Raw genomic sequence first — 135,412 nt, 5'->3', positions numbered from 1 at the left:
TTAATATTAAAATGTATTTTATACTTTCTAGAAACCCTCTGATACTCTGAGTTCTGTGAGTCAGCTTGAAAAGATGTTTCAGAAGTCCCAGAACAAGCCAGACCTTATCTTCAAATTGTTTTTTGCTTTTATTACTGTTTTTGTTCCTTCCACTGTGTACTGGCTGTGTGCCTCCCACCACGAGATGTATCCCTACAACAAAACATGTATTTTGTATTACAAATGCCCTGAGCAACTTCAGCTGTGCCTGCTTTGAGCTTGGGAGGTACCCCCTGCCTTCCACTCCCCCCGCTATTGCTGGGAGTTGAAACGGATGTCCTCCAGAGGTCCTTCCAACCTAAATAATTGTATGGTTCCCTGACCTTGTGCTTTAGATGCTGATCTGTCATCCCAGGCATTTTTTCATTATCTTTCCCTCCCGGAGTTGTTCTTGCTCGGATTACACTTTGCATACCCTGCTTGCCTTTCAGCGGCAGAGTCCTTGATCCTGTGGCTGAGTGCAGCGAGAGCCTCACATTTTGTGTGTTGCTTTTGAAGCCTTTATTGAAAATTCGTGTGTTCTGCAGTGCTAACAGCATCTCGGCAGAGGCCAGGCTGCCACTGCACCGATGCTGATGTACATCCTGCTGACCAAAACCGGCTCAGGGTTTCCTTATTGTTTCCCACATTTCCACTGTCTCTGCTCTTATACGCAGAGAGATCTTTAGGCATGGATCGGGTTTTTTTGTTTAGTTGGTTTGCACAGCATCTTGAGCAGCAAGATCGCGATCAGTGAGGGCTCCCAAGCAAAATAAGAAATAATGTAATGTCACTGAAGAACCTGCTATGCTGGTGATTTTGTCTGAGGTTACCTGGGAGTCTGCAAATACTAATGTCAGGCATAGCTGTCACTGCTTTTACCTGTTTCAGACAGTGACAAGGTGGTTGTAAAACCTCCCTGTACTGCATACACTGTCTCCTGAAGCACGGGCAGCCAACCCTCCACTTGATCCCCTGAAACACAAAGGAACGAGGAAAAACTTTTCTCCCAAGGAGGGCAAGGCGTGGAGGGAGAGGATCAAACTTTTCACTTCCAGGTGATGATAAAAGAGGTTTTCTAACACTATGTGAAAAAAAAAAAAAAATTAAGAAAAGAAAAGAAGGGGAAAAAAAAGTAGAAGAAAAAAAAGGGGAGGAGGGGAAGGGAGGCGGTGCTGAGGCGGCCGGAGGAGGCTCCGCTGCCGCCCCGCTCCCCGCCCGCCCCGCGCTCTCCGCGGCCAACAGCGGCCCCCGGCGGCGCCTCGGGCCCGAGCGGCGGGACCGGGACCCCCGAGGGGCTCCGGGCACACGGACCCGGCACCTCCGCTCCCTCAGCCCCGGCCCCCTCCGAGATGCACCGGGGCAAAGCAGCTCCTCTCAGCTTTCGGAAGAAAAGCAATTTGTAAAGAAAAAAAATGTTAATAAGGGCAAGAAGCTGTAAAACCGAGGTAGGTAAATGTGTGAGGCCTTCTTCGCTGGGAGCAAGGGGAGAAAAGGACTTAATTTTGTTGTCAGGATAGTAACATCCCCGTAAGGTGTTAAGAACAGAATGAAAAAAAACTTCTGGAAGTAATCTAGCCCGTGGCACGGGTCAGGGTCTTGCTGAGGATTTTTACCTGATCAGAACCTGGCAAATGTTGAACTCACACATTCAGGGAGCGCTTCGGTAAATGCAAGCACAGCCCCACAGAAGGTGCCGCAGCCCTGCGCTTTGAGTCGAGGAACGCCAGACTGACTTTTCCCCTCCCGGACTCCTTGTGCATAGGTGCCACGTTGTCCTTCCTTACACAACGACAGATTGTTTTCCCCTCAAAGTCCCTCCTTCGTTCACCAGGTAGGAAGAACATCAAGACAGACGAAAAAAAGACAGGAAAAAAAGTCACAGAGAGAAAAAAAAAAAGTGGCATTTTACATTTCCCCCTGGGTTTTGGTTTTTCCTATGCTGTATACAAATCCATCAGCTGTCTACCACACATATATGAACTCCATTCTGCAAACAGGGCTCCTGATCTTCTGCTTTTCTGTAGTGTTTACCATCCCCGCTTCCAATGGCTTTATAAATTTGAATCAATGTCATTCTCAGGAGGCCCATTAGCTGATAAGGTATTATTACAATTTTATAGGCAGGAAACTTAGTAGCTAAAATGTATGTTCTGAACTACTTCAGATGCCACTTTCTGGAGGCTATATAGCACATATCCACCGCATCACTCCTGTTGATTTAAGTCACAAATACAAGACCTAAGCAATTCTGTGAATCAAACACCAAAGCCCCATGATAAGACTTCCTTCCTCTACAGAAAGGAGCAAAGGAGTGGTGATTTTGGGGACCATTTGGTGCATGTGCTCGTGCCCAGTATCACCTGGGGGTCCTGGGGCAAAGGCAGGAGCTGTGAAGGTGGTGGCAAGGGGTTCACAAATACTGTGTTATGAGGAGACTAATTTTTTCAGATGCTTCTATATCAGTGTGCGACATCTAGATAATGAGCAAGGGGAATTAGACATTCTCATTGATGAGCATGCATTTGATATAATTAGCATTACAAAAAACCCGGTGGGACGATTTGCATAATTTCAGCGTGCTTGAGTCCCCAGTTACAGCCTATTCAGAGGCGACAGGGAGGTTAAAAAAAAAAAAAAAAAGAGAGAGAGAGAGAGAAGTGTTGGGGAAACATGCTGCTACAGCTGAGGGACAGCAGTCCCTGCAGTACAGCTGGTGAAAGCAGCACTGTGTGCCCAGGATACAGAGCCAGGGTGTGGCACACATGCTAAGGGAGACCTGCAACTGGAAAACGTGTGGGAGAAATTTTGCAGTGATGATGCCTGATCAACACTTGCCAAAATTATTGGTGAGAATTTGTAGGCAGGAAAAGGACCTGCGCTGCCACAAGCCAGTTTGTTTGGGGTCATGTTGCAAAAGGTGGCAAGGCATTTGTTGTTGGCCTGGGAAGTGGAGGTTGTCTTCTTGACCACGTCACCTTATTTGCACATCTGGAATGTAACCTGAACCACCACGGAGCACACTTGGCGCTCCGAAAGGACCTCCCTCCAGAGGGGGGAAGTGATGTGGGGAATTGTTCAGGAAGAAACACGGTGAGAGAAAAACATCAGTAGATCTGGTGGCTGGTTATATGAAGTTTATTACCTAGTGAAAGAGCCCACAGCTGTAGTCAAGGGGAAAATGCCATCTTTGTCAGAGGCAATGTGATTGAGAAATTTAGAAAGTAAAGGGGTAAGGCAGACAAAAAGCGGCGTAGGCCATTCTGTCATTCTGCACTTTGTACTTTCTAATGGTTGTAGTTATGTACCAGGACAGGATCATTTCTGCTTTCCTATAAGAATGTCACGTTTAGATTGTCACTGTGTGATGCTAAAGTCCTGTCACTGGTATTCATGTGGTTTTCTAAATGGTGAGGGAAAGTTATGGCTTACTGGACAAGGAAGAATTAAATATAGGAGAAGCAATAGGAAAATTCTCTGGCTACTTAATTTAGAAATGGTATTTATTGACTTTAGTTTCAGAGTAACTGCCAGTAGCAATATATCGTCAGTCTGGTAAGTGGATCATTGCCACAGGCAGGGTGACATCAGTGCTTCAAAGGGAAATGGTCAGGCTCATCACTCGAGCTATTTTTGAAGCTTTGGAGGGCCCTGTCATAGATACAATTCTCTGTTTCACTTTCTTCCAACCTGACCTTGTGCTCTCTGTTCCCTCCATGCTGTCCTTCCTCATGCCATTTTCTGGACCGGCAATCTGAAAGTACTAAGAAAAACTACTCTTGCAAAAACCTGAGGGACTCTTCACCAAAAATGTAATTCAGCTGGGAGAGCAATTTCCCAAGGACACCAAAACACAGCATGAAGCTGATTGTGCCTGCCTTTTTCACCACTTTTATTTCTGTCCTTGGGTTGACTTCCACAGCCCTCTATAGGGGGTAGCCTTCACCAACTTAAGAAAATAAAAAATAATTTATTAAAGAAAAGTGTTTCCTACTGGCTTGTGTTTAGCACAGGGGTGGTATTGTGATCCTGAGAAACAACTTCCTCAGCGCTGATGGTTTGATCTGCCTGAGTTTTGTGCTGCTTTTCCTGCCTGTCAGGGTGAGCAGGGTGGTGGGTGTGGATCTCGGAGTCTGACAGACAGCTCTTCCCCATGCCAAGCTCCTGCAAGCAGCAGAGCACTGCAGAGGGCAGTTGTCCTGCTTTGTGTTTCCAATTGCCAAGGCTGCCTATGAGACATCAGGCTGCAACAAAGCCTGAAAGAAATGGGAAAGGCTCTGAGACGTGTTGGAGAAGACTCTTGTGCTCTTTACCAGAGGAGTGTTTTGAGAAATCAACAGCACAGTCACCCTACCAAGAACACAGGATCTTCATAGCACGGGCTCTGTGCTTGGATGCCACGGCAAAGGTCCAGAATGGCCTTTTGTCTCATCTCCTTGGACTCATGCCACAGTGATGGATGCTTTTGGAAGCTGATGGGGCCTTGCTTGTGTCTGAACCTGCAGCCATTTGGAGCTCACAGCCTGCTGATCTTGTGTAGTTCCTGGGTGCAGCAGATACTCCTTGTCCTGCACCGAGCCTGCATCAAATCCATCTCAAGTTCCTTTCCCAGACAGACTAGGGAATTATTTCCAGGGTATAATTTTGAAGAGCAAGCCAGTCAAGGAAAGTCAGCATCTTTTCTTATATTTTGTTGCTCCCACAGCTTCTTTGAGGGAGAGAAGGCCGGGGAGGGGAGGAGGGGAGGGACAGGGAAAGGGGAAGAAAAAAGCTTGAGCATCCATAAAAGGGGTCAAATTACAAAAAGAGAGATTCCACTTGCCTGCACATGCAACTGGGGCAGGGTAAACTGGAAACTTTGTTGGTGAGGTGCAATGTCCTTGTTTTGGGTATCTGGTAGAGTATATTTGGCTGTTGACTAAAGAATTGTTTTTAAAAATATGGTAGCACAAGACTTGAAGAGCAACTTTAACATCCGACATTGTCCGTATCTGCTGCTCTGGGAAGTTTCTTAATGTCATTTTTATTTCTGTTTCAAATCTAGGTGACTGCATCTCTCAGTAAACATACCAGGTGTTGTTGGAGAGACAGACAAACCTCTGGGAATGGCACACCTCACAGGGCTCAGTCACTCTCAGCCTGTCCCACTTCACCCTCTGTGGCTTCACAGATTTTGAAAAAGATGGGTAAAGGAGAAGAATCACTCAGCCTTCAACAAATTTTGGATGGACCACATCCAGATCTGGCATCCCTGTCTCCTGCCCATCAGCAACTCTGGTGAAACCCCCAACAGCCTGGGCAGCAAGTAAGTGTGAAGGGCAGGTATGGAAACTTTAGGTGGAAGTGAGCAGAGCACATAGGAATTAGGAAAAGGTAGAACACAGATGCTGGGAGCACCTTATCCATTTTATATAAAAAGAGATTTCTATCAGGGCTGCTTACTCAACCCTTCCCCCCCCACACCAAAAAAAAAAAAAAAAAAAAAAAAAAAGCCAGGATTTGTTAGGCGCAGACTTTAAAATAGACAGTCCTCATTCATTTGGTCCAATCTCTGTGACATTATCAAGGAGTTTGGAAAGGGACTAAATGAGGATGTGGGGACCAGGAGGGATGCTCTTTTGGCCCTAAGATGGTCTCAGGATGTCATGTATGGGCTGGTGAAGGAATCAGATCTTTTTCAGGACAAACTGATTTGTGTTTTTTCCATGTGGAGAATGACAGCAGCTTGGAAACTGTTGTAGAATCCTCTCTGTCTTTTTATTCTTTTTCTTTCTCTCCTTTAACGTTTCAGGATAGAAGTGCTGCCAGCCCCAGGATTCCTGAATCATGACTCAACAATGAGGAGATACAGCAACCTAAAGGTTTGCTTGTGCCCCTGGAACAAGATGGACAATAGTGCTTGTTTGGCCACTCCTCACCCACCCCCCTGCCTCAAGTCTCCTTGTTCGGTTATCTGAATGCTCTTCCTGCTCTTTGGTTCCTTAATGAGTCTGGCACAGCTTGTTCTTTCCTATCTCCACATCCAGTGTTGTTACATCCCTCCTACCATTTTTAGCTCCTCTTTTTCTCCTCGTTTCGCTGGCTCCAACACTGCTGCTCTCTCCACAGCTCCCAAGACTAGCTGCTTGCTTTTCAAAGTCTTCCCTTTCTCTAGGCCCTGCTTCCACTACAGCAATCACTCCTGACTTTTATAATCCCATGTACTCTAATTTTCCATCTAGTCACATTATTCAGCCAGTCAAGGTTCTTTTCTCCCACTTACATCCCTTTGTTTTCCAGTAACTCCTTCTGTCTTTATGCTCACAACAGACAGTATCATAAAGCTGCTGGCCCTCGTCTATTCTCCATGTTTCCCTTCCCCAAGGGCCTTGCTGTTCTCCTTTCACTCAGCTGCTCCTCCTGTCCCCTAGAGCAGTCACCTGGGTGACTGGGTCCCTACACAAGATGGCTGGCACTCACACAACCTTATCCCACCTTTGTGACACAGTGTTGACAGCAGATCTTGGAAGAACTACACGGGGAAAAATCTCAAATGTCCCTACAGAGCATGTGTGAAATGGATTTTTTTTTTTTAAGGCTTATCATTGATCAAAATTTGGCATGGATTTTTATGGGGATAGTGAGTAGTGTAGCTCTGACGTAAGGACAGCTCTCCTTCATAGGTTTCAGCTTCCTCCTCCAAAGCAGTTGGGCAAAAAGACTGTTCTTTTTAACATACACTTTAACACTCAAATCCAAAATGTTTTGCTCTGCCTTTTTTTATTTCTCCCTGAGTAGACTTAATGTACAGGCTGAAGCCATATTTAAAAAGAAAACAAAAATTATAAAAAAAATCAGATGTAGGCAGACAGCCAGAATGGAACATTTCAGCTCCAATCATAAAAATTACAAGCAACTGAATGTTTTACAGTGGGAATGCCCAGTCTATCTAATTCCATCTCTGCTGGTAAATTTCTCCTTGCTAAAACCTGCACTTTGAACTTGCCACTCAGGGATCAATCACATTGCTGTTCCTAGCAGCTTCAGAATGAGGCAGGAATACAGGACTTGCTTTGCCATAGATCAGGGCTTCTCAGAAGCTTTGTCTGAATTGTGAGGCAGATGGGGAAATGAGGCCTGATAGCTGGAAACAAATTCACACACAAAGCCTAAAATATTTCTGTGGAAAGAGAGAAGGTCAAAGACAAAAGCTGGAGCTTTTCCTAACGTGGTTGGTCTGTTAGCAATGTCACCAGTGTAAATCAATCCATTTTAAAACAGTCTTGTCACACCTCCATAAACAGCTAATGTGGACACGTTCAAAGCCTCAGCTAAGACAGAACATTTTGAAGTGGTATAATTAAATCTGGTGTATTCTTAAAGGATGAGGCACCTGTTCCCTGAGTGCAATCAAAGAGAGAGCCTGCAGGCTGGCATGGCTCGCTGCCCGGGACGCCGATGCCGTTCCTGTGCCCGCTTGCAGCTCACAGACGCTGGGTGGCAACTCTGGCTCCTGCAGAAATGCAGCTCCTGCTCCCTGGGGCAGCAGCCAGGCTGCAGCAGTCACCCTGGCTGCCTGTGAGAGGTGCAAGACGGGAAATGCTGAACGGCACAGCACCTGACATGGTGGCTGAGGAGAACAGGAGGAGAGGAGGAAATGGCTGCTGGCAGGGCAGGCAGGCCCTGACAAGTGGGATGCTCCAGCAGGGTCTGTACACGGCCACTGCAGTCAGAACAGCCCTCCTCCTGCAGCTGTTGTGCCATGAAAAGCTGGACTTCCCACTGCAGCAGGCACATGTGCTCTGTTGCCAGAGCCAAGAGAGGAGCAACATCTACTGCAGGAGGTCAGTAGTGAACAGCCAGGGGACGGGAGCACCCAAAATGTGACAGATTTCCACTAAGCAAGTGTGTGCCCAAACCACAGATTTATCCAATTAAAAGCCAGGCTTGGAGCAGTTTAAGTTTATTCTCTGCATTAGGCATTCCTGATGTTTTACTAAACAGATGTAAAGTTGCTTTGAATACATCACATGCAAAGGGTGTGGTATGGACCATACACTGCAAACTAGAGCTCTATGTTAACTCAAACTGGCATGACCTCACTTGGCCCTTCAGCTACCCTCTAGGTAAAAGAAGGAAAAAACAGGAATGTTCCCAAGGAGGCAGGCTAGAGACCAGCTTAATCTGTGCCCAAGTGCACAGAAACCTCACAAACAGCGAGTGGGAAGAATTGTCAGCAGAACTCAGGGCTTCCATTCTCCGAGTCCAGAGCTCCCTCTCCAAGGCAGTGGAGGGCTGCGTGTGTTTGCTCCCTTGTTTCTTACAGATGCCAAAGGATCATCTGCAAACAAAACGTATGACAGGCAGAATAAAACGAGCAGCAATCTGCAGACTTCATCCTCGACCGCCTCGTGCTCCCCTGCAGACGCTTTCCCTGTAAAACAGATCTGCCACAGGGGGACTCCCTGTAAAACACAGAGTTTGCAAAGGGGGCTCCTGCGTTTGCTGCGGGAAAGCCGACAGACAAAGGGACCACACCTCGGCAGTAGTGCTGGTGCCGGTGGCCACCGCTGGGGCCGCCGGTGGGCACGCAGCCACGGGCGTGCTCCTGGCAGACCCCTTCTCTGGTTTCACCGGGGCGAGGCCCTATGGAGCACCTTCCCCAATGGAAGCAGCAGCAGCCGTGGGTTTCTCACAGGGAAAAGAGAATGCTTCCTGCCTTTCCGTGCAGCAGCATCTGAACTTGCTGCTGCTCTAAGACCTCATCCCTTGGAATGTTCTGCCTGGATCTGACTGAAGGGATGCAGGCATCTTTACTGCATCCCATCCAACAAGGAAACACCTCACTCTCTTGTCACCGTGCATTATTACTTCCCAGCCCACCTTTTAATTCACGAAGTCTGTAATTTGTAGCTGTCGTTCAGAGTGTGGGGAATTACAGTTTTTTAGTTCTTTTCTGTGTATTAGCCTTTTACATGTCATTATTTCAGCTTCTGGGGCTTACACTTCCTTTTCTTCTCTTAGCTATCAGGACACATGTGCTGGCTTTAACAAGAAGTAGACGTTGTGAGTGCTGAGCTGGACTTGTAATGGCAGGTAGTGAAAGAACCCAGGAGAAGAACAGAGCAGCTCCGAAACACTCCCTGCAGCCCACAACACTAAATCCAGTTGGGGCACAGGGATGGGGCTGAAAGCAAAACCCAAAGACAGCAGTAAAAACTGCCTTCAGAAATAAAACAAATACACTCAATATGAGCGGATGGCAAGATGTGGAGTTATCTTCCATATCAGGCGTGTGATAATGCGGATGCGAGTGGATACAGAGCCGACCCCAACACGGCACACAGTGGCCGTGGGCGAGGAGCAGGAGGCCTTTCCAACAGCAGCACAGCACCTGGCAAACTAGGTCAGGGCTCAGCAGTCACAAAGGCCATGCCAGCGTGGCCCTGGGCCCCTCGGCCACAGGGGCTCCGACCGAACCAGACACACACCCATTGTGTCATGGGTGTCACGGCATGGCACAGCACAGCACGGCATGGGAGTTGCTCCAGCTTTGTGCTTTTCTGCTGACTCGATGGTGGCCGGGCAGGCGGGCAGTGCCTGGCCTGGGTGTGGACACCGAGGGCTGAGCGAGGAAGGCACCACTGCGGCGAGGGGCCCAGCACGGGCTGGGGGCACCGGGACAAGGCTCTGGGAAGGCGCGTGGCCAAGGCGGCAGCTGGGGCAGCAGCGGCTGCCGGGCTGCCAGGTGAGGGGGAAGCCAAAGAGGAGCACGGCGGCGAGGCTGGGGCGAGGCAGCGGGGGCAGCCAGGAACGGGGAGGTGCAGGGGAGGAGAGAGGCGAGGAGAGGACCGGACCGAGTAGGGCAGGCGAGCTCCGGCCCCCGGGGTCAGGCCTCAGCCGCGGCTTTATGGCATGGCGGGCCGCGAGTATTATGGGATGGCGAGCCCGTCTGCGGGGGGGGGAAGGGCGAGCCGCGACTATTATGGGATGGCGAGGCCTCCCGCGACCGGAGGGGGGCAGGTGGGTGGCAGGGCGTATTATGGGATGGCGGGCGCTCGTGCCGCCGGAGGGAGTATTATGGGATGGGGAGGATGCCCCAGAAGGAGCGGGGGGGATGAAGCGGGCGGCTATTATGGGATGGCAGGGCCCGCCGCAGCCCCGGCGTGGGGCGAGAGTATTATGGGATGGCACCATTCCCAGCGCGGTGTGACCGGGCCACTATTATGGGATAGCTCTACCTTGCGGCGGGGCTGCCTCCCTGGGAAGTATTATGGGATGCAGCAGGAAGGAGGAGGGGGCGCTGCGGGACGCCGGGGGGAGGCTGCAGCCCCAGCCAGGCTTCCTGGCGGTGCCCGCCGGGACCTCCCCGCGGTGCCCCCGACCGGCCCCGGCCCCCCCTGCCCCCCTCAGTCGGGACCAATAAAGCCGGCAGGGTATTATGGGATGGCGCGGGGGTGGGGTGGGGGGGGTGGTTGCCATGGTGTGTTTCCCGTGGGTGGCTATTATGGGATGGAGTCGCCTTTGTGAACTATTATGGGATGCCGGGTGGGGCCGCGCGGGCCCCGCCGCCCCCCGGGGCAGCACGGCGGGAGGATGGGAGCGCCGGGATGCGCCGGGCACGGGGCACACGGCACACGGCACAAGGCACAACCCGGGCGGGCTCCTGGCCGCCGGCCGCACGTGGGCTCCCGAGGAACCCTCGGCCGGGTCCCCGGCATGGCGAGGCTGCGGGCTCCTGCTTGCCCTCGCAAGCAAATTCTCACCCCAGCGTAGCTGAGGGAGGGAAAAAACCCACAGCCATTCAAACTGGGGCTGTGGAGCATCTCAGCGTCTCATTTGTGCATTAGTCCCAAGCGTATCGTTTTTAGGAAGAAAGTTGCCGTCTGAGTCCAAGTGTCACAAAGCTCTGACTTCTAAGTTCGAGAAGCGTACACAAGGATGGCCCAAAGCAAGACGTGTCCCTGCACGGCCCATCCCAGAGCACATGTGATCCTCGCTTTCTGCACCGGGGGCACAGCCCCAAAGTACCTGGTCTGCTTCTTGCCCGAGGTGAGAGGAAACCTCCTCCAGACACGTGTGCCTGTGGCAGCTCTGTAAACCCCTGCCCGGTTTGGAGCCCATGGTGACTTGGTAGGTATCACATCGAGATTTGAGTCCCCTCCTCTCCAGCCAGCCCGAGTCCATCAGCTCTGCTCAGCGGCAGTGCTGTTCTCGCCCAGCCAAACGGGGAATGTAACCTCCAGGCTAATTAGCAGTGTTCCCTGGAGCACAGTTGTTGCTGGGTGCAGCGCTGGAAACACCTCTCCCAGATCCAGCTGGAGGTAGGAGATGAAGGAGAGCTCTGTCCCAGCCTGTTTTTGCAGTGTTTCTGCTAAATGAGCTCAAGAGATGTGAGTCGGTGTTAGTGATTTTTTTGCCAGCATGCACCAGCTTTGATACAGGAGGCAAAAATCGGTATGGCAGAACTGCAGTCCAGGCAGCTCAAACCAGTGGGGTGTTGTTGCAGCCCCTTTGAGACCGCTGGCTCCTTCCCTGGCTGGATCCAACTATTTGTTTCATGAAAAGGGGCATCTCTAAGGCAATTTAGGGAAATGAGAACCTAAAAATGGTAACTAATAAGCATTCTTAACTTTCGTGTGTTGCTTGCAGCTTTTGTTACTCATTATATACAGAATTCTGTGTTAAAAGACTGGTGTAAAAGTCAAATTTTTATAATTGCAAAATAGCATTTGATTTTTACGCCTTACTAAGTGCCTCCATCTTCAGGAAAAAAAAAAGTGAAAATAAACATGGAAAATTCGAATCTGAGTATCTGATGTCTGGCAAAGTTCTGAGTAACTGAAAACAGACTTGTGATGGAAAATATCGAGTAACCTTAGCTATAGGTGTCAGTACCAAGTATGTGATGTTTTTTAAAGCAAACAAACCAGCGAAGCACACAGAGATAGAGATCAGCCGTTCTGATTTCCAGGGGGCTGAGCAACCCCCAATCTTCTGCGTCTCTCCCCCGCCCGGTTGTGCGCCGCCAGCCCTGCCTGCTGCACCGTGCACGTCTGGCTGACACGGTGCGGCTCCGGCTGCGCGGCCACGCCGCTCTCCCTGCCCCCTCCTGCTCCTGGCAAAACAGGAGACGAGGCTCATGACGAGTGCTGAGCGAAGTCTGAAATGCTCTTCCCCTAACGGGAAGTAGATGCAGAGTCACGCTGGTATATGGGCAGCCCTCACCTAGGTGGCTGTTAGAGAGTGACTCGATTGTCCACTGACAGGAGGGTGTTCTCAAAAAAGGAGCACATGTTCTTGACCTTATTCTGGTTGTACACTCCAAAATCCTCGGTGTGCAAGTATCTTTCTGCCTCTTGTTCCAGTGGCATTTGTCTGCTGCAGGAGCAGCTCCTTGGACATGACAGGAAGGGCTGTCTTCTCCACAAAACCAGGAGACTTTCCTGTGTCATTTTCTGCCATGTCTGACACCAAAGTAAAGACTCTTCCGGTGGGCTAAACAAGTAAGCTCATGCTTTTGTTTGAAAAAAACCCCACTCAAACTAAATAAGGAAAAAAAAAAATAGAAGGGGGGGTGCATGATGAAGAAAACAATAATGAAAATTGATCATTTAGATTTCTTTAGCTTGCCATGGAGACTTTGTAAAAAGCTGGGAGTGGAGAAGTGTATCCTGGGCAGAAGAAAAAGCTTTTGTAGTGGTAGGGGAGACTTGCAGAATCCAGAACGGTTACTTTGGCTAATGCTGGGGATACAGAATTCTCACACCATAGTTTAAAATGGGGGCAGGGGGACTTGGGTGTTGAAGAGACACAGACTCTGGGACAATAACCGGATATTGAGTGCAAGTTTGAACCATTTTCTTGCTAATTCCAAAGTAAAAATTACCTATCTCAGAGTTTGATACCCCCTCTTCGCTCAAAAAATGATCTAGGGCAAAAGATTCAATTAAACTGGGTAAGTAAAATTCTCTACTCTCTCTAAAATTCTCTACTTTACCAAAGAAAAAACAAAAAGGGCAAGGCTTCTCAGAAATCCTGGCATCTTCAGGGTTCCTTCTCAGAAGTGGTAAAACCTTAGCTCAGTCATGGCGAGCCTCAGTACGACCTGGAGAGCCTACAGGGCTGCTGAATGGCAAACACCAGGAGTAAGTCCATCCACATTAGGTCCAAGCAGTCAAAACTAGGTTAAAGGAAGAGGTGAAATGTAGCTGCAGCCTTTGCAGAACAGCATCACGTTCCCAGGTACATCAGGGGCTGCCGGTTTTACGCAGACACTGGAAGATATTTTTCATGTTACCGGTTGTATGTAAGCTGACAGAACAGATATTACAGACTGGCTGGAGCAACGCTCAGTCCGGGAAACAGCAAAAATGAGGAGAACAGAAGTATGGCTGTGTCCCAGCCCACAAATGAAGCAATACAGTGGCAGCATTGCAGTGCCCAGCATCTAAACCCATCAGCCCCTCTGTATTGTTACGGAACGTGAGAGGAGCTGACAAAAAATAGCCTGAAAGGCCATAAACTGATCTTTCAGATCACATTGTCTGCAGCACCAGCATGTCAGGCTTGTAGTGCGTTATCTGTGTCCCACATACGAACGGTCCATGCTAGGCTGGAGAGTCTCCCCTCTTTCCAAAATGCTCTGGAGTTCCTTCCTCCCAGCCTCACATCCCACACTGGGCAGCACTGAAACACACAGGACAGAGGTTTCCAGCCTGCTACCCTGAGTTCCAGGGGGAAACAATGTCAAAAGCTTTGTTTTTCTTGTTACCTTGGGGCAATATGTTTGAAAGTGAACATAAATTAAAAGTGAAAGTGAGAAAGGTCTGTGGGCCTGATAAAAGCCTGGACAGAGGCAGCTGCCCATGAGGTGGAGGAAGATGGGGCAGGACTCTCCTGGGTCCCACACAGGGACCTGAACCCTGACTAACTTAGACCATGCACAAAACTACAGAAATCATTTAGAGGTCACCCCAGCTTGCTGCTGAGGAGTACAGAGTCCACCTCACCCAGTTGTTCTTGGAAGCAGAGCTGGGCAGGGGTGTGTGGAAGGTCCTCTGGCCAGTTTGGATTTCCCAACACGGGTGCAGCACCAAAGCAAGATGTTGTAGACATTTTTCCCATAGGAAGTGTGCTGTGGGCTTGTTCAGGGTGTTGACAGCCATCAGCACAGGTAGGGAAGATTGTGTTACACAGATCTTGCTGTAATTGTTTCCAAGCCAAGCGCTATAAACTCAAAAGATTCAATTAAACTGGGTAAGTAATTGAACCACAGTAAGGTACGGAAACTTCCAAGTTTAAAGCAGCCAAATAACTAGAAATCTATTTCATGGAAATCTATCTTTCCTCATCCAAGAAAAATATTTAGAAATAGATATATTTTTGATCCATTTAATCTACTTGGCCCTCACAAACAGTAAAAACACCTTAACCATAATAATGTATATCCCATATGGAGTTATTGTCTTGAGGGAAAATTAAGATTTCTGCTGACTAAGAAACTTCGACTTACGAAGGAAAAAAGGAGTTTGAGCTGAGGTGGGGAATCTTGGGCACATTCATGATAAAAACATGTTCATTTGTCATGCAGAGAAAGATTTTAGGGAGGTGGTGGCTCATTGGGAAGATGCATGCCTTAGCATTGGAGGCATCGGAACACACATTGCCTAACCAGTAGCAAGCAGCTTTCTTCGGACCAAAACCATGCTGGCAAGAGCATTGGGAATCACCTGCAGAGAGAGTCCCAGTACCTAACTCCCTTTGCAGGATCTTCATCTGCATCAGACCTCTCCCCTTGTAGTCAAGCCACTGGGGGAAAGAGGCAAATATGGAGTTGGTGGGCACTGGTGGGTGCTGGGCTGCTCAGCTCGGGAATTTGGTGTGGCTGTCTGTCTGGCTCCTCTTGAGAGGGGATTGTGGCTGTCAGCACATGCAAGAGGGAATGAGAAGTCCTGCAGAGGTCCACGTAAGTTTGGTGGTGGTGTCATCCACCACATGTTTCTGTAGCACTGGATGGTCTGCTTGATCCATGCGAAGGATGGATAGCATCTGTGGAAGAGCAGCGTGCTCTTTTCATCCATGGAGCCGAGATAAATGAGACTATCACTGTCATGTGGGCAAAGGTACGTACAGGGACAGTACGGGGTGTGTGCTGCTGATGGCTGGAGACGTAGGTGGGATTTTTAGGTGTGCAGGAACATATGGGTTACACAACAGCCTGTTGGCATGTATTGGTCTAGTCTTTGCTGGCAAGGTGAGAGCGAGGGCATGGGAGGCACAACTCGTGCTGCAGAGTGGCTGCACCCGTATTGTGCATTGTGGAACTCAGCGGGAGCACACAGTGGAGATGGGCACGCGGATGTGGTGGTGCAGCCTGCTGGTATCTCAGCAGAGTTGTCCGTGCAAGGCGGCGGTCAGGGCCTGCATGCACAGGTAAGGGAGAGCTTGCCGGTATCCAGAGCCGCTTTGGCACATGGGCGAGGTGGTAGGATGGCATTATGGAACACCTGTGTGCCCGCTGTGTGCGTGGACCTGTTTTCAGTGAGCCTTCAGAGACCAAGCCCAGCTTGTGTTACAGGATCTGTGAGCGACCTGTTGCAGTCTGTAAACAGCCAATCCTCCACTTGTGTTTCGGCGTGTTTCACTGTGGTGGGACGAAACGTGCACATGCACCACCAGGTGTGGGACAGCGGAGCAACAAGCGCGGTTGTTGACACCCACACATTGACCGGGAGAGACGGACAGGACTGCGCCTCTTTGTTGAGATTAATAGTGTTGTGAAAATGCTCAACAGAGGATAAGGCGGCATTATGGGATGTGATTTTGTTTAATGGGAAATTAATGATACAGTTGCATGTGCATAATTGGAGTATACTTATACCTGTGGACCGTTCCCGTCTGTGTAAATCGATGATGAGTTTCCTGCTGGAGGCTGCAGCAGGGTGCTGGGTGACAGGGAGGAATGGAGTATGTGGACGCACCGTGTATCACAGAATCAGTTAGGCTGGAAAAGACCTTGAGATCATCAAGTCCAACCTTTGACCGCACACCACCATGGCACTAAGTGCCACATCCAGCCTTTCCTTACACAGCTCTGGGGATGGTGACTCCACCATTTCCCTGGCAGTCCAATGCCTGATCACCCTTTCCATGAAGAAATTCCTCCTGATGCCCAGCCTAAGCCTCTCCTGGCACTGCTTGAGACTGCATGCTCTGGTCCTGTCTGTAGTTGCCTGGGAGAACGCGTATCTCTGGGCTAGGTACATCTGCAAGTACCAGCAGCCAGGAAGCCTCGAGGTGCAGGGGAGGCACCAAAGTCCCTGCGGGCACACAGGCCGGCGGTGGCACTGACCGCGCCGGGCATGCACAGCCCTGGAGGGGTCCTGCGGCCCCGCGGGCGGAGCGTGCGGGATGGGCACGGCAGGACGGGGCAGGGAAGCGAGCGGGGCACTCAGCTCAGCCCCGAGGTTGGGGGCGGTCGGCGGTGGGAGGGCGGTGCCCGGAGCCTGTGCCCGGGGCCGGTGCCAGCGCGCAGGAGGGCGGGAGGTGCGCGGAGGCCGCGCGGTGCCAGGGGTCGGCCCCGTGCCCCGTGCCGGAGCGGGGGCTGGGCCGGTGCGGGCCCCGCGCCCCCGGGCAGGGCAGGGCGGGGGGCGGCGGCGGAGCCCCGCGGGTGCGGGTGCGGGGCGGGCGGCCGCGAGTATTATGGGATGCCGGGCTGGACGGTGGCTCCCGGCGACTATTATGGGATGCCTGCCTGGGCGCGAGGCGGGGGGGGAGGTGGGGAGGTGTGACTATTATGGGATGTGCGTGCTCGGAGTGTGACTATTATGGGATGTTGGGGGGGGTCCTCACAGTGCGCCCTTCCCCCCCCCCCCGCGCGCTCTCCCCGCGGGAGGGGGACGTGCCTATTATGGGATGGCAGCCCCGGGAGGCGCGGGGGGGCGCGCTGCCCCGGCGCGCGGGGTCCCGCGCGGGGCGGGGGGCAGTATTATGGGATGTTTCTTGGTGGGGGTCAGTATTATGGGATGCCGGAGCGAAGGGGTGCGAGCGTGGGGGAGTATTATGGGATGTTTCTCGGGGTGAAGGTGCGGGCGGGGGGTGGGGGGCAGTATTATGGGATGTTACCGGCGGGAGGGGTGGTTATTATTATGGGATGCCGGGCCGGGCAGTGAGTGGGAAGTTCTGAGGGGAGGGTGAGTATTATGGGATGTCGGGGTGGGGGGGAAGGGGGTGTGTGTTTGCCGGGGAGACGGGGGCGGGGCCTGTTGCCGGGGTCCTGGGGCATATTATGGGATGTAGGCGGGAGGGGGCGGGGCCTAGCCGGGTTTTTTTCCCCTTTAAGAGGCGGTGCCGCGGCCGGAGCCATTTTCCCTTCAGCGGCGGCAGCGGCGAGAGAGGAGCCGGGGTCCGGAGCCGGGTGAGGAGCCGGGAGGGAACGAGGGCGGGCAAGGCCATCATCTGCCGCCTCCTGGGGCGTCCGGGCCGGCACACGCGTCTCGCTGCCGGTCGCCCCGTCGGCTCCGGCCGCAGCTCCTGCGGGGACGCGCCGTCCCTCTGCCCGGGCGGCCGCAGGACGGGTCCGGCCCCTCCTCCCCCGCCCCGCAACCGCCTCGCCGGTGCCCGCAGCCCAGGCCTGCGCCGGCCCCCGGGGAGCGGCGGCCCCTCGCCGCACGCCCGCCGGACTTCCCCGGCCCCGCCCCGCGCCCCCGCCCGGGAGACGGTGCCCCCCGCCCCCGCCCTGCGCCGCGCAGCCCCGCTCCGGGCGGGGGCGGCGGAGCGGGGCCGCCGAGCCCGCCCGGCCTTTTGTGTGCGGCCGGCGGCCGGGCAGGGGCTGGGCCAACGCTGCAGTGCCAGCCCGGGGCGGGCTGGGGCTGCTGGCCAGGGCACCGCGCTGACAGCCGCCCCGCTGGCCCCGGGGCTCCCTTGGAAGCCCGGCTGCCTTGCTTGCCCCGCTGCCTTCTCCCGGCACAAGGCAGAAATAACCGAGCGCGTCCGGCTGCAGAGGACGGGAGAGTTTTCCTTTAGGACAGCTGTTTTGGCTTCCTTGCCAGCGATGAGTTGCTGACTCAGTTTAATATCTAGTGTCTCCAAAGCCTGCTTTATCACAACTCTGAACTGATACTTGCTGCCTGCCGGTGGTTCTATTATCCATAGGCTCCAAAGCCAGTAAAGTTGCTGTCTAAGCTTTCTCACAGATCCTCTTAGTAGCACTATTGCTTGAGAGACCGGAGTTCAGGTTTGCTGTAACTTTCTGTTTTTCTTTTCAGTGAAGTACTTGCCAGACTGGCAAGAAGACGACAGATAACCTGTGTAAGCCCAGGCCTCCCCCGGTGTGGAGGACATGGCTTCGGGCATTGGATCTCCATCACCATGCTCAGGGGGCAGTGATGATGATGAGATGGAGATCCTGTTGAACAACGCTATCCCCCAGCATCCAGGTATGGGGAGCCTGCAGGGCATGCATGTGGAGTGGGGATAATATTGGTCTCAAGCTGAATATGTGAAGTGCATGATGTGTTGGGGAATGGTTTTGGTTTTGCTTTTTTTGCTGCAAGTCACAGGTATGCTTTTGATATCCGAGTCCCAGGGTTACTTTGAAGTGAGAGGCTCGAGGCTTTGTGTCAGGTGGAGCTGACTTTGTTCCAAGCCCTTGCAGGTTGTCAGGGCCTGTGCTTGGAGGAGGTGTAGAGGGTGGAGGCAGAGCGTCCAATTCTGACAGGGTACCGAAATGCTTGTGAATTTCAATTTTCATGAATGGGGAGGGGGAAGAGGAGGTAGTATGTGAAAGGGCAGGTTGCCTGGCTTGCTTTCATCTGGGAGCTAAGACCGGCTGACGTCCAGAGAAAACTGCCCTGGGCTGTTGCGTGACCCACTTTCCTTCATCACCACACCCAATTATTGAGGATTCTTACTCTGTGCTGCGTGCTCACCTTTGCTTTTCTTTAGTCCTTGCATCTTGCTTTTCCCCTTGTATTTGCATCCTCATCATCAATATGAGGCTTAAGTTAGAACCCTGGGATTTCTTCTGGTTTGCTTTTTTTTTTGTTGCTGCTGCTGTTGATGACCTGCTCTGTGGACATGCATCTGGATTCTTCACTTCCTTGTGAAAAATGAGTGATGTATGTAGTCAATTGTAGGACAAGTGTGGGATTTCCTACTAACTCGTACTGGAGTGTTGTGTCATATGCGAGAAATGTAACTGGAGGAGGGAAGATGGTGTTGTGGAGTTTTGGGTTTTTGTTTGTTTGGCATTTTTTTCTTAAGCCTCATCTCTGGAGTTTTCTGGCACCTCTGAGATCTTGGGCAGTATGGGACTATCGGTAATGAAAATATGTTTGCAAAAAAACTGGTAAAGTCACTGCAAGATGGAGCAGTTTAGGTGATACCTTGGAAAGGGTGGGTCATTAGAGGCTGTAAATCAGGACTTGGGGGAGAAGATGCATGATCCTTGAAGGACCTGGTGTTGCAGTACCATGGCAGTAAAGAGATATCCATTGGCTGGGAATATGGCAGAGGCCAGGCATGGGACTCCAGGTTCTGAGATGTCTGTCTGTGCTGTTTCAACCCCGGCTGCAGTATCTCCTCTGACTTGTGGCTTCCTCCATCCTGCCCAGCTCGGGTGGTCAGGAGGCCATTTTCCCTTGGAGGGAGAAGGAGTGACTCTGGCTGTGTGCAGTGGGCGGGGCGGCGGGGAGGGCGGGTGGCCGCGCTGCTCCCGCAGCCTGCCACAAAGAGAAGGAAGGGCTGTCTGGCTGCCTCTGCCCCCTCGGGCCAAGGGCAGCCAGGAACGGGGGCGCGCAGATGGGAGTGTGCCCTGCTGCTGGGGAGCTGGCACGTGTGTTCGGGCCCGGCAGGCGGCTTGCTAGCTGCTGGGGCTGGGGGAAGGTTCTGTCTAATCTGGATCAGAATAGAGTTGCTGAGTAACAACTTTCCTATGGAGGAGGAAAAGTAGTGGCTTACTGGCCTGTATTTTGCATGCAGCTGTAGGATGTTCTGTACTGCTGAAGAGGCTAGATGTTTTTTTCCTGGAGATCCATGGACTGAAACAGTATCCTACTCGGGTTCTCACATGAATTCACTGTTTTGCCCCTTTTAGGTGTGGCCATCTGTTTTATGCTCTTCCATCTTCTTGTTGGGTTATGGCAAACTTCTTGTTCCCAAGTTCTGAGTGCGGTTCTGCTTGGAGAAGGAAGATTGTGGAAATAGGTGGTGTTGGGAGGGGGATAAACCATGTTGGTGGTACCTTAGGATACAGTTTTTGAGTATCTGTTGTGAACAGTAAGAGTTGTAACCACCTCTGCTTGTAAGTACGTAGCAAGAAGCAGACAAGGGGGGCTATGCGGTACTGTGCAGAAGGGCGTTGAATGAGACATGTCACCTCTTCACATCCAGAACCTGAAGAAGAGCCAGAAGAAGAGCTTCTGTCAGAGGCTGACACTCCCAAAATCAAGAAGAAGAAGAAGCCCAAGAAACTGAAGGAACCCAAAGTTCCTAAGCTCAGCAAGCGTCAGAAGAAGGAGGTAAAAAAAAGGATGCCTAAGGTCACACTCTAAAATATGGATGTACAGGGTGAGGGTGCTTATTGTTGTTGGCTGATAGCAGCAATCTTTTGAATGAATCCTGTGGAGCTTGGGGAGAGAACAGTATTTAGTGCTTATCCAGGGTATTTTCTCATGGCTGATCTCTCCCTCCTTCCCCAGCTGGGGGACAGCTCTGGTGAGGGGAATGAGTTTGTGGAGGAAGAAGAAGAGGTTCTGCGCTCTGACAGTGAGGGCAGTGATTATACCCCTGGGAAGAAGAAAAAGAAGAAATTAGGACCCAAGAAGGAAAAGAAAAACAAAGCTAAACGCAAGGAGGAGGAGGAAGAAGAGGAAGAAGATGATGACTCAAAGGTAACAAGCTACCCTGCTGCCTGCTTGCTTCTCATTCCCATGTTGTATCTGATTTGGGGGATCACTGTACTCTACCTTAGTGTTTGCACAGGGAGTTGGGACTGTGCAGTCTCTTCTTCCACTAGACCCTCTTGACTTCACCTTTTTCCCTCCTTGCAGTCTTCCCTCTCTACTACTTTAAGCACACATGGAATTTATGTTGCATCCAAATACTTTTTCCATTTCCACTGATCTGCTATTGCAGCTGTGTCCTGTGGTAGTGATAAATGGATGTGGGGGGAAAAAAAATTCCCTGGGTCATCTGTGGAATGTGGGAGATGTGTGGAAGCTCTGCTCTTTAGAGTTGCCATGATTCTCTTTTCATAGGAGCCAAAGTCATCTGCTCAGCTCCTGGAAGATTGGGGCATGGAGGATATTGATCACATCTTCACAGAGGAGGATTACCGCACACTCACCAACTACAAAGCTTTCAGCCAGTTTGTCAGGTGAGCTGCAAGCCTACACTTGAAATGACTTGGGAACAAAAAAAGAGATGAGACAAAACTAGCAAAACTAGATCCCTTGATTTTGAAGCCTCAGTGCACACTAGTGTAGTACCTAGAGTGAAAACTGAAGCAACAGTAAAATAATTGATTGCTAGCTTTTTTGCTTTCAGTCATTGAGATGGTGCAAGTTCTCCCAGTCCCCTTTCTTCCCTACTATGCTAAATGCCATTTTTTTGCACCCAAAAATTTCCATCTTTCACATAGTGAAGGATGAGAGTGGGGAGATCATTGGCTGTTGAGATCAGAGATTAGAAAGTAATGTAGTTGAGATAAAGGTGCTGATGGGGGTGGCAGTGGGGAGGAATAATCTAGATTTCAGGGTGGTTCAGTAACCTTTCCTTCATTCCTTAACTGTTCACAGGCCACTTATTGCAGCCAAGAACCCTAAAATAGCAGTGTCGAAGATGATGATGGTCCTGGGAGCCAAATGGAGGGAGTTTAGCACCAACAACCCCTTCAAGGGAAGTTCAGGTGCATCTGTGGCAGCTGCTGCAGCTGCAGCCGTTGCAGTAGTCGAGAGTATGGTGACAAACGTGGATGCTGTCCTGCCGCAGCCCCCTGTAGATGTGCCACTCAGGAAAGCCAAGACAAAGGAGGGCAAAGGTGAGTGAAGAGTCTGGCAGGAGGATAAAATGTGACTGGTGTCAAGGCCATAGCCCTGCTGACTCTGCCTCCTGTGTTCCCAGGACCCAATGCCCGGCGGAAGCCAAAGGCCAGTCCTCGTATTCCTGATATCAAGAAACCTAAAACAAAGAAGGTGGCACCACTGAAAATCAAACTGGGAGGATTTGGTTCCAAGCGTAAAAGATCATCAGTAAGTGATGCTCCTTTCTTGACCTTGTGAGGAGGAGGTCATGATGTGCTAGTAATCCTGGGGGTGTGTCTGGTAGCTGCTCCCCAGCATGTGTGTCAGAGTAAGAAATCTTTTCTCTTACCTGCCTCAGAGTGAAGATGATGATCTGGATGTGGAGTCAGACTTTGATGATGCCAGCATCAACAGCTACTCTGTGTCAGACGGATCTACAAGCCGTAGTAGCCGCAGTCGCAAAAAACTCAAGGCTGGGAAGAAGAAAAAGAAAGGTAAAGATAATTGTAACCAGTTGGAGACAAGCACAGCTAAGTGTGTAGGAAGATGAAAGAGAAGTCTGTGTGGAGTTTTGATGTTTAATAGCATACTTGAGGGAGAATTGATTGTGAAGGAAGAACTTGATTTTATTTTGAATAAGGAAAAGGTTTTCAGAAGTTTTCAGGAGTTCTTTGTTAGGGAAACAGATGCAGTAATGAGTTTTCCGGGCCTTAACTGTACCTTTTATTTCATGGGTGGAAGGGGGCACAAAGGGACTTGTTTTGCTCCTGTTTCCAGGTCTTCCTTCTTGCTCTGTTTACTTCTATGGACTAAGAGCTTTGTATTCTGGATCTCTAGATGGTTGTGTAGGCTTTTGGGAGAAAACTCTCCCTGGCTGTAGGAAACCTGTACCTGCGGCTTGTACTGCAGTAACTCCTCATCACCCTCTGCAGGTGAGGAGGACTCCACAGTGGCTGTGGATGGCTATGAGACTGATCACCAGGACTACTGTGAGGTGTGCCAGCAGGGAGGAGAAATTATATTGTGTGATACCTGCCCTCGTGCCTACCACATGGTTTGCCTGGACCCAGACATGGAGAAAGCTCCAGAGGGCAAGTGGAGCTGCCCACACTGTGTGAGTATTGGATTCCCCAAATGATGCAAGAAATCATGTATGAGGGGGATGTCAAGTGACTTGGGGTTGTTTCTGTGGTAATGAAATAATGACTTTGTTTTTCTGATTTATGTCTCCCAAAGGAAAAAGAGGGCATTCAGTGGGAAGCAAAGGAGGATAACTCTGAAGGTGAGGAAATCCTGGAGGATGTCGTGGGAGATGCTGAGGAAGAGGATGACCACCATATGGAGTTCTGTAGAGTCTGCAAGGATGGAGGAGAGCTGCTGTGCTGTGATGCCTGTCCTTCCTCCTATCACATCCACTGTCTGAATCCCCCGCTGCCTGAGATTCCCAATGGAGAATGGCTGTGTCCTCGCTGCACTGTGAGTTTCTGCTTGTACCATTGTCCTATTGCTACAAGAGGTGATTGATCTAATCCCTTTGGATCATCATATTTCCGTGGAAATACATGGTCCTTTGAAGACTGTCTCCTCACACGCTTTTGTCACAAAGCTTAAAGGCCTGACTTTTTGTAGCTGTATTGTGCCTTGATTGCTTTCTCCAGACAGTGGGAAGAGCCAGGCTACAGCCGCTGGGTCTCAAGAGATTTGTCCACATGCAGGGTAATATGGTCCAGCATGCTATGGATCACTTTTTTGGGCTCCTGTATGTGTGTAGAGGCAGGATGTCAAGTGCAAGCAAATTCAGTGCTTAAAGTAATTCAAACTGATACTGAGACAAACTGGTTTTGCACTGTTGTAAGCTTTGTAGTGCCAAGACCTTTCTTAGTAGATGGTTAGGAGAAATACTATGCTTTCCCAGAAATTTCTTGAAATAGGTAGTATAAATGATGCTAATTGCTTTCATAAGGTGAGGAACAAAAAAAACCCTGCATATGTTGGGCCCTTAGTTCTACAGCAGACTTTTTTTTGCACGGACTTTCAGTGAAGTCATAGTTGGACAGACTACTGGGCTCATCAAGCCTAGCAAATTCTATCTGTGTAGTGAAACCATAAAAGTGACTCTTTCTGCTCTTCAGTGCTTACATATTAGAGTACATACACTGTGATGCATCAAGCTCTGTTTAACTTCCCAGTGCCCAGCTTTGAAAGGAAAGGTGCAGAAGATCTTGATCTGGAAATGGGGTCAGCCCCCAGTGGGCCCTGCGCCACCACGTCCGCCCGACGCAGACCCCAATGCTCCACCACCAAAGCCTCTGGAGGGTCGGCCTGAGAGGCAGTTCTTTGTCAAATGGCAGGGCATGTCCTACTGGCACTGCTCCTGGGTGTCCGAGTTGCAGGTGAGTGCAGGAACCTAACCATGGCATGAGGGTGGACACTTGATGCTGAAACACCTACTGACTGCTTGTGTCCTGACTGCAGCTGGAGTTGCACTGCCAGGTCATGTTTCGTAACTACCAACGCAAAAATGATATGGATGAGCCTCCCTCAGGAGACTTTGGAGGGGAAGAAGAGAAAAGCCGAAAGAGAAAAAACAAGGATCCCAAATATGCTGAGATGGAGGAGCGTTTCTATCGATATGGGATCAAGCCAGAGTGGATGATGATCCACAGGATCCTTAATCATAGGTAGGGGGTGTAACAAAGAGGATTTTCAACAAAGACCTTAAGCAGGGCTAAGGGAGAGGGGATGAGCTAAACTGCAGTATGACTGGGAGAAACAGTGGGAGTTCTTTGTTGGTATGACAGACATTGTTGTTCTGTTTCTGCTGCTTCACTAAGAGTTCTTCCCTTCCATTTGAATGGATTGGGGGAGTACTGCCATCTCACTGTGCTTGAGACTTACTGGTTTCTTCTGCAGTGTGGATAAGAAGGGGAATGTCCACTATTTGATTAAATGGAGAGACCTACCCTATGACCAGGCATCCTGGGAAAGTGAAGATGTGGATATTCAAGATTATGACCTCTACAAGCAAGCCTACTGGAATCACAGGTAGAAGTATCTAGAGGTTGTTTTCCTTTCCCTTCCCTCAAGAGAAAGTACTTCAGTATGTCAGCCTTTAGCACTAGCTGGATTAATAGATGGAAATGGGCAAGAAGCATCTTGTGCCTTATGCCCTTTGGGCAGGGACCTTCTTCCTCTCTACCATGAAGGTTCCAGCCCTGTTCTCTTGAGCCTGTTTGAGTTGGGTGATTGATCTTCTGTTCTCTGCAATAATTTTTGCTCCATCTGTTAATAAAAAGCCATTAAGCTTACGTGTCCTTGGGCCTGTGTCTGCATAGGGAGCTGATGCGAGGTGAAGAGGGCCGGCCTGGTAAGAAGTTAAAGAAAGTGAAGATGCGGAAACTGGAGAGACCCCCTGAGACTCCCACAGTAGATGTGAGTTACTGCTTTTTGCTTTGGAGCCATCTGATAGAGCTGCTTCTTTTGGGGAGCCTGCAGATAAATAGGAAACTGAGGAGTGAACAACATACGGTTTGGAGTTCCCTCATAGCCCGAAGAATAAGTGGCATTAGGGAGCCTTCAGACAAAGGTCCACCGTGTCCATTGGGTCAGACTCCCTAGCTCTTGGTGAAAAGGGTTTTACAAAAAAAAAAAGAAAAGGCTTCTTGTTGGATGCCTTTGGCCGTTCGGAAATTGGGTTTGCTGCTAGTCTGGTTGTCATTTGTGAAGCCTAATTTGTACTAGTGAATATAAGGGTGGCTAAGAAAGGACTCTTGTTAACTATCTGAGGAAACTCTTCCTTCTTTCCACTACAGCCAACAGTGAAATATGACCGGCAACCGGAGTACCTCGATGTAACAGGGGGGACCTTGCATCCCTACCAGCTGGAAGGGCTGAATTGGCTGCGCTTCTCTTGGGCCCAGGGCACAGATACAATCTTGGCTGATGAGATGGGTCTGGGAAAGACTGTGCAGACAGCAGTGTTCCTGTATTCCTTATACAAAGAGGTGAGAGCTGGGAGGTCATTGCTCAGGGAGAGGCTGCCTGTATTAGTGATTGCAGTCATCTAATGCTCTATTTGTAGGGCCACTCAAAGGGTCCCTTCTTGGTGAGTGCACCACTGTCCACAATCATCAACTGGGAACGAGAATTTGAGATGTGGGCCCCAGACATGTATGTAGTGACCTACGTTGGGGACAAAGACAGCCGGGCCATCATCCGTGAGAATGAGTTCACTTTTGAGGATAATGCCATACGTGGAGGCAAAAAAGCATCCAGAATGAAGGTACAGAGCTCTGCTTTAACACAAGCCTGAATTGAGATGCAGTCAACTAACTTTGAGCAGCTGAGATTCAGATACTCTGCTGTCCCTGAGAACTGATTATGCTTATCATCCAAGGGGAAATAATTGAAAATTGATGACAAGTGGACATTCTGACTCTTGCTATAGACTGTTTAAATACTCCTGCTAGTTTGAACTGATTTAGTACTGGAGAAAGATAGTTGACTAAGGTAGTACTGACCCTAGGCAAGTCTCTCTGTCTTCCCTACTTAACTTGTGAAGTTCTGCATCTTTAGTTCTACAGATCTAAGCTGATGTCAGAATTGCTGCTGTGTGTAAAACACAAATATACAAAAAAAAATATTAACCTTTTCATCCTGAGGAATTGGATGACAGGCCATACCCAGACATGTGAGAAATTACATTTTGTGCCCAGACATGAAGGAAGACTCTGACCTAGGTGGCTACTTCTTGCAGAACTGAAGTCTTCCTAGTAAAACCAAGATGGCAGCTAGAGCATTTTCAGTGGCAGAGGCAGACTCATTTCCTTCCTTTGAAATAGAACAGCCTTAAGTATTAATAGTAATTTAAAGTTTCATGGTACACTATCTTTAGAAGTCTTAGCTTTCTGATGAGCCACTTTTCTCCAAATCTCAATTCTCTAACATGCCTCTACTCACTACTTACTTGTTAAACATCTTTGTTAGAATATTTGGAATCTGTCCAAAAATAGCAGGTACTGAGGGAGTTGAGGAGACTTACATGTGTTGAGAGCAGTAGGGAATTAAAAGGCTAAAATGGTTTGGGCAGCATTTTGAGTCTTGTGACAGGACACTGCGGGTATGAAAGTTTTTTGATGTGCTGTTGGCCGCGGCTCATCGGGGTGACTTTATGGAGGAACACCACATCCTCTGTCCCATTACATGTTCATCCTTTTCCTTTGCAGAAGGAGGCTGCTGTCAAGTTCCATGTGCTTCTCACCTCCTATGAATTGATCACAATTGATATGGCCATACTAGGCTCTATTGACTGGGCCTGTCTCATTGTAGATGAAGCTCACAGACTGAAGAACAACCAGTCTAAGGTACAGAGAAGCATAGGTGGCTCATGGGCATGGCATATGTTGCAGGGGAGAGAGACAGCTCTTAGTCATTTGTTCAGTAGTAAATTTGATGCGTTAATAAAAAGAAAAATCAACAGCCTGTATTTGGAGATCAGTCATCATTGGCAACAACTTTACTTATACAGATCACTGGTTAAAACAGCTTTCTTTCCAGGTGAATGGGCAGTTGGTCTAGACTGAAAAACAGAAACACCTGGATGTGGTTGTTGCTTTCAAATACAAAATTATTTCTCTGAAAGCATCACATACCTGCACCACCTCTGTTCTGTAAAGGTTTACCATGCTGAGCATAAAACATGCTCCATGAGCAGAATTACTCTGCTTCCAGAGTAGGCTTGCTCTCTGTGTTGATCTGGCTTTGTAGCAGAACTAATTAGGTGTTACAGAAACTGAAGGTGGGCAGAGGTGTTTAAAAATGCCTGGGTAGGTGCTGAAAGCCATATAGCTGCTTTAATATGAGCTTGCACCTTAACTAAGCTTGTTTGAATTGAGTAGACTTGACTGTACTTTGTTAATCCAGCCCCTCCCTAGGTGGGCCTTGTGCCTTAATTCTGGTATTGATTTGCCTGTCTTCAGCTGGATTCCAGTGCTCAGTACGCCAAAACCAATTATTATTGGAAAGCTGGCTTTAGAGGTTCTTGGAGACTGTAAAAGAAAATTGCTCCTAGATTTCTTTTTTTTTTGTTTGTTTTGTTTAAATGGCTTTAGTGTTTTGGATCTTGGCATGAGGTATCTTCCTGAGACATCACAGCTGTGCATGCAGTTCAGTTTCTAGATCTTGTTTTATTGTAGGCACTAAGACTGGATGCCATTCTGTGCTTAGCATTGAAACCATTGGAAGTAGGAATGAATGCTTACTATTAATATTCATTAATTGAAAGAGGATGTAAAGGCTCAAGGTCACACTATGACACTATGCAGAACCATTAAATATTTCTCTACAGCAGTTTCCTGTCCTATAAGAGCAGCTTATAGGTGTTTGGCTGCAAGATAGATTAGGTCAGTGCTTCTTGACAAATTTGGGTCATCTCCTAAAGTTTTGCAGATATAATTAATAACTTCCACTTTTGATTCCAAAATAAAAATATTTTAACTATAACTACATAGAAAGATAAATCCCTATGGAAGCCACTAGAAGTACTCTTCTGGTGCAATAACCAAAACACAAGTGGCATGTTTTTTGTTTGCCATCTAGTACAGCTGCTTTTATTAAGTTTGACCTTGTATCATGCTAAGTGTAAGGTAAGCAAAGAAATGGCCAAACTGATAATAAATTACTGCTTTAGTGTTAAATTGTACAGGTGAACATGGTACCCTTGTGCTTTTCAGTGCAGTACTTTTAACTGCTCACTACATCTGTCTGGAATTACTTCATTTTTGTGAAAGCCAGTGCAAATTACCTTCAAAACACATTGGCAAACCCTTAGCTCTTTTTCTCCTCTGCTTGTTCAGGGCTCTGGAACACTGCCAGGAGTGATATGAATAGGAAGAGTGACTTAGTTATTTCTAGAATTCTCAAGGCAGAGTAGTTGTAGGAATGTGGAACACTAATTTAGCAAGAAAAAATACATAGTACAGCAGTCTAGAAATGATTTGTGGTCTGAAAGAGATTGTAACTTGTAAGAGCAAAGGAAACCTACTTGCACCTGATGGCTCAGAGGATTTGCTGCAGTCATGATTTAGTTATGCAGAACAATGATCCAAATAAGATCAGTCTAGTAACCCTGGCTGGAATGTGAACTACTTGGAACTCTTGTCCAAACAGCTGATGTGATCTAAATTGAACCCTAGATTGGTGTCAACTTTCTAGTTTTTTTTTTGTAAGCCTATGACTTAATGAGCCTTTGGTGTATTTGTGTGTGTGTGTGTTTTGGTTTATTTTCCCACTTTGTTCCCTGCTCTCTCCTTTCCAGTTCTTCCGTGTGCTGAATGGGTACTCCCTCCAGCACAAGCTGCTGCTTACAGGAACTCCCCTGCAGAACAACCTGGAGGAACTGTTCCACCTGCTGAACTTCCTGACGCCCGAGAGATTCCAGTATGTCTTGCAGTGCCAGTCAGCCTGCCTGTCTTGTCACTCCCTTCCCCTCGCTTGCTCTTTTGCTCTTTTTCCTCTGTGCCGTTTGCTGAGTGTCTGTTTCCCTGCAGTAACTTGGAGGGCTTCCTAGAAGAGTTTGCGGATATTGCCAAGGAAGATCAGATCAAGAAGCTGCACGACATGCTGGGCCCGCATATGCTGAGGCGTCTCAAGGCTGATGTGTTCAAGAATATGCCATCTAAGACTGAGCTCATTGTCAGAGTGGAGCTGAGTCCCATGCAGAAGTGAGTGTGGGGATGAAGAGAGCACCTGCTGTTGAGCTGTTGTTTCTCTGCTCTGCCATTTCAAAGAGGAGGCTGAAGCAGCCTTATCCTTACTCTGCAGGGTTTTCTGCATAGTGGCTGCCACTAGAGCAGAGGAAGGGCTAATCCTGAGCTCTGGTGTAAGGGATGAAGAGATAGCTCTGCCAGTGGCACTCACTTAGGTAGTAATGCCAGAAGCTGTGCAGAGTTTAGCAAAAGAAGAGTAGGTTAGTCATTCTCATGACAACTGTCTGAGTTGTTTTATTTTCTTTGTTGTTTTCAGGAAATATTATAAATACATTTTGACAAGAAACTTTGAGGCACTGAATGCACGGGGTGGTGGTAACCAAGTCTCATTGCTCAATGTTGTTATGGATCTGAAGAAGTGCTGTAACCACCCCTACCTCTTTCCTGTGGCTGCTATGGTATGTCCAGTGACTTATTCTGTATGAGCAAATTCCCTATAAGCCAGTTAGCTCCCTAGGTGAGGCATGGAGGGATTCCCATTTCTCTCCTTTTGCTTCCATGTGGTTTTTTTCATCCTGTCTTTGTTTAGACCCAGCAAGCTGAAAGGCCATTTCTTTTCTAGCACATTTATGTGATAGGTAGGAGCTGTCTTTTGACTCGTGTGAGCTGGTGAAGACTGAAAGAGTAGGGACTAAGTAAGAAAAGAGGGAGGGTATGTAGGAGTCAAATGGCAAGAGAACAGGGACAGGGTAGCACTGATGTTTCATACGGGCAGTGGTTGTGCCAAGGTCTGTGGAGCCAGCATCAGCTGAGGGCTAAGGCAAAGTTACATCCCTCCAAGCTGTTTTTGTGCTTTGCACCTTATTCCCTCTTTCTCTTTTTCTTTTTAGGAAGCTCCAAAAATGCCAAATGGCATGTATGATGGTAGTGCACTTATTCGAGCCTCTGGAAAGCTGTTGCTGCTCCAGAAGATGTTAAAGAACCTGAAGGAAGGAGGTCACAGGGTGCTCATATTCTCTCAGGTATATGGAGAAAAACCTTTAGGCATGGAATACTTCTCCTGAGAAAGAAGTCTGTTGATCTGGTATCCACGTGTCCCTCACTCTCTGTGCTGGTGCTTTTCTTACATGTAGATGACTAAAATGTTGGACCTTCTGGAAGATTTTTTGGAACACGAAGGATACAAATATGAGCGGATTGATGGAGGAATCACAGGGAACATGCGTCAGGAGGCTATTGATCGCTTCAATGGTATACAGTTACCTACTTTTTCTGTAAAATGAAGGCTTGCCTTGTATGTGCTTAATACTCATGGGATTGTTGTGCCCCAAGTCTTCTATTGCTTTCCTGGAATCTTACATTAGTAGCAATTCCCTGTCAGGTGATGTGGGTCAATTACAAATTCTTCTTTGAGTACTGCACACTCTCTTGATTACTTTTATTCTCTTTTTTTTTTAATCTAAGCTCCTGGAGCTCAGCAGTTCTGCTTTCTGCTTTCAACTCGAGCTGGGGGTCTTGGTATTAACTTGGCCACAGCAGATACTGTGATTATCTATGATTCAGACTGGAACCCCCACAATGATATCCAGGTGAGTCTGAATGGGATCACTCATTATGGAGTAATCCTGATGAAGAGAAAACATTAAATCATCAGAAAGAGTGAAAGAGTGTGAAACTTCCCCTCTAGTAATGTGCAAAATTGGAGCAGTGAGGATGGGTAGAGATGGGAAGTGAAATAGTGGAGGAATCTTCTAGAGCACAGCCTTCACTAAAGCTAAGAGCGAATGTGAGGGCAGGTGGGAGAGGCTTGTGGAGGTAGGTGGGGTATGTCAGACCTGCTTCTTGTGCAGCTGTAGATGGTTCTGAGCGCGTCTCTTTTCTAGGCCTTCAGCCGTGCACACAGAATTGGACAGAACAAGAAGGTGATGATCTATCGCTTTGTGACAAGGGCCTCGGTGGAGGAGCGTATCACTCAGGTGGCCAAGAAGAAAATGATGCTCACTCACCTGGTAGTGAGACCAGGGTTGGGCTCCAAGACAGGCTCCATGTCCAAGCAGGAGCTTGATGACATTCTCAAATTTGGCACTGAAGAGCTCTTCAAGGACGAAGCTACTGAGGGGGGTGAGTGCCTGGCAGTAGAAGTGAAGGGGGTGGGGACATCTGGCTCCTTATTTAGTGAGAGACTGTAGACACAATGCTGATTATAGCTCCACAGAGAGGGTCTAGGGTGGCATTCCCTTTCATAGTCCGTTGAGATCCATACAGCAATGGTGCCTGTACTCTTCCTTCAGGGGATAACAAAGAAGGTGAGGACAGTAGCGTCATCCACTACGATGACAAAGCAATTGAGCGTCTGTTGGATCGGAACCAGGATGAAACAGAAGATACTGAACTTCAGGGCATGAATGAATATCTCAGCTCCTTCAAGGTGGCCCAGTATGTGGTTCGTGAGGAGGAGATGGGGGTGAGTATGAGGTGAATGGCAGCTAATACATTCTCCTGAGTGATGGAGGATCAATTAAGTTAATTGAGCTCTGAAGCTTTTAAGGCTAAGCAGGCAGGCATATATCTGCTATGACAGGCTGGGACTTGGATCATAGGGCCCTAAGTTGGTTACCTCTCTGCCAGGAGGAAGAGGAGGTTGAACGGGAAATTATCAAGCAGGAGGAATCGGTAGATCCTGATTACTGGGAGAAGCTGCTCCGTCACCATTATGAGCAACAGCAGGAGGATCTGGCCAGGAATCTGGGCAAGGGCAAACGTATTCGCAAGCAAGTGAACTACAATGATGGCTCACAGGAGGATAGAGGTACAAATCCACGGGAGCCTGAGGGAAAAGCGGGTGTAAGTATGTGTTGCTGGGAAGTAACGGAGTAGCGTCTCAGGCTCACGTGCTGTTTTTCTTTCAGACTGGCAGGATGACCAGTCAGATAATCAGTCAGACTATTCAGTTGCTTCTGAAGAAGGGGACGAGGACTTTGATGAGAGATCTGAAGGTAAGTTCTACTGGAGACAGTTCCTGGGGTGGTTTGAGTGTGGGAACAGCTGGGACTTGATTTGGGTGATGTACACGTTTTGTGGTGCTCTCCTGCTGGGGCAGTACTCTCCCAGAAATACGCTGTGTGCATTGTCTCTTTACTTAGCTGCATTTCTCTCTTCAGCAGCTCGTCGGCCTAGCCGCAAGGGCCTGAGAAATGACAAGGATAAGCCTCTGCCTCCATTACTGGCCCGTGTGGGAGGGAACATCGAGGTAAGTTGTGCCAGGGAAGGCATTTGCACCCCAGCTGCTCCTGTATTCCTCTTGCTATATGTCTGTTCTTTCATTCTAGGTGCTGGGTTTCAACGCTCGCCAGCGGAAAGCCTTCCTCAATGCTATCATGCGCTATGGAATGCCACCTCAGGATGCCTTCACCACTCAGTGGCTTGTTCGGGACCTCCGGGGCAAGTCAGAGAAGGAGTTCAAGTGAGTTTGCTGTAGGCAGGAATGGAAGACTGTGATAGCAGCTAGACCTGTCTGGGAAGAATTAGAATTGGGCCTTTTCTTGGAGACTACATTTCCTTAACATATTGGTTGATTCTTTGTGGGAGATTGAAGTATAAACTGGCATTGTTGGTAACTCTTACTTGGATCTGACTCTTCGGTCACCAAAACTAAATGCTTTTATAGGAGTAGCATGGCTCTACAGTCATGTAGGGAATACTCTCACAGAGTCTTTCTTGTGTTTGACTGTTTCTGGCTCAAGATTCTTGAGTAAGCTGTGTGTCCTGTATGTACATAGTGATTCTGTTAGGAAATTCTCCCTTGAAGGAGCCTGGAGGTCCAGAACTTCTTACTATGAGTTAAGAGTCTCAGGGTAATTTCCCTTATGTGCTGGCAGGGGTCTGACAGTGCATGTCTCCAGATAATGCAATTTATGGACGAATTGCTTGTCTCTCAATCCCTGCAGGGCCTATGTCTCGCTGTTCATGCGCCATTTATGTGAACCTGGAGCTGATGGTGCCGAGACCTTTGCAGATGGGGTCCCGCGGGAAGGTCTTTCTCGGCAGCACGTCCTTACTCGCATTGGGGTCATGTCGCTTATACGCAAAAAGGTGAGTGCCTGGCAGAGCTGTGTGGCCTTTGCTGGCCATACATACAGCTGTAGTCACCGGGGTCTTGAGCTGGAGAGTTACCTCTTCTTTAGCACCTGCTTTTGTTGTGTGCTCAGTGCTCTGCCTCTACAGGTGTAAGGATGAGACTCCTGCAGTGATACATCTTTCTCTCCTTGTACAGGTGCAGGAATTTGAGCATGTGAACGGCCGCTGGAGTATGCCAGAACTGGCAGAGATAGAGGAGAACAAGAAACTGTCACAGCCCAGCTCACCCTCCCCCAAAACTCCAACTCCTTCGACACCAGGGGATACGCAGCCGAACACACCGGCCCCTGTTCCTCCCCCTGGTAAGGGCTCCCTCTTGTACAGCCCTGCGTCCTGGCCTTGGCCTGGCTGTTCCCCGCACCAGAACTGTGGTGCTGGGGTCTGGGGCTGGACGCAGATCAACTTACTCTCATGTTAGGAGGGCTGCCAAAGACATGTGCAAGCCCTTAAAGGCAAGAGAGGACACTGACTTTCCTGGGATGAGCTGGCATCAGTGAGAAGCCCAGCATTTGTAGTGGGCAGGAAAAGGGAGTCATGTTAGTTCCATTTTGATGGGCCTGATCTCTGGGAACAAAGAAGTGGTCTTGGTAGCAGGGAAGGACCTTGCTGATTTACTTCTCTTTTGTCTCCTGTGCTGCTCTGGCATGGGGAATACACAGAAGATGGAGTAAAAGTAGAAGAAGGAGCTAGTGCTAAGGAGCAAGGAGAGCCTTCTGAACCAGAGAAGGAGCTCAGTGCCTCTGCTACTGAAACAGAGGCCCCTATGGAGGTGAGTTTTGGCTTTTTTGCCTTGTAATTGTGAATTTCTCTACTTCTGCCTCCTCTTCATTTTAGCTGAGGCAGAGATGAGTTTTTAGAGTGATACTTGAAGATAACTCTCTGGTCCTCAGAACTAGCCTCACAGTTTTGTGTATGTCTTTGCTTTTCAAACGACTGTGACTGTGTTCTGGTGTCGTGCGCTGCTATACTTTGTGTCTCACTGATCACTGTCCTCAGCAGTGTGCTCAGCCTGTGGAGACACCGCCCCAGGAAGCAAAATCCCCAGTGAACTCCACAGAAGCGGATGAAAAGAAAGTAGAGGAAACGGAAGTGAAGGAAAGACCAGATGAACCAATGGAAGTAGAAAGCAAAGGTACAAAGCACTTAATCCTAAAGAAATAGACTGGAATGTAGAAAATCAGTGGAAAGTTGCAGTATAGTATTGGGTTTCACTGCTCGAAGAACAAAACTGTGGACTTGCTATGTTCCTGTGCATCTCATGTTCCCCTTCTTTCCTGCAGCTGATGTGGAGAAAGTGGAAGACAGAGCAGCTACTGAGAATCCTCCTGACCCTCCCATAATCACTCTGGATGAGAAAGGTGAGGCATGACAACTCCCTTCTTTTCCTTAACCCGTCTTCTGCAAGGATTCATTGTGGGTCCAACTTGTTGCAGTATCTGCCATGTTTGTTTTAAAAATTTCTTGTGTGTACAGATGAGAAAAAGGACGATGATAAGAGAGATGTGGTGATGCTGCAGAACGGAGAGATGCTGAAAGAGTCAGTAGATGAAAGGCACAAGAAGGCAGTAAAGCAGCGCTTCATGTTCAACATAGCAGATGGTGGTTTCACTGGTATGTGATCCTTATCTACTTGAACTTGTTTATAAGCTCCTGCTTGTATTTGTGAAATAACTTCCACCTGTTCTGGTGTCTCTTGCCTTTGCAGAACTACACTCCCTCTGGCAGAATGAGGAGCGGGCTGCCACTGTCACCAAGAAGACCTATGAGATCTGGCATCGGCGTCACGACTACTGGCTCCTAGCTGGGATTATCAAGTATCCTTGCCATGACAGACACATTCTCCCACCTTGTACATGACTTGTCACGCTGAAAGTGACCGTTCTGGATCTGACTGGTGTAGGTTAAGTGAGAGAGTGCTTTATCTTCACAAGAGTGAAAGGGATGGTGGGAGGGGGAGCTTCCTGCAGCATAGTTACGACTTAGCAGGACATAGTTCTCATTCCCCTTCCTTGGCTCCTGTTCATCCCCTCTCTGTACCCCCTTTCCCCACTCCCTCTGGAGAACAGTACTGCCTGGGCTGTGTATTCCCTTGTTTTCACTGCCTTTGTTTGCCTGAGCTCATCCCATCTCAGTCATGGCTATGCCCGTTGGCAGGATATTCAGAATGATCCACGTTACGCCATCCTCAATGAACCCTTCAAGGGTGAGATGAACAGGGGTAACTTCCTGGAAATAAAGAATAAGTTTTTGGCAAGGAGATTTAAGGTAAGGATTTCTCTTTAGTGTGATAACTGCCTGGATCTCTAAGAACAGGTTCTTGCACTTCTGAGTTTCCACCAAGAAACTGAAAGATGTATGCAATACCTTTTGTTTTAGGGTAATAAAAAAGCAGTATGTCTCAGGAGCATGCAGTTGCTCCATGATAGGAGCTCCCTTTTTTCTGGAAATTAGCTTGATTAAGTGCTGTCTGTTCAAATGTTTATTGAAGAACTGGTAAGCAAGAGGCTTAAGGTTCAAGTGGCTGTTTTCATCACAGCTTCTGCTCAGTCTGCTACAACGCACTCCGTGTACCTGAACAGAGCACTGGTTGCTGGAAGGGCTGCCTTCAGCCTCTGCTTCATCCTCTTTAGGAGTGAACATAGCTTAGTTGTGGGAGTGATTTGCCATCAGGTAAAAGCCATGTAGGTCTCAGTCTTGGGCAAAACAGTGATTGACTACAGACTGAATGATACATGCTGCACTGACAGGATTCCAGCTGATTTTTCCAAATGCTTACAAGATTCTAGATTCTCTCTATAAATAGGATGGAATACTTTTCCCTTGTGTTCAAGGAGTAATCTCCATCCCATTTGCCTCATAAAGAATGGGTAAAAAGAATCAGAGGAGGAATTAGGATACTAGAGGACTTGCAGTAGTCTATTAAACCCAATATGTGTATCTGACTTTGCTTCATGAAGCCCTTACTGTTTTGGGCCAGTCAGTAAAACTGTCTGGTGGAAAGAGATTCAGCTACACAATCTCACCTTATGAGCTGGTGGGGAATTGGATCGGGAGAGACTGGGGGCACAGACAAGGCTCCCTCTGAGGCAGCTGCTGAAAGATCATTGCTGCCTCACCTTGCAGCTCCTGGAGCAAGCGCTGGTGATCGAGGAGCAGTTGCGGCGAGCTGCCTATCTGAACATGTCCGAAGACCCATCTCACCCCTCCATGGCTCTGAACACACGTTTTGCAGAGGTGGAATGCCTGGCTGAGAGCCACCAGCACCTATCCAAGGAATCAATGGCGGGGAATAAACCAGCCAATGCCGTGCTGCACAAAGGTAATGCGGTGTGTTAAACAGGGGCGGGATAGGTGTTCAGCAGTGCTGTCCCCTCTGGGGTGTCCCTTTCCCGTCCGAACAGATGTCCCTTTCTCTTGTAGTTCTGAAGCAGCTGGAGGAGCTTTTGAGTGACATGAAGGCCGATGTGACCCGTCTGCCCGCCACGATTGCCCGCATCCCCCCCGTGGCAGTGCGCCTCCAGATGTCGGAGCGCAACATCCTCAGCCGCCTGGCCAACCGCAGCAGCGAGCCCCCGCCGCCGCCCCCGCCCCAACAAGTACGTACCCGCTCTGGTCAGTACGGGAGCCACGGGGGGAGGGCCCGGGCTGGGCTCCCTGACCAGCCCGGGAGTTCTCAGCTCCTCCTCTCTCGCCCTGCAGGTGGCCCAGCAGCAGTGAGTTCCTGGCCCAGTGCTGTTGACCTTTCGGCCAAGCTGAAGTGACTCCCCTAGCCCACCCCTTCACACTCTACCCCTCTGCCTGACATTCCTGACTGGGTGCTGTTTCCCTCCATGGAAGCTGCTGCTCAGGTCTCTGGAAGGAGAAGAAACTCCTTCCTCTGCAGCCAGCCCGTTGGAGCAAGGAGTGTGTTTAGGAGAGAGGGGGATGGATGTATGATGGACTCTGTACATAGTGACTGGAGGCCCCAGCGCCATGTCTGTTACATGGAGAACCTGGCTGCATTGCTCGTTGCCTCCGCCTGGAATTCCAGTTTTCGTTCTTAATTTTATTTTGAGTTTGTTTACTGAGACAAGTGTGCAGGCAAGACCAAGCAAAAGCCAGGACAGAGACAAAGCTACCTCCATCAAAATCCTTTTTAATACAAAAACTGACCGGACTTGTCAACTAATAAGCAGCTTGAAGACAAAAGCAAACAACAATGAAAAACCAACAAAAAACAGAGCAAAACGTTGATAAAACTGAAAAAATAAAGTTTCCTTGTATTTTATTTTGTTGTCTCTAGTATCATGAGTGTACTGGGGTAAGTATGTGGTCACAGCATTGAAAGAAGATGTAGTCATGTCTTTTTGCAGTATCAGAGCAGCTTTTGGGGTATCCTACACCTCTGAGAAGGGCAGTAGATGGCAGTGTTTAAGGCCAGGTGCCATAAGGCCTTGAGGAATGTGGTCTCAGGAGTGGTGTCCCTGCCCCTGGCATGGTGTTGGGCTAGATGATCTTTAAACCGCTGCGCCCTCACTTGAACAGTCTCTGATTCTGTAGCTCCTTTCCCCCTGCCTCTGCACCACGCCTTTCTCTGCTGCCGGCCTTGGGCTGTGTACCCCCTGTCCCGGCTGCAGGACCCGCCTGTGAGTGCCTGCGGCAGGAGCCCCGCTCCCGGCGGCTCCCGGGCCCGGCCGGCCCCTTCCCTTCCCTTCCCGGTACGGCCGTTCTCTCGGCGGGGCGGGCCCGCGGCCCCACGCGTCCGGGGGCGGGCGGCCCGCGCCGCTGACGTTGCCGGCAGGGGCCAATCAGCGATCGCGGTGGGCGGGCCCGCGGCGGGCGCGTGCGCCGGTGCGGCGGGGAGCGCGGCACGTGCGGCGGCGGCGGAGGCGCGCGGGGTCCGCAGCGCGGCCATGGGGCGGAAGCTGGACCCGAGCAGGAAGGAGAAGCGCGGCCCCGGGCGCAAGGCCCGCAAGCAGCGCGGGGCCGAGGTGGAGCTGGCCCGCTTCCTGCCGCCAGGTAAGTGCGGCCTGCGCCGGCCCGCCGCCGCCCCGCGGCGCCCGCCGCCGTCTGACCGCTGCGTGTCTTCCCGCAGAGCCCGAGAGCGGCAGGAAGAAGCTCTCCAGTCACGGCAGAAGGAGGTGAGGGGGGCGGCGCGGCGGGCCGGGGCGGGCGGGCCGGACCGGGCCGGGGCTGATCGCCGCTTCCCCTCGCCATGCAGGGCTGCGAAGAGGCGGCTGGGAGCGGGCGGCGGCCCGGCCGGGAGGAGGCCGCTCGGAGGAGGAAGAGGAGGAGGAGAGGGAGAGCGGGAGCCCACAGGTGAGCGGGAGCGGGTCCGAACCGGGCTGACGGGCCGCAGTCCCCAGCCTGCTTCCCCCGGGCGCTGCCGCCGCCGTCCTTCTCTGGCGTCGTTGTCAAGGCAGGGTACACGTGGAATTTTATTATCTTAAATCACAGAATCTTAGAGTTTTCTGAATTGGAAGGGACCCACAAGGATAGTTGAGTCAGCTCCTGGCCCTGCACAGGACCACCCCAAGAGTCACACCGTGTTCCTGAAAGTGTTATCCAAACGCTTCTTGAACTCAGACAGACTTGGTGCTCTGATCACTTCCATAGGAACTTGTTGCAGTGCCCAGCCACCCTCTGGGTGGAGAATCTTTTCCTGGTATCCAACCCAAACCTCCCCCGACACAAAAGTTTTTGCTGTACCCTCGGGTCCTGTCCCGGGTCACCGCAGGAGAGATCAGTGCCTGCCCCTCCTCTTCCCCTCGTGAGAAGGCTGCAGACTGCAATGAGCTCTCCTCAGTCTCCTTCTTTCCAGGCTGAACACACCAAGTGACCTCAGCTGCTCCTCACAAGGCTTCCTTTCCAGGCCCTTCATCATCTTGGCCCTTTTGGGTTCTCTCTCATAGATAATAACAATGAATTCTATCTCAGTTCTGGTGGCTGCCATGTCAGGAGGCAGTGTTGTCTGAGGAATTTGTGAAAGGTCTCTCTTCTGCCTGTTAAATCCATTTTTTACTTAACCTCCATTCACAGCAAGGTTGTGTAGGCTGCTTTTATGGCTGAGGCTTTTAAGTCTTTGTGTTACATCTTGTGTAGCCCAGGAAACTCTTCAAGTAGAAGGAAGGATAGACAAGGATTCGGGGCAGAGGATACTGCAATATGTCAGAACAAATAGCATAAGAGTTTTGTGGCAGTGTTTTAATTTGGTAATTCTAGTTAGGTCTCCTGCAGGGTCCACTGGGGAGAGGTGAGAATATGCCTGGCACTTTGAGATGTAGAGGGCAAGCAGTCCCTCCCTCTGGACAGGCAGCTCAGGATTTGGATTAAGGCCTTTCTGTGTAACAACTGGAAAAGCAGAGCAGCTGATTTTGGAAACAATGCCTAACTTTTGACTGCTTCTTCTGCCTCTAGTTGAAGAGCAGCTGTCCCCACAGAAGGAGAAATGTGCTGTAAAGGCAGCAGGACAAGCTGCCCGTGGCCGTTCTGGCTTCAGTGATAGCAACTCCAAGTGGCTGGCTCCAGCCAAAGCCAAGAAAACCCAGCCTAAAGGAAACCATGTGGAGTTATCCAGTGATGGTGAGGTGGAAGAGGGCTGGGAGATGGAGGAGGAGGAGGATGGGAGCAGCGAGGAGATGGTGGATGATTATGGTGCCTCATCATCTGAGGAAGAAGAGGTAGGAACTTCTTGCCTTTAATTAAACAGGAAATATTTGGGTGTTGGCTGAAAGGACCCCTTGGGCCTGGGGGGAAAGGATGGCTTTAGTGGCAGGGGGTGGAGAGGTTGTGGGGAACTTTCCCCTTCTTTCCTTCACAAGAATGATTTCAAGTTTACCAGCTGATTCCAGCACAACATTCAGTGCTTGTGTTTGTTGTCCCTTTTAAACAGAGCAAGTAAATTTCACAGATGGTGGGAAGCAAGGGGACGACTGTGGATGTTTTTGATTAATGTTTTGTCTCTATTTAGCTGCTGCCTATTGAAAAAGCTGCCCTGAAGCAGAAGCCTGAGAGGTGAGTGTGGAGAGCCTTTCCTGGGTAGATGAGGAGCCTGTGTTGTTATTTTTCTGTCTTTTGTGCCATCTAAGGAATGGTTGTTGAGAAGCATCTGTGTGATCCTGTTCTTTGTCCTTAGGGAAGGCCTCAGTGAAGATGACAGCGATGAGGAAGAGGAGGAGGAAGATGAAGCAGAGGAGGCAAGCAAGCAGAAAATGGGACAGAAGGAGGAAGAGGGCCCAGATCTGCAGCTCAACCTGGATATAGATGAACAGTTTAAACTGCCAACTAGTGAAGAGATTGAGAAGGAGGATATCCTTTTTATCTGTGACATCCATAAGCCATGTGCATGATGCAGCACGGGGCCTGGATACAATCAGAGAGCTTCACTTGGACTTTATCATGCATATTGCTTAGCAAAAGTGTCTGTGCATGACAAGGTATTTTTAGCTGAGCTGTCCTAATAGATAGTGTATAATGCTGTGCTTCTGTATAGCACAGTTAGGAAATCTGTGACACCCTGTATGGGGCTTGGAACCTGCCCTAATTTCCTTCCTAGTCCTAAATACATATGGATGACTTATTGTGTGGTTTGTTCCTCTCTATCCTGATTTTCCTGGTGGGTGTTTGTGCATCCCATTCCCAGAGTTTCTAATGACAGCAGTTCTAGCATCCAAAGTGCTTGCTGCTGGACTTTGGTGATTTTCCTTTCCCGCCTCCCTTCTTACTCTCCTCTGTACCACTTGGTTGCCCTTGGAGAATTTCTGGTCTGTTTTTCTGCTGCAGGTAATGCTTTCAGTATTATAACACTTCTTTTGTTGTTGTTTTTTTTTTTTTTTTCTATTTTTCTCTATTTATCTAAAGTAATTCTTTTAAACACTCTCTAGTTCTGCCTTGTGAACTTTTTTTTGTCTGGTTTAATCCCTTGAACCCTGCACCTGCTGAGCTCTGATGGAAGCAGTATTCCAGCAGAGCCTTTCTGGGCAGGCTCTGTTGTGGCACATGTACTTGTAAAGAGCCCCTGTGTGGGTTCCTTGGCTGTTGGTGATTCCTTGACGGTGTTCCCACCTGCAGAGCCCCCTGACCTGCACGTCATTCACCAGCGCATCCAGGGCAACATGGAGGTGCTGCAGGACTTTGGGGCGAAGCGGGAGGAGGGCCGCTCCCGGCAGGAATACCTCGCGCTGCTGCGCCGCGACATGGCCGCCTACTACTCCTACAGCGACTTCCTGCTCGCCAAGCTCATGGACATCTTCCCTCTCCCTGAGGTGGGATCCTGCCCTGCCCCTAGCTGACCAGTGGGGGTTTGGTGCCTCCCTGAGAATCCATTTCCGTCTCTGTTCTCTGTCCCTTCCAGCTGGTAAACTTCCTGGAGGCTAACGAGGTTCCGCGCCCTGTCACCATTCGCACCAACACGCTGAAGACGCGGCGGCGGGACCTGGCCCAGGTGAGCAGGAGCCCGTAGCTGTGCCCTGAGCTGCCTGTCCCCCAGAGCAGCGCCTCAGTCCCTTCTCCTTGCCTTGCAGGCTCTCATCAACCGTGGTGTGAATCTTGACCCCCTGGGGAAGTGGTCCAAAACAGGACTTGTGATTTATGACTCCACTGTGCCCATCGGTGAGATCACCTTTACTCTGCAGGGCTGAGCTCACCCGCTCCTGCTTCCCTTTCTCTCACATCTCATCTTCTTCCATTCTGCCTTCCCTGCCCAGGTGCCACCCCAGAGTATCTGGCCGGACACTACATGCTGCAAGGAGCCTCCAGCCTTCTCCCTGTCATGGCGCTGGCTCCACAGGAGAACGAGCGCATCCTGGATATGTGCTGTGCCCCAGGAGGCAAGACCAGCTACATAGGTACCACCCTGGAGCCTTGGGAGGGATGCTCTGGCAAGTGGGGAGTTTGCACTGGTCCACACAGGCAGGGGGAATAGAGGTAGACTGAACTCAAGGAAAGGAGGGGGTGGCTGTCACTGGAGACAAAGGCACAAGAAGTTTTCAGCCCTTGCTGGTGTGTTTTGCCCTCTGGCAGCTCAGCTTATGAAGAACACAGGGATGATCCTGGCTAATGACAGCAGTGCCGAGCGGCTCCGGAGCGTGGTAGGGAATTTGCACCGCCTGGGAGTCACCAACACTGTTGTGAGTAACTGCGATGGACGCCAGTTCCCCAAGGTATGTTCCTGTTTGCAGTGCTCACCCAGAGCTGCTGTACTGTCCCTTGAGTGAAGCTGTGCTCTCCAGAGTCACCTGCCACAGCAGGAGTAGCAGAGCTGCTGGGGAGTGTGGTTGTTATTTGATACAGAGGCAGGAAGGTGGACAGGGAAGAGGAAGAAGGAATGTTTCCTGCCTTCCCAGTCTTCTGGTTCCCCTTCTAGTCTTGGCCTTGTTTTGAGTCCCCACCTATGAGTGTAATTCCAAATCTACATCTGCTTGTAGGTTCTTGGAGGGTTTGACCGTGTCTTGCTTGATGCTCCTTGTAGCGGAACAGGCGTCATTTCCAAGGATCCCGCTGTCAAAACCAACAAGGTGGGTGGCAAGTGCAGACTCAAGTATGAGTCATGAGAGGAAGGCCTTTGGGGGCAGCTTTGTTCTTGAGAGATACCTACAATACATTTTTCCTTTTCTTTCTTATTCTGTGTCACGTACCAGGGCTGTGTGTTGTACTAGGGCTGATTTTGGTATTACTTCTGCAGAAGACTCCAGACTCTTGTACATTTTATGTGCTTTGCTCTCCTGTCATTCCTTCATCCACAGCAGAGGCCTGGGATGCTTCCCTGTGCCTGTGGCATCCTAACCTTTGTTTCTCCCTCAGGATGAGAAGGATATCCTGCGTTGTGCCCACCTGCAGAAGGAGCTGATTCTTAGCGCCATAGATTCAGTCAATGCTGCCTCAGAGACAGGGGGCTACATTGTCTACTGCACTTGCTCCATCATGGTAAGTGCCTTCTGCCATCACCTGCTGTGCTCACCTCCTCCTCAGGAGGTGGTGGGTTTGGATCCTAATGCTTGGCCTCCGGCAGGTGGAGGAGAACGAGTGGGTTGTGGATTATGCTCTGAAGAAACGCAATGTCCGTTTGGTGCCCACAGGCCTGGACTTTGGCAAGGAGGGCTTCACTAGGTGAGTGCCAGGTCACAAGCTGCACGTGTGACAGCTCCTTGGTGGCCAGGCTTGAGCAGAGGGGTTCTAATCATTCCTCACCCCTCTTCCTCCTCCAGGTTCAAGGACCGCCGCTTCCACCCGTCCCTCAAGTGCACGCGACGTTTCTACCCGCACACGCACAACATGGATGGGTTCTTCATCGCCAAGTTCAAGAAGTTCTCCAATGCCATCCCGCAGGCACAGAAAGGTGACATGCTGCTGGAGCTCAGCTGAGCTGGCTGGGCCTGCCCTCGCAGGCTGCTTCCCCTGCAGAAGCCACTCTGGTTCTTCTCACAGTGCCCTTCTCTCCTTTCAGATGAAGAGCCTGCTGTGGAAGCCGCAGCTCTGTCCGCTGTCCCTGATACCGTCGTCACGGAGCCTCCACCAAAAAAGAAGAAACTTGAGGGCTCAAAAGCTGACAAAGAGCAGAAGCTGCCCCAGTCTGCTTTGAAGAAGAAACTTGAGGGCTCAAAAGCTGACAAAGAGCAGAAGCTGCCCCAGCCTGCTTTGAAGAAGAAACTTGAGGGCTCAAAAGCTGACAAAGAGCAGAAGCTGCCCCAGCCTGCTTTGAAGAAGAAACATTCATTGCAAGCACAGAGGAGACCCTTGAAGGCTGCCCGGCCTTCTCCCAAAATGATGCGGCCTAAAGTCCCTACCAGGAAGAAGAAGCATAGAGTGAAAGCGAATGGACAGTGAGAGGAACTGCTTCTCCACGTGTTGGTCCCTTCCTTGGAGAGCAAAGGCTGCTGCAGCTCTGTGTGTACCCCCACTTTGCTGCTCTGTGCAGATCATCTTGCAGCTCTGAGCACCTGGGACAATGACAGCCCCCTTTGCTCCTTTCCCTTTGCATCAAGGACTGATGCACTGACCCATTAAAAGTTTTATACTCTTGCTCAAGTCTTGTTCTTTTTCATTGGAACACGAAATACAGAATTCTACTGTGTCCCTTTATTCCTTTGCAGCAGAAACCCCTCTTACTCCCAGCAGATGCTCTGGCATTTCTGGTGTCTGTCCTTATTCCCTACACTGGGCATATTTGTGAAGCAGCAGTGGGAGCTGAAATCCTTGCTGCCTGCATGAAGGCTGTATTGTGTGGAGCTGTCAGCTGAGTGCTTTGTCTGGCCAAGGCTCTAGCCCAGTGCTTCCCAGTTCCCTGTTGTCACTTAGTTCACTGTGTGACTGTCCCCATTTCACCATTTTTCTCATCCCCAGCAGTCCCTCAGTTCTTGGCCCCCCAGACTTGAGCAGGGATTGCGTTTGGTTTGTGGAGCTGTACAGTGAAGTTGTTTTTGTCTTTTTGTTCACCCAGTTGCAGCTGCTTCTCCTTGAGACACAGGAGCAGTGGTCTGGGCTGTTTCTATTTAAATGTCCTGGTCTGCTGCGTGTGAGGCTGCAGCTTTCCTCTCGCTATGGATGCCAGCAGGCACAGAGTGATCAGCAGAAACTGAAGGAACCTGCTGTGGTGGCTGCCCAGGGAAACACAAAACCGCACTTAAAAGACATGAACAGCGAAAAAGGCCTAATCCTGTTCTTGCTCCCAGGCCCATCAAACCTGGACTGTGCTGGTGGATTCTCTGCCCACACTTTGCTGGGTCACTGGCATCTGGTCCTGAGGCTTGTGATCTGTCTGCTGCCTGGTTCTCAGCCTCCTTTCCTGCTTCAGCCTAGCCCAGCTTGCAGTTAGCTAAGGGGCCAGCAGCGTGCATGCGTGCTGGGATTAGCTTAATGCCAGGCCAGGACAGATGGTGGCAATTGGGAGCAGGGCGCAGCCACACAGGCACACCAACCAGCAGCCACTCTCCGTGTGACTGGCTCCTATTGATTCCTCTCTGCATTTGCCATGCTCAATTCTCCCTGATTTAGCTTGATGTCTCCCTTCTATCCTTCCCATCAACATCCCATAGTAAGTTTTTCTCCCATAATCTTCCTTAAAACATTGCACAATAACCTTTACATGCTCCTGCAGTTTACCTCAAACATCCCACCACAGATCTGCCCTTTCCCACGAAGCCTATGATAAATCTGCTTTTTTATCAGTTGGGAAGTTTCTGGCTGAAGCCCTTCAAGGTTGCACTTGAGTGATTGCTGTAATGGTTCAGTCTCTCAGTGTCTCAGGAGCCCTGGTCTTTGTTACAGACCTTGGTTATCTTCCGCTTTTTAGGCCTTATCTATCTGTGTGATTTATTTACTATAACCCTGTTTGGAGTGGAGGGGAGAACTGACTTTATCATTTTGCGTTGAATAGCCGTTAAATATCTTCATAGCTGAAAACTAACTTTTTCCCCATGCTTCCCCATGTGAATTAGGTCAGGGAGGAGCCTCTGAATGCAACTATCTCACTTGGGTTTGTGTATTGAGGTCTGGATTGTTGGATACAGAGGAGCCGAGGGAAGATTTTCGGCATCTTTCAGAATAATTAAATAAATGCTAGGTGCAATAGCACCCAAGGGAAAGAATTACTGCTTTAATACTGCATTTCTAGTACCTCCCATCTGCATAAAGGCTGTAAAACTGGGAAATACTCAGAGAAGACAAATGTACCCTAAGTTTTGGTGAGAAAAGCAGCAAGAGCCTCTTTCAGCCCTGGGCCTGTCCTTTTGGGAGCAATGTGGATCTGTCCCGGGTTGTTGCTGCTGTCTGCTGAGGTAACCATGTGAGTGTGCAGCCTCAGCTTGAGAACCACTTCATCCTGATAACCCCATCAGCAGGGATAGAGTTTTCCTGGCCGGAATCTCAAGGTAACTGTCTGTTTTCCAGCAAATGTCCAAATTATGGTTGAATTATAGCCCTGAAATGCTGGAATAGCTGCTGCTTTAAGTGTGTCTAGAAAACTTCCCTCTTGCTGAGCATTGTTCCAATCACTCAGCATGCCTGCAAACCTTTTGTTATAGCTGGGAAGAGATGGGATAAATTTTCATCTCTCTTTGGTGGTTTGATCTCCTGCTCTTGATTTCAACTGTTGCAGTTATCACTGCTCGGAGAGATAACGTTGAATGCTACATTGAAATGCCACCACTGAGCTTCAGAGGCAGCGCTGGGGATGCAGCAGCTGGGCACAAAGCTTGGTGGTTTCCTCTGCATTCTGGTACAAGGCTGTGGTCACATTAGGCTTGTGCTTGCAGCCACCTCGTTACTCTGGGAATCTTTTGTTACCTGAAAGCTGAGATTTCTGGAGAATGTGACTGCTGGATCATCTTTCAGTACCTTCCTTTAATGTGTTTTAATATCTGAAAGCTGCTGATAACGAGGCTTGCAGGAGCTGAGACACAGCAAAGCAAGAACTGAGGCAGAGCACAGATTGAAAGCAGATCTGAGGGGTAAAAATGCTGTCACAGATTAAAAGCTTGTTGAGAGGAGTCGTGATATCTGTTCCTCTGTGCTGCATTGCTGTCCTTCTCCCCAAACTGTTGAAGACTTATCAGGGCACAAAGAAGACAGCTAGCTGGCAGCTCCTGCCCTGCAGGCTCCAGCAGCACATTGGGAGAGGCAGCCCTGCACTGCTGCACCCTTGGGCTGGTGCAGGAAGGAAAATGACTTCTGGGGACGAGAGTATGTAATGGAAAGATTCCAGCAGTGACAGAGTTGGTCACTGACTCCAGTGATGTCATGTGCTGTAATGTCTGTTCTGGGCCAGGCATGCTGCCTCTGGCTGCATTGCCTCATGTCTGCCTGTATCCTGAGGAAGGGGCTGAAACCCTGCCCTGCACATTTCAGGGACATATTGGGTATGATATCTGGATCTTCCTGCACACACTGCATTGCACATAACACCCAGAGATACAGACACTTCTGTAGGGGCTGAACCCACAAATGGCCAAAGTCCCATCAGTGGATCCTACTCCCCCAGGCTGTCCATCCCTGCTGGGGAGGATGTGGAGAGCTCCTGGGGAGGATGTCTGCAAGCCCCACCTGCCTGATGGGGTCAGGGGGGAACTGCTGAGAAGGCAAAGTCACTTGGGTCCTGGGCTCTAGCACTGCCTAGAGCTGCCTTCTCACAAAGATCTGGCTCCAAAACTCCCTCCTGGGCTGGTGTTTGTGTATATTTAGAAAAAAATCCATTCCCTCCTTTGCTGTTAGATAGGAACATTTCTGTGTGTTACGTGTGGCCATCACCCAGCTGCTGCTGGCAACTGCTCCTCTGCACCAATTCCTCCACATTTGCACCCAAATCCAGGCAGCTGACTGGGCTGATGACTTTGCTAGGCCCAGATGTCATGTGTGCATTGCAACACCTCCCTCTGGTTGTGGATAGAAACAATTTTATGGGTCAGTTTCAGTGAAGAATCTTGGAAGTTGGAAGATGTGGAGAGTTTACACAGAAATACTTCAGCAGTGATGTGCAAGGGACAAAGTACCACTGAGGTACTTGGAGGGAAAGGGGAGCAGGGAGATGGGGTACAGACACACCAAGGAGACCTGTGCCTTCCAAAAGGAGCCTCTGTGAAAGCTGTGGGGCTGATCTGGACAGGTTTCACCTGTGAAGAACCTTTGCAAGGAGGATATGTTAGCTACCAAGAGCTTCTGAGATCTGGGAGAGGAGGAGCATCTCAGCCTGGTAATGGATGTTACAGCTGGGCAAAGGCAAGGGAGACAGGTGATTTCAATAGGGGCTTGCAGCTGGAAACCTACCTTGATTTGCCCATGGAGGATAGTGGTAGAGGCTTAATCTCTTTTTACTGTGCTGTCAGCAATTAGAGACAGAGTCCCACATGAGTACCTGATCTGAACTGCAGGAATTTGCACTGAGTCAGAAAATGCAGTGCTTCTTCCTTGGCCTTAAAATCCGTGGAAGATAAATACCACCATGTTTGCAAGTAAGTGACTTTTTTCACATTGGCTACAGGACTGATTTTAAGAGCTGCAACGAGCAGCTCTGCATGTCAGCAGCTGCAGCCCAGCAGTGCCACTGTTGACCCTGAGCTGATAAAGTGGGAGCAGGAGCAGTGGAAGGGTCTGGAGAAGTGCCAGGTGTTAGGTGAACAAGGAGGGGAAGATGAGGAGAAGGTGCTGTTGTGCTGCAGTGAGACTGAGGCCCAGAGGAGGAGTGCTGTGGTCCCCTGGGTAGCAGGATTGTCTCTAACTTCTGGGCTTCTGCAGGAATAACTAGAACAAGGTGGCCCTTTGCCCCAGCCACCTTCTGCATCAGTAGGAATCCTTTACCCCAGCAAGTATCCTAAGCAAACAAAGGTGGAGAAAAAAGGAGGCTCCACATTGCCTCCTGTCCAGGAGGCAGCAGGATGTTGGTGGGAAGAGGTGCTGGAGGTCTGTAAGTCCCTGCTGTAAGGGAGTCTGCCCCAGCACTAGCTCACATCACTGCACTTGCACAGCTGGGCCCCAGGAACCAGCACAGACAGAGATCCCACCACCTGCTCCAGGGCTGTGCTGGCCTGCTGGTAAAAAAAGCTTTTCCTGATGGATGGCAATGCCTTCCTCCACTGGCATTTCATTAATCAGCTCCACTTGCTGGGTTTCCCTGGCCGGACAGGAGAGGCCAAGCAGAGCTTGGAAAGCACTTGCTGCCCAGTTTGTGGTGCTGCTCTCACCTGTGCTGCATGCAGCAGCAGCAGATGCCCCCAGTCTGACCTTGCTCGCCCAGGTGCCAGGGTGTGGAGGGGTACAGCAGCAGTGGTGAGGGGGAGGATGCTGGCACGGCTGCCAGGCACACGGGCAGGCTGTGGCAGCGTGGGGGGCGGGTGACAGGACGTGGCAGCAGGAAGGAGGGAGTCAGCAGCGGCTGAAAGTCACATGCTGGGAGGTTTCCGAGCTGGAACTGTCACTGCTGCTTCAAAACCAGCTTCTTGACTGGGATCCCTCTTGTCCGTCTGTCCTTCTCTTTTCCCTGGGTGTTAATTTGGTAGCATTGCTGCCAGACACATTGCTCCCTACCAGCTGCTGTTGCAGTGCTGGTTTTTGGAAGATGGGGATCTCTTCTGCCTGCCCATGAGGAAAGCCTTCCTGCCCTCCTTTCCCTGGACAAAAGCTCTGTTTGCCACTGCTCAGCCTCCCTAGTCAGAGGCAGAGCAAAGGAACATCTGCTTGAGAAGAGGAAGAGTTAAAAAGGAGATGACAAAGAGGAAAGCTCACTTCTTCCCCAACATAAGCCCATCTCAGAGGAAATCCATCTCAGAGGTCATGGGTGTGCCAGGGAGGATGCAGATGGTTACTGGTGGGAGAGGAAGTATTATAAATGCATTTGGGGGCTGCTGTGGGGAGCCTTGTGTTGTGGGCAGGACAAGGGAGATAGGCAGGCCACAGGATACAACTGATGCTGGACATGGCAAGGCAGGAGAGGGGAACAAATTTGATTTGGACTGCTCCCAGGTCAGGATGGCAGAAGAGTAATGGAGGGATGGAGGAGACCTGTAGCCCTGCAGGAGGAGCAGCAGGGAGCGTGCAGCAGGCAGACTCTTGGTCAAGACTCACAAAGCTGGCCACCCTCAGTGAAGCCAGATGTTCCTGGCAGTGTGGATTGAGCCACACCTCCGATCCCAAGGGAAGGGCTGTAGCCCCACTGGAGCATGCCCAGCTCCTTCCACAGAGCTCAGCCAGTGTGGTGCTGGGCATCTCTGAATTCCATCCCACTGCTCGCTCACCCCTTGCCGATGCCTCAGCTGAGACATCAGAGGCTGCTTTGTGCAAGGGCCACGCTCGGCTCAGCTCCTCAAATCCTGGGGGAACGGGCCAGGAGCACACAGACAGCAAGGGAACACAGGTGTCCACAGCCATAAAATATTTATGTAGCGATCGATTTGTGCGCAGTCTCCTCCCACCGGATAATGGGGTGAGGGGCGACGCCGGCGCTTTCTGCAGAATTCACCTGGGGTCGGGCTCAGGGGCTGAGAGGGAATGACCTAAAGTAGGCTGGAATAAGGGACACGAAGCAAGAGCCGAGGCTGCTTTGTGAACAAGGAGGGAGGAAGCCGGTTGCAGGCCAAGCATGGTATCAGAGAGGCTCTTCCATCCACACACCTCCTCCGCCCGCTGGCTCGCCATTGTCCAGCGGCAGCTGCCCGTGGGCGGGCGGCGGGCACAGGGCGGTCTGGGGGGGCTCCAGAGAGAATAACGAGGGGCTTTGGGGCGCAGAGGCAAAGTTATGCCTTCTTCAAGGGGGGCAGTTCTGGGAAAGCACTAAATTCTACCAAAAATAAAAAAGAATAAAATATTAACAAGGAGGCAGAAGCACACTGTGTTGCGGCTGGGCTAGTTACGGAAATCGGTAACAGGCGGGGCTTCAGCTAGCGGTGCCGGAGAGGGACTTCCCTCCGGGAATCCTGCTGGCCCGGGCCGCGTCCCTTCGCCCCGGGGCGCCCCGAAACCCTGCGGGGAGGCCGGGCCGCCCCTCGGCGGGAGAGACGGGGCCGGCAGAGGAAAGGGAGGTTCTGCCGCGTCCCCTCGCCTGCTCGCTCCGCCCGGGGCCGGCGGCGGGGAGCGGGCGGGAGCGGGGGCGGCTCTCGGCTCTCGGTGCCCGCCGCCGCCGCATCCCCGCCGCAGCGGAAGCCGCGCCCCCGCCGCCGGGGCCGGCCGGGCGCATCCCCCCGCCCGGCGCTCCCCGCCCCGTCCCGCCGCCGCCATGAACCCGCTCTTCGGCCCCAACCTCTTCCTCCTGCCGCAGGAGCAGCAGGGGCTGGCGGGCCCCGAGCTGCCGCCGCCGCCGCCCGCCGCCGAGCCCCTGGGCGGGGAGCCGCCCGCCGGCCCCTTCCCCGCGCCGCCCGCCGCCATGGCCCTCCGCAACGACCTGGGCTCCAACATCAGCGTCCTCAAGACGCTGAACCTGCGGTTCCGCTGCTTCCTGGCCAAGGTCCACGAGCTGGAGCGGCGCAACCGGCAGCTGGAGAAGCAGCTGCAGCAGGCGCTGGAGGAGGGGGCGGGCGGCCGCGGCCGCGGACCCCCGCGCCGGGACCAGGCGGTGCAGACCGGCTTCGTGGGTCCCATCCGCACCCTGGGGCTGGGGCTGGCGCCGGGGCTGGGGCTGGGCTCGGCCCGGGCGCTGGGGTCCCCCGGCTCCCGCCCCGGGGGTCCCGGCCAGCCCGCCGCCTACTCCGCCGGCTCCCGCTTCATGCCCGGCACCATCTGGTCCTTCTCGCAAGCGCGGCGGCTCGGCCCGGGGCCCGAGACCACCCTGGTGCAGGGACCCGGCGTCTCCTGGGTCCACCCCGACGGCGTGGGCGTGCAGATCGACACCATCACCCCCGAGATCCGAGCCCTCTACAACGTGCTGGCCAAGGTGAAGAGGGAGCGCGACGAGTACAAGCGCAGGTGAGAAGGGGCGGCGGGAGCGGCGTCCCCGGGGGACCGAGACTGTCGCTGCAGGGCTCTGCCGGGTGGGACATGTGAGGGGGAAACGGAGGGAAGCAGAAGGAGAAGTCCTGGCCGGACTTGTCGGGAGCACGGGCTGCAGGCAGCATGGGGAAAATGTGGAGCCCTGAAAGGATTTGTTTGTGCCTGGGTCCCCTCCCTTGGCACCCGGTGTGCGAACCCTCTCGGGATGTTCCTTGACCCTTTTTCCATCTTACCAACCTGGCATGAGGGATTAGAAATGCTTTTCCAGGCAGGGAAGGAACAACTCCAGGAGCTGTGTTTTAAAGCCAAGGGGATCTGGAAATGCTCAGGGAGGAGGAGCACCTGAAAGTAGGTGAGGAAGGTGGACATGCAGCAGCGAGCGGGTTTGGATTGGAGAAGGCTGCTGGGAAGGAAAGAGTTCTCTGGATGTGTGGGAAGGTGTCGGGAAGCCCCTCAGCAGGGTGGCCGGCCTCTCCTAGGCCCTTTCCCTCGCCACACTCTCCAGCTGGCCCCTCGGCAGCAGAGAGCCGAGGCAGGACACCCCACTCCTCGGGGGCTTTCCTCCCGACCCAAAATAGCTGTGGCTTGGCATGTGCCTTGGAGAGGGGTGAAGCAGAATGCAGAGCTAATCTCTTGGCCGGTTCTTCTTTCCCGAGCAGGGTGGCCGCGGCTCCCTTTGTGTCAGGCCGGTTCCCGAGGCTGCTCCCGGATCCGCACGTAGGATGAACTCAGGCTGGGCTGGCGTGGCGGGGTCAGGACGAGAGCGGCGCTGTGGCTGACGCCCCCCGAGCCACTGCTCTGGGCTTTTCAGAAGTCACGCTGTGGCGCTTTAGAAGCAGTTAGGAAGTTTGTGATTCCACACCCAATTCCCCACGGGAGCTGTGCCACCGACCCGTTCTGCACGGCCACAGCTCCATTGCCAGGATCGGGGCTGGGGTCTAAGATGACACCTTATGCTTTTGGCTTTATAAGGCTTAGGCTGAGCAAACTTGCTTCTCAGATGCTCCAAAGGCACTGAGCAAGGCACATGGAAAGGAAGAGTTGGCATTTGTTCTTTCCCACCAAGTGCTGCATGTATCTAAGGCCTTTTATTATCAAGTGGTCAGGCTTCTTCTCTAGAGGGGAGCAGCACTCCTTGCATTGCACTTTCAGATCACAGAGTGGGAAGCTGGAGCCAGTTTTTTGGCCAGGAAAGCTTGAGCCTCAGAGTGGGTCAGCCAGAGAGGACCAGGCTGGGTTTGTTGGTGCTGCTGAAACTTTGGGAGAACGGAGAGCTGAGCAGGGTTGTCCTGCTCTGGCAAGTGAGCTGCAGGGAAGGCAGCAGGGGGTGAGATGGGGGGGCACCACAAGCTGCTGTGAGCCAATGTTATTGGTGGGATCTATTTTTGGAGCGTGTTACCAGGAGCTGGGGCGAAGCAGACCCCACCCCCAGACCCTATCCAGCACTGGGAACTTTGTGACGGGTACAGCCAGGTCCCAAACAGGGGAATGGGACAGAAGGATTCCATTTCCACACCCTTCTCCATGCTGGGGGCTGACACCAACATCCCTTGGGAGCTGAGCGTTCCCTGCCACGGTGGACTGTGATCTGCCATGGGGACAGTGCAGCTGGTGTCGTGCCTTTGCCACCTGCCTGGAGACAGATGGAAGGGGCCATATTAACACAGGACTTCCCAGTTCTCCTACCCTTGGCTTGGGGGCTGGAGCTTGTGCTTTTTTCAGGACAGCATTGCTGCTGTGCACCCCACTGCACTTGGAGCAGTGCAGCAGGAGCTTCTCTCTGGATACACAGGGCCTGGAATTCAAGTCAGGGATCCAGGAGGGCTGTGGGGGCTGTAGGGAGTGATGAGGATAGTTGCAGCAGCAGGAGAGAGGCTCACAGGAGCTGTACTTGGGAGGAGCAGACCGAAATTAGGTGGCTTGGATAGGGGCAAAGGGTGCCTGTGAGTATCACACAGACCTGCTAAGTGCTGGGGATCTGGGAGTCTCATCACGTTTGTGCTGTCTGCTACACCTACTACTTGTAGTCACAAGTGGTTCTAATCCTGGGTGTTGCAAGGACGCCCTGGAGGTGTGGAGTGAGCAGTGCTACAACACCGTGTGTTAGAGTCACAGAATGGTTTGGGTTGGAGGAGACCTTTAGGGGTTACCCAGTCCTGTCTCCCTGCTGTGAGGTTTCACTAGATCAGGTTGCTCAAAGTGCTGACCTTGAACATTTCCAGTGATAGGCCATCCACAACTTCTCTGGGCAGCCTGCTCCAGTGTCTCACCACCATCATGAAAAATTGTTCCTTATGTCCAATCTAAACTTACCTTCTTTCAGTTTAAAACCTTCACCTCTTGTCACTGCAGGCAAAAGGTCTGGTGCAAAGTCTCTCCATCATTCTTGTAACCCCCTTGTTTATTAAAATGCTTCAAGAAGGTTTTTTGTTGTTTAATTGCCCTCTGAGGAGCTGTGCCAGGCTGCCGGGCCATCCCCATTGAGGTGAGCTCCAGCATAGTTCAGATGTGGCAGGAGGGGGATAAGTGGAGCCTCAGCCTCGAGCAGCCCAAAGCCCCGCTGTGCAGTGACCCTGCAGGATGGGCTAAAGCACCCCAGTGCCTGTGGCAGCGAGCAGGACTTAAAGGATGGGGGAATTGTTGATTTTTCTCAGTGAACTTGTTGAAGGGACACACCTGGCAGGGACAGCCCTGCATCTTTCCACATCCCTGGCTTTGGGAGAGCTGTCCCCTAGCTGGCAGGGAGGTGGTCAGGTGTGTGTGCAGCTGGGACCCTCCTGCCCTCGCTGCCTGCCTTTGGGCAGGTCTGTGGCTGTGCAGCAGTGCAGGAGCACCCCCCTGTCCCCCTGGCACACGGGTGGCTGTGGGGCCGTGCGGGGCAGCCTTGCTTCCAGCTGGCAGCGACCTGCGGCGGCTGCGGGCGCAGTGCTGCAGGCAGGTTATTATTAGGAGTGGTGCATTGCAGGAGGGAGCAGGGCAGAAGGAGCCAGGCAGGAGAGGAGGGAGAGAGGTTTGCAGTGGATGGGTGCATGCATTTGTCCCTGGTGGGGTGAAGCGCTGTTTTCTCCTGCCTTGAGCCGGTGTGTATGTGGCCTCCACTCTCTTCCACAGCATTGGTGTGAAATGAGCTCTTACCAGGATTTGCAGCTCTGCCTTAGGTCCCCAGTGAGTCTGGGATATATAGGGACCCAGAGGGAGGCGGGGACCAAAAAAGAGGCAGTGCCACACCAAGGAAGATGCTGAAATTTTTTTATTCTGGCGGAAGGCGTTTTTGTCCCTGGGGAAGGAGGCTTTGTTTGAGCAGTTCCCATATAAGGGCAATTCTACCTTTTAACTTTCTCCTTTCTTTTCCCTTCATCTCTCTTTCCCCAAAGGGATGGGAACACTCTTTGATTCCCCTTCTGAAGCTGTGGTATGGATCCAACTCCAACACCAGCACGAGGAGTGCACACTTTTGTCCTTGTTTGAGTAAGGAGCAGCACTGCTAGCTTTAAGAGCTCAGAAATTCACAAGCCAGGGCTCTCCCACATCGTCAGATTGTCCAGATACCCCAAGATAACAAATGTGAGGGCTTTTCATATGCTTTCTGGCCTCCTAGACCTTAGGATTTATTGTTCAAACTTGGTCTGGTTAAGTGAGAGGAGAGATTTTTCACATCCTTGTGCAGAGTCGCAGTGTCTGTGTTGGTGCTTGCAGGCATTAAATAGAAACCAGACCTCGCAGCACCAGGAAGAGCCCAGCTCTGGTTGTTATCCCAGAGTGATCTCGCTTTCTCAGAAAAATCTAGCTCTCCCAGAAGAGCCAGGAGCTGGGTAAGAATGCAGCAGCCCTGCCCCACGCCGCACAGCAGCACTTCCCAGCCCCCTGCTCTATGGGATCATAATTTAGCCAAGGGCAGCACGGCTTGATGGCCTCCCAACAGACCGTGGGCTGGGCCAACACTGCAGTGAGACCCAAGAGCTTGAGCTCATGCCCTGAAATGTAATATAATAATTGCTAGGGGATGTGTCTTTGCACAGCAAGGCTGGGCGCCTTGCAGCTCTGCTTTTTGCAAAGCTGCAGAGCCCAGTACCCATGGACAGCCTGGCATAAAGTGGCACAATCCATCCTGCTCCCTTGTGGGATGACACAGTGTTCTTTAATCCAACCTGGTACGCAGCAGTGGAGCCAAGGACTCTTGTGGCCCTGCCCTCTGCACTGGGACAGGCAGAGGAGCAGCCCTTGGTGCACATCGTGGTCACTCTCACTGTGGGGTGGTTCTGCGTCAGGATCAGGGTTTGTGCTGCTGGACAGCCTGAACTGCAGCGCCACAGACACACAGACGTGGTTGCAGAAGTGATGCAGATGGGGGCAGCTCCCCAGTCCATCTGCAGAGCTGTTGTGAGGGCTGGAGCTGCTGTGGCCCAGGGCTGTGGGGCTCAGGGCAGAGGCTGATGGCTGTGAGGGGCCGTGGGTGTGCGGCCCAGCTGCCGGCAGAGCCTGCGGTCGGTGTCCCCAGCTCCCCCCAGTGCAGGGCGGGCCCTGGTGGGTGGGACAGCATTTGTGGCTGGGGGGACGATGGGCTTGGCAGCTGCCATGGCCCGAAAACAAGAGGCCATGCATTCCTGGGCACGTTCTCCTTCCCGGGCCGGTGCTGTGGTCCCCCCTCTCGGGTGGCTGTGGGGTGAGCAGCTGCCACTCCGTGCTCTCCCTTTGGCAGCCAGCGAGGCGAGGCCAATGGGATCTGAGCGGCGTTTGTCTCCCTAGATGGGAAGAGGAGTACACGGTGCGTGTCCAGCTTCAGGACCGGGTGGCTGAGCTGCAGGAGGTGAGCCTGGCTGTTCCCCATGCCCTGCACCCCTGGTGTCCCACACTGGTGCTGATTTGCACATCTCTCTCGCCCCGGCGCAGGAAGCCCAGGAGGCTGAAGCTTGCCAGGAGGAGCTGGCCATGAAGGTGGAGCAGCTCAAGGCAGAGCTTGTTGTCTTCAAGGGACTGATGAGCAATGTGAGTCCCCAATCCCTCTCCAGCCCCACAGCAGTGTCCTACCCACGTGGTGTGGCTGTGTGGAAAAGCAGTTCCATCCAACACTGGCAGGGTCGGTCTGGGGCACAGCGAGCAAAGCAGGGATGAGGGAGCAGTCCTGCATGTGGGGGAGCGTGGGGGCACCGACTGCCATCTGTCTTGCCTAATATTCCTCCCTTGTCCCCTTCCTGTGGTGCCGTGGGTTCAGAACATCACGGAGCTGGACACCAAGATCCAAGAGAAGGCCATGAAGGTGGACATGGACATCTGCCGTCGCATTGACATCACTGCCAAGCTGTGTGACGTGGCACAGCAGCGGAACTGCGAGGACATGATCAAGATGTTTCAGGTGAGGAGCGTCCACTGCTGCTCCCGACTCAGCCACCAGCTCTGGGGAGGAGAGATCCCAAAGGAGGAGGTAGAAGAGACAACACCAGCCCCCTGCCAGGGGAGATGCTTGGTCACCCTTGCCCTTGCTCCTTCTGGTCCCCTGCTTTCTGTCTCTCTTGGGAGGACCAGGCAAAAGGGCACAGAGTGGAGGTGGAATGCTCCAGATGTTGCTTTGGACATCAAGAGTCCCCTCACCCTCGTGCTGATGTGTTGTGTTGGCCCGGGGACCCCCCAGTGCTAGGGGAGCAGCTGCAGGAGGGAGACAAGTTGCTTGAGTGTCTGTCTCTAACTCCATCTCTCTCCTTTCCCTTCCCCTCTCCGTCATCTTCTCTCTGTCTCTCTTCTCTGTCTCTGTCTCTTTTCTCTTTCTGGATGTTGCTGCTTTTCTGTCTCGCTCTTTGTCCCTACAGAAGCAACTGGTTAGTTCCATTCAGTTGAGAAATTTTAAAAATTTTAAACTTTCTTTTAAAAAGGTCGGCCTATAAATATTGACATGTTTCACCTTTTTCAGACTGTCTCTTTTTTCCTGTTTCTGTCACTGTGTTTCCCTGTCTCTGGACTGGGGTGGTGGGTGATTTGAGTTTTTCTGCAGTAAAACCACATTGTTTTTTTCTCATCAAATTCATGGATTCCATCTTTAGTTGCTTAGTTTTAATTTTAGAAAATGCTAAAACCATGTTTTATCCATTGCACCCATCTTTAACCTGATCATAACGAGCCCATCTCTCTCTCTCTCTCTCCTCTCTCTTTTCTTCCTTCCTTTCTTTCTGTCTTTCTCTCTCTCTCCCTGCCTTTCTGTCCCTCCACCATTCCTTTCCCCTCCATCTCCTGCCCACTCCCTGCTCCTGCCCTCGGACCCGGCCTCGTTTCTGTAGTCTCTGCACTTGTCTCCCGTTAAGGTCCCAGCCTCGGTGGGGCGGAAGCGGGAGCGCAGGCAGGTCAGCGACGAGGACACCTCGCTGTCGGAGAGCGATGCCTCCCGGAAGCCCGACGAGGAGGAGGAGGACGAGACCACGGCCATGAGTATCAATGAGGAAATGCAGAGGATGCTGAACCAGCTGTGAGTGCGGCTGCTGCGCACCTCTGCCCGTGCTGTGCAGCCAGGCTCCAGCACCAGGCTCCCTGCTGGCCCTGGGGTGGGGAGGGCAGGGGTGCTCTGTGCCTTCCCTTCCCGGGTGAGGGCCAGATGAGAGATGCTGCTGTGGAGAGTGGTCACCTGTGCTCTGTGGCACAGTGGGACTGTGACTCCCTGGGAGACCTGAGCCCACCTATGCCAACAGTGGGAGCTGGTCCAGCTCCCCTCCTCTTGCCCCCTGTCCTGCCTTTTGGGAATCTGTGCCTGGATTTGCTGGGGCTCCAGACCATAAAGCCAGCCCCTTCCCCATCAGCTGTTGGGTTTGGGCACACCTGAGTTCTCCCTGGCCAGACCCCCAAGAGCTGCAGCCCTGCCCGTGAGCGGGTGCAAGGCTTTGGCACCGACACAGCCCCCTGCCTGCTGTGCTCTCCTGCTGGGTGCTGACATGCTGTTCCCTTGTGCCCAGGAGGGAATATGACTTTGAGGACGACTGTGACAGCCTCACGTGGGAGGAGACAGAAGAAACGCTGCTCCTCTGGGAGGACTTCTCTGGATACGCCATTGCAGCCGCAGAGGTGCAGGGGGAGGTAACGGCGGTGTCGGGGCCCTGAGCTCTCCTTGGGTTGGGATGCTCGATCCTGTCTGAGCCTGGGAAGATGCTCTCTCAAAGACCAGATTTCAGCCCCTTTGCCTTTGCAGGCCTGTACACCATGCTTTCCTGCCTTTTCTGCATGAATACATCACAGCATCCCTGTTGAGGTCTCCTTTTCAGAGACAGGGACCTGTAGCCTGAGGGGTGTGCTGAGGGCGTGGTGCACACGTGGGGAGAGCCACAGCCCATCCAGAACAGAACACTGCCTCTGCCTGGACTGCTCTCTGGTGATCCTTGCTCATGTTCACCAGCCCACCTACCCAACTGTGCAGCGGGCTCTTGGAGTCTGGCCAAAGCCCTTGTCATGCCAAATCTTTGGCCCTTGGCAGGCCCCTGGGGATGGATCATGCTCAGGAATGGTTTCCAGATCTTCAGTGCAATGCTGGGCTTTTTTGGGTTGATGTGGTCACTGCCCAGTGTGGAGAGTCCTGAGTCTCTCAAGTCCATGTTGACAGGACTGACTCCTGTCTTATTTGTACTACACTGTATATATTTCTTCCTCTTTTCCCTGTGCTGCCAGTTCTTTCTCTGATTTGTCTCTCTCTTGCCTTTGGTTCCTCATGTTGGACGCTTCCCTGCCTCTAAACCTGCTGTCTGCTCTCCTCAGCAGCAGGATGACAGCCTGGAGAAGGTGATCAAGGACACGGAGTCGCTGTTCAAGAGCCGTGAGAAGGAGTACCAGGAAACCATCGACCAAATAGAGGTGGGAGGAGGAGGAGGTGGGGGAGCCATGGCACAGAGGGGTGTGAAATGGAGGAGTGGGTCCCTGGGGGAGGGAGGCACTATGCTGGAGCAGGTCACTGGTAATGTGGGTGACAGCCCTTGGTGTGGCCATGCCCGCTGCCCTGCACCACATGCCCTGGGATCATCTCTGCACCATTTCCCTTGAGCAGCTGGAACTGGCCACAGCCAAAAATGACATGAACCGGCACCTGCACGAGTACATGGAGATGTGCAGCATGAAGCGAGGCTTGGATGTGCAGATGGAGACTTGCCGGCGGCTCATCACCCAGTCTGGGGACAGGTGAGCTCCAGCAGGGACACCCGGGCTCTGGGTCTGAAGCCGGGGTGGTGGTGGGAGGGAGCTGAAGGACATGGCAGAGCTCCTGCCCTGCCCTCATGTGGTGTGGAGAGAGGGCAGTTCCCAGAGGCTGCTGGACCCCTGGCTGGCCTCCACACAGCTCATGGTGCTGCCCCTGCAGAAGGCAGGAGACACACAGGAGTCACTTTTGACATAGGAAGCCAGACCACCGTATGGAGAGAGGAGCTGCCTCTGTGGAGCCAGGGTGGCTCCAGGCTGGGGACCCCTGTGGTGGACTTCCACAGACCCCTGGCCTTACACACCTTGTCAGGTTCCCGCTCTGGGCAGGCCCCTCCAGCATCTCCCCCAGCTCTGCTCCATGCTCTGGAATGGTGTCCTCTGGAGCACCCTCCCAGCACCCGGGGATTCCTGCAGACACACACATGCCCAAAGGGCGTTTCAGCTTCTGTCCATCTTGCCCCACACCAAAATGGGTCCTTTCCCTCCCCCTGGGCGATGCTGTGACTGCTGCCCTTTACGCTTCTCTGCAGAAAGTCTCCTGCCTTCACCCCGACCTCCAACAGCGAGTCGGCCCCGAATGAGGAGAGTGAGGAGTCCGACCGTGATCCCCCCAGCGATGCTTCCATCAGATAATGAGGGGAGGCCCGGCTCCCTCGGACCCCCTTCCTGGCACGGGGTTGCCTGAGTCACACCTGGGAGAGACTGTCAGGGACGTGGAACTGCTGGTAAACGTCTGTCACCCAGGCTCACTCCCGTTTTGGGGTGCTTGGCAGACCCCACACACCCCCTCACCGGATACCCTGCAAATGGGAATAGCTAGATAGACCTGAGGGCCCTTGCCCGGGCTGCTCCGCCTTCAGCCCCTTCTCCATTCCCTTTCCCTGCTTTGGGTAAGCCGTGGTTCGGGCAGGGAGGCTCCAAACCTGCCACGGGGGCGTTCTGCAGGACGTGCTCCCAGGCCCACCTCCTCCGGCCTCCATCCTGGCACACCTGCCCTGCCCTCCCTGCCCTCCCTGCGCTTCACGGAGCCAACGAGAGCCGTACCTCCCTGCAAACTGGACCTGACACTGGTGCCAACTGGACCGAGCCCGGGGCTCTCCCTGTCCTTGCTGCTGGCCGGGCACCCGGCTGGCACTGCCCACGCCGAGCCGGGCACCCTGAGCCTCCCAGGCCTTCTCGGGGGCGGGGGCCGAGTCCCGCTCACTGTGCACTTTGCTTTGCTCACGTCTGTGTTACGCGGGCGAGGTCATTAAATGGGACGATTTCCTTTTCTACAGCTTCGCTGGGTGTGGCCTCTCCTGTGCTGCCGAAGGGCTTGAGGCGGGGCTGTGGTCCCCCAGACCCCAAGCCCCCATCAGTGGGTCTCCCCATGGTGGATGGGACAGTGGTGAAATCCCTGTTCTGAGAGCCACTGGCCCTCAACAGGCCCTGGTGCTGCATGGGGTGCCTTGTTTTTAACCTGGAGCATCATCAATGCAGAGGCTGAAGGATTGAAAATGGAACTGATCCTGGCTTGTGAACCTCTTCCTGTTTCCTGGCCTCTTCTGCCACACCAGGGCATCCCAGAGCACCTTCCTGCCTGCCCTCAGTCCCATATCCCACCTCAGTGTAACCGCAGTGGGGATCCCCTGTCACACCATTTCCTGTGGCATTTTCCTGGCTGGCTCCTCCAGTGATGGGGACAGGAGGCTGGGGCCTGGCAGGGTGTCAGGAGGGAGCGAGCAGCCTCCAGAGACGCAGCGTGATGCAGTGTGATCACTGAGAAGTGGACACAGCCTGCACAGCCAAGGCAGGTGAAGTTCTGGAGAAAAAACGCTTCCCACTAAAGGTACTGAAGGGAGGAGAAAGCACATGGCAGTAGAGTTTTTGGATCATCTCTAGGATTATGTATGGAAGATAAAATGGGGGCTGAGGGATGCAGGAGTTTCTCTCTGTAGAAGTGGCTGAGTGGCTGATGCTGCTGGGTGCTTGAGCTGCGAGTGCTGTGGCATCCATGCACCACAGCACAGTGTCCGTGTTGGGCAGGGTGAGCTGCTCTGCCCGTGCCTGCCCCATGTGTTAAGGCATGTGTTGGCATTCCAGCGGGGGCTGAGCTGCCTAGAGCAGGCAGGGAGGCGAGTCCCTGCAAATGGCAGAAGAATTGAGCAGGAAACGGGAAATCAGGGCGCAGGTGGAGCCCTGCTGGTGCTGGGGAATGGCAGTTCCTCGGCCTGTGGTCTGCTGCAGCTCCTGACTGCCATCTTATCTTGCAGGAAGCTGGAAAAGTGTTTCACAGGAGCAGCAGGGCACTGGGAAGCAGCAGAAGCCCTGGCTGCCTGTGGGTGTGTGGGTAGATGGGAGGTGCGTGCCTCAGTGCCTGCCATGGCCCTCACCTCTATGCCACCTTGTTAACTGTTTCCATTTCTTTCCCTTTTCCCTCTTTATTTTTCTACCTAAAAGATCTAAAGCCCAAGGAAATATTTTACTATTTCAGTTTTCTGCTTTCAAGTGATGATGCCTCATACACACAGTAGATCAGGGATCACTTCCTATCCTGTCTGGAGGCTCTTCAGTTTCATGCAAGTCCCCTTTCCTGTAGGCATCTTTGCAGTGTTTTCTGCTCTTTCTCTCCTGTGGAGAGTTCTGTGAGTGGCCGACAACTTCTGGCTTCCCCCATGCATAATCCGGGACGTGCATACCTTTGCCTTGGTACTGCTTCAGGAACCCAGAAGACTGCAGAGTACATGCCCTGAGAGATTTCAGGAATGAAGCAAAGAAGGATGACATCTCTGCCTCAAGCAGTCATTGCCCAGAGGAGCAGCAGGTGCCAGACACCCATGTCCCAGCACACGTGGTGACCCTGGTCCCACACTGCCTGCCAGGACTCCATCTGCAGTGAAACCAAAATCTCCACCACCCATGTGTGCAGGATGCTGTTCCCTGGTGAACTGTATCACCAGCAAGAGGCTCTGTTCCCCCACCAGTCTGACAGCCTCCAAGATCTCTCTGGCAGGATATGCAGCAAGGATCCTTTGCCTCATCAATTCCTCAGTGTGGGAAGCACAGGTCAAGGCCCCAGTGTTAGCTGGGCACCTGTCCAGCTGTGGTGACCCCACATCTTTAATGCTGAAATGAGATGTGGTCCCTCCATCTACTGAGTTCTGGGCTCCTTTTCATTCTTTGAGGAGTATGAAGCCTGCTTTTCTCCACCATGTGCCCTGCTGGAAACTGTGATGTCCAGGAACTACTCAGTGCAGTGCTGCTTCCTGAGTCCCCAATGTCACCTCTTTTCCAGGACACCTCTCGGCAGTGCCTGCTCAGGAAGCAGTATCAAGTCCTGTCTGGCTCAGTGTCCGTGCATTAATGTGAATGTTTAATGCCCAAGAACAGTCTGAGCACAGAGTGAATGGGGCTCCATGGCAGGAGGCATCTGGGCAGTCCCTCTGCCAGCATTCAGCTCAGCACTGTGGCTGCTGAGTGCTGACCCCTTGAACATCTGTCCTAGACCATCTTTTTAGGATTGTGTCTCTGGACTGGGCAAGAAGGTCTTCCCACTGAATATTTAGCCAGACTGGTTCATCAGCTTATTACCCTTCAGGAATGTTGGAAGGAAGATTCTCCCTTGGGCAGGGAGAATTGGGTTAGAGATCACCTAGGGAAATGGGATATCCACAAATCCATGGCCCTTGTAGGGATGCATCCACAGTGCTCAGGAGCTGGTGAACACCATAGCAGTCATCTTTGAAGGTCTGATGGCAGGAGAGGGACCTGAGGCCTGGAAGAAGCAAATGTCACCCCACTCTTCAAAGAGGCCAAGAAGGAGCACCCAAGAAACCAGTCAGCCTCACCTCAATCCCAACAAGGTGATGGAGCACCTCATTCTGGAGGTTGTCTCTAAGCATGTGGAATACAGGAAGGTGAGCAGGAGAGTCGGCTTGACTTCACTAGAGGCAAATTATGCTTGACCAACATGATTGCCTTCTACCACAAGACAACTGCCTGGATGGATGGAGAGCAGAGCAGGGGGTATTCGAGTCTGCCTCAACTTCAGCAAGGCTTTCTACACTGTCTCTCACAAGATCCTCATTGACAAACTTAGGAAGTGAGGACTGGATGAGTGGACAGTGAGGTGGATTGGGAACTTGCTGAACAGCAGATCCCAGAGGGTCACAGTGGCACAGGGTCTAACTGAAGGCCTGTCACTAATGGTGTCCCACAAGGTTCAGTACCAGGCCCATCCTTGTTTAACTTACTCATCAAAGACTTGGATGAAGGGTAGATGCTTTCTCATCATGTTCATTGATGACACCAAGCTGGAAGGAGTGGCCAGTACTCCAGAGTGTTGTGCAGCCCTGCAGAGGGACTGGTTGGAGAGATGGACAGAGAGGAACCTTCTGAAATTCAGCATAGGCAAATGCAGCGCCCTATATGTGTGGAAAAATAACCCCGTGTACCAGCACAGGCTGGGGGCTGACCTGCTGGTGAGCAGCTCTTCAGAGAAGGACCTGGGGATCTGGTGGACAAGAAGCTCTCTGTGAGCCAGCCGTGTGTCCTGGAATCCTGGGATGCATTAGAAAGAGCATTGCCAGCTGCGCAAGGGAGGTGACGCTCCACTCAGCCCTGGTGAGGGGAATCTGCAGTGCTGTGTCCCGTTCTGGGCTCCTCCATCCAAGAGAGACATGGAGCTCCTAGAGTAGGTCTAGCAAAGGGGAATGAAGATCATTAGGTGAGGAAGCGCCTCATGAGGAAAGGCTGAGGGAGCTGGGCCTGTTCAGGCTGGGTAAGAGATGTCTGAGAGGGGACCTCATCATTGTCCATAAGTATCTGTAGGCTGGGTGTCAGAGGAAGGAGCCAGGCTCCTGTTCTTGGTGGTGCCAAGAAGACGTGAGACAACGGGCAGAAACTGGAACGCAAGAAATTCCATGTGAACAAAGGAAGAACTTCTGTACTGTGCAGGTGTCTGAGCACTGCAGCAGATTGCCCAGAGAGGTTGTGGAGTCTCCCCCACTGCAGATATTCCAGAACTGTCTGGGGGCAATCCTGTCCCATGTGGTCTGGGACAACCCTGCTTGAGGAGAGGGGTTGAGACCAGATTACTCCCCTGGTAGTCCCTTCCACCCTTACCCATTCTAGGATTCTGACCAGGCCCACTGAATTTCTTGATGAATACTAGCAGATGTTCCCACAGAGAGGAGGGTGGGGAGCATCACTTTCCTTGCACCTGACCACATGAGGGTGGGATGGTGCTTTACTTGCTTCAGTGGGTTCAGGAAACCTAACCACTAAGTAGCCCACATCTTCTTCCTTGTGTTTAGTGAACCTGCACCCTCCCTTCACTGATTCCTGGATCCTATCTCTTTTAGATCGTATCACTGAGAGAGCCTGACCTGTCTGTCGAGTCAGTCAAGGCCCTGTATTTTCCACCCAGCACCCTTCTGCTGGAAGCATTTGTCACTCATCCCACATGACTCGTGGTGTGAGTTATCTTTCCCCATATCAGGATTCCTTGGATGGACCTAAATGCAATGCTGACAGCCTTCACCAGAACACCTTTGGATTCCAGCTAACCTGTTGTATTATTTTATTTATCGTGTTTCTTACTCAGGAGTTAGGAGAGGACAAAGCTGCGATGAAAGGCGTTCTTGTTTCTCAGATTGATCTGGAAGCTTGACTTTTATCCTAAGCCTTTACCTTTGGCCATGCTCTTCATACATTTATGGTTGCTGTGTCTCAGTTCTGTGACACAGGGTGCCCCAGAACTCACAGGTGATGACCAAGTAGGTCAAGTACTCTGGCTGCAGGGAAGAAAGCTCCTTTCATGAGGAGAGGTCAGAATTAATGCAGAACACGGTGGAGGTACTGTCTCATTGGAAATACACCTGGATGGTGCAGGGACAGGCTCCTGGAAACATCTGGCAAGCTGCTGCACATGGTGATTAATGCTAGGAGTGATGGTAAAGCCATCATGATCAAGCTGGACAAGTGTCACAACAGATGGGGAGAGGCAGCATTTCCAGCTTCGAGAGCAGACTGCGTCTGGGCAAAGTGCAAGAGGAAATAGAAATCACCAGGGTAGGAAGAAATGTAGTTAACTGATATTTTTAAGGGTCACGGCCATATGGTAGAACTGCTAGTTCAGTCGAACCTGTTGGATAAAGGAATGGGCAAGAGCCATTGTGAATTTGGTTTACAAGCAATGTCAAAAGTGATATTCACTCTAGAGCTGATAGCCAAACATGCTCTGATGCACAATTTCATCAAGGCAGTGAAGGGCCTTCTATAAATAGTCCTGAATCCCCCCAAAAAAACATATTGATTTATTTTGTGAATACCTCCCTGCTTTGCTCGACCAGAAAAATTGTGTTGTCAATAGGAGACTTTGGCTTGAGACACCAAAGAATATGCTGTGCCAGGGGGATTTTCTCATCAATTTACAAGTGATGGAATGCCCAAGTAAGGCAGTGATTTTAGATGTCCTTATGACAGATGAAGACTGGGTAAAGATTGATGGTTGCCTCAGGACAAGGGATCAACTGAGAAACAAATTGAGACATCAGCCAGAACAAAATGTCACAGCTGAGAGCTGTGTGTTGTCCTGTAACTTCTCCTTAGAGTGAAATAAGTGAACTTGCAGATTGTGGAAAGAGCGGTATTTTTCCAGTTTTTAAAAAGGCTGTGATTTAGTAACATAAGATAACTTTCAGTGAGTGAACTTCCTTGAGTAAGTGGCTATGTGACAAAAGTACTTAGAAATAAGAATAACTAATAGAAATAGTAATAAAGCTTGACCTACAATAACAAAAAATAATCCTTGTAACAACTGCAGCAACTGTGCTTAGGAGAAAAGGAATAATTCAGCACAACAGAATAATTCAGCTGTCTGAAAAAAGGTCTTCAGCTGCTCATATCACCTCAGAGAAAAATAACAATACTTGAATGTGCAAGGAACTAGCATGCTGTTCTAGTTACATTTAAAGAAAAATCAATCCAAACAGTAATATTTTCTTATTGGGAAAATAATCAAAACAAGGCCAAAAAAAAGAAGCACTCACCAGATAAGTCTGCTTTGTATATGGAAAATGCAGCATGTGCTCAGAAGGGAATGATGAAGCACTTTCTGGGCAGTGAGCAATAAGGAGGATCCTTGACAGGATCTCCAGCCGAGCACTGCTGCAGTTCCAGGCACAGATGACCTGGAGCACAGTAACTGTGGGGTGCCTGGGGTGCTGCAGGGATGAGCAAGCCCCCACACAAAGCCTGAGGCTGCCTGGGCAGTCGGAGCGAGCAAGGCTGAAAGTGAAGCACGGCGCTGTCGCTGCCTTCCCGCAAACGGCGCTTTGGGAAGCGCAGTAACCTCCACACTGGGAAAAAGGCACTGGCTGCTGAAATCCGTGGTTTGCTGAGGTCAGTTTTTAAAAGCATCAGGGAAGACAGTTAAAGAAAAGCCTGGGTGGATGGGCAAGCAGATGACGTCAGTGCTTAGTCTGACAGGGCATGGACAAAAGCCAATGAGGAGCCAGTGGAGGGGGGAGGAGGCGAGAAATCATGAAGGAATGGAAAAAATCTGCAGTTTAAGGAATATTTATAGAAGGACAAGGAATTGACAGACAAAACTGACACCATTTTTGATATGTAGAAATGATACAGACTCTCAAAGGGGCTAAATATCTCAGTCAAAAGTGCCAAGAGGCATTACAGAGTATTTCTGAATAGGGTCAAAAGATAATTTCTGTTGCCAGATGCACATAGCCATGCATAGATACATTCAAGAGCAAGAAATAGTGACTGACCTTGCTGGGAGAACAGAAGGGTTGGAAAGACCTAGGGCGCAGGGCTCACCTGCAATCATGTGCAAGTTCTCAGCCAGACACTGAAGATGTCTTTAAACATCTTTTACCCACATGTGACATTGGTGTCCTTTGTCCTGCTTTGCATCAGAAATTGGAATAGATGGACCAAAGACTCCTGTCCATGCTTCCAGGCTGGAAAAAAAAATGTTTTGAAAGTGAAAAGTTTAGTTACTTTGCTCCTAAAGCAAAAAAGACAAGTGAGCATTTTTGCCTAAAGTCACTTCATGATGTTGGTCAGGATGGCAGTTTAGTCAGGCTGATAAAGGCATATGAGGATTCTGAGGAGATAGGGAAGCTGGAGGCCATGTGAGATTTGGTACTTGGTATCCAGCACCTAAACCAGTACCCAGTTTGGCAGCTGAAAAATGGAGATTGCAGAGATTACAAACCACCTTTTTTTTTTAATTTTCCTCTTCTGTTGCAGGACTCAGACCAAGGTCAGCAAAAGTTGCTCACTTGTTTATTGGAGGTTTGGGCAATGTCAAAAGAGGGCTTTGAGGCCTGCATGTAGTATTTCTCACTTAGCAACCTTGAATTTCATCCAGAATTTTAATAACCCAGTCACTCAGTCACAAGATCCTTCTGCACCTTTCCACAGGCTCATTCAGGGCTGAATGTTTTGGGTCATTTTGCATAATCAACACACCTTGGCACCCTGTGCTCCAAATTGTTCTGAAAGTGTTGATTGGTAGGGCAGATCGGCTCAGATGCTGGCCACTCACATCTCTCAGTTGCCACCAGCCTTGCCACAAGTTTTCAGCCTGGAGAGGCTGGTCTTCCCTGTCCTCAGGCAGTTCTTTGAAAGGTTTTGCCAGCCTGCTTTTTCCTAAATTCCATTTCTTTTCATCATGGGGGGGGGGGTTGAGGTGAGTGGTGAATTATTTGCAGCACAGGTACCTGTTCATCCATTTCATGCTGGAGACCACCGAGTCTCGCATGTGGCTTGCTGCCCTTCATGTCACAGACATGTTCTCAAGTCCTGATGCTTCAGTTTTCAGTCGAGGCTCCATCTCATTGCTGCTGAGGAAAATCTCCTGTCTGGCAACACCCCAAAGCTCCTCTGACGGCAAAACATCAACTTTACTTTTCATTCATGGACTTAAGCTTCCATAATCACTCCCACGCCATCTTACGGCTTTTTGGCAGCTTTCTTATCTCCAAAATGCATTTGAAAGAGGTTTTCAGCCTTCCTTTTCTATTTGCAACATAATCTCTTTTTTTTTTTTCTCTTTACAGTTACTAAGCCTCATTTACTAGTATTTATGAGTTTTTCCTTTGTTTTCATTTTGACTACAGCTTCTACTTTTTGACAGCTGCCTTTTCAAATCTTACGCTGTGAAGCATACCCAGCCCTACTGTTCCTTCTAGGGAACACTTAATTAACTCCCTCAAGAAGATGATGCTTCTGTAGTAAGGTAATTTATGGAGGTAAGTCAGCTGTCCTAGAGTAAAGAGATTACATTCAGCTCAGAAGAGTAAGTAACAAATTACTTGTTTTTGCAGCATGTACAACACATTGGGATTGCCCAAAGGTAGGCAGCTTGGTTTTGATGAAATGTGAGCACTGCTGGAGCCTGCAGGGGTATTTGCATACCCTAAGTCATGAACCTGCATTTTGTGAATGACATCAGTTATGAAGGAGGTTGAAACATCATCCTTTAAGATGTTTGTCTTTTGTAACTGTGTCATAAGTCTTTCAGAGACCTGTATCTCCTCTTCCTTGCCCTGGTCCTGCCAATTGCTTTGCTTAAAGACTGATTTACTTCAGAACTGGATACAGGATGTTTTAAATGCCCAAGACTTTTTTTCACTGTGCTTACACAATTACCATTTTGTTATGTTTTGGATTGATTTTTCAAGTGAACTTAACTATTTTCCACATCTGCTCAAGCTGGTTTTCACTACATGGCATCTTCCTTAATGTTGAAGTTTCATGCTGACATCTCAACATGAAGGTGGTCTGAGGACCTTTCTTGGGGAAGCAATGCATGTGTAGTAGTCTGTGCAAAAATGCCAAGGAAGTATAAAGTAATTTCTCTAAATGTTCAAAGTTATCATAAAACTAAATTTTCTGTAACATCACTGCTAGTTACCCTTAGCTGTCTTAAAAAAAGGAGAATAAAACATAGAGCTTACTAGCCCTAGGAATGGTTGGCTGCCCATCAGAGAAGCTGTCTCTTGGGGCAGCCAGAGAGCTTTCCCAGAGCATCCCTCTCCTGCAATGGCTCTGCACAGTGAGCCCTGCTGCCTGGCCAGCCAGGGAAGGCAGAGTCAACCCTTTAGCCAGGATCAGTGTCTTTCTGCACCTTCCCCTTGCAAGGTGCTCACAAACCAGGATGGATTCTGGCTTGTGGCTGCTGCTCTTGGAGTTGGTTTGTCCCAGCAGAGTGGCACAATTGCTCTTCACTACCTTGCTGGATGAGAGCCTCTTCATGTCTGCCTGAGCACTTGCCTTGCCTGACCAAGCATTTCTATCTGCTTTCCATAAAAACACTGGAGCAAAGAGAACAAATCTAGAGCTCCCCTACCTGGGGGAAAACTCCTCTCCAGAGACAGAAGCAGCTGCCACAGATCTCTCTTTATTTCAATGCCATCCAGAGTCATATGTCAATTTTGCAAACTGATGGGAAAAAAAAATTTACATGGGGTTTTTTAGGTCAGGGTTGCAGTTCTCAGACAGGCTGGCCACTGAGCTAGTTTTTCCATCTGTCCAGAGGGGCCTTGCTGTGGTGCCATCTGTAGGTACAGTGTCTGGATGCAAAATAAGGATTTGGAAGAGCTGTGCATTTTAGGGAGGTTATATTAGAGAGAGGAAACCAAGCCCTCCAGGCAGTCCAAAAGCTGCATGACTAGTTTGCCACACTCACTCTCCCTTTTTCCATACAAGACCAACCATGTTTTAAATGCTGTGATTCCTGGCTTTCTTCACCTCAATATCATATAATTTTTCTGGGAGAGATCAGATTGTAAAGCAGTTGAAATAGCATTTGAAAACAGAGTGAACATTCAAGACATTCCCAGCAGCTGTTGGTCTGAGAGCACATACTCTTCCTCCACCCCGAGGCTGTATGACTTTGCTCATTCCAAGAGCAATTTGATCTCAGGTTGGATAGGGCTCACGCTTGTTAAATAACAAGAATTTGCTCTAGAATTTTCAGGTAGTCTTATCTCACTTAGGAAACATAAGGCTTTTTAGGGGAAAAATTTGACTCATATAAATGTTCCAGCTTTTAACTCAGTTCAAAATATGCTTTACATGGGAAAAGAGGACATCTATCCTTCTCCCCCTTCAGATGTTTCAGTAGCCTCTCTGCACTTCCAGATTATCAAGCGAGGCTCTGACTGGCACACACACAATATGCAGGCACCCGAACACAGCACAGCCATTCAAAGCACCCAGGCACAGCAATCAAGGACAGGATGGGACCAACCCAAGACTCATTTGCAATCTTGACAGGTCTCCAGGCTAGATAGCTCCCCCCCCAGCAGAAAGCCAACTCCATGGGAGGGCTGCCTCCAGTGAGCTCCAGCACCAGGCAGCTCCCATTTGACGCCAGTTACCTAAAGCTCCAATGACGGGGCCATTTCTGGTGTAATCCAAGTATTTCTGCTGTCCTAGGGCTAACAAGCTGCTCAGAATCCCAGTTCCTATCCAGAGGCAGGTTATTCAGCCTCTTCTCTTTGCAAAATAACTTTGAGTCATCGCCCTCTAGTCCAGCAAACATTTAATTCTTACGCAGCCCAACTGCTGGAGATAAGCGGCTCTGGGAAACCATGTCCAGCATACCTTGATCCTGGGAGTTTAAATCCTCCAGCTTATATCCTTGCAGCTTCCAGATCAGGGTCTAAAGCACTTGGGGTCCGGACAGCAGCTCCAACCGTGCCTGCCAGGGAGAGAACACATCAGCCCTGAGATGCTAAGTTAAGCTGCTAAAAATGGAGTTCCACGTGATTATGTGCAGTGCATTGCTTATCTGTCCTGGTGCGCACAGGTCACAGAAGGCTCTGTCGCTGCCCAGCAGCATTCATGCTTCCAGAACTAATGCAGGGAGGCAGAGGGCTGACACTCACCTTGCAGAGATTTGCTGCTCAGCAGCTTAACTGCAACTGCCCCTCCTTACGCACAGAATTAAGCCAGAATTAAGACTGGCCACCACCATGCCGCTGATGGCCTCCCACACGTCCCTAGGCAGCCATTTCCTCTGGGGCAAAGCCAATTCATTTCAAAAGGCAGAGCAAGTGAAATACCCGCCTTGTAACACCAGCAAGTATCTTCCTTGTCCCCTGCTGAGTCTAGGGAAGGAGAATTAATTTGTTTCTTGTGCCCCTTTACCAAACCAAATGCACGAGTCATCTGCTCAGCACTTCTATTGTGCATGCGCCCATCAGACATGCAAATCCAGAGCTGGGTGGATGGAGCCAGAGCTGCTTCCCATCCTACCATGCAGTTTTGCTGTGGAGCATGGGCCTGCACCACCTTGTTTTGCCTCCTGGGCTGGACTCTGGGCTCTCCCACGTGGAACAAGCAGCTCAGCAGGCTGCACTCCCCAGCTTCTCATGGCAGCTGGCAGAGACTGTGCCATGCAGGCACCTGCAGCTGCTCATTACATACATTCACCCCCCCACCTCCCCCTGACAGACAGACAGACAAGGCTTGTCAGATGGTGATCACTTTTATTGATGTAAGGTGGTACACAAACAGATCAGTTTCTATCAGCCTCTCCACCTCCCCCAGGCTCGGGGAGAAGTTGGAGGAGTGGGGGAGACAAGGGAACAGAACTGGCCTCTCACTGCAGGATGCAGAGCTAAGCGGTGGTGAACAAGGGCAGGGGCTCCAACAAAGGAGAGTCCTGCTTCCCTAGGCAGCAGGGGGGGCTGTGTGCTCAGCTTACTCCTGGGATGCCATGTGGACCATCAAGTCCACAACACGGTTGCTGTATCCATATTCATTATCATACCTGGGGACAGAAAACAAGCGTGTGAGGGCTGACCCATTTCTTGCACCCCTTCTTCCAGCTCCTCTGCCCCATCCCACACAACTGAACTCCAATCTACCCTCTGGGGGAAAGGAGGTAGCTACAGTAATTTCAGGTAAGAAGCACTCTCATCTCACTCCACGGTGAGATTGGAGGTCTGTGTATCCACCTGGATCACCAGTGGTAAGCAACAGGACACCCAAGTCTGTAACCTGTCTGTGCCAACCCCCAGATTCTCCAGGGCTGCACCTACCAGGAAACCAGCTTGACAAAATGGTCGTTCAGTGCAATGCCAGCACCCGCATCAAAGGTGGAGGAATGGCTATCACCATTGAAGTCACAGGAGACAACCTGAAACACAAGAAATTGGAATGCATATGGCTGCCCACAGTCTCTATCCCAAGTGCCCAAACCAGGACCCTGGCAAAGCTGCTGCCAACAGCCTTCTGGAAAGGTGAGGCAAGAGCCAATAAGCGCAGGCACTGCTCACCTGGTCCTCTGTGTATGCCAGGATGCCCTTCAGGGGCCCATCAGCAGCAGCCTTCACTACCCTCTTGATGTCATCGTACTTGGCCTGAGGAGACACAGATCCATCATGATCAGATCCCAACTCACACAAAATGCCCACTGGGGACAGGGGAGGGAGGAGACACACACGGCAACACCCAGCAGGTGCTCTTTTCCCAAAAAGGACAAGATGGGTGCAGAGAGGGCAATTCCAGGTGCAATAGAGGGCTTAGAGGAAGCAGGGGCACATCTGGAAGTTGTTAGGATCTCATCCACAACACTTACTGGCTTCTCCAGACGGCAGGTCAGGTCCACAACAGAGACATTAGGGGTTGGCACACGGAAAGCCATTCCAGTAAGTTTCCTGTGGGAGACATGAGTCAGTAAGGAACAGCATCTGGCACTCCTCTGCCAGTCTACCAATGTTTGGCCTCCTCCTGACACCTGAGAAGGGACAACACTCACCCATTGAGCTCAGGAATGACTTTTCCCACAGCCTTAGCAGCTCCAGTAGATGCTGGGATAATGTTCTGAGCAGCACCTCTGCCATCTCTCCAAAGCTTCCCAGAGGGCCCATCCACTGTCTTCTGTGTGGCTGTGATGGCATGGACAGTGGTCTGAAGAAAGAGCACAGGAGGAGTAAGAACACAGCCAGTACCCAAAAAGAGCATCCCAGGTGACACAGGGAGTACAGATGCTTTCCCTCTCACAGGAGGGCATCTGGAGCAGGTCACCCTCCTCAGCACCAAGCTGCAGACCTACCATGAGACCCTCCACAATGCCGAAGTTGTCATGGATGACCTTGGCCAAGGGCGCCAGGCAGTTAGTAGTGCAGGAAGCATTGCTGGGGTAGAGAGATAAAGGCACATCAGCCAGAGGCAACACTTCCACTAGGGTGAAGTGAAGTGAGACCCCTGGCAGCTGCTGAGAGCTGCAGGCCAGAAAGCACGCTCCTCTCCTTACCTGACAATTTTCAGAGACTTGTCATACTTCTCATGGTTGACACCCATCACAAACATGGGAGCATCAGCAGAGGGGGCAGAGATGATCACACGCTTTGCACCACCCTTCAGGTGAGCCTGGAGACAGACAGAGAGAGAGATAAGAGATTACATAACTCAGGATCCTTCCAAGCTTGCTTCTTCAGATCTCCTTCATAGCCCCATCCTGAGCAGCTCTGTACATGGTGGCATGCCTGACAGGCAGAAAGCAGCCCTATCCCTTCTCTCCTGTGCCTCTGTGGCATACTCACCCCAGCCTTCTCCATGGTGGTGAAGACACCAGTAGACTCCACAACGTATTCAGCACCAGCATCTGCCCACTTGATGTTGCTGGGGTCACGCCTAAGGAGGGATGAAATTTTACAAGCTGCTCCATGAGACACCTGCTTTCAATCTCCAGAGGAGCAACTGGGAAAGAGATACTTACTCCTGGAAAATGGTGATAGCATTCCCATTGATAACAAGTTTCCCATTCTCAGCCTTGACAGTGCCCCTGAAGTGGCCATGAGTAGAGTCATATTTGAACATGTAAACCTAATAAAGAGAGGGGGAGTGGAAGGTCAGGCACCCAGGCTGCCATCATCCACTAACGCCCTGGGAAGTTACCAGAACAGATCCAGAGGAGCCCTACTCAGAAAGGCCCAGAGGGGGCACTGCAAAGCAACTCACCATGTAGTTCAGATCAATGAAGGGATCGTTGATGGCCACCACTTGGACTTTGCCAGAGAGGACGGCAGCCCGGGTAACCAGGCGGCCGATACGGCCAAATCTGGAGAGAAAAAGACAAGGGTGAGGAGGTGCAACAGAGAACCAGCCCAGCTGGGCATGGGAGGCAGTCCTTGGCAGCCTTCCCTCGGGATCATCGGCTGCTCCCTGCCCATGAGGGCGGGAGGGAGTCCTGCAGCTCGTCCAAAGGCCAAGGCACCCCGGTTAAAGATTAAGAGCGACCCCCGCCCCAGAAAGGTCAATCGCTAAATTTACAGAGAGCCCCGGGGATCCGGTTACTCCTCGGCCCGGCACGAGAAGGTCACAGCCCCGGGGCCGCCATCGACACACGATCCACCGAGAGACCTTTTGGTGGGGGGCTGCAGGGATCCCCGGGAATGGGGAGGGAAACTGGGGCAACCGAGCAACGGCAGCCCTTTCCGGAGTGAGTCACCCCGAATCCGAGGAGAAATGAGTCAGCAGCACCGCTCTCTGCCCCGGGGGGCGCCGGCGGAGCGGGACCGGCGGGATTCAACCTCTCCCTCTCCCCAAATCTTCCCCCCGCGCCCTTGAGGCGACCTTGCCGGCCCCCCCGCAACCCCCCCCAGATCTCTGCTGGTCCCGTCGGCCCCGGCACTCACCCATTGACTCCGACTTTCACCATCTTTACCGCTTCGGGATGTTCCTGTGGGCAGAAACACCGGTAGGGGTTTGAGGGGAACTGGCAACCACCACCCCCGGCGGTCGTGCCCGCACCCGCCGCCGTTAACGCCTCGCCCGCGCCGAGGGGCGAGTGGGCACCGGGGGGGGAAGGGGCCGAGGAGAACGGGAGAGCGGGGACCCGCGCTCCGAACCAGCCCCCCCATCCCCCCCCCCACCCCGGGCGATCACTCCCCCGCTCCGGGCGATTAACTCACCTCTCCCCCTCCCCCGCCACAACCATCCACCCTCCCCCCCTCCTCCTCCGGCGTCCATCTCCCCCCTCACACCCCTCTCCCTCCTGGCCTCACCGCCTCCCTTCACGCCGCCCCCGCCATTTTGCGCCGCGCCGCCTTTGTGCCCGTGGGCCCCGCCGCCACGCGGCCCCGCTCCGCCCGGGGGCTGCCGCACCCCCTGCCGGTGGGCGGTGCGGGTGTGTGGGGAGGGGGCTGCCGCACGCCCACCCCCCGCCGCCTCCGCTCTCTCCCCCCGCGCATCTCCCCCGCCCCGCCCGTTACCTGCTGCCTCCGAACCGCCCGGCGCGCAGTGAGGAGGTGGCGCAGCGCCTCTCCGCCGCCCTTTATAGCCGCGTGAGGGTAGGGCGGGGGCCCGCCCCGCCGCGACGCCGTCGAATGGCAGCGCGAGGGCCGGACCGGGCTACGTGCGCCCGTGCTGCGGGTGCGGCTGCCGAAGAGCCCCCCTGTTTCCCCCGCCCCGCCGCCCCCCGTTAACAAAGGCCCCGCTCTGGGAACACAGGCTCCGTAGCGATCACCCTCCCGTCGAGCCACCCTAAGGGGGTTGATGGCGGTGGTGAAAAAGGCACCGGTCCTTGCGGGGAGGTGTCCCCAGAGCGGGGATGGGCGGCTGTACGCCTGCCAGAGGAGGCAGGGAGGGTGATAGCAGGTCGGGGGCTGGTCCCGTCGGGCTCGCTGCTGCTCCGGAGGATGGTATGCGCTGTTTTCACCTGGTAACATAGGGCAGGTAGTCACCCGCCCCGGCTGTAGCCTCTGCCCAATTGGATTGAGTAGTATCCAGTATCCGAAGGGACCTACGGGGAAGCCGGAGAGGGACTCTTCGTCAGGAGCTGTAGTGATGGGAAAAGGAGTGTTGGGTACAAACTGAAAGGGAGGAAATTTAGGATGGACATTAGGAAGTTCTTTACTGTGAGGGTGATGAGGTACTGTAACACGTTGCCCACGGAGGCTGTGGATGCCCCAGCCATGGCAGTATTCCAAGCGAGGATGGATAAGGCCTTGAGCAACCTGCTCTAGTGGGAGGCGTCCGTGCACGTGGCACGGGGGTTGGAACTGGATAATCTTTAAGGTCTATTCCAACCCCTTCACATTCCATGATTCTATGGCTGCAAGGGCAAAGGGGCTGCAGGGATGCTCGAGTCACCCTGAGGGATCAGCGGATCCCTCCCTATTCCCCCCGGCACGGGAGGTACTGTCTGGGAGTTCTCCCGTCTCTAGGCTGGGACTCTCCTCTGGATGGGTTTATCCCGGTGTGCTCTGGACGGGGCCCCTGGCCGGGCGCTGCCCCAGCAGGCCACGGGAGGCAGCGTGAGCACCATCTTAATGAGGCACTGCGGCACTGCTGCCGCTGCCCGCGGGACGTGACGGCGGAAATCCTGCTCGTCTGCCGCCTCGGCCCGCCTTCCCTGGCTGCCTGCGAGGAGGAAGCGCTCCTGGCATGGCCGCTGCCCGCTTCCCCGCCCCCCATGCTGGGCTCCCTCACCGAGCCCTGCCGCCTCCATCCCTCGGCTCCGTGTGGGGCAGGTGCGGCGGGACACACCCGCCTTAGGTACAACGCCCAGAGCACGCACAAATCCCAAATCTCCCATCCCGGAGGAAGGTGTGGGACCAGTGGGAATGCAAATCTCGACTGTCAGAGCGGGTGGGGGTGGTGGGAGCTGGAATAATGCCCCTCTGGCTGCTCCGCTGAGCAAGGCTTTAAGGATAAGGAAGGGGGTGGGCAGGCTGGGGGAACCACGCAGGTACTGGGGTGGGGGACAAGAGAGGGGTCATGCAGCTCAAACGTAACCCTACTCTCCTTAAACCACTGCTATTCCCGGTGCTGCTGAGGGGCTAAGTTTAGACCCAGCTGAGGTTACAACCTTTTCTTAAAGGCCAGTTCATGGTGATGGCTCGCGGGGCACAGCAGCAGGGCTACGAGCTCGTGCCGGGGTCGGTGGTGCCCCAGCCGCAGCCCACCGAGGCAGGCTCGGGGAAAGCTTCAGCGCAAACAGGAGGCCCCGGTGTTTGTTCTGGCGGGGGCAGAGTGCGGCCGGGGTGAACAGCGCGGCCCTTGTGTCCCGTGCCCGGTCGATACCTCACCCGTGTCCGCCCCCCCGGCCGCACCGCGCCGCAGACGCGCGTGCCGCACGCCCCACGCGGAATGGCGGCGGCGCCGGCAGGGCCCGGCACGGCCCCGCGCGTGGGGCCGGGGGCGCCGGGCGGGCTCTGCCACCGCCTCCCGCCCGCCCCCCGGCCGGGGGCAGCCACCGCCGAGCGCGGACGCGGCAAATGAGTACAGCTTGTTTAATGAGCGAGTCCTCGGGCACGGGGAGCAGGGAGGGGGCTGCCGGCGGAGCGGGGGTTCAGCGGCCGCGGGGGGCAGCTACGGAGCCGGGCAGCTCCTCCTCGTACCGCCACGCCGCTTCCTCACTGCCGCAGCCTCCCGTTTTCGGGGCGGGAGCTTCGGGGCTTCGCGCAGCGGTGCGCCGTGCGGTTGCCGAGCCGTGCAGGTTCCCGGGGCTGGGTGCCCTCCGACTGCGGAGAAGCGGGCCTGGTGAGCCGCCCAGCGGCGTCCCGCCCGCCTGCTCTCGCCCCGGCCGGGCCCCAGCACGGCGCCGGCAGCACAAGGCGTCCCCGGTGCCGGCCTTTGCGCCGGCGGCTGGCAGGTGGTGGCCCCACAGCCTGCCCCGCTGCCCCATCCCCTCGCTGTCTGCCTATGCGCTCCACTCTGCCCTGAACTCCTTCCCTGCCCGCTTGCTCGAGCCCACGCTCTTGGCCCTCTCGCCTCGGAGGCCCTCCAAAGCTAACACCCCAAACCACTGAAGGTCCCGATTCGGTCCAGTTTCAGCCCGAAGCAACCCCTGGGAATGGCCTTCCAGGCCCACTCTCCAGGCAGTGCCCACTTGCGACTGGCGAGGTTCTTGCGCCAGAGGGATGGACGAGCGGCTCTAGCCGCAGATGGGAGGAAGGGGAGAGTGGAGGAGAGCAGCTGAGGACCAAAGCTGGACCCCTCCTTCGTGTCCTCTTCAGTCAGCGTGGACTCGGGCTCCAGGGGCAGCAATCGTGAAAGGAGCATCTGGGATAAATGGAGGAGAGAGGGGTGATAAGCCTTGTGTCCCCTGGTACTCCACTGCCCTTACTCTCCTGAGGGCTCAGGCAGGACATATAAAGTGATGCCTGCTCACTTGCCTGTGCCTGTCACATTGCATCCAGACACAGGGAAGGGCTTGACCAGCAGCTCCCACTGTCTGAATTGACTTTGTCGACCACAGCATCAGGCAGACAGCTGCTGTGAGCTCTGCCTGCGGGCAGATTGCCCTGTGCTTGTAAAACCGTACACACGTCCTGCCCTGCCCCAGATTTGGAAGGTAACTCTTCAGTCCTTGCTCCTTGTGGATGCTGAGCACCTCTGTGTGCTCAAGCTGCTGTGTACTATTTCATTTTATCAGAGGGCTGCTGGGAAAGGATGGTCCTGCCTCAAAGGACCATGATAAAGATGAGGGAGAGGCAGGAGCAGAGCAGGTGTGAGGAAGAGGGACTCCCCATCTGCTGGAAATCCTCTAGGTTAGCTGTGCTGACTGTAAGCCCTCAGCACTGCTGGGAGACAAGGGTTGGGGGGTGTGTTGGGTGCAGAGGAGGCATGGCACTGCTGCCCATGGAAGCAGCCTGCAGGAGCCGTTCTACATCTGTCTCTCACATGGATGCTGAGCTAAGGCTGAGGATGCCTTTGTGCAGCTCTTTGTGGTAGCAAGTTAACTGAAGCGGACACAGGCATCCTCAGCGAGGAGAGAAAGTGGTGAGTCATAGCAGGCTCAGTCTTGTGATTTTAGTTCATGTCCTGACTATTTCCTTGTGGCTTTCCCAGGGTGATGTAAAGGCAAGGTGCTGGGGCTCAGGTTAGGGTTTGGGTAAGAGGGAGCTGGCTAGATTGCAAAGTAAAAAATACTATTGCTGTAATTGCTGAGGATAAAGATTTACTCAAGCGAAGAAGCCCTTAGTGGGCATCCTGACAGGGCTCTTAGCCTTAAAGAGGGTCTTTAAGGGGGGTAATACTGAGCTTAGGGCAAAACTCCTGGCCCAACAGGATGCATCTTCCCTCTGAAATATGAGAACCAGAACCATGATGAGAGATGTGACTGTAGTATCTGGTGCCTGCTGACACAGTGTGGGCTTAGAAAGGACCGGGCTTTTCACTGCTAAAAGCTTTTGCAGAGCACTAAAAAGCTTATGTCTGTTTCCTGTCTTGAAATGCTGGAGCTCCTTAGGGGCTGGATTATAAAGTCACCCTAGAGCTGAGGCTGCTGAAGGGCAGAGTGCAACAAGAATAGACAGCAGCCTTCTTGTAGTTGGAATTTGGGACCACCTCTCATTTGAGGTTCAAACACAGCCTCCCTCCTCCTCCTCCCCTCCTGAAATCAACCTCAGCTTTCTCCCTCCTACCTGTAGTCTGTGTCTTGGTAAGGACACAGTCTGAACGCTGGCAGAGAGCAGAACCAAGAAGAGGAAAAATGAGCAAGGCCACAACCGAAGCCCCAGCATCTTCTTAGCCCAGGGCTGGTGGGAGGCAAGGCAGGACTTGCAGCATCTGTGTGGGATGTGGTCCCTAGCCCCCCTCTGCCTTTATAGCTTTGGTTCTGGCAGGCAGCTGGCCCCAGCTCCCTGCTGAACCACCCCCTGGAGCTCCTGAACCTTTCAGCCCTTTTGTCCAGGGTGATATATTTCAGGGTGAGCTCAGCAAGACCCCTTCCTCTAAAGAAAAAGGACACAAAGGTGTTTACTGAGTGTCTGGGAAGACAAATGTGAGTTGAGCTGCTGCTGGCCAGGACTTGGAGGTGTCTGTCAGGGTCAGGGGACACTTTGAAACACATCCCAAAAGGAGGATATTGAAGGCTGCATTGTGTAGGAGTATTGAACATCCTCCTCATAGGCAGAGTGCTGTTAATGCGATTTCTCTGATCAGTGTGAGCATGAACTGCAGCTCAGGTAGAGTTAGGCACACTGCTGGCTGCACAGAGTGGACACAAATTCAGCTCTGTGACAACACAGGCCTTTGTTTTTAATATTTATATCTTGGTGAGATAGTTGGGCTGGGAATGAAGAGCTCCTGCAGCAGAAGGTGGGTGAATTCCAGTACTACACAGAATTTGTAGCAGTGACAGGAGCATGGGTCTAGCACTATTAGCATATAATTTGCAGGCTGTCTGTCCCAAGTCACCATCTGGAGGACTGGGCTGAGTTTCCAGAGGAACCGTCACAGAAAAGAGCTTGTTGAGACTCAGCTTGCACTTTGTCAAGCTCAGGCACACAATGGGAGCAGGATAGCAAGGAGCAGATTCCTACCTCCTAAATCTTCTGGCCGTTAGTTCCCCCCACTTTGTTTACCTCTTCCATTTTACTGTAGTTTCTCACCAGCTGAACAAGGCAATGAGGTCACTGTTTAGAGATCAGGGTGCAGAGGTCAGCCTGGGTATGAAGACAGAAACTAATCAGCAAAGTTTGTTAGGGGAGAGGAATGGGGGGACTGTACCCTAGCACAGGATTAGCAGTGGGTGTGCGGGGAGAGTTTAACACCCCAAACTTCCCTTTGTTCAGTACTGTTGCACAAGTCAGGCCAGAACTTGACAGAACATGTTCTTCTGCCTGCTTTTGTTTATTTTTTTCAAAGAAAGAAGAAAATTAGGAAAAGGTCTTCTGCAGAGATAACAAAAGTCACAGTTCAGATATTTGCTGTCTCTCCCTCCTTCTCTCCATTTTTTGCAGGCATTTTGCACTTGCAGATGCATGCTTGTGGGTCCATTTCTTCTCTGCCCAAGGAGACAGAAAGTTTTACAAACCTTTTGCATCCAGTCCTTGAGAAGAGAGTATGGCCCTTCACTGTGGGGCACTGATGCTGGAAGCAGTGCTTTGCACAGCTGTGGACATCCAGTTTTGTTAGCTCCAGCTGATGGCTGCAACCCATGGCTGGTGCTGTGTCCAGAGCAATGTGATGCTCTAGTGATCCTGTGTGGCATTCCTGTCACCCTGTCACCTGGGCCAGCACATGGAGGGGCTCTCGATGTCCCACTGAGACATTTTGTGGGAAACAGGATTACTTTGAATTTTCAAAGCTCAGGGAACTGCTGGACAGCCACGGGACACACGCCCCATGTGGGCATTAGGATGGGGTGCCCGGGCACAAACGGGGTACAGGGATGTGTGTGCACAGCCTTGTGCTGGATGTGGTAGTGTAAGGAGCCCTGTGGTGTGAAAGTTCCAGAGGGATGGAAAAGGGAGGAAGGACAGGAAGTCAGCACATGTTCCTGCTGCATGCAAGGTGTCCCAGAGGATGCTGTTCTGTACTTGCCAGTCACATGTGACTGTCCAGAAAGAGCTGAGTCAGTGTGCTCGAGCACTCCTGCTGCCGGCAGGAGCAGCTTCGCTGGAACACACCGGTTACATGAGTCAGAGTCACTCCTTTGCTGAGGGAAAGGTAAGGGCAAAAGGAACAGCACTTTGGTTTTGATATGAAATGTAGCAGCAGTTTGATCTGGCATCCCTTGAATGGGGTGGCCCCCATACTGCAAGAAGAATGCCAGAAATGTGTTTGCAACTGCTCCAAAATTCCAGTCCACTTGCACAAAGACTGAGCCCTGCAGGGGTGGGCAGGCTCTGAGAACTCAAATGACAAGTGTCCTCCTTGGGTTCAGCAAGAGCTGGGGCTGGCAAGAGGGAAAGAGCCATCACTCTCACATATCAAGCAAGAAACTTCAGAGACTGCAGAAACTTTGCAAATTTTCTTGCGGATTCTTGTAAGTTCTTGCAAATCCAGCAAAGCCTGGATAAAATGCAGGTGCTCAGTGACTCAGGTGCCGTGATGTTGCAGCTGCTCTGTGTCCCAGATCCTTGCTGGGACTGCAGTAGAACTGAATAGTTACTCTGACATGTCCTGGCAGTGACTGTGAAGTGAAAAGGCTTTGGCAGACAAGTCCTTGATTGCCCCAGTTTTCTCAGACTCAAATAGGTTATTGTCCTTTTTTCCTCTCTGATGCTAACAAGTTTCCTTTATAAAAACCCTTCCCTTTGGGTGCTGGGGCACTGACTCTAGAGCTTGCAAGACCAGAAAAGTGCTGCTGAATCACAATCAGCCTTCTACCAACAGTTGCTCATATAGGAAAGGAGCAGGGCAACTGGACACTGGGACATCTGGGAACTGAGTGAAGAACCGTGAGGGAACACCCCTTGGCCCAAGGTGATAGAAAGGGACGATGGTGCCTGCAGGCTCTAGAAGTGTACAATATTGACATTATTCCACTGGTCCCATTTGTAGGAGTTCAGAGCAACCATGGTCAGGAGTCCCTAGAGAATGGAAACACCAATGATCTTGGCACTGAGTAATCCCCCTGCCTCAGGAGCAGGGGAGTGGGATTACTCCTTCAGCAGTGATTTATGGTCATTGTGGCAGTCACCAAAATATCTCTGTGAGGAACAGAAGAGCAGCAAATATCTACTTAAGGCTGTAGCCACTGTGTAGCTGCCAAAACCCCTCTTAGATTTTGCCTCATCTTTCTTCAGGACTTCCTTTGCCCATGACACAGGACTGCTAATTCTTCTGATATGAGGGGAGGATAGTGAGGAGGAAGGTGCTCCTCACTATCTGCAGAAAGGGACCAATCAGAGCTCTCACCCACTGACTTCTCACTCCCACTTTCCCAGGTAGTACAGTGTCTGAGTGTCCTGAGCAAAGGACAGACTGCAAAGCAGTGAAGGAGCCAGCACATCAGTCCAGTCACTGATTGCCAAACCCTCCTTCCAGAAGGATGATTGTGTTGATCTCCTGAAGGAAAAAGTTCAACCACTTGTAGAAAAGTATGGTCTGAAGGTGAGCCAATGCCTAAAAGTTTTATGGCCACCTCACTTCCTCTATCCACCCGTTCATATCTCCCCTACTATATCATTAGCAACGTATTATCCCACATCAACACAGATTGATTGCTTGTAAAACTTTGAGCCTGGGCAGGCATCCATAGATGCTGTCTTTTGCTTTTTTAATTCCTGTATGTGAGTGTCATACCCAGTGGGTGGTGAGGGAATCACGTATGGTGTGCATGACTCTGTGTTGTATTTACTGTCAATGCTGTAGCTGCTACCTTTGCCTCCTGGAGCCCTCACTGAATATTTTATCAGGAAGGAGGGGAAAAGGACAACATTACTGTAGCTTTCTGATCTTTGTATTTCATGTGATTGTCCTGTGGCTACTGGTGTGCTCTGGAGTTGGAGCATATCTATATTGGTATTTGGCTATTTTAGTCTGGTGGCAAGTGGGCAAGTATTTTCACTGAGTCATGGGTCTCAAGTGGGGTGTTTATAAATACACCTGTTACCCCATCATTCCCCACTTTACTTGTTTCTGAAAGCATTTAACATGATTATGTCCATTCAGGTGTGCTCAGGTTAGTGCAAAGCTATGCACTTCCTAATGATTGTTTTTTTTTTTTTTTTAATAGGGATCAAAATAAGCTACAACAGCTACTTCTGCAGTCAGAGCAGAAGGGAACTGAGCAGCATGCTCTACTTGCTGGGGGAACCCCTGAGCACAACTGTAGGAAGGTGGTAGAGCCTCAGAGACAGAGACTGCAGATCTGCAGGAACCAGTGGAGAGGAGGAGCACCCTTCCTATTCCTGCCCAGCTGGTGACTAGTCTGCTTTCCAGGCAGCTGATAAGGTAAGAGGAAATAATTCTGTAGTAAGAGCTCTGGGACAAATGCCAACTTGCCTCTAGACAGAAGGTTAAAGGTTATTTATGTGATTAACACAGAATCTAATTTAGGGCACTTCATGTTCACAGGGCAGTTTAAGGAGTGCCAGGACTGACTTGAAAACTGATGTGGCATTTGCAAAATGAAAAAACCCAAGTGCCAATTTTACTTGAAACATAATTGGATTTGCAGCAAATACATTCCAGAAAACAGTAAGACAATCAAGGGTATCAGTATTCTTAGTAACTTATCAAATAAGCATTATTACAAGTTACTTCTAAAGTTTTAGTGTTGGGTTGGTTTTGTTTTTCAGTTTTTAAAGATATATTTTTTCCTTTACCTATTGTTTATTCAAGTGCTCTAGTCTAAGGTAGCCTTTCTCTTTCTCCTCACACCCCACTCCCTGAACACTTCTTTGATGCAATATGCACAAGAAAAACATGCAGGTGCCTTCACCTCAAAACCCTTGGCTTGGATTTACAGGATAAGAGCTTCAAAAAGCATGAAATATAAAAGGGCCTAAACCCAACACCACTGCATTGGTCCTGTGATAAAAGCTGAATAGTGTAGAATAAAGCACATACAAAATAAGAAAGGAATGAGCATTTTGTACTCTGTGGGTAGTTTGGCTCTTCTTAGACTTTCTTCCAAAGATTAAAAAAAAAAGTTAATAAGAGCAGCTTATTCTCATCTGCAAAGTCAAGGCAAAATCAGTCTAAGTGCCATGTTCATCATCACTGCCTTTCTTTGTGGAGATATCAGAAGAAAGGGTTGGAATTGCTTTATGCTGGTGTTAACTTCCATTTTGTCCTCCTTTAAAGCACTGTCGTATTCTGGGGTAGTTGAGACAAGAGAAGGCGACGGTTGCATAAAGGGAGTTTTATTTTTAGTTAAAGGCAGTGGCAGATGGCTCCTTCAGCGCCGCCGTCGGGCTGAAGATCTGGTGATGGGAGTTGTTTTGGTGGGGGTTTCTTCCTCTCTTAATTCTGCCAATAGCTCTAAAGAGAGTAAAACATGTCAATAATAAGCACTCTGCCTTGAGCAGAGAAATCTACAGGCAACCTCCACAGTGGTCTGAAGCCCATGACCAAAGAGACATCCCTGTTGGGCATGTAGTCCTTCCCCCCTCAGAGCACACGTGTGTAGTGCCTTACCATCCTCAGAGTTGTTCTCCTCGTCACTGGAGAAGGTAATGACGGTTTTTTTGCGTGGAGGGCGCTTCCGGGCACGCTTATGATTTTGGAGGATGCGGGATGGGGGCGTGACAAAATCATTATCTGAGTTGGCTGGGCTTAGGGGCTGGCGCCGTGAACCTGTCAAGAAAAAGGGAAAAAATAGAGAAAGGCAGCAAACTTCTGTCTGTAAGGCTGAGGAGAAGTGCTCAGGTGTTTCTGCTGGACTGCAGGATCAGGGGAAGGCTGGAATGTCACAAAAAGGAACATACTTCCTATTGGTTTCTGCTTGGCTGGTGCTGGCATTGGAGTCTGACTACCGTCCTGGCATGTCTCTGTGGAATCCAGTCCTCGCTTATGGGAGGCAGACAGCTTCTGCTCCAGCTCTTCAGCTAGAGCCTGATGGAGATGTAAAACAGCAGTGCAGGGGAAAAAAAAAGAGAAGGTGAAGGGAGAGAAGTACTACATCCATAGCAGAATTGCCATCAAGTTAAAGGAATAAATTGATAAATTGTTAGCGTTGAGGGAAAGTCTGTTTAAAATGAACAACTGCAGGGCTTTCCAGTCCCTGCATGTAAAAAGCAATTGTTTTCTGGCCTGGACCCTTGTCCCACAGCCTTACTTTAGCCTCAGGTTTGACGCCTGCTCTGCGGAATCGAGCCAGCACGGTTTGGAAACAATTGTAGACAGCTGGATCTTGGAGCTTGTCTGCAAAGCAGTCATAGTTGTCCTGCAGCTTGTGAAGGCCCCGCTCCGAGACTGGAAGCAGAGCAAGGCAGTGGGACAGATCCCGATACTGACGCTCAGTCCTGGCAAAGACAAAGATCACCGTTAGCTCCTACAAAAAGGGGTGTGTGAGGATGAGCACATCCCATCCAGAACTACCAGCGTTTCCTGCAGGTGCTTCTGCCCTGGACAACATGAGATTCAGGTTGTTCTGTTACAGGTCAGCGACAGGGTGCTGTGCCATACCACAGATAACCACCACTGTATTCCATGACACTGACTTAGTGCCTGTTGGAAAAACATGAAGGCTCCACTGCTAAAGAGCACAGTCACTTGTTTGAAAAATGTCAGAGGTTACTGCTGACCAGGAGGAAAAGACTCAGTGAGGTCAGGACTCCTCTTGAAAGGCCTTATTTCAACCATGTAACAAACCCCCCTGGCTGTTCATTTTTGCATGTTTGAGATGATCTCAAGCAGAAGCTGTATTTGATGTTCTCTCTCCCTTTCCTGGTTAGTTACATAAAGAAGGTCACAGTCATTAAGTTATAAAGTCAGCAAATAACAAATGCTGCATCAGAGAATGACTACATTCAAATTCCAGCAAAAGTTACTGGAATAAAACCAAAGGGAAGGAAAAACAAAAGCACAAACCAACATCCCTAATGTAGATCACTGTGATGGAATGGAAAGGGAAAAAGCAAAGCCAAAGCCCCTGTTTTTAATATACACTAAGTGAGGGCCTCAAGTCTGTCCAGCACAAGCTGTCTCAGGATGCTCTGCTCAAGCCCAGACAGATGGAGAATAAAGCTGCAGCATCCAGGTCTTCCACCTGTAGTCTGAATGACACCTGGCAAGTTCCTATGTTTAGAAGTCCAGAAATGCTGAGCAGGGTGATGGTGGCTGCAAATCTGCTCTGAGAAGCTCCTGTTTTAGCTTGGAGTGAGAGTCTTGCTCTAGCAGTACCACTAGTGTGCACCAAGCTCATCACCTTCGTGGTACAGAAATATCAGGGCATTCTACTAAAAGTGAGACAACACACACACAGACAGTTAATTACAAATGTGGTGAGAAGAGCTCACCAGTGCTCCTGGGAGCCGGAGAGAGGGACCAGTCTCCACTCTTTCTCAGGAAACAAAATCCAAATATTTTGGGAAATATGCAACTCCCTGAGGCAGCTGAGCAGGTCACATGCCCAGGCACTGTGCACAAATGGCCAAGATAAGCAGACAGCTTAAATCTCAAGGGCAAAGCCACAACAATGGAGAAGGAAAACCACAGGAATGGAGGGAAGCAGGGTACACCAAAACCAGTGGAAGTTAAAATTAAGATATCTCACTGGAATGGAAGGAGATAAATTTCTATTATTATTCTTCTTGGAAAGAAACAAAAAGTGTATGCCTGGTCAGTGAAGTTACAGCTCGGGGAGCAGGAGAAAAGCAGCAAAAAAGCCTTAAAATCCAGAAAGCAAAATTACATCCCAGATTTACAGCATGGGTCCTGCACTCTATAATCAGCAATGTACAAGCAAGGTATGCACATCTTGGAGATGGAGCAGAGCAAAAGCCAAAGTGTATGGTGGCACAAGCCCTTAGGTAAAATAATAATAATAAAAAACCCAGAACAGAGTCCCAGATGTAGACTTGGTACTGAGCAGCCCATGCACACAGAACAAGGACAGGCCTGTATCAGCTTGATAGTTGAGATCATCCCAGACAGGACTGCTAGAAAGATCCCAACTTCTCAGCTGAACACACTGATTTCCTAGCTGAGCTGCAAGGGAATAGCCTGTGGAGAAGGATCACAAAAGTATGTAAAATCCACATGTGGGATGTCTCCTTGCTCAGCTATAAAGAATATCTAGACTGTCACAAAACTTTTTCCTTAAAAAAGGAAAGAAGAAGGGGTCAATCACTGCATAATAAAACCAAAAACCTTAATTTATAAGTATTCATGTATTTTTAGGAGAAGGTAGTTTAAAAAAAAAAAGGGAGATCTAAACCAAGTTATGTTGCATTTGTCACATGAAGAATATAATGGGAACCTTTTACAACCACAACATACAAGCTCTTATCTTCTGAAAAATCCTGAGAAGCAGAAACACTTGTCAGGAAAATTAAGATTACAACCCACCTGGCAGTCCGGAATCTCTGACAAAGTTTCTCCACCAAGCTCTCTGTTTGTTTGTCTTTTGTAATATATGAGAACAGATGTCTGCAAGGGGAAAAAAGCACAAAAGATTAGAGCCCACAGAGGATTCCCCATTTCAGGGAGGAGGGGTGCTGAAAAGGCAGCAGTGCTGACTTCTTATCTGCTCCTTCCATCCAGTTTTAAGAGCATGCAGCACCTCCAGACAATCTCCTCACCTCACAAGTTGCACTGACAGAGTAGTTTGTCTGACAAGCAAACCTTGAGGGGAGCACAGTGGCGTGCAGCATTTTCCCTCCTCAAAACCATGCTTGTGGCTTTTTCACTATTAATTTGCTGAAAGTGTGTTGTTGCGTTTTGGATCAATGCAAAAGTGAGCACCACTTTGCACTAAAATGGGAACAAAGTCTAGCAGAACTTAAATGCTAACTTAATCCATTAGCTTCTTGAGGGATAGAGACACCTGGACTTTAGCACAGTTAAGTACTGGTGCATTTTGCACTATGTCCTCTTAGAAATCACTGAATAACTTCTATTTATTAAGAAGGTCCTGCTGCTCTCCCCATTTCTTGTACCAACATTTCTGTTTACTTTAACTCAGTCAGGTTGCCACTGGCCTTGATATAGTTGTTCTAAAGCACTTCCTAGTTCAGTCTTTGTTATGTCTACAACCACCACACCAAGCTGCTTTTCTAAGATACATAACAGAGACAATATTGTCAAGAGTCCTCCCTTTGCATTTTTTCCAGCATCAATTAATCTTTAACTATTTCCCTTCTTTTCCTATTTAAAGATATGTCGTGCTTTAACTGATTATCAGGTCTTTAAAATTAATTATCCTGATGCTAATTTGATACCTATCTACATTGTTCAATCAATACTGCCTCTTCTCTTATTTGCCAGACACCTCCAGTTCTCTCCACAAATGTTGCTGGAAGTAAAAAGTTCACCTTACACCTGTTTTAAACCCACCAATCACACTTTAATGCAATTGCTACAATTATGCTCTATGTCTGTGGTAATACCTTCAGTTTGATATTAATTAAAAACAGTATTGAAAAATCCAAAATTATTAAATAATTTGGATTTTTTTTACATGCTGCCTCTTGTCTACCTGTGATGGTTTGTTTCACTTCAGGCATTAACTTCTATGTGTGCTGTCAGGAACTACAAGCTATAATTCCCAGTATTTCACATTACCCTCCTTAATTAAAGCTGAAGCAAAGATATCCATCTACTTTTGCCACCATAAATTAATTTTAGTTTCAATTACACCCTCACTAATAGACCTTTTCTGTGTCTTGCAATTCCTACCTATCCAAAATCCCATCCCTCTTCCTAAATGCACTGGATTCTCATAGACAGGAAGACTACTTGAAAAATCACAGGAGATTTTATTGCTCTTCTCTTCAGCAACAGCAATACTTTTGTCTAACACCCCCTTCTATAATCCACAGGGATTCAAATGACTCAGAAAAACCCTCATGTGGTCAAGTTTCAGAAATGAGAGGAAAATGTCTGCACTTTACCAATAAAGATATTATTAGTGCTGTCTATGAGCAACCTATAACCTCAGATTGAAATATTCCAAGATCTCTATACTCCAGAGTCAGGCTTTCTTGAAAAAAACTGAAACCAAACAAAAAAAAAAAAAAAAAACCCAAACAAAAAACCCCCCACAAAACAAACCACCAGAAAGCCAACCCAGACCCAAACCTGTTACTGTAACTACAGCTTTACTAAAACTGCTTACAAAACTCCAGTAGCCACCAAAATGACAAAGGCAGCAGCTTTAAAACCTGTTGTGTTTTCCTAATGTTGCATATCCACGTTCCCATGCATAAAACCAACTATTTTCCTTTTCTAGAGGGAAAGTAATTTTGAGTTGGTGGTTACTCTTTGTAGAGTCTCTCCTCACTCCCAACAGTGTGGTTTTAAAATCAATTCCCCTCAGCATGACTCCATTTCCAGTACAGACTGAAAAAGTCAGATCAAAGAGAACAACTGAAAAAGCATTTTGTACATGTCAATGTAGTTTTTCTTCCCTTGATATGGCACCCCCTTTGCATAAACATAGTCCTGGCAATAAGGGACTTATTTAACCTCAGAATACCTCATAATAGTGTGGAAGGATTCCTCCTCTATGCTGCTGTTAGGATCCGAGAGATGACTGATGATGTCTGGAAGCAGGTTATAGACAGCATTACCCTGTGCAGAACACAAGTTTCTACATGAGATACAGAATTAGAAAGGATAATTTGAGTCAAGCCAAATAAGCTGCCCACTTAAAATTACCTCCTTTTTCTCCACCCCAAATCTACTGACTGAAAGCATCAGCTTTTTGAAACAAGCTCACACAGCCAGCCAAACCTATCCAGGACTATTTGGCTGGGGAGGAAAAGCCCAGCCAACCAACAAGCTCAACACTGCACCCCAGCTCTGCTCTTTGGCAGACTTGGATGCAGTTTCTTTGCCTTCCAACCTTGCCACAACCCAACAAAAAAAGCTTCCTGTTGAAGGAAACAGCTCTTTAGTTCATGGAACTGCTTCCCATTTTCTTGCCTGAAAAGATCCAATCCATATTCTCTTTCCCACTGCTTTTACACAGCTTTATACATAGTATAGTCATGCACCTTTCAGAGGTAGGAAGTCCGTGCAGTCAGGTGGCCAGCTCTGCTTTAACACAGCAAACCAGGACAGAAAAGCCCCAGTGTCACTGCAGCCTCTCAGGCAGTAAATCTCAAACTCTGAAGGGCCCACACGAGGCCGCACATGGAATGAACAGTGGGGGTAACACTGCTCCTGTTCTCACCTGCCTGGGCAGAAACTGCTACAATTTAAGTATCTCAGTGTCCCACAGCCAAGAACAACTCAGAAAGGTTTCAGAGAAGGTGCACTGCCTGAGCCATAAGGTCAGGGAACTCTGCTGCAAGGCCTACAGGTGAGTTACAGAAAATTGCTCCTAACCTTGTGCTGGGCATACACAAGCAAGCAAAGGGAAAAGGCAGTGGTTTGGAGCCTGCTTTCCAGTGTGATTGGATGAGGTCAAATTCAGCAACATCAAGCAAGGATGAAACAAAACTTGTATTGCAAAATTTTTTTTAACTACCCTCATTTAGTCCACAGAGAGAGAGACCAACGGCTCTACACCATTAACACACCTTCTCCAGGGCTCATGTAATTGACCCAGCCTCCAACAGCCCTTGCCTGCTCTTGTGAAATAAGGTCTCTGAGCATCCACTTACCTTGCTGGCCAGTTCACCAAAGAAGTTCTGAGCCACTGCCACGATTGCCTCCTCTGGGTCTATGAGCAGAGTTGCCATCTCACTCACTTGGCCCTTGACCTTGACCATGTCTTTGAGGATGAGGTGAGTCATCACCAGCCCAGCCGTCTGCCTCACACTGGGGCAGGGGTCCCGCAACCTGACAGGAGCAAAGAGTTACTGCAGAAAGCACCATGGGAGTGTCTGAGTTATTGGTGCTTGTGACAACCCAAAGCTCTGGTCTTCCTGCACCAGCATCTTCAAATTTGCTTTCTTGGGTCATTCTCACCTTCTGGAGGCCCAGAACCTTCCACAGGGTGTTCGTCACATGTCCTCTCCCAACAAAGAGTGTAGCATTACCTGGCATAGAGATGTGATGTCCAAGGCTCCACCAGGTTGGGGAAGCGGATGGCTAGATCTCCTGCTGCAATTATGAGGTTGGATCTCACATCAGGCAGGGGGGACTTCTCCATCATGGTGAACAGCAGACGCAAGTGGGAGTCACAGAACTCAGAGCTAACAAGACAGGGTACAGGAAAAAAGGGAAAAATAGGAAAATTCCATCTCAGAGAGCAGAGGGGAAAAAACAGTTAAAAAAAAAGTGACCTATGAACACTGTGTTTGTTCTTTCCTTGGGAAAGGAATTGCAACATTTTCTTGTGCTTTAGTACTAGGAAGGCTGGGGAAAGAACTCTGGCATGGCTCGGCAGTACCTGATCATGCAGAGTTTGCCAAGAGTGAGGGCTGCAGCAGCTGACAGCGCCGAGTCACTGTGGGGTCCAGGGTTGTTGCAGATCTTCAGCACCAGTGGAACAAAGGCAGAGAGCAGGTGCTTCCCTAGAAAGTGAGGATAAAGACAGCGAGCATGAGAGCACTGTGCATCGTGCTTTAGGAACAATTACTCCATTTATCTCAGAGCTGCTGCAAACTACAGTTGACTCACTTTCACCACTGAACAACCACCTCCAGAAAGGCAGAGCCAAGAAACAGACAGCCTACGTGGAAAGTGACACCATGGAAAATGACAGTGCTTCCTTCCAGAGGAAACAGCCTTCCTCCTGTTCCTTCCTGCCTTCCTCCTAAGGACCTGTTGCCTGCTGTACCTGCTCTTTCACACAGGCAGACAGCCAGTATTGCTCAGTGGCAGCCACACTCACCATCCAGAAGTTCTGTCTCACAAATACTGCGGATGAGCTCGGCCTCGGTGTCATCAGCTGTGGCTCCCACAAGGCCTAGCTCCTCCTCCATATTGGACTCATTCCCTGTGCTCTGTGCAGAGAGGAGACTGTAAGACAGATGTCAGGCAACAATAACCTCTTTCTTCACAGGTACGTGCATGTTACCAGCTGCACAACTAAAGTGGAGAACAGACTGACACAGAGCGTAATAACCCACTTTCTCCCAAGAACTGAATGAAGCTGTGAAGGGTAGTCTGGGATTTGCCAGTCCACATGCTACAGAACACCAATCACAGGATCACATAGTTAGGTTGGAAGGGACCACAGTGGATCATCTGCTCCAGGAGGGTCTTCCTAGAACGCATTGCACAAGACTGTGTTCAGATAGTTCTTGGGTATCTCAAGTGAGGGAGACTCCACAACCTCTCTGGGCAACCTGTTCTAGTGCTTGGTCACCCCCACAGTAAAGAAGTTCATCCTCATAATCAGGTGGAACTTCCTGTGCATCAATTTCTGCCCACTGCCTCATGTCCTAGTGCTTGGCACCACCAAGAACAGTCTGGCTCCATCCTCTTGGCACCCCCTTCCAAATAGTTACAGACATTGATGTGGTCCCCTCTCAGTCTTGAGGCTTACAAGAGGCCCAGCTCCCTCAGCCTTTCCTTCTAAGAGATACTCCAGTCCCTTAATCATCTTTATTGCCCTCCACTGGACCTGCTCCAGGAGCACCTTGTCTCTCTTGCAATGAGGAGACCAGAATGTAAAGAAAGCTTAAACTACTGACACTACTAAGATAAAACAGACCTAGGAGACATTCAGCATCAGTGTGTGAGTCCTGCATAACTTAAGGGACATTCAAATACTAAAAACAAGAAGCTCAAAGCAGCCTTTGAATTGCTGGTTTTGTGAGCAAGATTATGGGAAACCTTATAGCAAATAAAAAGCAACACAAGGGAAGAAAGGAGACATTGCAATGGGGACCAAATCTGTATCCATCCAACTGCTACTTTTTTGAAAATCTCATACTAACCTCCTCCTGTGTGGAAAATGGTAGTGACACTGATAATCAGGTGGATGAGAAAATGAACTACAAATTCTCTGTAGACTTAGCAGTATAAGCATCTAATACAGACTGGATACCCAGATGGACACAATGTTTTTCTCTATTCTTACCCAGGAAAGTTAGCCTCATTACACTCTGGAAAATGTTCCAAGATAGACCTAACCAAACAGGGCATTTGTAGCATCTAAATCACATTAGAAAGACTACTGTTAAACCTTCATCATTACTACCTAACAGAGGATAGGACTCAAATCTCCTGGACTTGGGCTCTAGGAAGCCTTTTTCTAGAACTCCAGGGCACAAATGGATGTTTCTTCACCACTACTGCATCAGTTGCAAAAGATTGCACTGGTAAGAAAGAAGATGATGAGTGAAAGGGGAATGTTTTCCTGAAGCAGGAGGATAAGCATGGCCAGGACATCACCCTTCACTCCCTCCCCTCTGCCTCTTCAAAACTCAAGACCAGCATGGGAGTTAACTGAATAGGGTCATTCAAGGACCTCAGCTCTCCCTGTCAATCCTGACCAATACCAGTCTGTTTCTATTCCTGAAGCACACATTGCCCTGTACCTCATGCAGCCTCAGGATTGCATTCTCTAGAAATTTGCTGTAGCTGGGACACCAGAAAAGCTGCCCAAAAACCCCTTGGCTCTCACCTGGGGTCTCTGCTTCTTTGTGCTGGTGTGAGATTGCTTCTTGGTCTTCTCCTCTTTGAGGAGGCGGCGCCTGCGTAGCTCTGCACTCAGTGACACTTCCAAGTATGCTACCTGCTGCAGTGCCACCTGTCCCACAAGGGCCACCAGGTGCAGCAGCAGGAACGTGGAGAGACTGCCAGAACCATCAGAGACTCTGTGTGGAGAATCCCCTGCATCTAAAGGAGAAAAATGGCCCCAGTTCAGTGTTGATCTAGACCTCTTCCCTGTCAGTTAGTGCCAAGTCTCACCATCTCCACACTCCACAGACTCCTTCATAGCACTTACACCCTCCCATGCCAACACTTCCACCAGCCCCTCAGCTCTACTCTCCTGCAGTTACTCAAGGCCACCCAAAGCGGCACTGGAAACCACAGGTACAGATTTCCTTCACCAGCTTTTTTCCTCACCAGCTTTCTGCTCATCATCCTCCTGCAGCTTCTCCAGAGCTTGCTGACTGCACACATGCAGGATGTCAGCACAGATCTCCTCTGCCCCTTCTGCCAGCTGGTAGATGAGTGTTACAGCTGCCTCCATGAAGGGGATCCAGTGACTGCTTGGCTGGGCAAAGCCTGATGAGAAGAGGGAGCAATGTACCCACACATACCAATGATAACACAGGTGGTCTCACAGCCCAACCCCATCCCCTCCAAACCTGCTGCTGACCTGCGCTCACCTTTACTCACAGTCTCACTCAGGCAAGCAAAGAGCATGTGGTTCTGGGGCAGTCGAAAAGGAGCACTGTTCTTCCCCAGTGCTGGCTGCAGAGACAACAGGTGAGTTACACAAGATCCCCCCATGCCCTTCCCAGTACTCAGCCTTCCTGCGTGCACAATGTTCATCAAACCCATGCCAGGGACATCCAGTACTGCTCTGCTGCTAAACATGCAGCAGGGCCATTACTGTCACTTGTGACACCAGGGTAACTACACTGGGAGGATTTAAAGCTTGACCAAATGATGATCCCAGGCCAACCCAGACACTTCTCACCTTAAATCAAGATAACTCTTTGAAATGTCAAAAGGATTCATTTAAAATCTGATATTATTTACTCACTCTCTGCAATGAATAAAGAGGGAAACCTCTGGAGCATCTTAGAATCAACAACAGTAAGTCCAGCTTGCCTTGGGGTACTCCAGAACCACATAGGTTTGTTTAAAAGCAAAATATCATCAGTGGAAATAACCCAGGATAGGTCTGGATCCAAGATCACCTCACACTAAGATTGTTGCATATATTCTGAATCAGTCACACCACCTTTTAGGTTGGGAATAAGATAACCTAGAGAAATACTAAACCAAGTATGACAATACCTGAGGTGTCCCAGCACACCTGTGTCTGCCTGATGAATATATACTTGAACAAAACAGAACTGGCTTGAGGATTTACCAGCTTTCAGTAGCTTGAAATAAGAACTCCTGAGTCACCTGATTTTCAACTCCTGATTTCTGGCTGGGAGGATGGGTGGGGAACAAGAGCTACTGCCAGTCAGTCAGCCAAATATTTTCAGTTCAGTCCCTCCTCACATACAAGCTTAACTGCAGACTTAAGTCAACCAAAAATTGAATTACAGCCATCTTCAGAATATTTAAAAATATCGTGATACACATTAACTCATGAAGTTCATACAGCAACATCCCCAGTGGAAGGGGCTGTCACAGAATGATGCTGCTCTGTAAAGGAGGACTCCTTTTGTGATGGAACTCTTGAATTAAAATGCCCCAAATGACTGAGTCAAAAAACCAGATTTTTTTTCCAATTGTATTAAAAAAAGAAGTATAAATTGTTTCCCAGGGAAAGAAGCCATCAACCGTCATGTTGTTCTAAGTACAACATGGACAGGTTTGAAAGCCTTTCATGTTTTATATTCTGCTATACAGCTGACAACTCCTGAATATCAATTAATAGGGAGGGCAAAAGAATCACACCACCAGAAAACATCAGTAGAGGAAAGGGCTTCATGGTTGAGAAAACACAAATCAGTTTAGAATTGGGAGTCTGAAGAAGAGAATTGAAAGGAAAACATATTTTCTTGTGCACTGAACTCTTTACTAATTGAATCCAGCCTGTTGCCTAATGAAAATTCTTTTATTACATGTTCACTGGTGTGTGCTAAGCTTTCCAGACAGTGCTGCTGAATGGTCTCAACCTACTTAATTTCAAAATCTGTAAAAATTTAATTACCTCTCTCTTTTCTTCCATGCAAACAATTTCCCCCCTTTCTTTGTTTCTGGACAGACCTAAAGAACAAACCCATAGCCTTACCTTAGGGTTACTGGCAAGCTTGGAAATAACATTGCATACTTCTTGAGGCAGCCTGTAGTCTTCACATGCCTTCTCAGACAGTCCCACTGTCACCAAGATGTCCAGGTTGGTACCTATGATCTCTGGCTTTCCTCTGTGGAATGGAAGGGATGGGGATATCACATGAGGTGCTGCTGAAAGTTTATGGAACTATGGATAACCAAGAGAAATACTGCTTGTGCCTTGTGGAAGGGAGTGGTTTGAATAAGAGGGGAAAAAATAAAACCCATCCAAACGACTCAAGATACAGCTAGAGGAGCAGCAAGCAGTATTCCACAGAAGCCAGTGTAATCCACTCTCCACTAGGAAATGAGTTTATCCATAGTGATCAACAGGCTCTTTGTAAAGAAAGAAGATTCTTGACTCTTTTTTCCCATCAGAAAGGACCAAAATTTAGAGGGGTAAGTAAAACAAAAATGCTGGAAAGTAGGAAAGAGTAGAGAAGCTCAGGACTTGTGACATATACCATTCCTTCCTCTACTGTGGGAAACAAAGCAAACCAAACCAACATTTATCCAAAAAAAAGCCAATCCCAAATCCATACCCACCCGTTCCCATTTCTGCCTGTGAAAGAACTTTAGGATCATCATTATGCAGGCCTGTTTCTGACTAATGAAGGACTGAAGTAAGGACAGCAAGAAGTGCAAGTAAGGTGAATGCCAAAGGGGAAACTGAGGAAGTGAAAACCTTTTAGTGCAGATACATTTTTTTGCCCCCAGAAAGTGAAACAGATTCATTTTTCTTCATGCTAAAGGCTCCAGACATCTCTACTCAGCAGCTTCTCGCTGTTCTTGTCCAAACACAGACAAAGCTGCAGAGTTGTGACACTGTGAACTCTGGGAAGGGATGGGTATTCACACAAGGAAAATAATCTCACCATAATCATTCAGAGGCCGTGTTGGTGGGATCCAGCAAAACTATGTTTAGTTCCAGGCTTCATTACCCCACGATAGGGTTACTATTTTTGAAGCTAGAGCCAACGAGTCAGCTGATGCAGCACCCACAGTTCTTCAATAAAATCGACTCCCTGAACACCCTTCCACTGAGAGGCTTTGACCTGGCCCCAGGCTCACCGTGCCATCATCCCCAGCAGCATCACGGCAGCGCGGCGCTCCAGCGCCGAGCACGGAGACTTTTCCGTGAATCGCTCCCAAAGCAGCTGGGTCACAGCAGGCTTGATTTCATCCTTCTGCACAAACTCTGAGATCTGCAAAAGGCATGCAATTAAAAAATTAGAGAGAGGCAAAGGAGAATGAACTTCAAAGTAAAGATGTAATCTGCATTGACTACTGTTTGAATAAAACAGATGCACAACCCAAACCCAGGCAAGGCAAATACTCACTATCTCCTCTAAGCACTGTAGCATTCCCAGTGATGCATCCACCATGATGAGAGACAGATTGTGCACCAGGGCCTGTGCCTTGGCCCTTCAAAAGGGGAAAAAGAACAATAAAATATTAAAAGGTAAAGAAAAAGCAACTGTCACAATTACTGCCCTATTGAAAAGGCTGAAAACATCTGTTGGAGAACAGACATGATCCACAGGATCAGGAAAACTCCCACAACAAGCTTGAGTTCTCAAAGTCATCCAACTCAAGTGCCAATGACCATGATGTGGGGTTGTAAGTCCATTGCCTTATGCATTGGTGCTTCTTCTGGTGCTTAAAGATCCAATCAGAGGCACTAAGCAGCCACTTCCTAGTTTCTTTGCAACCACAAGTCAAAGTACAATTCCCTAGAAACTGAAAATCTCTCTATGAACAAATGAGGACAGAGCACCAACTGCAGGAGTGCTGTTTCCAGGCAATATTATCAGGAAGAAATAAAAAGCAGCAGGTGCTCTTTATTTGCCTGATGGCACAAACGAGGGTGACTTATGGTGCATCTCACCAAGGATCACACTTATTGCACGAGTATCCAACAGGATTTACAAGTGTGTAAGCACTAAAAAAGGGCAAGTGCCACAGCAGAGAGGAGACACAGCTCTTCTCTAGTATGGGAGAAGCAAACTTGCAAGTGGTAGCCAGCTCCCACCACCAAATCCTCAAAAAGGATAAGCAACAAAGACTGTTTAACATCCTCCCATCTTAACACTCTTAACATCTAAGGCATGTAGAAATTGTTAGAAAAAGATTTAAGATGGGTCTGACTGAAATACAAACAGAAATACATGTGAAAGCACCCAAATAAGAAAAAACCTTGTATAGTGTGAAGGATAAAGAAGTGGGGAATGTGTTGTGTGCATCAGAAGACAAATGCCTACACGTGACCAAGGCCACAGCATGTATGACTTGTCAGCTAAAAACCCTGAGGTTTGGTAACAGAAATACAATTTCAACTTTAGACCACACTGTTTCTCTTATTATCCCAGCAGAATGAACAACTACAGTTATAAGAAACTCAAACAACTGACATTGGCCAACAACTTTGCCCACAGAGTGAAGTATATAAGACTCCTGGACATGGGATGACTCCATATCAACAGGTGACTCCTAACAGGCTGAAATTCATTTTTGCCAATCAAGAAGAGCCCTTCTGGCAAGAGAAGAATTCATAATTAATTCTTCTTGTTTCCTATCAGATAGGGACTCTACCCAGAGTATTTAGGCAATGCTTTGTACGAAAGTGAAATTTATGAGAATAAATATTAGTGCCTGACAACAGTTTAACTTCAAGTAATTCTCAGCATCTGCTTTGCAAGGTCTCACAGAGGTTTGCTGCATGAATTTCCGACACGTGAGCTCTATGACAAACCAAGGACAGAAGCTCAGCAGTAGCTCCTGCAGGAAGACTGGGATACTCAGATAATAACCTCACATTTCAGCTCAGCATGAAGCATGCCAGCTCTCAGTTTTCTTCCTGTCCATACCCCATTCCCAACAGCAGAAAGGGAATGGGGGGGAGGGAAAAGAAAAAAACAATTGATTAGGGAGATCCATACCTCTCGGAATCCTCGCTGGGGCTCAGATAGAGCTGTCTGTAGGCATTGAGCACAGCCTCCTTAATTCCAGGCTCCTTTGACCATATGAGGGGCAGCATCCTGCGGACTCCAAGCAGCGCCTGGGGCACGCCAAACTGTGAGACTGCCACGAAGAACTCAATGGCTTCCTGCACCACTGCAGAGAGAACAGTTGTGATAGTGCAGTTCTTCCCCAGTTCCCATTAAAGAGGCCATTAAAACAAATTCATTCTCACAGCAAGCTTTACAAGCATCTAGGAATCACTGCTACTATCTGCAGAGGGCTTGAGTCAGAATGGGATCACTAGCACAGAGATGTAGATGTCCCAGAAAAGAGACACACATTAACAATATCACAGCTAAATCCAATGTGATATAGTTAGGGAAAAAGCACAGAGACTGTCTTTGAGGAAGAACATAATTCTCTTCTGGGAAACAGTAGCTTTGGGAAAAAAAGATCTCATAGTCGCAGCAGACAGCTGAATATAAGCCCCAGTGCAATGCTAAAACCAGAGGAACTGAGCTATTTGATGTACAAATGGGGTAAGGAGTACTGTGTTTGGTTCCAGCTTGACTACTCCTGAAATAGACTGCTCAGTCTTCTCACAAGACAAAAAAATAAAACCCCATTAAGTTAGAGCACATCACAAGACATCCACAGCAGTGATCAGAGGAGTTGTGCTGCAACAGACAGTTCATAGAGTCTGACCTCTGGTTAAGTAAGAGCTGTTACCAGTATAAGCCCTTACAAACTAGAATTAAGAATATCTATCAGGTGAGGTGGTATGCTTTCCCTGTCCCCAGTCACACCAGAATACATACATTTGCAACAGAAAAAAAATTAAAACTTCAAATATTAAATCTTTAATTAAGAAAGGGTCAATCTGAGCACACACATCCCTTAGCACACACCAGTCTCTTCCTAACCCAGCAGCATACTCTCTCCAAATGGAGACAATGTCTCAAAGCACTTCTGCTATTCAGACACTCAATTTGCCTTCCTTATACAGCACAGGACACCACGGAAATGAAAAGTTATTAAAATTTGTGCATCCATTAAAAAAACATCCCCACAATCAAACCCCAGGTGTTGAAGTACCAGGTAGGGCAATTTCTTGGCCTTGAACTTCAAAGGATTGGTAAAGACACTGAACCCAGGAGTTCATTTTTTTGTGTGCAAATAGCTAACAATACCAAACCTTGCTGGGGAAGCCCACATGCTTATCACAAGTAACACGAGCCCTCAGCAGAGATGAAGCCTCAGAAGTGTTTGGATGAAGTCTGGGGCACTGCAGTGCCCACACCATCCACACCCCAGATGTGTCCAAGTGCATGTGCTGGAGAGGATGGGAGCAGGACTTTTGCCCCTCATCCCTTGGAAATGCCAATTTCTGATAAACACTACAAAAAAGTCTAAGTGATTACAGTAGTTCTAATATTAAATATGAACAGCTGAATTAACTCAAAGGCCTTCTGATCACCACCTTTCTCTACAGCACTGAGGAGGACCAGGCCATAGACACTGTTGATCAGGCTCATGTTTAACTAGAGAATAAAGTTTGAGGAAAGGTGAGTTAGATGAGACCAGCTGCTTAGTTCCCCTCTCGTGGCCAGCAAAACAGCTGAAGCTGTGTCAGGGCACTGAGCACATAACCAAACCCAGCTTCACTGGCCAGGCTTACTTTGGGAGAACCTCAGCTGAGATGATGAACATGCATCCCTCCCCACAGGAGGCAGGGTGGCTTCCACAAGTGAACTCACTTTGGTCACCTGACTGTTTTTTTTTTTTACTTTCAGAAAGTCCAAATATATTTCATTTGTTTTATAAAACAACTTTTAAACATATTAAAAAAATCTTTTTCAATCTTGGTATTTTAAAAAAATTGATTCCTAAAAAGCCTGTTCATGCCCCATTCAACCCCTTCATGACACTCATTTATATGGTGCTCACTTTTCCAATACCCTGGAAGTGTCTATGACATCTGCCTAATGAAGAGCAGCTCCTTCAATCTTTTCTCCTTCTCCTGGAGCTCTACCACTCCATTTTCTGTCAAGCAAGGAAAGAGCTAGAATGCTGAATGGGGAAAAGAGGTTATTTCACATACCTGAGACAGAATTTTCGTACATCATCTTGCTGATCAGGTTCAGAGCTTCTGTGATTTTCACTGAGAAGTTGTAAGCATCTTGCAGGTAGTGCACCAACATCTCCTGTTTGACCAGCTCTGTTTGAGGCTGCTCTTCCTGTACAGCTTCTTCAATCTTGTCACTGCTGTTGTCATGTGGAGGATCCTCACTGTTCTCACCTGGGCATGAACCTACACAGCACACTTGTTTGTGAGCAGTACTGAAGATACAAAATAAACAGGCACAGTTCAGGGCATTTTAACCCTCCTCTCCCCCATCTCACAGTGATAGCTTCCAAGAGCCAGGATACAAAAATCCAAATTCTGCAATCAGACCTAGCTACAAAATCTCAGCGTGCTGTGGAACAAGTTCCAGCACTACAGTGTGATGCTCCAGAGAACTGCCAGCTGTAGTAAAAGGGTATGGAAAGACATGGTCCAGTTGGGGAAAACACCATTAAAATGCTGATGGGGTTAATCTGAACTTGATGATTCCCCAAAGATGGATAAGGGCCCTAAAATGGAACCAAGAGAAAGCAAACACTACTACTCCACAGCAGTTTGTGCAAATGTGGAGAGTTCACCAAGTTAAGATTTTTAGACAATAGACTTCCAACAGAAATATGCTCAATGTGATTGGCTAAGTAACCTCATGCTGAAACAAACACCAAACTAAGTGTGTGAAGTCTTAAAAATACACCCAGAGGCTCAGGCCCCAGATAACCAAGGCTCTGCTTGAACCAGATACTTGGTCAAGGCTGCATTATGTGCCACCACCTGTTCAGGAAGCAGAACTCCTGACGAATTCAGACAGGGCAGAAGGGCGTGAGTGGCAACACTGGCTCCACTCCTCTCAGATATGTGAGTGAACACACCAGAAATGCACTTCTATTGGGACCATGGAACTGTTCCAACCAAAAATCAAGATCAATATGATCCAGCTAAATGCCAAGGTACTTGGACAAACCATGAACAAACTGTGCAGAGATGCTGCAGCTCTGGGAGCCATCAGGTACACAGAGACTGAGCCTCACAGGTCAGAAGCAGGGACAGAGTATTCTAGAGGGTTTTAGTCTGGCTCTGGCATTATTTTGGACTTGGGGAACAGAGAGTGATACAGTTACCTGTGTAAAGTCTCTTCAGAACACCCAGGATTGTTGCTTCCTCGTTTTCCTCCCCAGGGCCCACGAAAGGTTCCTTTCCCTGGAAGCGACACAGGGCCTTCTGCGTAAGGCGGGCTGCGCTCCTGGACAATGACATTGCCCAAGAGAGTATCAGCAACACATCAGAGCAGAACACAAGGGAAACCATCCAACTTTGCCCTGAGCACCTGGGAGAGCAGCTCCTATCAGCATCTTGTACTGGATGCCCACGTCAATCTCTTCCTACAGAGTAATGTTATTGGAAATCACCCCTTGGGATAAACACGGTCAAACTGCAGAGCCTTCTTACTTGTAATTCAGCTTCTTCAACAGCCTAGTGATTTGCTCCACTGTCCTCTCCACTGTTTCTTCAACTTCCAGCACTTCCTCTTCCCCTTCCTGCAGTGGTTGAAAGAGCTGCTGTGTGGCAGCCCTGACTTCTGGCAGCATCGCTTCCCACTCCTCCTCTGGGGCGATCACTGGAGCTACTTAAAAACCAGAGGGATTGAAGAACACAGACTCAGGTGACACCTTTAATGGGAAGGAAAAACTCATCTGGAACTTAGGAACTTCCCCTACCACCTCCCAGGCAAGCACTGTTCCCATTGCTGATCCCACCCAGACTGCAGTGAGAATAAGGTAAGAACTCTGACTAAAACAAATAAACCACTGAAGGCAGGAAAAAAAAAACAGGTAAGAGAACCATCATTTGTTTAGCCTTGGACTTTGGTGCTGCCCACAAATCAATTCTAAATAACATCTGATCAAAATCATGACTCAAGCAGTCCCTGAGTGGTAGAAAAGAGAAACCTGGGAGGGTGTTCATAGATATTTTCAGTTCTTATGCAGAAAATAGGATATACAGCTATAAGGACTGTTGATTTAGACGTGGATATTAATGTGATGCTTTTATAACAATACCATAAAGAAAACTGTTGTGAGTTTAATACCAGTGATCTGGTCTCACCATCTCACACAGATAAGGTCTGAGACAAAAGCTGTCACAACCTGGAAGCAAATTTAATATGAGGAAAAGTACATTAATATGAGGAAAAGTAATTTCTAGGACTATCCTAGAAAGTGGAAAGAAGAAGAAAGGAAATTACCTGCTCTGGGTCTGCTACGATCCCTCATTTCTTTCAGTTTCTCTACTTCTTTCTTTAGTGGCTCATCCAAGTCAGTCCAGCTTAACTGAAGATGTCAGGAAGATAAGAAGAAATATGTTAGCTATCCTCCTTTTCCTGAAATGCCAGAATTCTCCTCTCTCTTCCACTCCCTGCTTTAGTTGTCAATTCCCATAGATAACTGTTTTGGGAAAGTGGAAGAGTAGACTCTGGCCCCGATCCTAGAATGAGAACTGCTCTAAGTTCCCTGTCTAAGGCTCAGAAACTCAGGAGAAGGTGCAGCTAAACACAAAGAGCTGCACATCCACAAAGAATATTTTAAAATACTAATTTTGATCCTAAGGAGAGAAACCTCACAGTGGACTCAAAACTGCTGCAGGTTTTCACCTCAGTCACACCCCTCCTGGCCTTCAACATAGCTATGAATTTCACCAAGAGAGCGATGAGTCCAAGAACTCAAAATCTGAACCTGGGAAGACCAGAAAGCTGCCAGCTGCAGAATCAAAGGCTACACCATTCCTCCCACATAAATGCTACCGCCCTGGCTATAGCACACTGCAGATATTTAGCCTGCAAAGAGGTATCTAACACATCCACCATATTAACTGGAATTACCTTGCTGGAGAAGGGGTTATTGGACAAAAACGCAGCCAGGAGCTGGACTGCATTCTTAACCACTAAGACAGATTTGTCTTTGAGCCGCCCAACAGCCAGCGACAGCACAGCCTGAAACTGAGTCAAAGGCAGGGCCTAGAACACAACAAGAGCACAGATAAAGTTATCAAGAAGGCTCAGAGACTTGGGAAAAGTTTACTGCAGACATCTTCATGTACTAAAAAGCACAGATTATAGATTCACAGAAGGCTCTAGGGCTCAAAAGACCTCTGGATATATTCTAGTGCAGCATCCACTGAAAGCAAGGATTTAGGTTATCCAGGATCCTGCTGAGTTGAGTACTAGTATATCTGGTAATTGTGATGTTCTCCCATACCAGTGTGTGAAAAGAGGCTGTATGCTATGCTCTTTCTTCTTGGTCTGGTAAGAGTGAGCAGCATCTAATTTCCACCCCCCAGTTCCCCCACCCCAGGGATCTTGGGTCTCTCGGAAGAAACTGCAGCCACCACAGTACACAGGGACAGCACCTTTCTCTCTTAAAACTTCAGTCTCTGCAAACAAAAAGCAGGGTGGTAGAAATTCCCACAGAACACACAAGATGGAAGCGAGGAGCACCATTTGCCCAGCACAGACTTGCCTTGCACTGCACGATGCGAGTGAAGAGCTGCAGCACGCGGCTGCGCACGAAGCTGTGGACGTCACACACGTGGGCCTGCAGCATGCTCAGGAACTTGTCCCGAGTGCCACGGGCTGCTTCCTCCAGCTGGTCACCATTCAGCACCTGCACCAGCACTTCTGCCATGGCTGCCAGAATGGCGTTTCGCATCGTGTAACTCTGCCAAGACAGGAGCTGGTCAACTAGGAACAGACCATGCCCAGAGTTTGGGCCTTCCACATCGCAGGCTCCAGCCCTAAGTGAATTTTTCAGAATAGATATTGTATTAAGTTTGGGTGAATATAGCTGTGCGTGCAAGACAGAGTAACCTTTGCTATGAAGACAGGCTGAGAGTTGGTCTTGTTCAGCCTGCAGAAGAGAGGGCTCTGAGGAGGCACCTAAAGGGGGCTGTGAGAGAGCTGGATAGAGACTTTACCAGGGCATTCAGTCATAGGGCAGGAGGGAATGGCCTCAAAGTGAAGGTAGGTTTAGATTACATATCAGGAAGAAATTCTTTACTGAGAGTGTGGTGAGGCACTGGTACAGGTTGCCCAGAGAAGCTGTGGATGCCCCATCCCTAGAACTGTTCAAGGCCAGGTTGGATGGGGCTGTGAGCAACCTGGTCTAGTGGAGGGTGTCCCTAACTATGGCAGAGGTGTTAAGGGCCCTTCCAACCCAAATCCTGCTATCCAGTTAGGTACACAGAAGCCAAGAACTGACATGAGAAACACAGCAGATAAAGAAAAGGTAACACAATGACAAGCTCATCAAGTGCTGAAGAACAAGGGACAACAGTAGGGACCTCAGACAAGTAGGCAGTCTCCTGTTCTCTGACATCTGATAGTGACAACCAGACAGAAGACTGCCATGGTTTCTGTTCCCTTTGCATCTTTTAGGTAAGGTCAGAATTTATTCCAATAGAACAGGTTTTGGATACTTGAGCTCTGTGAAAGAGGCTTTGTTTCAGACAGAAAAACTGGATAGCAGCATCTCTACTTTGACTTTTCTGGACAGGTGACTTTGCAGAAACATACTTCCCCATCCAAGTGAGGCAGGAGAACACTCATGTTGGAGAGCACCAGAGCTGGAATCTGTTCAGCCAGTTCACTTATAAAAGTAGCATAGCCCTTGACTCCAGAAGCCTCACGAGCCAAATCCTGGGGACATTTCTGTCCAATTTCCCTGTACAGGAAGATGAAACAAGGAATGGGGAAACAAGGAATAGCCTCAAATTGCTGCAGATAAAAGGACAAGCCTCCAAGTATTTCTCTCACCTTAGCAGTTCTCCCACCAGGCTTTTTAGACCATACTCTTTAGCCCAGAGGCTCACAGCCTGAGCAAACACTGGGGCTACATGTTCAAAGTGCTGCAGCATCTGTGTGATCTTCAGAGTGGCACCTTTAACACGTGAGAAGGAAGAAGGAGGTCAGGGAAAGTAACTGGGAATGGCTTCAGGGAGAAGGCAGAAGAGCAGGAACTCACTGAACATGCGGTCACAGTGAAGCAGAGCTGCAGCAAGCAGGTGTGTCACAGCCTCCCGAGTGAGCCGGTACCTCTGAAGGCCGATACTTGGGTTCTCCAGGATACGGTAGCAGCTCCCCGTCATCAAGCTACACCCACAGAAGACAGACAGCAACCCTCACTATCACAACTTGCACAAACATCATTCTAGCACACCACACATTTCTGTCTGAGAGATTCTCCAAAACTGTCCTCTAAAAATTAGCAAGCATCTGAATTTTTTGTGGCCTGTGTGAGGAGTGGTTCCTATGCGCATTGCTTTTGCCTCGAGCTGTTTCCTCAGTTTCCCAATGATCTGCACCCCACATTTTTATTCCTCAGAACCAGTCACTCATTCCACCAATATCTCCTCTCCAATTCATACCTGACAAACTCTTCTTCCACCACTAGACCACCCCAAAGCTGACGGAGATCCAGCTGCAGCAGCTGTGTAAGCAGCCGTAAAAGTGGCTGCCTCTCCTCTTCCCACAAGGATGCAGAAGTCTTGGCATGGTTCTTCCTGTTCTAGAAAGGAGGTTACACAGTAAGATACATCAGCAGCTTCACAACAGACAAAACCCCATCACTAACTACTCTGCTTCCTTCAAAATATAAGAAGTCTGTTAAATTGTACAGCATTAAGAGACACACAGTGAGATGTGTGAGATCACAGGGGCTTTTCTCCCCCCAGCTCTTCTCTCTCAGCTCAGGCCAGCACCAGTGCCTTGTGTGGTTTAAGGATTATACCTGCATCCACTGCCATCACAGAAAGGAAATCTTGAGAAAACACTGACACACTAAGTTCCAGCCAGAAACTCAAGAATGAAATAGAAAGGTCTGGGCATCCAAGTCCCTTCTGAAATTTAGACACATGATTGTCCCTTTGCTGTTTTCCATGCACAGTTTCACAGAAGCACCAGTGCTTCACATTATGCACTTCTCTGGCTGACATTATGTTTACATAAACCCAGCTATAAAATCTGACAGATACTACAGAGTTCAGCAAGCTTAAAATTTTATTCTGACTTTTATAATCTTTCCCCCAGTCCCTTCACCTACCTTCCTACCAGGATCTGCCTCCGAGCAACTGTTCTTGCAGGTTTCCATTTCAAAGGCATCCATCAGGCCAGTCAGCAAATAGCAGTTCATCTTAAGAGCATTGAGGTGAGCAGCCCGGTCTGCATGGCTCAGCCCAGAGTCACTCAGGATAGTGGGAAGTTCATTGGAATGATGGGACACCACTGAGGAGAAGCAGAAAGTCATGAGCACTCCTTGCCAGGTGCCTCAGCCATCCTCTCTTTGGGAGGCTTAGAGCAGCCATCAGATTACCAAAGATGTGTGCTCACATCTCACCAGCTGTAACACGGGCTGCCCCCTGCAGCCCAGACCTTGGGCACACTGTCTTGTCCTATCCCCACAGCCCTCCTTCAGCTCAGAGAAACACTCGCTCTGAGCTGAAACATCCCACAGATGCATTTTCCAGGGACAGGGGCAAGAGGATTTTCTGTCGGTCTGCCCTTACAGCGAACATGCACAACTCAGCATCATCCACCAAGATTACAGACCCGTATGACAGGAGTGGGCTGAGGGTGCAGCCCAGCTGGCCGAGTCACATTAGCCTTTATATCATCATTGAGCTGCCAAGGGAAACAAGCTCTCTGTCAGTCCGGAAACAGCGGGTACCCACCGTGCATCATCAGCTCCAGGGCGTCCTCCTTGACAGCCGTGCCCACGGTTCGGAAGTGGCTGCGAGACAAGCACAGGGCGTAAGGCGGCGAGCGAAGAGCGCGGGGCAGAGGGGCGAGTACCCGCCCTCCCGCCCATCCCTGCCCCGTACTCACTGCAGCACGCTGTACACGCAGTCGAAGTGCTCCAGCACGGCCAGCGCGCCCCGCGCACGGGAGGCGGCCCGGAAAGCTGCGGCAAAACACGGAGAGAGGCGGGGGGATGCCCGTGAGCCAGCGGGCAGGACCGGGCCCGACCGGAAAGGGGGTGTAGGGACCTTACCTGCGAGTGCGGGCGGCAGGTCGCGGACGGCCAGCACCTCCTGCACCACGTAGCGCCCGGGGCCGCCATCCCGCAGCAGATCGGCGGCAGCGAGGGGCAGGTGGAACTCCGGGGCGGCCGCCATGGCCGCCACAGCCCCGCACGGCCCCAGGCGCTCGAAACCGCGCGCGCAGACCGCGCTCGCCCCGCCCCTGCCCGCCACGGCCCTATCAGCGCCCGCCGGCCGCGCCGCGCGCCGGCCCCTCGCCCAATCGCCGGCTCCCCTGCCCTCCCGACCGTTGGTGTGACGTCACCCGCGCGCCTCTGCGCTCAGCGGCGGAAGGGGCGGCCCGGCAGCGCCGCCGCGCTTCCCGTCCCGTCCCCGGGGCACCGGGGTGCTTCCCCATGGCGGCGGCGGCAGCGCTGCTGCTGCGGGCGGCGGGCCGGGCCCTGCTGGGCCGTGCCACTCTCCTGCCCTGCGCCGAGCGGGGCTTTAGCGACTGCGGCGGGGCGCGCTGGGCGCCCGTGCGGCCCGGCCTCCCCGTGCCGCTGTCCTCGCCCCTGGCAGGGCTCACCCGGCCCATCCGCATCAAGGAGCCGCCCAAGCGCAAGCCGGTAGATCGGTGGACGAAGAAGCGGGCCTTGTTCGGGGTGTATGATAACGTGGGGATCCTGGGTAAGACACACAGGTCTGTGGGCCCAGGGCGGGAGTGGAGGGAGGCCGGACTCACCTGCGGGATGGCGCCTCTGCCAGCAGCGACAGGGCGGGCAGGATGGGCGCCGGCCGCCCTGGGAACAGCCTTCTCCAGGGCCTGGCTTCATCTGTTTGTGCTCTCCTGTTCTCAGGCGGCTTCCAGATCCACCCGAAGAATCTCATCATGGGGCCCACCTGGCTGCGAGGCTGGCGGGGGAACGAGCTGCAGAGGTGCCTCCGCAAGAAGCGCATGGTGGGCGATCGGATGTTTGCAGAGGACTATCACAAACTCAACAAGAGGATCCGCTACTTGTACAGGCGCTTCAACCGCACCGGAAAGCACCGCTAGGGAACAGCAGTGCCTTCAGCCCGTGCAGTGTTGCTTTGTGGCATTGCAGTCAGAATAAAGCCAGCTTCCACACAATTGAGTTCCCAGTGCTTTCTACAACCTTTGCTGCCTATTTCTACCCGGGTCCCAAGGTCCTGCTGCTGCTCCAGGCCTGAGCTCCTCTGTGCCCTCTCAGTCATTACTGACGTACTTCTTGCAGGCGTCTGTTCCAACCTGCATCCCTGAACTTGACCCTCTGCTTCTCTGTTTTTTTGGCCAGGCTTCTAGCATAATTTCAGACTCTGAGCCCCAGGTTCACACATCTAACATGACAATTCCAGTATTCTCCAGCTTAGATTTTTCCTCATAGCCAAATTTTTCAAATTAATGCCACGAGGTCCTGCTAATACATCTTCCTACTCATGGCTTTCCCCATTGCCCTCCACTCGTCTGTGGTTAAGTGTGAATGATCCAAATTTAATTTAATTGCATCAAAATTTGTCTTAAGAATGGGATTTGTCTTATTCCACACTCATGATGATTTTATCCCCTGCTAAGGACACTTTATGACCGAATGGCCTTTTGTTTATAATTTAGGCAGGATTTGCAAAAGTAATTCAGGTATTTAAATGTTTTTAAAAATTCTAGCTTCTAGTTTTCAGTAACTGTTGCCAGTTCCTTTAGAGGAGAAGTTACAGTGAATCTCAGCTGGCATCCCTCTAGTCCAACACCACACCACTGTACACCTGGGAAAATCCATTAGATGAGCAGGCATTTGCATACCAATTCTGCCTTAGTTGTTAATTTAGCTGCTAAGTAATCCAGGGAGTTATCTGCTGACTTGATGAATCTTGCTTATGAGCAATACTGCTCTGTCTCCAAAAGCATTTGTTTGGAAGCAGCAAGGAATGAATGGAAAGAACTTTCTTTAGGCCTAAGCCTGAGGAAAGTGAAGGCAAAGTCTCTGTTTAAACAGCTGAAGTCCACATTTTCAGTGGCAGGGTGACCGACCTGTGGGACTTGCCAAAAGGTGCTGTGGATTCAGGAAGCTTGCGCAGATCCAAGTGGAGACTGAGCAGGTATAGCAAATCCTTGACTGAAAATATGTCAGAAACTGGAAAAGTATCAGAGAAAGTGTCTTGTACCCTTTGTCATCTCTTCATCCCTCAGCACCAACCTGGCAAAAGGTCCATGGCCACTAATTGCATAAGCTCAAACTTATTTGCAGTGGTTATTGGAATGGTGCTCAGACTGCAGTGGAAAGGCTGCCAGCCTACAGAAGCTTCTTCATCAGCTTGTGCCTTCATCTGAAGGCAGAGTGTAAGAACCTGGAGTTCTGAGGTCACTGCTAGACTGCTCCTATCTGCAAATCACCTGTCTCTAGTCACAACGCTGCATTCTTCTTCACCTTGTAACCACGACCTTGTAGTTACCATGCTGTAAGCTGTAACATAGCTGTCTTGTGTACCTAATCATCTCTGAGATCTGACACTAAAAGCTTACGTGAACATCCTGCATCACCTTATGGAAGGAAAAGGTAGTGAAAGTGTGAGCCTGCACTTGTCACTCTACTCACCATGCAAAATTCTGTATGAAGAGTCTTCTTGTTCCAGAACACTCCTGCCCCCTTTTTTGTCCTGTGTTGGAGAATCTCCCTTCTGATCCAGCAGGCTTCTCCAGATATTTAGACGGAAAAACCCCAAACGCATTGCTGTTCTTGGGGCTGCTGTGGGAGCCTCATTTCTCCCAGCAGGCTGCAGAAGCTCGATCGGGACTTGTTCAGCTTCGCTTTCATGACGTGCTGTATACTGGAAGCGGGCCAGCGACACCATCTCTTAATTGCAAGGCCAGCGGCTTAGCCAGAGCCAACAGGCACACTGCGGAGGTGGGATTTCGGGAGCGCTCCGCAGCCCCGCCACGGCGGCGCCAGCCGGGCTGGGCTCCAAAAGGGTGCAGGTAACCACGATCGGGCCCTGCGTGACCTCCACGGAGCGCGGCGGACCCTGTCGGGGCCGTGTGTCGGTAGCGGGGCGGTGCGCAGCCCCGGCCCGGTGTGGCGGAGGGAGCGCCGGGCACCCCCGGCCCGGCACGGCGGGAGCTCCGCAGGGGCGGGGCCAGGGAGGGGGTGGGGCGCAGGGCGCTGCTCCCATTGGGCAGCCCCACGGCGGGGCAGGGCTTGTTCTGTGGCGGTCTGGGGGCTAACTTTATGTCCTTTTCCCACAGGGCGCGCAGTGCTGATTGGCTGAGGAGGAACTCAGGGGCGGTGCCGAGCTGCAGCTCTCTGCGGAGCAACTTTTGATTGGCTGCTGTCTCTGTGGGCGGGGCCGTGCAGTTATAACTGCGGGGTCTGGGGGCTCCGAGCGCTGTTGGTGCGAAGCTCCGTGCCTTCCTGCCGTTCCGTCCGGCCCGGCCATGTGAGTGTCCGCCCGACCGGCCGTGGGCGAGCTGCGGCGGGCGCGGCGTGGGGGTGGTGGTGCTGCAGCAGCGTGAGGGACGGGGGTCGGTGCAGAGCCCGCGTCCTGGCCGGCGGCGGTGGGGTCGGGTGGCGCATTGCAGCAGCCGCAGGCTGGGCTGCCCGCACCGCCCCCGGGCGGTCCCGCTCCCCCGCTGGCTGCGTGGGTGAGTGGGTGCGTGGGCCGTGCCCCAGCGGGGATGATGTGCGGGGCCCAGCCGGAGCCAGCCTGGCCGGCGGCCACCACTGCGCCCAGCCCGGTGCTCTGCCCGGTGCCCCCGCGCTGCTCCCTGTCCCTCTTTCCTACCTTCCTTCCCCGGCTCCCGGTCATGTCCGTGCGGCCAGGTCGCTGTTCCCCCCGGGAGGCCGCAGTGCGTGGCGCGACCGCGCCCGCAAGCTCTTTCGGCGAGGGGTTCGTTCCATTCCCGCTGCCCCCTCGGGCTTGCCCCTGCTTTGGGGTCTCCCTGTTCCCGATGCGGCGGGATCCAGCGAGGCTGCTGCCAGCGCTGCTGCAGCCCGGGGACACTGGGGTGCCTGTGGATTTGGGGGGTTCTCTCTCGAGCCGATGTTTCCCTTGGCTCATGTGTGTGCTCCCCTAGGTCTGACCCGGCTCAGCAGCCCGCTCCCGGCGCTCCCGAAGGAGGGGCTCCCGAAGGAGGCGCTCCCGAGGGGGCAGCCCCCGGTGGGGGTCCCCCCGGGGCTCCCCCCAACCTGACCAGCAATCGCCGCCTGCAGCAGACGCAGGCACAAGTGCAGGAGGTCAGTAGCTCTGCCAGCCCTGACGGGTGCCTGGGCTCTTGTCCCACCGCTCTGCAGCAGCAGCGATGTTCCCGACCCGTGTCTGGCGCTGAGGGGGTGGCTCCTTTTGTCATGCCAAAGCCAGAAATTAATTAATGCTGAATACTCAAAAATAGGGTGGCAAACCTATTAAAGAAATTGGAGGAGAGATTGCTTTATGTTTAAAAGCCACTTCATTCCAGATATGACTTCCAAGGACCAGGCTTGCTAGATTGTTTTGGTACCTCGTTATCGCGCATCTCTTATGGGCATAAAGCTGTACGGCATCCAGGAGAGCTCTTAATCCCTGCGGGCTGCTCCAAGGGAACGCTGTGTGCAGTGATGTGGGGAACCCTTGCCTGGCTTCCCGGGATCAGAGCCTGTGTCTTGGCTGCTGTAGCGCCTGTGTGCCTCACCGGGGCAGCAGCACGAAGCTCATAAGGAAATTTTGCAGCTCCCCGGAGTGAGTGAGCACAGGGCTCCTCTCGTAGGGAGGGTAGCTTTGGCTTGCTGCTGGAATGGAGAGCTCTTAGAAGCAGATGAGAATGTGAGGCTGAGGACCTGCTTGAAGTGTACTTGAAGTGATGTTTTAACAGTTACTCTCGGATTTTTTTTCATTCCAAAGTAGGCAATGACTTGAAATCACTTCTTTCTTACCCTGATCTTTCCCCCACTCTTGCTCATGTTTTTTGTTGGATAGTATTGCGACATCGATTATTGGCTGAGTAAATCCTTTTACATTTTCATCTGTCTTTAACAATATAACTGCTCCCACTGCTCTCCCTCTGCAGGTGGTTGATATAATGTGTGTGAACGTAGACAAGGTGCTGCAGCGAGACGAGAAGCTGTCCGAGCTGGATGACCGGGCAGACGCGCTGCAGGCCGGCGCCTCGGTGTTCGAGAGCAGCGCGGCCAAACTCAAAAGGAAGTACTGGTGGAAGAACTGCAAGGTGAGCTTCCTATTGCCATGACCTCCTTGTCAGGAGGGAGCTGGGCTACTCCTCTCCTGCAGAGCTTTCAAGTGTAACTGGGGCTTGCTGATAGTTTCAAATGCCTAAGGTTCTTTCGCTGTGGGAGGGCTTTGAGGCCTTGACTGTCTTGCCTTTGAGGCCTGGCTTGGGTTCCCTGGCTGTCAGGAAGAATGGGAGCTTGTCAATCTGTTCTGAGTGTTGCTCTTGGACAATCTTTTTCTTCAGATGATGATCATGATGGGAGTGATTGGTGCCCTTGTGGTGGTGGTGATTGCAAGTAAGTACCAAAAACCTCAGGCTCAAAGGTGAGGAAATACCAGCTCTAGAGTACTCTTAACTTTTCCTTTTTTTTTTGAGGTCTTGAGGGTCTTAGTTATGTAGTGTCAACCCTAGTCTTTGGGAAAGGGAGGTAGAAGTGCTGGAACTCCCTCACTTAGTGTGGAAATGGTATGCTTTACCTAGTAATATGAGGAATGGGGAATGCCATCACTGTAGAAATGGGAAATTCTGCCTGCCGGGTCAGATAAACCTGTAAGTATGAGGGGTGTTTACACTGGAGTGGGTGGGTTGGCAAGTTCCTTCCCTGATGGGTGGTTTGGAGTTCTCTGAGGGACCTTTGGTGTAACTTGCCCTTTTGTTCTTTCCTTTTTTCTTTTTTCTATTGCTTTGTCTCCAGTCTACTTTTTTACTTAAATGTAGCTCCTTCAGTCTGCAACCTCCTGTCCCCTATTACCTTGCCTGTCTCTTCTTGCCTCTGAGTTTTTCCTTTCCTTCCCTTTCACCTAGCTTCCTCATTGATTTTGTTATTGATTTTAATTTATCTTCTGTATAGGACTCTGAGCTGCTTACTGAACATAGGTAGCCTTTTCAATAGCTGCTGCAGCTTTAGGGAGTATCCTCTAAGTTTAGAGGAAAGGGAAGCTGAGGAAGAGTGGGTAGCTATTTGCTCCTGCTCTTCTGCAGAGAACTTTTTGTGTTTATTTTTGGGTGTAAGCTTGTCAAATAGTGCCTGTGTGAACTCTAGCAAAATAAGAATGCCTTAACACAGTGCCTTTTGGGATGAAGGACTGCAGCATGTGAGAGCCTCTAGTGTTCTGCCTAAAAAGAGTGGCAGCATGACTTGAGCTTTTCATTGAGCTTCTGAAATAAAAGCTAGTTTGTGTTGGCCAGTGGCTGTGAGCCATCTAAGCTACACCTAGTGATGTAGGTTTCTTTAGCCATGGAGGGGTGAGCACTCAAAGAAATGATTTATTCTGCCTGAACATGGCCATTTCAGTTTTTATAAAGGAGGGCCTACATGATTACCTCAGTCAAGTGGAGCAGGCTAAACACAGTTCAGTGAAAGGGGCATTGCTACTACCTGAAAGGCATGTGTGGGAGTAAAGCCTCTCTCCACAAGGAACAAATGAACAACAATTAGTCAAATATGCCTTTCATCTATGCACACACAAGCCAGGACCCTGTAGCTTCCTACTATCTTGTAGCTTTCCAGAAGGAAGACTTTGGAGCAGTGGCAGAATGGGAATTGGTGTTTTGCTTTTGTGTGACTGGGTTGAAGGTCGAGGAAGCTCACTGCCACAGCAGATAGAGGTGAAAAGGGCTGGAGGTATTCCAGATGAGGCTGAATGAGCTGCATGGCTTTCTGATTAAGAATATCTGCTCTGTTTCTGCTGCCACAAAGCCCTAACTTTCAGCAGGAGTTAGAAAACACTTGAAATGGTTAGCTGGGGATTCTGAGGGAAATGGTGCTCTGGGCATGGATATTGCAAAGTGGCATCAGATCTCCCAGTTTGGCAACTTGTGCCTCTAGAGATCTTGCTGATCAAACTGAATCCTCCTACTTGCTGTGGGTTCTCTTGAATTTAGGTCCAGGGTGGTTTCCGATGGAAGTAAATGTGTGGCTGTGGCTTTCTGTGAGTGATTCCCTTGTTCTTCTCCATCAAAAGTAACAGGAGCTGTGAGTTGTTTGAATGGTTGTCAGACATGGGTTAAATGAGCTGCCCTGTTTCTGTAGAGTCTTCTGAGAAATGTGTATCTTGTCTTTTAACATTTTTTAACAAGCTGAGCTGTAGCCTGTAACCTAGACTGGAAAGAGGGTGCTCCTTTAGTTTAGAAAGCTCTGCCTCTGTTCTGGAATACACTGGGATCTGTTTAGGCAGGGAGGACATCACTGGAGTTCCCAGATAGGAGCAAAGTGCAAAAGATGGGAGGAGCAGATGCTTTTTGTTTCACTGGATGTGCTGTGGAAGCCCCTTTCTGCCTCCCAGGACACCTGATAAGGGGCTAGGTTTTGCATGCTCACTTCCATGGCCCAGCATTTTCATTTGAGTTCATCTCCCTGCAATTCCATTCCTCTCCAACTTGGGGGAGGGCAGAGATGAAGATCTGGAGTGAAGCAGCCCTCGTCCCCTGAGCACTTCCCTAATTCCCTGGAGCTGAGATGGGATGGACGGTCAGAAGTGCATCTGCTGAAGAGGAGCCAGGGCCTGCTTGTGCCACCTCCTGCTCCCATTTTAGGGGGTAGGCTTTTACAAGCTTGAGGCCCCCAGACCAGCAATTCTCTTGAACTCTTCTAAACAAGCCTTTGGTGCCCCATTCCTCCTGTCTCTATGGGAGCTGAGGTCCCCCTAGGCTGTCTCTTTCATTTCTTTCTCTCAGATGTTGTATGTTGCCTCCTCCTCTGCTCCTTTTCCCCTCCTTTGTGTCTCTGTGCATGGGCAAAACAAATCACCAAGGCCCTCTTAGTAAAAGCAAGGGACTCTGCTGCCCACAGCATCACAGCCACTCATGCACGTGCAGTTTATTTACTTCCTCTATAAACACAACTGTAATCTCCTCTGGCATGTTCTAGAAATCAGCTCATGTACTTTTAATGGTCTCTAAGAAACACAATTCACCACCTTACTGAGTCTGTCTGGTCTGTCAGTGAGTGGGGAGGGGTTGGGATACCAAACTTCTGGAATTTCTTTTTGTTGTGACTTCCATAGCATGCACATACCTGAAGTTGTGTCCCTCAAAGCAGTGGCTGCTTTTCCATTGTAAAATGATGGTAGTTCCAGTTGTGCTGGAGTGACTCTGGTAAGTCTGTAACAAGATGTGAGAAGCAGCAGCTCTAGGGGAAGAGGCTGCCCAAGCCAAATCTACTTTCAGCGACTGAATATCCAGCTAGTGTACTGTTCAGGGGACTGACTTCTGTGCATTACTGTGTTAGGGGCAGCTCTGCCTCTCAGGCTGTGCTGCCTTTGGACTTCAATAACCTCAAACCCAGAAAACAATTCTTCATTGGTGTTGGAATATAAGTTCAGGACCCAAATGAAGACCTCCAAGAGTAGGATGCTGTTCACAATATATATTGGAGCATGACTGGAGTAAAGGTAAGTGCCCCTTTGTTTTACTTCACTGTACATTGGAAACTCATTAAAAGGAAATAACAGAGCTTTGTCCACTGCAGACTTCTTTTAAAATTAGGTACTCATGCCCTTATCTGCCCTTGTTGCTACAAAAGCTAGGTTGTAAGCCAGTCTTCCATGTGGCTTCTGGTTCCCTTATGATCAGTCTTTGTCCAGTCTTAAACATCACCAAAATCCACTCCAGAACAGTGAACACACTGGAGCAACTCTCAATGGTGAATTTGGAGCAGGGCAGCTAGACTTATTCTTCAAAGATGGAAGCCTTCCTGGGAAAGGAGGGTGTCTAGACTGGCTGGTGGATTAAAGCAGCGTGTACAGTCTAAAATTCCCCACAGCTCAGGCCTGCACAACCTGAACAAACGAGTCATGCTACAATTCCTGCCAAGTTCTGTGTTGCGTTCCTGTCAGTTCTCAGCCTCACTCATGTAGGGGGATAGGGAAGATGTTTTCAAAGGACAGATGCATTTTTGGACTGTTGATGATGCAGTGTCCAAGTCTCTAGCCAAAGCTGGGGATTGAATGCTCATTTTCCAAAGCTGGCAGCTGCTCTGGAGCACAGAGCTGGGGCTGAACATACTGCTGAAAGTTGCCCCAGGGTTGAGCCCAGTTCATGAGTCATGTTGTGGCTGTTTGCAAAGACTTGAATGTCTAGCTATAAATCCTTTGTTAGACACTGAAAATATCATGTTCTACTGGAAGCTCTTCTGTGGTGCCATCCTTACCTGCATCAGTGTTTCTGCTGCTCCTGCACTCTCTTATCCCAGACAAACAGGGTTTTAAATGTGCTCCAAAAGCAAGGCCAAGGCTCTGGGAGAATAGTTCTTTGAATGTTTAATTAAAAAGTCAAGGTCTGCCTTTAAACATGGAACATGCTTAACATGCCTTTGAGCTGGAATGGATTGCCCAGAGAAGCTGTGCATGCCCCATCTGTGGAGATGGCCAGAGCTGGGTTGGATGGGGCTTTGAGCAGCCTGGTCTAGTGGAAGGTGTCCCTGTCTGTGGTAGGGAGTTGGAGCTAAGATGTTCTTTAAGGTCACATCCAACCCAAACCATTCTGTGCAAAATGCAGCTCCCATATCAGCTGCTTCATCCTGATGTCTTCAGATGTGACGGAAGAAAAGCCTCAACTGTACAGCTCCTAAATGGATATACCCTAAACCTTCCTATCTCCAGATGCCTGAAGCATTGCTCTGGCCTTTCCTGAGGTGTTTCTGTGCTGGTCAAAGCCGGGTGCAGGCTCTCAGCAGTAGTGGGGTTTGTTGTCTCAGCTGGAGAGCAGCCAAATGATGATGGGCAGGACAGATTTTTCTTCACAGCTGGAATGCAGCATCAACACTTGTTTAATGAACGTGGCTTCCTTGGGAAGTGACAGAGGTCCCTGCTCTGATGTATCCACTGGGGTTGGAAGCCTTAACTTGGTGAAGGAAGGTAGTAAGGGGGAGGTTTAATCTTTGTTCTGACCTCTAAACAAATGATTGCTCTGAGAGATGTAACAGATAAAGATACAGGTTTTACAAATAGGCAGCTCAGCCATGTCTGTTGGATACTGAGCCTCCACACTCCTGATAATATTTGACCTATTTTTGGCCTGAGATAGAGTACAACACTTACACAGAACACCCTTACTTGCTCCCCAGGTTTCAAATATGAACAGCCTCATAATGTCCTTTCCTTCAGCGCACAGACCAACCCACTAAATGATTTCTGCAGAGGACTAAATGACACTTTCTTTTTATGCTCTTCCCTCAGAGGCTTCTTTTCCAAAAGCCTTTGTACTATTTTTTAAAACTAAATTTGCCATTAATGTATGAAAAATTTAATAAAAATTATAAGCTCTTTTTAGTTCAGTGCTTTTAAGCATGCACTTGGAAGCTGAAGGCTCCTTCCCCTCTTATGCTTACAGGCTCCCTTTAAATATTGCGTATTGTTAAATACAGAGAAATGTGACTGAATGTGGCTGTGCCTCTGTTCCTGATCTCTGTGGTTCCCCTGTGTCCTTTCACCAGCAGCACTACTGCCCTTTCCATTTCTTGATGTAGCCTGTAACCCTGCAGATTTTACTGAACCTGTCCCAGGAACTTGGTAATCCTTTCTTCAAATTCCTTCTCTGTTTTACCTCAGTCTGTGCAGACAATCCTTGATCTATCTGTCCAGCTTCTCTCAAGCTCTCCAGCAGGCAGGGTTTTGTTCTTCTAAATATATTGTTTATTTTCCAAATGATGGTTCTCTCATTTTTTTCTAGCTTCCCTAGACACTATGTTGTACTTCCATGCCTTTCCTCTATTACCTTAATTCTTGTGGAAAAACAATAGTTTGGCATCTGTTCCCAGCCCAAAAAGACACAACCTTCAGCTGTTTCCTGCAAGTTTTCCATGTCCACAAAATAACTCTGCTATGCCTCTAACACACCTATGAGTACTGAGCATCCCCTCAACTTTCTCCTCTTGTACAAATTCTCCCCAGCTCAGACCTTTAATTTGCCTTTTGCTGACCTGCAGATCCCCAAACTTGCATGCTTTCTTCCCTCTTCTCCAGTTTTTCATGTTCTCCGTGAAACACTCTCATTTTTGGGCTCTTGTTTTCAGCCAGACCAAGCTCACTCTACATCTGCTGAGCTCATTTGTGGTCTTGTCAGCCTACAAGAAATGTAGGGATTATTTCTGGAACAAGCCCCTGATTTCTCCCAAGGTGGCAATTTTTGCACTGATTCACAGGACAGGGAGGGCTCATCTATTTACCAACTTGTATAACTGTTTCTTCACATTTGTACAGGCTTTTAATTCTGGATTTACAGCTATCCTGAATGGTGCCATTACTTTTGAGTTCATCAGTCAAAGCCCTTTTTATTTTTTTTTTGCATTTTAACACTCTTATGGAACAGATAGGATGTGGTTCAAGCTTCCCCCAGGGAATACATCACCCCCTTCTGCAGCTGTATTTCTTTATTGATGAAGAAGATTACTGTTTCAAGTAGTTATGCCTCTGATTAATGTTGCTTTAATCACCCACTTGACTATGCATGATGCAGCAGGTCTCATCAATTTTATGGTTATTACAAGGTTATTTATGGTTCTTTATGTGAAGAATCGTGTCTTACTCTTTGGATACTGAGGAAACATCAGGCTTACCATATGAATCACTGTATGTTTATCGTATGCAAAGACTGTTTTGAGGTGTTGCACCTGCTCTTTATCCTTTCTTGATCTAAAGGTGGCTTTGTGAAGTAAACAGCTTTGTGTCCAGTGTCAGGTTTTTGCTCATTCATGTGCTAGAAAACACCCAAGGCATCAGTTTGCAGGACTGAATTTGTGACCAAGAACTGGGTGCAGCATCCTAGTTCGTCTAACTGCCTGCCTTTTGTATTTTAATTGTGGCCAAAGTTACTTTGAGCAACTAAACCTAGCATTTACCTCTGCCTCTTGGGCAGTGTTTTTACAGAACATGGAAGTACCTTTGCAGAGACAATTTTGAGATTTCATTCATTGCTCATTCTTTTTTTACTTTTAGAAACCAGATTTTTTTCATGTTTGCAGAAGCACTGTTTTTTTTTCCTGTGGGAGGCCTCCAAGGAGGAATACAGGTTTCCACACCTCTAAGTGCTTTTTTTCAGGCCCCTCCCTCCTGCTGGGCTGCCACCCTTGCTGAAGGGCACCTCCCAAATTACAAGCTTCTATTCCTAGCAGAGAGACATTATCTTCACTTTCAAACAAGAATTATCAGCTGGGCACTGGGATAAAATTTGTAAAAGCAGGAATATTTGTGCAATAAAGAACATAGCATTTGTGTGTGTATGTGAAGAAGAATAAAATCACTCTCTGCTGGGGACTGGAAAGTGCTTTTAGGTAATCAAGGCAAGAGCAGTACAACCAGCATGTGTTTAGCATATCAAAGGGAAAAATTAGGCAACAATTTAGATATTGCGGTAAACTCCTCCAGCTTCCCAAGGGCAGTGCATCTACCTTAAATTTTAAAACAGCTTCAGTTTTTCTTTTGTTATGATTAAGTAGTTTTTAAATTCAAAAGTGTCTGATCACAGTGTGACTAGTTACAGGGTTCCACAGGTCTTTGCCTAAACTGCTTAAATTCTGGTATCTCTGTTTGTCCTGTGAAGTGGATAATCCTGTTTTTTAAGGACATCACCCTTGCTCTCTTGATACCCCATAAAGTGCAGAGCAAATACCATTGCAGCATAAGTCTGAGTATTTGTAAGAAGAGTATGGCAGGCTCTCTGCACGAAACGTGTTCTCTTATACAAAGGTCCCCCAGTTGGTCCCCCAGTTAGTCCCTGAGAAGAGGACCATTTTGGCCCACGTGGTCCAATCAAACAGGCTAAAGCTTTCCTTGGAAGCACTTTTGGTTAAAGCCTGCAGTAGTTTCCTGTGCTTCCCTCAGGAACAAGAGGCTCAGCAGAGTTTCTGTGGGAGGACCAGACAAGGGCTGGGAGGAGCAGAACATGCACTGCATGGCCTGCGCTGCTCTGAGCCTCTCTTGCAGGATCCCATTGCAGCAGAGGTAACATCTGGGATTTTTGGAGGGTGTTCATAATCCTGCCAAACTTTTTGTTTCCCTCAGGTAGAAAGCAGGGAGGGTCAAGCAATTGTAGGGATCAATTTGTCCCAGAGCTGTTGGCAAACAATCAGATAGCTGGAGGTACACATGTATGGTGTGTCCCAAGGAAAGGGGGACATCCAAGATCTACCAATGTCACAAAGGCAGCTTGAAAAGGGAGCCTTTACTTTGCCAGGGGTGTTTTGTCCTGAACCTGGGAGTGGCAGCAAGCTTGGAGCACCTCTCCAGAGCATTGTGCGTAATACAGATTGAGATCGTGCCAGTGGCTCTTGTCTCAAGGAGCCTCTCCTGGGGGGAGGAGAGGGTAGGTGACACAGTCTTGGGATCAGAGCTCATGAAGAATGAGGAAAGAGCAACCAGTTTAGGGAAAGCTTAACAAAGCTCAGCCTGTTGAGAGATTTGTACCCTAGCTAAGACTCCATTCCTGTTCCTTGTCATACCACAGAGGAGGCCAGTCACACCTGCCAAACCTCTTTAATTAATGACAGACCAGAACTGTGGCAGCATCCTTGTTGGAGGGAAAGGAAAGCATGCCTGCACATGTAGGTGTGCACATGCACAGAGCATAAGGAAATCTGGAGGACATCTCCCCCACACATACACTAGATCAACTCTCATCCCCGGTGATCCCACAGCAACAGTATTTTATGAGACTGAAGAATGTGCCTACAGAAGTGAAAGCAACGAGCCCAGGCCAACCATGGAGCTGTCTTTTGCTGTGGTCCATGTGCAGCACCCAGAAAGAAGGAAACACAGACAAAGAGCGCAGCCTCTGCTCCAGCTGCCAGCCACCAGTGGAACAGTGCAGGAAGCCGCTGCCTCACTCGTGTCCCTCCTCCCCATCCCTGCTTGGCCCACGTGGCTCCAGGCTGTTGTAGGAGGGCAGCGTGGTCACCACGGCCTCCACGGTGAAGCGATGAGGAGCACGGAGCGCCGGTGCCTCGTCTTGGAAAGCGACATTATCCTGGCTGTTCATGGGGGGCACCGCCGCGGGCAGCTTCTGCCGGGAGCGGAACCAGCGGAATCCCAGGATAAACGTGATGGCAATGAAATCCAGAACCAGCTCTGCAAGCTCCATCACAGACAGGACAGAGGATCCAAACCAGAGACTCCACTGGTTCCCAAGCTGGGACAGCAGAGTCACTACCTGCAGGAGATGGAGAAAGAGCAGTGACAACAGCCCTCATCTGGGACTTTGCCTCCCTGCCTGTTCCCTCACCCTACCCAAGGAAAAGAAATATCCAGCAATGCTGCTGGAATGAAAGCTTCCCATAGTGGAGGGACATCGTGGGGGAATGGGTGGCCAGAGAAGACATGCTAGTAAAGTGTGTACCGTGAAGGCTGGAGACTCCCCATTGGTCTTGTAGTTCCACTCCTTAAAGAAGATATTCACTTTGGCAACTCCGTTCCTGTGAGTGAGAGATGACACTCAGTAACCCAAACTCCTCAATCCTCGCATTTCTTCACCAAGCCTAATTGTCCCCTTCTGCCCCCTGTGCTTCTCCCACACATACTACCCAGAGGCTTTCTCCCATCTCTGCAGTTCTCATTCTGCACTAAATACAGTCTTCGGTACTTACTGACACCGTACTGTAAAACGCAAAACTGTAAGTGTTTGTGGCAAAAGCTCCCGCACAGCTCCCCTTCCCACTTTTCCACAAGCACCTACTGTGTCTCCAGAACACACAGCAAGTGCTGGGGCTTACTATTTTCATTTCAGCATCTGACCTCTTTCAAAATTTTTCACTTGGGTCCCCAGTCCTTGCTGAAGTCTTGCTATATATCTACTCTGACTCAAATCCACTGCCCTTGTCCACAGGTCCCATGCCTGATCTCTTCCCATTAGTAATTTAATCTTAACTCTTAACATTTCCAACACACACATTCCACTGGGAGGGTCTCTGTTTAGGGGCTCTCACCTCTTGGATGTGATATTGTATTTGTTCTGTTGTGAAAGCATGTAGAAAACCCAGTCCTGAAATGAAAGTGCAAAACATTGTGTCACATGATCACAGTCACCTCCTGCAGTTTAGTACCCATTGAGGAAGGACTAAATGGACGGAGGGAGCAGTGCTGGGAAGCCAGGAAACCCTCTCCTTACCTCTGAGACAGCAGAAGGCCAGCGGGAGTATCCAGCTGACAGCTGGTATTCTGTCATTCTGCAAGGCAAGGGGAGGCTGTGTTAGCTGGTGAAGCTCTAGGAGCCACAGGGCCAGGTCTCACCATCCCCAGGCACACCTGGAGATTCCCTCCCATGCTGAAGTTCCACCCACTTCCCACCATGTGGAATGCACAGTCCTTGGGAGCTCACCCCTAGGCCAACCCACACGCTGCTCCTCAGCCATTTTGGCTTCCTGATGGGAGAAATGCCGTTTCAGGTTGGGGCTCAGCCTCTCACTCAAGCTTCTGTCCATCAGTGAATGCTTCCCAACATTTGTGGGAACACTTTCCAACGTTCCTGCCTGACTGATGATCAACTTACTTGCAAGGTTTCCGACATTTGTGGAAACAGCCCAGCACATCAGCTTTGAATTCAGCCAGGAGTTTGTAATAGCAGTAGCCTGAACAGCAAAGAAAGTAAATCCAGGTAAGCTCACAGTATCTTTAGACAAAAGGTGCTGTGTGACAGCAAGGGGAACCCAGAAGAGGTTTCCTTCCACAAGGGGCTAATCATTCAAGGCAAGACTGTCTTTTGGATGTCTCACACCAGGAAGCTCATTGAAGACAATGGGACGTGCTGGGATGTGGGCTGGACCAAACAGGTTCAGGTGGGCACGAGCTGTGCTGTCCCTGCTGTCCACTCACCCCAGGCCTTGTGCTTCGTGTAGTCGCAGTACTCTGCTCTCCTGGGCAGGGGATAGAAGTAATATGCACAGCCACAGCGCTCTACCATGTTGAGCTGGAAGCAGGAGCGAATGCAGACCTGGGAGGCACATAAGGTGGAAAAGGCTGACCAAGGGAACCAAACCCACTGTGCCTGAATCACTATTGACAGAGCCCAAGGAAAGGCAGGGCCGTCAGGGGGCCGGAGCATGTCAGGGAAGAGGAGAACCAATGTAACCCAGGAGGGGTCAGCTCAGTGAGTTACCTGCTCGGTGTGTTGGGATGAGTACAGGTGTGAGTTACCTGCTCGGTGTATTGGGATGAGTACAGGTGTGAGTTACCTGCTCGGTGTATTGGGATGAGTACAGGTGTGAGTTACCTGCTCGGTGTAGCGGGCTGAGTACAGGTGTGGGTTACCTGCTCGGTGTAGCGGGCTGAGTACAGGTGTGAGTTACCTGCTCGGTGTAGCGGGATGAGTACAGGTGTGGGTTACCTGCTCGGTGTAGCGGGATGAGTACAGGTGTGGGTTACCTGCTCGGTGTAGCGGGATGAGTACAGGTGTGAGTTACCTGCTCGGTGTAGCGGGATGAGTACAGGTGTGAGTTACCTGCTCGGTGTATTGGGATGAGTACAGGTGTGGGTTACCTGCTCGGTGTAGCGGGATGAGTACAGGTGTGGGTTACCTGCTCGGTGTAGCGGGATGAGTACAGGTGTGGGTTACCTGCTCGGTGTAGCGGGATGAGTACAGGTGTGGGTTACCTGCTCGGTGTAGCGGGATGAGTACAGGTTTTGCACTGGCACGTCACTGCCATCCTCTGTGCAGTCGCTGTAACTGCCCCCGAGGCGCTCGGTGATCTCCTGCAAGAGCAGACTCTCACTGCACACAACAGCCCCACTTTGCTGTCCTCTTCCCACTCTCCCAACCACACACTGCTCATCCATCAGTATCTGCTCTTTGTGCTTTCCTCAGGATGCCAGCTCCCCCTGCTTGCCTCCATTTCATTGTTCACTGATAAACTGTAGCCAAATGCTTCTCATCTAATCCAACAAACTGTTCTTCCTCTCCCTTCCCTCCATGGGATTAGTCCCTTCCCTTAAACACACACCACAGGTCCACCAAGTTAAACCTCCCATCCAGAGCTCTCGCCCCTTCTGCTTGCTCACCTTTCTCATGCTGATGGAGGTCTCGATGCCAGGACGAACATTGAAGCCCCCATCATCCATGAAGGCTGGCTCATTCTGGTCATGGACCATGACCCTGGCTCCCGTCACCGTGGACAGCAGAGGGATGAAATCGTTCTGCTCGGTGCGCACCACCAGCGAGAGACCTGAGGGAACACCAGAGAGCCAGGCAGGTCATGGCCAGCTGTGCTGCAGCAGAGAAGGGAGAGCAGGATGCTTAGAAGGAAGTCTGAAAGAGATAAAGGAGAAGACAGACATCAACCAGGGCTGCACCAAAGCCTGGCAGCAATAGAGGGTGGCTGGAAGGAGGCCAGAGAAAAAGCTGGAGGCTCCAGAAGAGGCCAGTGAAAACTGGATTTCATCACTGTGGCTTAGAAAAAGACAGAACTGGGAACTGAGAGAGATTTCATGGAGAAACTTGAAGCCAGATGGAAGAAAAGCCTGAAGATGTGGTCTGGAGAGCTTTCAAGGAGTTTAGGAACACAAACAGGTCAGTTTCTTGAAGGGGAAATGGGGAAGGTGAAGACCAGGAGCACTATGGCTCAGCAGAGGCCTTGAGGAAGGGCCAGCACAAGCCCAGAGGACACAAAGAGCATAAGGATCAGGCACTGATGAGGGAGAGAGAGCTCAGTGGGCAGTGGTGAGGGGCAGCCGCGTCCATGAGACTGCTCTCTCCAGATGGGTGAAAACAGCTTGGGCGAGACAGAGCAGGGCTGCAATCTGCCATCACCAGTACTGAGCACAGCAGGATGCCCATAATGACTCCTAGGGAAAACAGAGCCAAGCTTACTCACCAAAGAGTGCCTCTCACCCACCATTATTGATCCCAGGCATCGAGGATGTCCACACGCTGCTGCTGTTGTCATTAAAGGTATAGCAGTTGCCATACAAGGGATGGTGGAAGTGGGTGTAGTTCCTGAGAGGAGAACAGAAACAGAGTGAGAAGGGCTGCAAACCCAAGGGGAAGGGCTTTCTGAAAGGAACAACTTTGTTTTCCATCAGCAGGGACAGGGGCTTACAGCAGATGGGCAGTATTTGTTATGTAAACTCTCGTGAACAGGGAAAAGCAATTAAAAAGTGCTGTAAAAAATGTCCTGGAGCTGGACGGAGGTTTTTCATGCTGCTTTTCAGAGCCCAAATGGGTTTTAGCAGTGCTAGCAATTACTATTGTCTTCCTAATACTGATGAAGCTTTTAGATTTTCCTACCCCCTTTTCTTTCCTTGCAGATCGTTTTCATTCCACTACCTCCTTGGGGCTTTTTGACCAATAATGGCAGGAGAAAAGTGGGATATGTTTTTACTGTCTTTTTGTGTCAAATCTCTCTTATTCCTTCATGTGGGCTGATATGCACCATTTTACCACTGTGGAGGGTAGAATAAAAATACTTCTATGCTGTGCATCTGTGCCCTCCCTGGTGTTTGTACTGGTATAATTATTTCATTTGTGTGAAACCCAGAAAAAGGCGAAACCATCCTTTGAGGTTCATACTTCCAGATCACAGAACCTGTGGCCCTGATATGCAAAACCCACAGGAAAGACTCAAGAAAGATCCTTTGACCTTTCAAATGGGAACTGAACAAGGAATGATTCCCCCTCAGAAAAGAGGTTCTCTAATGTGAGTTCCTTGATTTCCCTGGACCCCAGGCACAAAGTAAGTGTTTCCAGGGGTGTTCCCACTACTTACGCCTTGTCACAGGTTGCCTCGTTGAAGCGGCAAGCATAGATGAAATTCTCAAAGTCAGACTCGTCCAGGGCTTTTGCATCAGGCACCTGCGCTAGGATATTGATGTAGTGAAAGCTGTACCATTCCCGCACGGCATCCACTCCCGAGGAGTACGCCTGGTGGAAACAGTCGTTGTTTTCATTGCACTGTTGAGAGGAAGAGGAAGAAGAGGAAGAGCCGTGTCAGAGAAGTCCTCTCATCCAGGAGACAAGGCTCCGCCCGTGGATGAGCTGCGCTCCCTCAGCACAGGCAGGTGACGGAGGAAGTGAAGAGTTCCACAGGACTCCTGTGTGTGACCAACGGGTGATCAGATGGAAAAAAAGCCAGGGCCGCTCCTCGGTGGAAGGGCACCGCCAGGTGAATAAGCGAGGCTGAGTAAGACGCAGGAGGCAGCAAGGTGTACAGGGTAATATGCACATAAATTCAACCAGGAGCTTTAAATTCTTGCGTGGGGAGCCCTTCCTTCAGGGTGTGTCCAGAAAAACGTCTGTGATCCTGTGGGAACCCCAGTTAGCTGCTGAGCGATTAGCTTGTCCTGCAGTGCCTTTTTAAATGCAAACACAGATACCCTGGGGCGAGGAAGCTGCTAGCTAGGAGCAATTGCGACCATGATCACCTCTCAGGTGGCCCAGGACCATCAAATACTTTCTCCTTTGCTATTGTTGGGCAATGCAGCAGCTGATGCTGATAAACTGCTCTCAAAAGCAGCAGCGAGGATGATGTACCCTCAGGAAGGACAAGGTTTTCCTGCTCTTGGGAAGAGACTACACTGACTTGGACATGTCCCCTGGGGCCTGCAGGAACATGGATAGAATTTGGGGAGCAGGATTGTATGGAGCAAAGGATTCAGCTCCGCTTTTATCTGTCATTAGCAAAAACCGGTGGAGATTAATCAGATTTCTGCACAAGGAAAGGCATGGCCAAGGGTCTAACAAGACAGAAGTAGCCAGGCAGACTGGAGTGGGTAGGGCATGGGGTTTCTAGGGATCTCACCAGAACAAAGCCAATTTTCCAGTCATTCTTGTCCACTGAGGGGCTGTTCTCTGGCAGGTTGACTAAGTTGTCCCGCTTCTGCCTCCGCAGAGGATGGCGCTGGATGTGATGGAGCAGGCTCCTTGAGCTGCGCCTTTGTGAGGACGACGTGGACCAGTCTCTCTGTGGCAGAGACATGTTGTAGTCATAGAGGTCTAGCAGTGTCTGGTGGGTGATTTCGTCCAGCTTATCCAGCTGCTTTCGGATGGCGCTGTATCTGAGCAGGGGGCAGAGAAGACCAGCAGGTTTAGGGCTGGATGCACACAAACAGCTCTGAATAAGACGTGCAGCAGAGTTTGCTGGGGTGATTCCTGCCCCCAGCTGTAAATCTAACCCCTTGCTGGAGGCTGCCTTGCAGGAGAGAGGTTAATCTGCTCTAGCCCTGCGGCAGTTTGCATCGCAGCCTGCTAAATGCACCACCAGCAGAGCTGCCCAAGCTCACATGCCTTACTGTGAGTGCCCCGCGGCAGCAAAGGCCTCTGAAAAGCACAGCTACAACAGTCGAGGACCACGAGGAGAACCAGAGTAGGTGCTTTTGTCCTGCACCCATCAAAGTCAAGGCACTCAACATCTCTGCAAGTCTTACCTGTACGGATTGAGGGTGCACAGCGTCACGGCCGGGAAAGTCAGCCGGTCGGAGTTCAGGTTGAGGTTGAGGTTGACAGGGTAGCTGAAGTACTCCCTGTAGAGGATCCCGAACTGCCAGTACATTAAGCCGAAGGTGAGGAAGAAGAGGACGGACCAGAAGGCTGTCTTCATCTTATTCTTTTTGGAGCACACCAGGCGGATAGCCCCGTGGATGGTTGTGTTGCTGCAGAAGAACTGAAATAGCTCCTGGTAGGAGCTGTAGAATTCGATGAGACCCTCCCGCTCCTCTTCTTTCTGTTGCTGCTCCTCTTCTTGCTTGCATTGTCTCATTTTCTCCCCTTCTGGCATCTTGCCTGCCTTCACGGACCCGCTCTACAGCACAAGCCCAGAATTAGTCGCCCAGCAGGACCGTGGCTCCGGGAGGCCATGCCCGCTGCACAAACCGGCTCTGCATCCCCATCCTCCCCGAGCCCCGCTGCTCTCACCCCCCGCTCCCTGACCCCCGCCCAGGCTGCCGGTCCCGCTCCGAGTCCTCCCGTCCCACATTTGCCGCGGAGTCGGTCCTGCCCCGCCAGGAGCCCCCGTCCCTCCCGCGGCTGCGCCCCCCGCCCGCCCCGGGGCCGCGGCACTGACGGGGGGCGCGGTGCCCATGGCGGGCGGCGGCTGCTCGGGCTGGCACCGGCACCGGGACCGGGACCGGGACCGGGGCTGGGGCCGGCGAGCTCTGCCCGGCGCTGCCGGCTCTCCCGCAGCCTCCCCGGCTGGGCTGGGACCGGTTCCTTTCCAGTTGGAGCCAGCACCCCGCCCGGCTCCTGCCCTGCCAGCCTCTCCCCGCCCCTCCCGCCTGTCCCTCCTGCCTGCCCCCTCCTGCCCCTTCCCCTTCCCTCAGGCGCCGCTCCCGGGGAAGAAAAGCCTCTTTAAACTCTCAAGTGTCGGCGGCGGGGCAGCGGCGGCCGGGGCGCAGGGGACACGTCGGGGCGGTGACCTTGGCGGTGCCGGCGGGGTCAAGGCGCTCCCGGGGCGGCGGGGCCCCCCGGCCCCCCGAGGGGAGCCCGGCCCCGCCAGGTACGGCCGCCGAGCAGCCTGAGCCTCCTCCTTCTCCTTCTCCTCCTCCTCCTCCTCCCATCCCCTCCGGCGGGGACGCGGCGTCCCGGCGAGCCCAGACGATGCAGAAAGAAATTTGGCAGCGCTGGTCCCCGAGGCAGCGCCTGCCCCGGGAACCCCCACGGTCCGTGTCCCTGGGACCTTGCCCTGCCACCCACCGGCGGAGAGGACCTGGCCTACATCGCCAAATTGTGCTGTCCAAGGGCAAAGCCGCGAGTTTCGGGTGAGATCTGCGAGGGGATGAAGCTGGGACAGAGCAGGCTGGGGCCGAGTCAGTGATACACCTCAGTTACCGCATCGCCTCTGCTGGTGCCTTGGCTAAAGAAATCTTTTGTGTCCGCAACTGCCGGGCCCAACCATGAGTGGGAACTTGTTTCGCTGAGCTGTGCCTGGGAAATCAAGGCCTCCCGGCATTACCCAAAGCCTTCCAGTGTTTCCTCGGACCACGGAAATGAACACCCTTAGCAAAACGTGATCGAAAATCCCAAACACTTTCCCGTCATTATAACCCTGAAACTCCTTTACCAATCTTTTCTCCCAATAATTTTCTTTTAAACTAGCTGTCTCTGAAGTTGTCACTTATTTCTTCTCTTTCTGGTTACCTCCTTCAGATACCTCCTTGTTCGGAGTCTTTGGTTACTGAATTTTGATCCTTGTTGAGTTAGCTGTGGTTTGGTTAGTGACTCAAAATACTCAGCCACTTTCACCTCTTCATATTGCAAAATCCCATGCTTGAAAATGGCAAGCAGTACACTTTTGAGGCCAGCAGTTAAGTGTCAGCGTGCCAGAAACAGCCTTGTGACAGGTGCTTGTTACAAACCTGCAGCCACAATTTGGAGCGTTCCGCTAGCTCTGTCCCGTGACAAAGAGCAATGCAAAACAAAAGCATCGTTTCCCCTGCAGTTCTAAACTTAATTGTACTTCCAGTAAATTAATTTTGAACTTTCATCAAGATAAAACTTGGAAAAAGTGGGTGCTGTGAGGTGAATGGACTAATATTGTCAAATGCTTATTAAAATGCAGCTTCCTTGGAGCACTTACTGCGTCCACTTCTGGGGCCCCCAACTCAGGAAGGACATGGTTCTTTTGGATAGAGTCCAGAGGAGGCGACGAAGGAGGTCAGAGGCTGGAGCACCTCTCCTGTGGAGGCAGGCTGCAGGGAGGGTGTTGGGGTTGTTCAGCTTGGGGAAGCAAGGCCTGCAGTGAAACCTTGTGGCATCCTTCCAGTGTCTAACAGGGCTACAAGAGACCTGGGAGGGGACTGTTTATCAGGACATGTCGTGGTAGGGCAAGGCAGAATGGCTTAAAAACTGAAAGACTGTAGTTTTAGATTAGATTTAGGGAGAAATTTTTACGGCGAGATTGATGAGGCACTGGAATAGGTTTCCCAGAGAAACTGTAGATGCCACATCCCTGGAAGTGTTCAAGGCCAGGCTGGACAGGGCTTTGAGAAACTTGATCTAGTGTAAGGTGTCCCTGCCCATGGCAGGGGGGCTTGGAACTGGATGACCTTTAAGGTCCCTCCCACCCCAAACCATTCCATGATTAGAAGTATCCTGGGTTGGGCTGACAGTCCGTGCAGCTCCATACCTTGTTGTATATAGGTGAAGCCTGATGAAATAGGGCCTTGTTGCCCTTGTGAAATCATGGCTCAGGCCTGCTCCTTTGGCTAAGTAGAAGAGGACTATGGGAGAGGGACTCAGCTGGAATGGGGGTACGGAGACATGAGAGACGTGCTGCGGAGACTGCTGCGTGTCCACGTTGTGGTGTATGGTGGTTGGCTGACTTGGGCCTGTTGTGCCTTAGAACTATGTAAACTGATAACCAGCTAACTGCTACAAAAGCCTGATTTTTGCAAAAAAATGGGCTTTTGAGGCTTGCCACCATCTTCAGTGTCAGTCTTGTGTCCACCATTAAATGGTGACCCCAGATGTGTTAGGGTTGGGACTGCAGACCTGAGAGCAGCCAGCGGTGGAGCTCAGTCAAGCAAAACAGGCGGACTTGAGAGCCTGAAAGTCTGGATGATTTAAGAAAGCAGAGACATCTGACTCCAGTGAGTGACTGGGAACAGAGACATAGGGACTCAAATTGCAGCAGAAGGAAAATCTGTTTTGAACATTCTGTTGCGAATATTGCAGCAGAGAGGTATTCATTATGAGAAGTGGGCGCTACACACCTTGCTCATTTGGTGCAAGAGGAATGGGTGAGAGTGGATGTACAGACTGCCTCTTTTGTTGAAAGATGGGAGGAAGCAGGGCAGGTGTTACGGGAAGCAGCTACAAAAGGGAATGAAATAGCCAGAGGATCAGTAATGATGTGGCTATCGCTTGGCTGGGGACTCATTGCTGTGATTAAAAGTCGATAGAGACGCAGCGGTTGCTGCCGCTGTCATCACTGCCTGGTCATGAAAGCTCCTCTGTTTACTAACCCCCCCCCCCCCCCCCTTCCAAAACTCATTCCATCTTCCTCTGCCTACAAGATAGGGTTATGGTGAGGAAGAGGTCTGGGGCCAACAACAAAGCCACACAGACCCAAAACACCGGGATGCTGGATTGCAATGACGGGACAGATGGCGGCTTGGCAAGGCAGACCCTTACAGGTATTACAGTCATCTCTCCACATTGGAGCAGCTTTTATTACAGGTTAGAAAAGCTTGTACCTTTTTCCTAGATGAGAGAGACCTTGATAAAAACTCCTGCGTGCAGGAGGAGTGCTAGACAGATACAGATAATGAACTCTGGGCATGGATCCAGGACACAGATCCTGGGAATGGGTCGATCCCCCTGCCCACGGCGTGGCCCCACAGTAGCACCAGGCCCTGCAGCCACAGTGGCCACCATCACACTGCCTCCATGTCTGGGATAGCATGGATGGAACACCACTTGCTCTGGGACCTGGATCCCCTGATCTCCCTGACAGGGGAGCTCTGATGAGCCCCCTCAACTCATCAGAGCTCCCCTGTCCCCTCTCAGGCCCCTGGATGGTACAGCCACCCCACCTAGCCCTTGCTGAGCTGCAAATGGGTGGCATGGCAGGATCTGGGTTCCTTGGCAGAGACACTGATATATTGCATGATTGGTGGAGCTTGCCCTGTGGACTGTGTGCTCCCTTTTCAGGAATTTTGATTTGAAGTCTGATTGAACTGAATTGACACTGATTCTTCACTAAGTTGCAATGGTGTTAGCTATTACCACGGTAATAAAAAATTTACATACCTGGAAAAATATTTGCAAGTGGGTAATGTTTCAGTTTGTGGACAAGAAGGTTCATATTTGTAAGACACAGTGCATCCTTAGAAAATTCGGGAGATCCATCCTTGCAAATATTTTAGGTCGATGTTAACGGAACAGCAATTAACTTTCAAGCCTGCAGTTGGCACAAGTCGTAAATTAGACATTCTTTTGCTCACATTCCAGGCAAATCTTGAACTTTATCTGCAGTAGCTGTTGGAGGAGAGTTAGTTATAATTACAATGTGAAATTCCTCTGTGAAGGCAGACAAACTCATCTCAGCATTGCTAGTTTGCTTCCTTTTTACCTCACAGCTTTAACAAGATAATTTTATTGTGAATCTTTTCGAGGAGAGTTAGTTATAATTACAATGTGAAATTCCTCTGTGAAGGCAGACAAACTCATCTCAGCATTGCCAGTTTGCTTCCTTTTTACCTCACAGCTTTAACAAGATAATTTTATTGTGAATCTTTTGGTATCAAAACAGTTTATCAGTCTTACACACCCACTAAAGTAACCAAGTTACTTGTGTAAAACTCATGGCATTATTATATAACTAAGTTCTTATTGTTTTAGCCTTGAATATTTATATCCCATTGACCTTTATAAGGCCAAGCTCAAATCTATTGTATAGGCAATCTCAAAAAGCTGCAGGTTTGCAGGGCAACTTGCCAAAAACTACACTGTTGCCACTGTTCTGAGTAAAGCTGCACTTAAAATACAAAACAAAACCAGAACCAAAACTCTAGCAAAGAGTTGCTTACACCAGAAAAATCTT

At 50.4% G+C, this 135,412-nt stretch overlaps 9 protein-coding genes, 1 long non-coding RNA gene and 2 other non-coding genes across 30 annotated transcripts; 6 read left to right on the top strand and 6 right to left on the bottom strand.

Moving 5' to 3' along the window:
* The first annotated feature begins 17,313 nt into the window (after positions 1–17,313).
* Positions 17,314–38,132, top strand: CHD4 (chromodomain helicase DNA binding protein 4). 9 transcript variants are annotated; one of them, XM_063148481.1, is made up of 40 exons: positions 17,314–17,416; positions 18,267–18,437; positions 20,392–20,519; positions 20,700–20,891; positions 21,258–21,376; positions 21,798–22,039; positions 22,123–22,250; positions 22,381–22,516; positions 22,955–23,136; positions 23,259–23,498; positions 24,212–24,415; positions 24,498–24,703; positions 24,936–25,067; positions 25,358–25,454; positions 25,835–26,026; positions 26,104–26,304; positions 27,248–27,385; positions 29,338–29,459; positions 29,570–29,743; positions 30,045–30,186; positions 30,619–30,750; positions 30,862–30,979; positions 31,193–31,317; positions 31,612–31,849; positions 32,020–32,192; positions 32,360–32,537; positions 32,614–32,724; positions 32,890–32,978; positions 33,058–33,191; positions 33,676–33,820; positions 34,002–34,167; positions 34,525–34,634; positions 34,862–34,997; positions 35,146–35,223; positions 35,339–35,476; positions 35,571–35,679; positions 35,998–36,130; positions 36,989–37,184; positions 37,286–37,477; positions 37,565–38,132. In XM_063148481.1, the coding sequence occupies exons 2-40, from the start codon at positions 18,341–18,343 to the stop codon at positions 37,624–37,626; spliced, it is 5,835 nt and encodes a 1,944-aa protein (XP_063004551.1). In that variant the 5' UTR covers positions 17,314–17,416; positions 18,267–18,340; the 3' UTR covers positions 37,627–38,132. The 9 variants fall into 9 exon arrangements, with proteins under 9 accessions (XP_063004551.1, XP_063004554.1, XP_063004556.1 ...); XM_063148484.1 differs by having other exon boundaries at positions 32,357–32,537; positions 32,638–32,724; positions 32,893–32,978; XM_063148486.1 differs by having other exon boundaries at positions 32,357–32,537; positions 32,638–32,724; positions 34,865–34,997; positions 37,286–37,461.
* On the top strand, positions 34,194–34,332 carry LOC134415297 (small Cajal body-specific RNA 11). The gene has a single exon (XR_010027030.1). It is a non-coding gene; the product is annotated as a small Cajal body-specific RNA 11 (non-coding RNA).
* A 591-nt stretch (positions 38,133–38,723) lies between the features above and the next one.
* On the top strand, positions 38,724–44,869 carry NOP2 (NOP2 nucleolar protein). Its single transcript, XM_063148487.1, has 16 exons — positions 38,724–38,863; positions 38,940–38,985; positions 39,066–39,163; positions 40,262–40,524; positions 40,815–40,858; positions 40,980–41,152; positions 41,909–42,108; positions 42,198–42,287; positions 42,367–42,454; positions 42,550–42,690; positions 42,866–43,005; positions 43,270–43,359; positions 43,646–43,768; positions 43,854–43,951; positions 44,050–44,180; positions 44,289–44,869. Exons 1-16 carry the CDS (start codon positions 38,758–38,760, stop codon positions 44,666–44,668), a joined length of 2,211 nt encoding a protein of 736 aa, XP_063004557.1. The 5' UTR covers positions 38,724–38,757; the 3' UTR covers positions 44,669–44,869.
* A 6,673-nt stretch (positions 44,870–51,542) lies between these two features.
* Positions 51,543–61,691, top strand: IFFO1 (intermediate filament family orphan 1). Of its 7 annotated transcripts, XM_063148476.1 has the most exons (10): positions 51,543–52,228; positions 56,999–57,059; positions 57,143–57,238; positions 57,465–57,605; positions 58,057–58,119; positions 58,522–58,706; positions 59,188–59,308; positions 59,981–60,076; positions 60,267–60,397; positions 60,946–61,691. In XM_063148476.1, the coding sequence occupies exons 1-10, from the start codon at positions 51,543–51,545 to the stop codon at positions 61,046–61,048; spliced, it is 1,683 nt and encodes a 560-aa protein (XP_063004546.1). In that variant the 3' UTR covers positions 61,049–61,691. The 7 variants fall into 7 exon arrangements, with proteins under 7 accessions (XP_063004546.1, XP_063004545.1, XP_063004544.1 ...); XM_063148475.1 differs by lacking the exon at positions 58,057–58,119 and having other exon boundaries at positions 58,546–58,706; positions 59,984–60,076; XM_063148474.1 differs by lacking the exon at positions 58,057–58,119 and having other exon boundaries at positions 58,546–58,706.
* An 86-nt stretch (positions 61,692–61,777) lies between these two features.
* Positions 61,778–72,279, bottom strand: LOC134414224 (uncharacterized). Of its 3 annotated transcripts, XR_010026692.1 has the most exons (5): positions 72,032–72,279; positions 69,142–69,304; positions 68,185–68,376; positions 64,870–66,539; positions 61,778–64,757 (listed from the first exon to the last, which is right to left on the bottom strand). It is a non-coding gene; the product is annotated as an uncharacterized LOC134414224 (long non-coding RNA). The 3 variants fall into 3 exon arrangements; XR_010026691.1 differs by having other exon boundaries at positions 61,778–66,539; positions 72,032–72,269; XR_010026693.1 differs by having other exon boundaries at positions 61,778–66,430; positions 72,032–72,269.
* Positions 72,280–72,898: 619 nt separating this feature from the next.
* Positions 72,899–77,888, bottom strand: GAPDH (glyceraldehyde-3-phosphate dehydrogenase). Its single transcript, XM_063150306.1, has 13 exons — positions 77,703–77,888; positions 76,651–77,448; positions 76,075–76,118; positions 75,398–75,497; positions 75,156–75,262; positions 74,980–75,070; positions 74,691–74,806; positions 74,490–74,571; positions 74,193–74,344; positions 74,013–74,091; positions 73,711–73,794; positions 73,474–73,571; positions 72,899–73,202 (listed from the first exon to the last, which is right to left on the bottom strand). Exons 1-13 carry the CDS (start codon positions 77,886–77,888, stop codon positions 73,133–73,135), a joined length of 2,007 nt encoding a protein of 668 aa, XP_063006376.1. The 3' UTR covers positions 72,899–73,132.
* Positions 77,889–79,082: 1,194 nt separating this feature from the next.
* LOC134415115 (C-type natriuretic peptide 2-like) lies at positions 79,083–80,952 on the bottom strand. The gene is made up of 2 exons (XM_063150415.1): positions 80,809–80,952; positions 79,083–79,444 (listed from the first exon to the last, which is right to left on the bottom strand). The coding sequence occupies exons 1-2, from the start codon at positions 80,905–80,907 to the stop codon at positions 79,172–79,174; spliced, it is 372 nt and encodes a 123-aa protein (XP_063006485.1). The 5' UTR covers positions 80,908–80,952; the 3' UTR covers positions 79,083–79,171.
* Positions 80,953–85,967: 5,015 nt separating this feature from the next.
* Positions 85,968–109,895, bottom strand: NCAPD2 (non-SMC condensin I complex subunit D2). Of its 3 annotated transcripts, none has more exons than XM_063148466.1 (31): positions 109,772–109,895; positions 109,606–109,681; positions 109,452–109,510; positions 108,824–109,005; positions 108,150–108,289; positions 107,747–107,874; positions 107,539–107,662; positions 107,299–107,446; positions 106,247–106,444; positions 105,610–105,744; positions 104,977–105,061; positions 104,181–104,358; positions 103,853–103,974; positions 102,711–102,920; positions 100,588–100,762; positions 98,989–99,073; positions 98,720–98,853; positions 97,608–97,740; positions 96,019–96,103; positions 95,753–95,914; positions 95,307–95,521; positions 93,567–93,678; positions 93,123–93,246; positions 92,770–92,925; positions 92,392–92,569; positions 91,260–91,354; positions 89,132–89,212; positions 86,898–87,084; positions 86,548–86,674; positions 86,258–86,416; positions 85,968–86,101 (listed from the first exon to the last, which is right to left on the bottom strand). In XM_063148466.1, exons 1-31 carry the CDS (start codon positions 109,893–109,895, stop codon positions 86,019–86,021), a joined length of 4,200 nt encoding a protein of 1,399 aa, XP_063004536.1. In that variant the 3' UTR covers positions 85,968–86,018. The 3 variants fall into 3 exon arrangements, with proteins under 3 accessions (XP_063004536.1, XP_063004538.1, XP_063004539.1); XM_063148468.1 differs by having other exon boundaries at positions 104,181–104,355; XM_063148469.1 differs by lacking the exons at positions 109,452–109,510; positions 109,606–109,681; positions 109,772–109,895 and having other exon boundaries at positions 108,150–108,284; positions 108,824–109,000.
* On the bottom strand, positions 109,080–109,402 carry LOC134415300 (small nucleolar RNA U85). The gene has a single exon (XR_010027033.1). It is a non-coding gene; the product is annotated as a small nucleolar RNA U85 (small nucleolar RNA).
* A 246-nt stretch (positions 109,896–110,141) lies between the features above and the next one.
* On the top strand, positions 110,142–110,868 carry MRPL51 (mitochondrial ribosomal protein L51). Its single transcript, XM_063148465.1, has 2 exons — positions 110,142–110,426; positions 110,597–110,868. Exons 1-2 carry the CDS (start codon positions 110,156–110,158, stop codon positions 110,791–110,793), a joined length of 468 nt encoding a protein of 155 aa, XP_063004535.1. The 5' UTR covers positions 110,142–110,155; the 3' UTR covers positions 110,794–110,868.
* Positions 110,869–113,053: 2,185 nt separating this feature from the next.
* Positions 113,054–117,876, top strand: VAMP1 (vesicle associated membrane protein 1). Its single transcript, XM_063148464.1, has 5 exons — positions 113,054–113,186; positions 113,824–113,983; positions 114,793–114,951; positions 115,198–115,249; positions 115,649–117,876. Coding segments are annotated over exons 1-5 (390 nt in total). The 5' UTR covers positions 113,054–113,184; the 3' UTR covers positions 115,666–117,876.
* Positions 117,877–123,409: 5,533 nt separating this feature from the next.
* On the bottom strand, positions 123,410–130,974 carry SCNN1A (sodium channel epithelial 1 subunit alpha). Its single transcript, XM_063148463.1, has 13 exons — positions 130,934–130,974; positions 130,299–130,672; positions 129,674–129,929; positions 128,642–128,826; positions 127,772–127,872; positions 126,939–127,102; positions 126,534–126,632; positions 125,757–125,874; positions 125,434–125,512; positions 125,053–125,110; positions 124,871–124,926; positions 124,285–124,360; positions 123,410–124,098 (listed from the first exon to the last, which is right to left on the bottom strand). The coding sequence occupies exons 1-13, from the start codon at positions 130,949–130,951 to the stop codon at positions 123,772–123,774; spliced, it is 1,911 nt and encodes a 636-aa protein (XP_063004533.1). The 5' UTR covers positions 130,952–130,974; the 3' UTR covers positions 123,410–123,771.
* Positions 130,975–135,412: the final 4,438 nt, after the last annotated feature.

The sequence above is a fragment of the Melospiza melodia genome, chromosome 2 (genome assembly GCF_035770615.1).
Source record: "Melospiza melodia melodia isolate bMelMel2 chromosome 2, bMelMel2.pri, whole genome shotgun sequence".
Taxonomy (NCBI): Eukaryota; Metazoa; Chordata; class Aves; order Passeriformes; family Passerellidae; genus Melospiza; species Melospiza melodia.
This window is presented reverse-complemented; position numbering and strand designations above follow the sequence as displayed.

Excerpts from the sequence above, each read along its gene's own strand:
- CHD4 (XM_063148477.1), top strand. The coding sequence starts at position 18,341 with ATGGCTTCGGGCATTGGATCTCCATCACCATGCTCAGGGGGCAGTGAT. Across the intron at positions 22,517-22,954 it reads TGGGAAGAAGAAAAAGAAAG|GTGAGGAGGACTCCACAGTG; the intron begins GTAAAGATAATT and ends CACCCTCTGCAG. Across the intron at positions 37,185-37,285 it reads CAATGCCGTGCTGCACAAAG|TTCTGAAGCAGCTGGAGGAG; the intron begins GTAATGCGGTGT and ends TTTCTCTTGTAG.
- GAPDH (XM_063150306.1), bottom strand. The coding sequence starts at position 77,888 with ATGGAGGCGGCAGGGCTCGGTGAGGGAGCCCAGCATGGGGGGCGGGGA. Across the intron at positions 75,498-76,074 it reads GTGAAAGTCGGAGTCAATGG|ATTTGGCCGTATCGGCCGCC; the intron begins GTGAGTGCCGGG and ends TTTTCTCTCCAG. Across the intron at positions 74,092-74,192 it reads GTCATTCCTGAGCTCAATGG|GAAACTTACTGGAATGGCTT; the intron begins GTGAGTGTTGTC and ends TGTCTCCCACAG.
- NOP2 (XM_063148487.1), top strand. The coding sequence starts at position 38,758 with ATGGGGCGGAAGCTGGACCCGAGCAGGAAGGAGAAGCGCGGCCCCGGG. Across the intron at positions 42,455-42,549 it reads TGACTCCACTGTGCCCATCG|GTGCCACCCCAGAGTATCTG; the intron begins GTGAGATCACCT and ends TTCCCTGCCCAG. Across the intron at positions 43,769-43,853 it reads ACTGCACTTGCTCCATCATG|GTGGAGGAGAACGAGTGGGT; the intron begins GTAAGTGCCTTC and ends GGCCTCCGGCAG.
- NCAPD2 (XM_063148466.1), bottom strand. The coding sequence starts at position 109,895 with ATGGCGGCCGCCCCGGAGTTCCACCTGCCCCTCGCTGCCGCCGATCTG. Across the intron at positions 103,975-104,180 it reads TTGAAGAAGCTGAATTACAA|GAGCGCAGCCCGCCTTACGC; the intron begins GTAAGAAGGCTC and ends GTCATTGTCCAG. Across the intron at positions 89,213-91,259 it reads TCCTTCCACACTATTATGAG|ACATCTGTTCTCATATATTA; the intron begins GTATTCTGAGGT and ends TTCCCCTTGCAG.
- MRPL51 (XM_063148465.1), top strand. The coding sequence starts at position 110,156 with ATGGCGGCGGCGGCAGCGCTGCTGCTGCGGGCGGCGGGCCGGGCCCTG. Across the intron at positions 110,427-110,596 it reads TGATAACGTGGGGATCCTGG|GCGGCTTCCAGATCCACCCG; the intron begins GTAAGACACACA and ends TCCTGTTCTCAG.
- LOC134415115 (XM_063150415.1), bottom strand. The coding sequence starts at position 80,907 with ATGCTGGGGCTTCGGTTGTGGCCTTGCTCATTTTTCCTCTTCTTGGTT. Across the intron at positions 79,445-80,808 it reads TACCAAGACACAGACTACAG|ATGCTCCTTTCACGATTGCT; the intron begins GTAGGAGGGAGA and ends CATTTATCCCAG.
- VAMP1 (XM_063148464.1), top strand. Across the intron at positions 113,984-114,792 it reads CGCAGGCACAAGTGCAGGAG|GTGGTTGATATAATGTGTGT; the intron begins GTCAGTAGCTCT and ends CTCCCTCTGCAG. Across the intron at positions 114,952-115,197 it reads ACTGGTGGAAGAACTGCAAG|ATGATGATCATGATGGGAGT; the intron begins GTGAGCTTCCTA and ends CTTTTTCTTCAG.
- SCNN1A (XM_063148463.1), bottom strand. Across the intron at positions 127,873-128,641 it reads GAGGCAACCTGTGACAAGGC|GAACTACACCCACTTCCACC; the intron begins GTAAGTAGTGGG and ends TTCTCCTCTCAG. Across the intron at positions 124,361-124,870 it reads TACAATATCACATCCAAGAG|GAACGGAGTTGCCAAAGTGA; the intron begins GTGAGAGCCCCT and ends TCTCACTCACAG.
- IFFO1 (XM_063148476.1), top strand. The coding sequence starts at position 51,543 with ATGAACCCGCTCTTCGGCCCCAACCTCTTCCTCCTGCCGCAGGAGCAG. Across the intron at positions 52,229-56,998 it reads CGCGACGAGTACAAGCGCAG|ATGGGAAGAGGAGTACACGG; the intron begins GTGAGAAGGGGC and ends TTGTCTCCCTAG. Across the intron at positions 57,606-58,056 it reads ACATGATCAAGATGTTTCAG|AAGCAACTGGTTAGTTCCAT; the intron begins GTGAGGAGCGTC and ends TTGTCCCTACAG.